Source organism: Lemur catta, chromosome 6, assembly GCF_020740605.2.
Source record: "Lemur catta isolate mLemCat1 chromosome 6, mLemCat1.pri, whole genome shotgun sequence".
Classification (NCBI taxonomy): Eukaryota; Metazoa; Chordata; class Mammalia; order Primates; family Lemuridae; genus Lemur; species Lemur catta.
The window spans coordinates 28,026,145-28,170,323 of record NC_059133.1 but is presented as its reverse complement, the minus strand read 5'-3'; the positions used below and the strand labels follow the sequence as shown (position 1 = coordinate 28,170,323).

Sequence of the window (144,179 nt, the reverse complement as noted above, 5' to 3'; positions counted from 1 at the left end):
AAGTCTTAGAAATGGTCAAAATATAAATAAAAGTTCTTCAAAAGTAATCCAGGAGCAACAGCTGAGCTATGCCAGTATTTGAGGTAAACATCAATCCTTTCACAAATGTTCTAACTTGTTGAACGGTGTGCATTTCCAAGTTTCAAACTTAAAGGAGCCATTAAGCAATCTTAAAAGAAGGAACACCTCCCTAGAAAAAATAAGGTTTGCCAAACTCTCCATACTTCTTTCAACAACTACTTAGCAAACATTCCCGAGTGTCTCCTATGGGCAATGGTCTGTGCAAGTCTCCATAGGGATACAGAGATGAATGAACACGAACTTGGAGAAAAATTACAACACGGAGTAGGAAATGAGTGAGCACTGCAAGGTGCACAAAGTGTAAAGAAATCAGAGGCGGGAGAGATTGTCAGATGGAAGGTCTTAGGGCATAGGTGGGATTTGAAATTGGTCTTGGATGGGTAAGCAGGGTGGGGTAGGTAGGGGAAAAGGGTGGTCAGAGCAAGTAGAATGCGTAATATCCTATTTTGACTGAAGTGGGGGTTAGGGATGTTGGTTCCTAATGATAGACATGATTGATGCTATAAACTTGCTGGGAGACCTGTCAGAAATTGGGTAGAGGAGGAATTTCTTTTGCTGTTACTAAATAATGTGAAAAGATCTGTACCATATCTATTTCTTTCCCTCCAGATACACTCTCCACCTTTCTCTTCTGGCTCTCCTCCTGGGCTGCAGGCCTGTGGAGGCTACAATATCAAGGGTCTTCCTCACCCTCTGGGTTGGCCGATGGGATGACTTCCAGGAGATCCAAGGGACAGAAATGGGTGATGTGAGGAAGCTTATTTTCAGGCTGCCTTCCTGTGGGGGTGTCTTGGGCCACTGCAGTCCACGCAGGAATTTCACAACTTCTGTCAGCCTTCGGGTTCCGGTGACTGCTCCTTCTCTTCTATTTGGGTCCAGGGGTTCCAGCAGCCTGGCTTGGGTATTGCCCTATTCCTAGTCCCTACACCCTGCCACCTTTGTAAATAGTCCTTTTTTATTAAACCTTCCTCAGGTTATCCTAAGGGGAGTGTGCTCTCTGCTCCCTGCTGAGGACTGTATCAGACCTGAGAGAGAGAAGCACTGGGCATCCGCTCACTTCAGTCACCAAGGGTCATCAAGGGTCTACGTTAGTGCTACGGGACCCCACATTCTTATTGGAAGACTGTTTGTGCACCTGACCCAAATTAGGCTAATCAGATATTCTCTTGGGGTGTCTGCATTAAGACATTTTCCATATGGACTAGAGAGGAGGTGAACTTAGCAACTGTGGTGGGCCACGTTTGCCTGCTAAGTGAGCTGAGAAGAAAGGATGCTGGTCTATAGAGAGATTCACTTCTTATTTAAGTTGTCTGAAATCTCAATGGCTTGCAGTCCTTGGTTCTACTTTCCCCTGGGGGCCAGGTAAGTTCTTGTGCCCAGGTCCCATGAAATATCTCTGTTAGGGCTTTAGTCACCCAGGCCCTCTCACGCTGCCCCAAGGGCTGGGTAATCAATATCGTGGCACCTGTGTGGCACACTAGCATGCCATGATGCACAGTTGGGAAGCTCTGCCATCAGCTCATAGATCCCATAGATCTCTTTGAGATCTTATAGATCCTACAGATCTCATCAGGAGACTTTATAAGCCTCTGGCCATGTGAAGAACTGAAGAGCTGAGTTGAAACAGAAGGGGAGAGGGGACGTGCTCCTTATTTCTTCACCAAATTCAGAGATGTTTGAGCACCCTGAGGACCAGAAAATTTTGGAGCATCTCCAAGTGGTACCTTGGATGTAGCTATTGCCATTTTCATGGTGTGCAATGATATCTATGAGTAAAGTCATCAGTGAAGAAAAAAAAACATGACAGATTGTGTGGTGCCTGAGCTGACATTGGTGTATGAGGAGCTATGAGACATCCCTTTGGGGACACCTAGAAAAATTTGAGGGACACTAATAGATTTATTGGAAGGAACTTTTAAGCCAAGAAATATCTGAGTCACAAGAAAACTATTTTTCAATGTAGTTGAGAGATTTTAAACAAGATAAGGCATGTGAAGTCTGACATACACACTCCATAAGGGGCAACTGGGAGTGTATGTATTGAATCTTCTATTATAGCTAAGACTATTTTGCTGCAAGTAGCAGAAAACAACTTGAACATGCTTAAACCAACAAAAAAAAAATTGTGTGCTTGAGTGTGTGTGTGTGTGTGTCTGTGTGTGTGTATGAGTATTATTAGGGAATAAAAAAGGTGTTGTCTAGGTGTTGTTTCATTGGCCAGCCCAAAATGCCTCTATGAAGCATATATCATCCCACTCTTTCCTGTGGGGATTCTGTCTTGCAGAGCTAGGCCACTTACCTGAGATCATACGACAAATGACAGAGCGGTGATTCCAACCCAGGCCTGTCTGGCTCCAAAGCCATGTGTCTGATTCCTCACTATCGCCACATCCCTTCTTTCCTATGTTCCATTGATTAGGGTAAGACCTTCACATCCCCATTTAGGGAATAAGTCTGGGGCAGACACCTCTCATAACTCCCTCTAAGAGGGAACTACCATAGGAGTGAAGTCAGGTGACAACCTCCCACTGCAGCAACTTTGGGGTCTGATGCAATGTTTGAGGCAAGGATATGCTTGCTCTCTTTGGGTAGCTCCAGCCAAGAAATGAACATGGCAAGGATGCTAGGGGTTTGGCCATCTCTGTTCAACCTGGGGCTCCTCTATAGGAAATCTATGAGCTGGAGCTCCCCATTGGGCTGGGCAGGATGGTCTCAGAGCTGCACTGCAGTCTGGGGCTTTTCTTACCTGATCTTCCCTCCTTCTTCCTCTCACAGGTGTCAGACTTGCATTGTGATCTAAAGATTCATCCTGCCTACTCTTGTTCTCTCACCTCTTTATCATTCACAGGCATTACCCCCAATAAATCGCTTGCACTCCTGACTCTGTCCTGGAGTCCGTTCCCTGACACAAGCTCCCTGAGAGAAGCGGTCATGCCACATAATTCTGTTCATCCTCCACAGCACCTGGTATAATACTTTGCATAGAAGTCTCTTGATTTTATTTGGATAAACGTGCGATTTTACATGGTGACAAATGAGCAGTTTCAATGTCTTCCTATGCTGGTTCTGGGGAAGCTCTGGGCCCAAAGGCCCAGAATGATACAGGCCAAAGATGGCTTTAGAGCATCAGACTCACCCACAGCTTTCGTCTAAATGGGGATTCTGGGTCCCACTCTGAGATTCCCACTCAGAGGCAGAGGGGAAGGCCAGGAGATTCTGAGCCAGGCGGTCCTCTACCACGCTGGAGAAGCACAGCTTTTGAGAATGACTACGCTGCCACTGCTGCCCCTTCCTCCCACCACTACCACGTTGCGGAGGTGTTCCTGTGAATTTGGGAGACTCTTGACATGTTCCAGGACCAGGATTTCTCTATTTCCTGGATATGTCCCAGTCTGCATTTGGAAATGAATAGGGCCCCAGGGTAGAGTCTAAAGGTTGCCTTAAACCTGGAAGAGACATAAGTTGGCAGTATTGCCAGCTGACATCTGGATGTGGGCTGGGATTATGAAAGGTAAGCAGTTAGCCTCATTTTACAATGTGGATCGCTGGCATGTGAGTCATCATGGATGGAGTAGTTCAGTTTAGTCCAACCCTGGCCCTTTGTTGTTCCAGCAGAATGTCTTCTGTTCATCTCTTGTCCCTCTGTCAAGGGTAATCTCAAAGATCGCTTTCTGACTCCTCCAAGCACACACTTTCTTATAGGGTCCCATTGCCTCTTGAATCTCCTTCCATGAGAGTTTACTTTTATTTAAATTCTTTACTTTGTGTATATTTTTTCTTGCCTTAGCCTAAAAATTCTTTGGAAATGGAGTCTATTTCTTTTTATCTCTTTATTTCAATGCCTACTTCAGTAACTAGAATCTGGTGAGCTTGCATAATGGAATGGACAGACAGAGAAGTAAAGTGGGAGAATGGAAGTTGGGATGAACAAAAGATGGCAGCCACCTCCCTGAGACTGTTTCATTTCACTTCCCTTCCCACACCCATATCCAATATCACATTAACTCAAAAATAAATAATTATGTCACAGAAATATATATATATATTCATTCTTTGTGATTTCAATTGATTTAAATATACTTTAAATGAATTGAGAATATTTATAAGAACACTTGAAAAACTAGCATGAAAAATCTTTTCTAGTCAAGCTGAAAAAATTAGATTATAGGAACTAGTGTGATGTAGTGGGCTTTGGAATCAGTCTGAGGTTAAAAATCCCACTTTGTTACTTACTGGTTGTGTAGCGTCAGTTTCTTCATCTATAAAATAGTATCAATGATATTTACATCATAACATTTATAAAAACCCTGGCTGTACGTCTGGCACATAGTTAGGGCTCAACAAATATTATTAATTACCTTCATCTTCTCTGGCCAAAATTTAATAGAATCTTGTACTTGGAGATCAAACTGATGTTGTCATTTTAAGAAAAAATTTTAAATGCATAGACATAGATTAGATGCTCAGTAAGTACATGTTAGATGAATGAGAAAATTGTTTCAGTGCTTCTGGCTTATTCCAAATTCTAATTTTAGTTCCTTTTGGTGTTAGGATATGAATTTAAAAGCATAGCAACATGACTCAAAAGATTAAGATTTTCTATCCAGAAATCTTGATTTAAATCCTCAGTGTTTGACTTTTGAGAAGAGTGCAAATGTTGGCATTATCTTCTTTATTAGCAATTTGTAAAGAACCGAGATCTCACACAGCTGTGTGCAGCTCAAAGATGTACCAAGCAAAGAATAAATTTCCTGCCCACACAAACTCAAGGCAGAAAACCTCAAGCTGTCTTATATTATTCTGACAGCCTAAGCAAGGTTTTATTTTTCTCATAAAGGAACTTGACAAAATCATAAGAATTATCCACTATGTAGAATTTCTACCTTATCAGACTGTTAAAGCTGATAATATATTTGTTTTAGGAGAGAGTAAAGACTCAGAGTTATAGAGTTTTACAAATGTCACTGTAGCAATTCAGCAAATTAGAATTCCACTTTCAAGCATCAAGCTGACTAGTGTTATAACCTGGTTGGGGTTTGCTCACGCCCCTCTCCAAGATGCATTCTGATAGGTACGAGCGCTTCATACTCAACAGTGTGGCATCCTCACAACTGAGATCCAGGTCAAAGTAGATTGGGCCTTCTTGAAACCCTGCTGGAGCCCACCTCTTATTTCAGATAGACAGCAATGGAAAAAGGAAACTCAGCAGAAGTAGTTCTGCTTGTAGCCCCATTTATCCATTTATCCATTAGTATAGAACACTAAGAGAGGGCTGCCGAAAGCTAGTGTTCTCAGTAAAGCTGAGTACCAGGCAAAGACCAAGGAAACTCATCTATTGGGCATTAATTATGTGAGAGATACTTAATGTTATTATATATTTGTGTACTTATTTTATTTATACCCCAGCTCTTTCTAAAAGGAATATAAAGCTGCTTATGGGAAGACCTATGAGATAAGTGGGGGCGCTATACAATAGGAGATAAAGATGAAGTCAGAGGAAGGTGGTATATATTATACATGAGTCCCAGTCCACTTGCTAGCAGTGGGCTGCAAACTGAAGTTGGAAATTCTTACCAGCCAATGAGTGATCCCTTTTCATAGTTCACAGTGTCCAAAAAATAAAAACAAACATCATTCTGAGACACACAGAAATTTGTAGGATAGAGACCCAATGGAGATATTTTTCCCCCATGGGTTTGTGAAGTGTGAGGAATTTAGCGTGTTATGGGTATGATGCACAACAATCCAGATATGCCTGAATATGCCAAGACTGTCTCTGAGTTCATTCTTCAGGATACACACAAAGAAAAATAGCAGAATGGGAATCAAATTATTGCTTGATTAATAGATTTTCAACCACTCACTATTTCCAAGGCTCTCTGGTAAAAGCCAACTTTCGCATGAAGCTAAAGTTTGAAGCAGAATTCTCCCATCTCTTCCTGGAAATGCACATGTAGGGGTGCTTGTTAAAGGGGGTTAGGTTCCTCAAGTTTTCTGAGTCTGCTTGCCAACCCTACCATGTGGAGTAGGAGAAAGAACAGGGTATAACTGACCTGGGAAGTAGGGTGATGTTAGCTGCATAAGAAACCACCCTGAGCCTAGCAGCATGAAACAATTACAGTCTTATTACTATTATCTCTCATAATTCTGAGGGTTGACTGGGCTCAGCTGGGTGGCTCTCAGTCAGAGGCTCTCACACAGTTGCAGTCAGACAGTGGCCAGGGCTGGAGTTATCTCAAAGGCTTCTTCACACATTCGTCTGGTGTTTGGTGCTGGTCACCATTTGGGACAGCAGTGGGACTGGTGGCTGGGGTACCTACAGCAGGTCCCTCAATACAATGGACTTTCTTACAGCATCACATTTGGGTTCTGAAAGCAAATGTCCCAAGAGATTGAGAGAGACACAGAGAGAAGGGGTAGGATAGGGGAAGCGAGGGAGAGAAAAAGAGAAAAGAGAGAGAAACGGATAACAGGTGGAAACTCTGTCTTTTTGTTTTAAAATAAGCTTTATTTTGGAATAATTTTAGATTTGCAGAAAAGTTTTAAAGAAAGTATAGAGTTTCTGTACAACTCTCATCCAATTTCCCCTGTTACCATCTTTCCTTACATTTGTTAGAACAATGAAACCAACATCAGTTCATAAATATTAAACTCCAGACTTTATTAGGATTTCACTAGCTTTTCCACTAATATCCCTTTTTTTCTGTTCCACAGTCCAATCCAAGATCCCACATTGCATTTATTCTCATGTGTCTAGTCTCTTCTGGTCTATGATAGCTTCTCAGTCTTTTTTTTCATGACCTTGACATTTTGAGGAATACTAGTCAGTTATTTTGTAGAATGCCCCTCAAATTGGATTTGCATAATGTTTTTCTCATGATTAGATGAAAAAGAAGTCCACTGGGGTGAAGTACTCTTCTCACCACATCATGTCTGGGGGTGCACCATATCCATGTGCTATCACTGGTGATGTTAACTTTGATCACTTAGGTAAGGGGTAATGTTTACCACGTTTCTCCCCTGTAAAATTGCTATTTTTTCCTTTTCCATGTTGTATCCTCAGGAAGCAAGTCATAAGTCTAATCCACACTTAAAAGGGAGCGGGGAGGCTAAATTCCACCACCTGGAGTGTGTAGTATCTACATGTGTTATCTGTAATTCTTCTGTATGGAAGACTTGTCTCTCCTCCCTCATTTATTTATATCATTGTGGACTCATGTATATTTATTTTATACCTTGTGTTATAATCCAATACTATATTATTTTATTGCTTAGATTGTTCCAGCTTTTGGCAGTGGGTGTTCCTTTAGTTTTGCTCCAGAGACCCGTTGACATGCCCGCATTCTTTAATCACTTCCTTACCTTCTGGTACTTCAAGATGCTCCAGGGTCACCTATATTTTTCCAACCCTGTCCCTGAAACCAGGCATTTCTATAAGAAGCCCTAGTTTCTTATATTAGAGCATAGTATTGTGTTGCCTTTTGTGACCCAGCCTCATCGTGCAGTGTCTCTGCTGGTTGAGAGTATCACAAAGGTCCACCCAAGCTTGACGGGGAAGGGACAGACTCCATGTTTTAATGGGACAGTGGAAAGGTAACATTTTAAGAGCCTCAGATGGGAGATATAGTTATGGATATTTGCAAAAAGCAAGCTGTCACAGGTGAAATTTGAGCAAAGGCTTAGAGGAGGTGAGGAAGTCATCCATGTGGCTCTCTGTGGGAGGTAACAGTTAATGCTAAGGGCTTATAAGTCGTGAGACCATACCTGATGTTTTTAAGGAACAGCAAAGGGCCCACAGTAGCTAATGGTGAAGAAGTGATGCAGTCATAGAACATGAGGGTGGAGAAGTAAAGGGAAGAGGGCAGATTATATAGAGCCTGGAGGAAATTGTGAAATTTGGGGTAACAGTCATTGCGGGATATGGTATGGAAGATTTGTGATCTGATTTATATTTTAATTGTATTTTATATTTTAAAATGTTGAGAACTGACTTCAGGAGACAGGGGTAGAAGGAGTGATACCAGTTAGAATGCTACTGCAGTCATCTACAAGAGGCAATAGTGGCTTAGAACAGGGTGATAGCAGCGGAGGTGACACAGAGGGAGCTGGATTTTGAACATCTTCTGAAGCCAGAGCTAACAGAATTTCCTGCTAGGCTGGAGATGGAGCATAAGAGAAGGAGGGAAATCAAGGATGACTTCAGAGTTTGGCCTGAGAAACTGCAAAAATGAAGTTGTTATCAAATGAGATGAAGACAGCTGTGGATTAGGGAAACAGTCAGGAGTTTATTCTTGGAAATGTTGATTTCCAGACATCTATCAGACATCCAAGTAGAGAAGGCAAGTATGCTGCAGGTACAAATACCTGGAGTTCAGGAAAGGTTGCTGGGTATGGATGTGAGTGCATATAGATCTGTATTTAAGGTCATATTGAGATCACCAAGGAAGGAAGTAAAGGTAGAGAAGAGAATCAAGCATTGATCCTTGGGATACTCCAACATCAAGAAAAAGAAACAAGCTGGACATGGTGGCTTATACCTATAGTCCTAGCAATTTGGGAGGCTGAGGCAGGTGGATTGCTTGAGGCCAGGAGCTCAAGATCAGCCTGAGCAAAAGCGAGACCTTTTCTCTACAAAAAAATAGAAAAATTAGCTTGGTATGGTGGCACATGCCTGTAGTCCCAGCTACTCAGGAGGCTGAGGCAGAAGGATCGCTTGAGCCCAGGAGTTTGAGTTTGCTGTGAGCTATGATTGGATTTAACAATATAGAGGATATTGGTTTGACCAGAGCATTTGAAGTGGAATCACAGGGGCAAAAGGCTGAATGTAGTGATTTCAAGAGAGAATGTGAGGAGAGGAATTGGTAACAGTAATGTCTTTGAGGAGTTTTGCTGCAAAAAGGAGTAAAACAATGATGTGGTAACTAGTGGGGTGAAATGAGTTCAAGAGAAGGTTTACAAGCCCATGGAAATAGGCTAACAAAAGGAAAAGGCTGATGATTCAGGAGGGAGGTGGCCAATTGCTGATGCAAAGTCCTTGCACAGGTGAGGCGCCTGGAGTGTGGCGCACGGGGGTTTAACGGGAGCACATGTGCTTCCTTTGATTCCAGCAGGAAGGCAGTGGGTGTGGGGGCAGATGCTGTCAAGTCCGCGTGGTGCTGGGACTCAGCTGAAATCCTCTTCTGATTGATTCCATTTTCTTCAGTGCAGTAGGAAGCAAGGTTATCAGCTGAGAGCAGGAATGTGGGAGGATGTGTTAGAGGTTTGAGGAACCAAAAAATGATGTGAAATAGGCACCTTACAGAGTGAGAGAGTGAATGGATTACGGACATACAGAGTGAATTCCTGGCAGCATCATGGGGCTCCCTGAGGCTCCGTGTATTCAATTCAAAGTGAGGTCAGTCTGCATGGCTGTGTTTTACTCTAACCACCTTCCAGGGCCTGTGCCAAGCAGGCAGAGATGGATTTCACCAGGGTATGATGAAATGAGATGGGTAAAGGCGATGAGGATGTAAGCAAGGGAGAGATTATAATGACTAAGCTGAGCAGGGAGGATAGTGAGGACACATTAAGGGGGTGGAAGACAATGAAAAGGTTGTTTATAGGATCATTGAACTGAATGCTTTGGTGGGAAAAAAGCAGAAGAGTGTCACATATGAGGGCTAACTCTCACACTGAGTTAGCTAGTTGTCAGTGGACACTGTCCACTAGCAAAACTCAGCTTTATGAATATACCAATCAGATAACCAGTTCCTACTCCCTTGAGCTGGAAAACTTCCTTGAAAACAAACAAACAAACAAACCAGAAATAAGCTTGGAGTGGGAAGGAAGACAGAAATAACCCCCCTCACCAATAATATTCACCAAAATTAGACAAGGTAATAAACGAAGTTCTTCATGCAGTACCTGCAAAAATTAGTTTCACAGAAACTTTTCTTTTTATACCAGTCTTCAGTGAAGTCTTCTGGTATCACATTAAGGCATCATGCTGATATTTAATTGAATACTGCCTTGTGGCTGGCCATGGAGGGTGGGATGCAATGCCCCTTGTCCAAAAATTTGTTCGAATGTTGAGATAGGTAATGCCACATGTGCACCAAGAGAGTATGAAGAGATTTATTACTCACACATAGAAGCTTTCTGGGGAGAACAGGGCAGTCATCCAAGCTGGCTGGAATGTTGGAGAGAAGAAAGGGGTGAGTGGCTTGCGAGCGAGGGGTGTGTGCGTGTATGGTAAGGAGGTAGGGGTGGCGTGAGGTGGACTTCCTTGCTGGTACCAAGAGAAGGAAACACACGAGTTTTCTCATAGGCCTGCGGAGATGTGGGGCAAAATTGGGGGTGGGGGGCGGTGGGACCTGAAAGTTGTCAGTGGTCAGACATCAAAGATGGAGCCAGAGTCTTTATCGTAAATATATGCGACAAATCTATTAGGCAAAAAGTATACCCTAGGGTTGAAATCTTAACTTTTGGAATCAGGCTGGAGTTTAAATCCTATTTCTTTAGCTGTATGATCCTTATTAGCTATATGAGCTTAGGCAAATTACTTAGTGTCTCTGTTGTGTCTCAGTTTCCTCGTCTGGAAAAAAGCAACAAAAGTGGTTAACTCCTAGGTTGTTGTGAGGCTTAATAACGTTGGTAAACTGCTTAGCACAGCTAAAGCAAGCCACGTACTAATTTCTGAAAATTCTGAGATCGCTGTTTCCATTTCAGATATGTGTGATCTTCATGGCTGAACCATGTCGTGTTGCCAATAGCTTCGAATATGTTATTTTTCAAACAACTATTTCCTTTAATTTTGAAAGCATTACATATTCACCGCAAAAAAAATCTTTTATGTTCCGGGATGTTTAAGCTCTTCTAATAATTTACAATTAGAAAACAGAACTTAACCCTAGAAAAATCAGAGAAGGAATTTTGAGTGAATCGGTTTGTGAAGTAAAGGGTTCTTTTAAGTATTATTACTCTATCTTTGAAGTTTAATTTTTCATAGGTAGATTCTTTTAAGTCATAGTTTGTTTTGAGAAAGTAAAAGTATGACTTTTCAATATCCTCTAAGTTTTTATTGACATCTCCTATATGTTTAATGCTCATTCATTCTTCAAATAATTATTGAATTTTGACTAGGTTTGAAACCAGGGGACAAGCCTTAGAGATTATGCAATGTGAACAAGTGGATACACACTCTGCTCTCATGGGGCTTGGTAGTCTCTAGTGGGGTAGATAGGCAATCAAAGAATCCCACTCTAACAGCCTGAGTTTTCAATTGCAAAAGGCAGAAACCAACTCTGGTTATCTCTGCAAGAGGCAGTTTTGGAATGCTGCTGTTCCCCATGGATACCATGGAAATGACAAAAACCTAAAGAACAATCACACTTGGAAAATGGAGCATTTCTAAGGGGGTCTGGGCCCCTGAACCAGGTCAAAGCCTGGTTAGAGCATTCTTGCTGCCCTTGCTGAATCCTGCCACTGAAATCGCTGCCACCATGGGGCATTAATGCAACCACTGTGCTGCCACCACCACAGCTATGTGAGCCTTAAGTGGCTCTTGCTTCTTTAAGGCGCTTGCTCTATACTCATCAACCAGGGGGAGCATTCAACTGGCTGAACTCCTGCCTTCTGCCCACAGCCTTGCTGCTGGATTGAGCAGATCGGGTATCTGACCTTTTGGTTTTTTGTGCTGGGAGGCAGGAAATGCTGGGCAAGCAACCAAACACATGTAGTTAACATCCACAACATCCACACACACACAAAATGTAACTATTGTTAAGTGCTTTGAATGGGCACTGGCATGGGGAGAGAAGTTCAGCTCACCTACAACAGAAGTACTCAATCCTTCTGGTGCTCCAGTCTTCTCCAGGGATCGGCCTGCTGGGGTCTCTGCCTCTGAGGGAGGCACCTTCATCCAGGGCAGTTTCCCATGCCTTGGTCATTGCTGTGCCCGCTTCCCCCTGTGGCCATGTCTGTGAACCATCTGCACTCACATTTACAACTACTCTCTACTACTTAAATACATCTACTTTATGTATCATTCCTGTAAATGGAAAGCCAGTATCATTTGCCGTAAATAGAAGGTAAAAGTAAGAACAAACACAATGAAAGGAAATAAAGCTGGGAAGATCTAGCTAGCTATTTTGCTGAAGGTTCTGAGCCCGGGGCCCACTTTCAGCAAGTGTTGGGTATTGAAAACATAATGGCACCACTCAGAGGTGTTATCCTTGACCTTTTTAGGAAAACTAAGAGAATGGAAGGGGACGTATTTTCAAACTTTGTCTTTTAGTGCTTTTTTTTTTTTTTTGCTTTCCTTTTTTTTTTTTTTTTTTATTTCAGCTCTTCATGGGGGTACAAAAGCTCAGGCTATATACATTGTCCGTGTCCCGCCCATCCCCCTGAGTCAGAGCCTCAGGCGTGTCCATTCTCCAGTGCACTCTGAGCACCATTTAAAATTAATTTGCTCATTACTAGTAGTACCATGTTCATATGCTTTAGGTCATAAATATTAGAAAGAGTATGGGCTTAAAAATGGCAAGACCTTTTTTTGAATTTCAGCTCCCCACTCATTAGCTCTGTGATTTCAAGCACATTATACAATTTTGCTAAGCGTCAGTATATTCATCTGGAAAATGGATGCAATAATAACCAATTTTCCTGATGCATTAAATAGATCAGTGTTATCCAAACTATATTATGCATACAAATCACCTGGAGATCTTGTTAAAATGCAGATTCTGATTCCATGGGTCTGGAGTGAGGCCTGAGATTCTGCCTTTCTAATAACATTCCAAGTGATGCTAATGCTGCCATTTTGTGGTTCACACTTTAAGTCTCAAGGTCGTAATTCTCTGCTGTCAATATGGTAGCCACCAGCCACATGGGCTCGTGGGCCCTTGGATGTGGCTGGTGTACCTAAGAAAGAAAATTTTTACTTCTATTTCAATTTATTTTTAAAAACGGATATGTGGTTCAGTTATTGGAAAACAATTTTATTATACATGGAACAACTTGTGAATCTATCTTTTCAGCTGTTAATTTTATGAAAGCTAAATAACTGAACATGTATTTCCAATGAAAAATTAGTGTCTGAGTTGAGATATGCTCTAAATGTGAAATAAACACCAGATTTTGAAGATTTAGTTAAAAATGTAAAATCTCTTATCAATCAATTTTCTATTGATTGCATGCTGAAATTGTAGTATTTTGGATATGCTAGGCTAAAATATGTTATTAAAATTAATTTCATCTGATTTTTACTTTTTTAATGCAGCTAGTAGAAAATTAAAAATTACTTATGTGGCTCGCAGGCAGAGACCAGTAAGTGCAGGGCCTGGCCCTCCTGTCAGGTCCTTCCTCCTGTCTAAATTTGGTGGGTGACCTCTGGCTGGAAAGGGGAAGTGAGGTGGTGGAAAGAGACAAGGTTTCTTCCTTCCCTGCAGGAGGTTGTGGCGAAAAGCCAACATTTGCAGCAAATTCTTCAGCTCACAGACTATTTCTTGTGTGGTGGGTTATTTCCACTACATTCCAAGGCAGGCTCTGCTTTTTGGAGAGGTTAGAGAAAAAAAAAAAAAAAAAAATGCCAGCAGTCCAGAGTGAATTGCTCAAAGCTGGCTCTCATAAGATGTTCACTTTTCAAGAGTTAAGGGTCATGGCAAAGGGCCCCCTCGACCCCACCTCCTCAGTGACATTAAGGCAAGTTAATTAAAACAGCGTGGGCTCCTGCAAATGTGCTGCATTATCTCCTGGTCGACTCAGCAATCCCAAAGGAGGCTGAAAGTTTAATGAAGAGCAGTAAGGAAGACATCTGCAAATTTGACAACCACCAAGAAATTTGCAGAAATGAAAGTTTTCTAATATCATAAATTACACTATGGTAGCCTTGCTTCCTGACTCTTGTAAAAAAAATTTTCTTTTTTAACCAACTCAGTCAAATATTTACATGTAGAATCAGAACTGGCAGCAAATTCAAAGAAAACTATTAAGGCCAGCAAAAGTTGCTCCTGTATCAGAGGCTTTGAGACTCAGGATCTCAATTAACCTTTCCAAATAGGAACTGACAGCCTTGGATGGAAAATGTGTGTGTGTGGTGGGGAGATGAAAATGTTTTTGAAGAATGTTTGACTACAAAGTAAACAGCCTGAATAGAAAATACTAAATCAGATGCTGCCTCCACATTCCATGAATCTGAGTACACAGTAAAGTGTATTGTATAGTTAAAAGGCATGGATAAAAGAAATCACGAAACAATATGAGTTTAGGGATGATCCAGACTTCATGGAATTAGTCGTGTTAGCAAAAGACAGAATTCTTTTTTTCAAAGTATGTTGGATTTTGACATGAAGTTATACAACTTGCACTGAAGGCATAACTTCAGAGATACTTATCTTTAAGCCTTCTTGTCCTTTCTGTCACCAAATCAAACCACGAGAAAATATTTACTAGGTATATTATTCATTTCAGAGTAGAATGCCCTTTTGGTAACCAAAATGTTTATATATATTGTATGTATATATAATTTTGCACAAAATAGTACACTGTTATTCAGATTCAGGATTTATGTTGCTTTAGATGGAAGGAAAAGGAAAGTGAGCTTAGCAAATTGATGGCATAATCAAGATTGTAAATGCTAGAAAACAACATGTTAGAAGCACACAGTATAAGCCAATGTTTCATTGTCAGTTTCCAAAAATCTTAGTATCCAACATGGCTATTCTCATCTGAATGCCTTTATGTAACTAAAAGCAGTACAAACCCACATCTCAAAGAATCTAGTTAATCAGGTAACCCTTTCCCATTAGCTAGTTTTAAAGAGATTTTTTAGTGTATTTTAAATAGCCATAATTCAATAAATCTTAAAGGGTAGTGAATTCAGTGCTACTGCTGATGAGCTGATGAGCTTGTAGATCATGAAAATATCATTGTCTCTCCTGCTCCTTTACACTAGCTGATTTCCCCAGACTGTCTCCATCTCTCTGGGCTTGCAAAGCCATGTCCATCTCTCAATTTCTTGCCCAGGGGATTTCTCTGCTAATATTTTTTAGCCCTGGGTTCCCATGCTTGCTGGAGTCAATCCTCTAATATATCCTGTTTGGCATTGTATGCACTCAGTGCGTTATTACAATTGTTCCTGTATCAGTCTCAGATACTGGGGATTATGTCTTTTTCATCTTTTACCCCTTCTGTTTAGCAGAATCCCTGCATAGGGCAGATGCACAATGAAGGTTTTTGGAATAGAATTAAAAGCATCACTTTATGTCATTAGTGTAGCAAGACTGCTTACTGCTATAATGCTACCTTGCTCTGGTCTGTTCTCCCACTGCTGCTCCACCTGGGTCTCCTATACTTGCCCCTTGGGACTGTTGCCATTTGACGTGCTTCTTAATGTAGCCTACTTCATCTCCCTTTCTTTGACTGATGGAGAAATGGCTTTTTTTTTTTTTTTTTTGGTTAATTTTATTCAGAAATGGCTTCTTTATTTATGTCCTTCTTTCCATTAATGAGGGTCCCAGAGATGAGTGGGTTGGGCCACTGGTTCTATTGCTCTGTTTCATTTTACAGTCCTCTTGGGAGGGAGGCAGACTTTACTGTGTAGTTACTGGAGACTTTAATCATACAGCTCTTTTCCCTCTCACTTTCCTCCTCAGGAACGGCCTCATCGTGAACCAGGATCCTCTGCTCTTTCCCCTCAGCTGGCCTGGTCACTCAGATGGGTGGGCCGTGATTTACACTTTCATATGTGTGGATTTTTTTTTTTCTTTTAGGTCCCCTGTCCCTTCTCACAATTTGGATTGCAGTGGGCCATTCCTAAATCCACCAAACTTGTTTTTACATATCTGAAACCCCAACTGGTACAGCTCCATAGGTTTGGTTAGGATATGAGTGGTGGTATTAACACACAGAACAAAACCTTCTAAATATATACACCAAAATTTTAAGTCTGGGTGATGGGATTAAGAGTAGTTTTCCTCATCATTAAATACTTTGTCACTTTAATAATGAGCATGGATTATTCTTACAATTTGAAATAAAAACCAAAGCTATATATATATTTGGGAATGTTTCATAACAAATACAACTCCCATATATAACTGTCATAATAAATAAATCTCCCATATAAAACTGTTTCCAATTCAGTGATAAAAGCAATGTTCCAAAAGGGAAAGTGTGTAAAAAGCTGTTTTCTTAATAAAGTTACTAGCAATAATTCTTTTTAGTGCTATCTTCAAATGAACTCAGTCACATGATAAATCTCAAAAGAGCTTTATATTTTTATACATACTAATAAAGCCTCATTTATTTAGCATAGATCCAATTGTGAATTACCCATGTCATCTGCTTTCCAACTCTTTTTGGGCTGTTTCCCTTTCCAGAGACTGGAGAAGGGAAGAAAACGAACACAAAAATAAAATGATTTAATTCAGTCGTTTGTTATTTGCATTAAGTAAAGTTTTGGAGAAGATTGAAATTTTATATAAAAGTGAATCTGTTATTCCTGGGTTCTTCCAGTTCCACAGCCAATGAAGAGCCACTGAAAGTCTTTTTCTGATATCAAACCAAATTTACAAGGTACAACAACCTTCAGATGTATGTTTCAAGTTTGCATGGCTTTCAATGGTCAAGTTCTACCGAGCGTTCTCCATTCCCGAAAAAGGTAAAGCCAGTCATAAAAAATTCAATACTTCTCAAATGGTTTCTTTAAATTTGCCACAAACACTGTGGAAAAATTAAAGGTTATTAAGCTAAAAAGTTTCTTGGAATTGTCAGAAAGTGGTAAAAATTTACTTTTAGAACGCCATGAGTTACATATGTGTTTTGTAGAGGCAAGAGGCATTGGAGGGTTTGTTTGAAGAGAATGAATTTACGTTAGTTTTTATTATTTGAAAATTGAGACAAGGCCAGGTGTGGTGGCTCACGCCTATAATCCTAGCACTTTGGGAGGCTAAGGCAGGAGCATTGCTTGAGGCCAGGAATTCTAGACCAGCCTGGGCAACATAGCAAGATGCTATCTCTACAAAAAGTAAACAAATTAGCCAGATGTAGTGGAGTGTGCCTATAGTCTCAGCTACTTAGGAGGCTGAGGCAAGAGGATTGCTTGAGCCCAGGAGTCTGTGGCTGCAGTGAGCTATGAAGATGCCCCTGTACTCTAGCCCAGGCAACAGAGCGAGACAAAAAATAAAATTTCTAAAAGCCTAATAAAGTCAACACTCTACATCTAGATTAGAAACTCTGTTTCTAACTAAGACCTTGGCCAAGCAAGTCACAATCTCTCCTGGGTTTTAACTTACTCATCTGTACCTGGGAAGGTATGATTAATGGGTCTGAAGTGCCAGTTCCTTATGGCTCTAAAATTCTGTGAGAGCTCACAGGTTCTGTACAAATGCCTATGGGCATAGGCAGGTAATATACGAGTGAAGATGACAGGGTAAGAAGAATTTTTCTTTAAAGCAAATCCTTATCAATGTTTCATGATTTCACGTTTGATAGCAACAAAAATATTTCACTTTCCTCTTAGTTCTCCTGAGAGAAACAATAACAAATAGTCATCAATACTGATAAATGACAGTGCTGTAAAGACCACAGGTAGTGGTGGGGACATCAGCAAACGAGGAGGTAGGAAAGGCACTGAGCCATTGTTACCATACGGGAATGAGGGCCTTATGTTGCCAGATGCTAAAAAATGTGCATGTTTTTAGTGAAATCTAATTTTCAATGTAGATAATCAACGAAAAATATTTTAAAAAAATCCTGTGGGCCATCACCATTCTGGCCAAACAAAACATATAATCTATGGATTAAATAGGGCACACAGGCTACCAGTTTACAATACTTGATCTACTTTGTTTCCCTCATTGTATTAGGGCCAGCACACATTACACAACTTGCTAATAGTAATACCCCTTCGATAAAAGTTGCATATTTCCTGAGCTTCTTTTATAGGCTGTGCTCTGTGCTAGGATTTTCTGACTCCTCATCTCATTTGATTGTCACAATAACCCTGAGAGCTCACAGAGACTGAACAATATGTCCTAACTCACACAACTAACATTTTGCAGCATTGCACCTAGAATACTGACTTGGAAATAATTACAATGTTATGCTGAATGAAAAAAATAGGCTATAAAAAGTACGTATGATTTTTAAACTTTTTACATCTTTAATATTTCATCATGAATATATGCTATAATATACTTAAGCAAGCCTCTATTATTAAACATGTGAATTGTTACTAAAATCATGTAGGAAAGAATTTTTTTAAAACCTTGACTTCATTAATTTATTTACATGAAATCATTAATTGATAGCCTATATGTCAGTCACTTCATTAGATGCTGTCCTCAAAGGGAAGTTTGACTCACAATGTATCTCTGGGAAACAAGGTTTATCCTTGAAGAAAAGAAAAGCAAGCCACACGGCTTCTTTAAGCAGGCACTCAGCTTAGCTATATATATTTTTAAGCTATTTAAGCAATCACCTTTCAATCAATGGTCAGGTCCCCCAGTTACATCCTCAGTCTCTTGGGCTTTGAGCTGAAAAAAGGTAGGTTTCCCCTAAACAGCTTAGTTTAGAGAATTGCACAAGGATTGTAGCAGTTTTCTTTGCTAGAAATTTTCAGAGGCTTTAATGAGATTTATGAACTGAACTTTTGAGAGCTATTCCTAATAGTGGGATATACTTGGGAGCTCCCTTGTCTCCTACACAGATGACAAAAAGTGGCTCTGTTTTTTTCTCAATTTTCTACTTGAGAGCAGAAGAATCTCAAACTCCACAATTTCAAAATAACAGTTGCCAGGCTGCAGACACAGAGGGATATAGACACAGTGGAGAAAAGGGACTGAAATGATGCAACTTGAAGACACAATTTTGATCATTCAAACTAGAGCACTTTTGAAAGTGAAAGGAGGTCGCTCTTAATAATCACATTGGGATGGCAGACTTGTATACCAAGACTATCCTCGGTAAACTGGAACATACGGGGACCCTGCTATGAAGAACAGTTACAGAAACTGGAGATGTTGAGTAAGGAAAACAGAAGATGGGAATGGAATTTGAGGACTTCATGCAAGCTGCCTTTATGTATCTGAAAAACTCCACAAACAACTGGTTGGATATGATTTTAACACTTAAGAGTGACTAGACCCAAGCCAAAGAGGATTTACAGTCTCATAGGAGACAGTTATGAGTCTGGTTATTGAATAATTCTGGATTCAAATCCCAGATGACACGATCTAGCTGTCTTATCTGTGGCCACAGGCAGCTTTCTTAACTTCTTTATCATAAGAGAGGGGTAGAGCTGTAATGACTTATTGAGGTAAAATATGAAAGTGAGTGACCCAGAGTAGGGGCTCAAGTGTGTTAGTGTGTGCTGTGCAACTATTGCTGCCAAGTCAAACACAAGAACAGACCACCAGTTGGGTGTGTTATGAAATCTTTTAGGGGTTAACTGAACAGATAGTTGTAGCCAATATTTTGTTTTACTAATTTGGTATAGAACTTGCTCTTAGGAAAAAATTAGTAATTTTTTTTCCAGGTACAAGGTGAGTTTTATGTAAAACCCTTAAAGCGGTATACTATTAAATATCATGCTTTAATGTAAAGTTTAATATTCCTAAGATCCAACAATCTTGAGGAACAAATTTACAAAATTATTGTGTTAATTAGTTTATTGCATTTCAGTATTGTGGTTCTCAATGTTTTCCTGTGTTTAACTCGGTAGTTCCCAAACTGTGGCTACATATTAGAGTCGGATCGGAAATTTTAAAAAATGCTGCTGCTCAGGCCACACCCTAGACCCTAATGCCTGAGGCCGGGAGCCTGGCACTAGTACGTTTTAAAGCTCCCCCAAGTAACTACAATGTGCAGCAAAGTTTGGGAATACTGACTTATCCCGTGGTTTATTATGGGAATAAAGGTATGACCAGGAACAAAAATAACAGTAAGAACTGGGTAACAGTCCCAAACATCCGAGCAGCTAGTTAGTGTTCAGCTAAACGACAAATAGAAAAAAACTGAGTGGCTGGGTCACTAGCATACTCCTCTGTCTCTACCACCCAGAGGTAAGCAGGCTGCTTCTTTTTAAAAAGGCAAAACAATGTCCCCACTATTGACTAAAAATAGAAAACATGAAAATGGAAGCAAACACTATTATTTCTAATGAGATGAATCTCCTGCGTAATCTTCATTAATGCCTAGGTATTTATGACCAGCTGGGACTTAAGGGTCTTTTCAACTCTGAAATTTTTTATTTAAGCCAAATTTACCGAGGGTGTGGGGGGAAGGAACAGCCTTTACAGGGTTGTTACAGTTGCTATTGGGTCAACAGTACCATCTTGCATGGTCCTTTGTAATTGCTAAAGTGCTTTCACATTCCCAAATTCATCTGAACATTTAAAGCAGGGCAGGAATTGTAACACATTCCTGTTGAGGAAACAGGGCTGAAGCCATTAAAAGTTGGTGTAAGACAGAGTTGGGACCTTCTTAGAACCCAGTTCTGATGAACTGCTAGGTAAATGCTTTTTTTTACACAATACTGCCTTGTTCTACACCTCAGAGACCACTCTTCAAGCTTCAGCATCCTTTCCAGGAGAGGTGATTCTCCTCTTAAGAAAGCACTCAACCATTTCTCTCTTGCAGGTCTGTCGTGGGGAAGAGAGGCAAGGTGGTGCACGCACTCTGAACACCCAGTGTGCTAACAGCACAGCAGTGGAGAAGAGGGGCAGGTGACAACTGTGAGGTCAAACAGTTGTTAAAGAACAAATGAAGAACCATGCAAAGCTTTTTTGGGGACTATTAATTTACTTACCTATTTTAGGAGGGAGGGATGATGTGGGCAAAGTGGTGATTCGGGAAGAATTTGGATGTGTTAGATGGATTGGTGATGGAAGAGGTGGGGTGGGGAAGTGGGGAGAACAGGTAGGAAATCGAGGGAATAGACCAGGGTAGTAACAGTGAAAATAAAAAGAGACTGACAAAAGAAAGAGCACTTAAAACCAAGGAAGAAATATTTGCAGCAAAACGGGAACTGTGGTTGACAGCATTTCAACAAGGCATCATCTACTCTGGGATTTGATGGTTATTTATGTGTGGGATGAAGGAACGTTTAATGTGGAGATATATCTTAATTGGCTGAATGACTGGATTAAATCCGGCCTGGTAGTAGTTTTGAAAAGTGAGGCAAAGTGGTGTTTGCAGATCTGTCTTGTTCATGTTTCTCAGTTTTGCCATGAGATAGCTGTTTCAATAAAGAAGAAGGAAAGCTCGTCACTGCTTTGGGCAGCACTAAGCTGAGAAGAGTTGAGAATAAACTAGATGACATAATCGAGTCAAAGTGATATGAGTTGACTAAAATAATAGTTTAATATAGATAGATGTAAAATCCTCATCTTTGGGACCAAAACCCAATAACAAAATGACAAAAGGAGGAAGATGTCTGCTAAAATTTGTGAAAAAAAATCAAAGGTTTGGTTGACAGTGAGAATGGAAAAAGGTACATTCTAGAGTCTTGAATTCTGGCTCTGAGGGAGATATAAAAGTTTGGAATAAATGCAAAACAAGAGACAAAGTAAAGGTTGGCCTGAACATCAGTGTGGAAAACCAGGAAACGAGTGTAAATTTTGGTCACCAGCAAGACTTTAAGCATACTCTAAAGCTAAGAACAGGTATGAAGTTGAAGGTGGTTCAGGTTTAGGCCCAAGGTAGTGTAGCTTCAAGGAGGCAGCCACCTAAGTCAGTGGCAGCAGGAGTGAGGCAGCCAGCTTGGGCGCCTTGGTTAGGATGGAGTCAGTGAAGGTTAGTAGGCTACAAGATGGGACGATGGAGGAAGCATGAGACTGGCAGTCATGCCTACTGTAAGAATGAGATCAGCAGCTGTAAAGAGCTTTTCCAAAGCAAGAAAAAGGCAGTAATCTTGGAGACTGAACAGCTGACAAATGGCCACTTTCTATTTGTGACCATATTGCTGAATAACAGTAAAAATGAAGGCTCTTGTGATGCATGTGCAAAATGAGATATAGGCTAAATGTAGGTTCTTGTGAGATGACTGTAAAAATGGTACCAGCCTTGTGTCATCTGGATGAGTGGGACAAGCATGAAGTTAACACAGATAAAGGACATAAGGGGTCCATAAAACTCTTTTTAGAAGGCTACACAGAAGCAGAAAAAGCTAAGCTGGAATGAAATGAGTCTGGAAAAGGTGACTGCTTCCTAACTGGTTTCCAAGCTTCCAATCTATCCCTTTCCACAAAGCAGCCAATGATCCTTTCAAAAGCCAGACTATGTTGTTCCTCATTCAGAATCCTTCAACTTCCCCTTTCACTCAGCATGAGAGCCAAAGTTCTTGCCAACTGTAAGGTGTGGCAAAGTCTCCCATTACCTTAGGGTATCTCCTATTTCTCTCCTGCTGGTTCACGCCACTCCAGCTACACTGGCTTCCTTGCTGTTCCTCAAACTCGACAAGCACTGAATACTGGAACCTCTGCTTGGAAGCCTCTCCCAGCCCTGCAGCTGGCTCCTTCACTTCCTTCAGGTCTTGCTCAAATGTCACCTTACCTGTGAGGACTTCCCTGACTGTAACACAACATCATCCCCTCCCCCCTAAGTCTCTCTGACCTACCCACTAGAGCATGAACTCCCCAAGAGGATGGACCTTGTTTGGGTCTCCCCAGAGTCTAGAACAGTATGAATTCTCCACAAAGTATTTGTTGAATGAATGGGGGGTGGGAGATAGGACAAAAGGCATGAGAGCACTTGGGTGTTAGATAGTTTTTAGGGCAGGAAAACAGGAACAGGACATGGGGTAGTGTTAGTGGATTTTGATAGGGTCACAGGCTCCAAAGACTTGGTGTGGCTTTACTGTTATAATCAATCCCCTTCCCTACCACACTTCAGAGGTGGAGACTACTGGTCATCTTAAGTGTATAGCAGAAAATTTAAGATAAAAGATTTTAGATGCACCACAGACTTACCCTTCTCGGACAGTCTGAAGTTAACTGAAAAGGCAGGCTTATGGTTAAAAATTTAGGATACTAAGTAAGATCTAGTATTCATACAATAGAGTTAATAATTTATCATATATTTAAAGTAGTGGAATTGGAATGAGGTGATGAATACTCTGATTTGATCATTACCCACTGTGTGTCCATATCAAAATACCACATATACCCCATAAATATACAAGTATTATGTACCCACAATAATTAGAAACCCATGTATCTTTAAAATTTTTACAATTTTGTTCTTTTGTTGGAACTTCATCAGTTAGAATAAAAAATTTAGATTACTAAATTAAAAGCATCCTAATTTGAATTTCTAACTTTGGATACCACAGGTCTTCCTGAGCTCCCATTCTTATTTTTTTGCATTCATTCTCAAGCTATTCTTTAAGACATGATTTAGACTAAATATTTACGATTTCAAAAGCAGCCTTGCAGAAAAGAAGTTTTAAAATACTTTATCTTCACTAAGATAGCTTACAGACTATAACAATCAGCAAGCATTTCATTTTTACAGACTAAGGGGTGCCAACTGACTATTCACATTTAAAATCCAATGTGCAGTTGGGCTAAATGTTACAAGAGCATTAAAAATTTTCATCAAAAATAACTGGTGAAGGACAAAATAATTCTTTATAAAAGGGTAAACTGAAAGTAAAACATTCTGTTCTTTAGTTTCACAAATTTCAAAAACAAAAAAATGGAGACGATCTCAATGTGATAATTTTCATTAAATACCCATCTTAAAAGTACTAAATCAAGACTATTCAAAGTATGCTATTAAAAACACCATTCCACTGAGTTTATTTTTGACTCTTCAGCTAGAGGAGGTCTGATTATGAGGAAAGCTTGGCTTATACATCTTAATAGGTGATTCTTCTACTTCAGTCTTTTGAGCTATCCTCCAGGAAGGTTATGAAGATTCTTAAGATCATCTCTGAAACAGCTACCAGAAAAGAAGAGCAACCAAAGTAACACATATGAGTTAAGCACAGATTTTTGGGCTTGGGCCCTGACTCAGGTTAAGGGGACACTAGTCCTGCAGTAAAGACCAGTGGCTGCCAGCTTGAGCTCTTAGAAGCATATGCCTCAAGTGTGAATCCCAGCTCTACCACCTAGCCATGTGACCTACAGCAAGTTACTTAAATTCTCTAAGCCTCTGTTTCCCCAACATGTAAAATGACAGAACGTTCACAGGGTTATTTACATAATCCATGTAAACTGCTTAGCATATAGCAAATACTCCATAAATACTAATTTATGTTGTGACAGTGTCCCTCTTAATAATTAAAGTATCAGTGCTTATACCTGATAATCTGAAAAATGATTTGGAAAAAATGGGGTCTTTGTAACACTGATTTAAATTAAGAAAATCTTAGGGACTTCCTGCATTGAACCCAAACCCTGACGTGTTACTGATCTAGAAACTAGTTTTCCTAGGATATAGTACTGGTTAAGGAAGTTGTGCCAGAGACCGATACTGTATAAACACATATGCCCATTTTCTTAACTTTGTCCCTACTTTTTTGAAGAATACTATACCGTTTAATAATGACACATTAGGCCCAGGCGTGGTGGCTCATGCCTGTATAATCCTAGCACTCTGAGAGGCTGAGGTGGGAGGATTGCTCGAGGTCAGGAGTTCGAGACCAGCCTGAGCAAAAGCAAGACCCCCATCTCTACTAAAAATAGAAAGAAATTATCTGGACAACTAAAAATATATATAATAATGACACATTGGAGAATACAGATTAAAATGATTACATTTAGTACAGTCATCTATAAAATGAAGTGGTTTTTTTGTAAACAGGGAAAATGTCAAAAAAATAGTTAAGACAAAGCATAAAAGTCAACTCTTAAGAGTTTAAGGAGCAAAATTATCAATCTGTTTAAAAAGTAATTATTTTGATAAAGGTAACTTCCTTTTTGACACAATCTGATGAGAGAAGTACAGGAACACAACTAACTTCCCTTACTACTTAAAACATTCTTTATGCTATAAACATGCTTATTCTAAAAGAAAGATTATTTTTCAGATTACTTTTAGTAAGGTGGCATATGTATGGTAACAAGGGTATCTTTTTACCCCTTTGGTCTTCAAATGAGTGTAACAATAATTTAAAAAGATAAAAGCTGATATGGAATTTGGGCCTCAGAGTCTTAGAGTAGCACAGGTTAAAGAAAGAAGGCAGCTACAATTAAGACGTGAGTCCTCTAAAACCATGAGCATGCAGAAATGTCAACAAGTAAAGGCTTAAAGCAATTCCCCTTTCTTAGGTTAATTTTACAAACAGAACTTAACTCAAAATTCAATTCTAATACATAATACAAATAGAAAACCCAACGTGACAAAATGGACAATCTCTTTCATATCACAAATATGGTACCTAAATATACTCAATAATTTACTGATTTATATTATACTATTTGAAAAATACGGTGTTCGTAATCATTTAAAGTTTACTCAGTACTTCAACAGAGTTGCTAATTTATGTTTAATAATTTATTATAAAAACCAACCAAGGGCAATTTTATTATTTTTTTTTTACCATAGCATTCAGATAACTGCTATTGACAAGTTTGGATTACTTAATGAAAAAATAAGCTCTTACAGGTAATGTGAAAAACGAATCTGTTCTAAAACCAAAACTTTACACTCCCACGGACTGCAGAAATGACCTACTGTGCCTCAAGGGTTGAAGATGGTGGGTAGGAGTAGAACTGTGTACTCACTTTCATTTCACAGGCAAGATCGTGCATATCAGAACACTGATTCACTGTAATACAATCATAACATTTCAAGTACATTATAGAATTTTCATCAATTAGATTTTGAAAATTTCAAGTAGAAAAAAGTAATTCCAAAATCTGATGTTCAAATCAATATTCAAAAAGTTCAGTCCCCATTCAGAAACAGATAAACAGTATATTTATTAAATGAGTTAAGACAAATAAACTTTACAAATAGACAAATAATAAAAGGCTCAGTGGCTAAAATAGATGGTAAGCATCATTGAAAGAAATCAACACCGTCACGGTATCTCAGTTGGCTTACAGGTGTAAAAAGAAATTTTCAAAGAGCAATTTCACAGAAATGAAGCCAGTTTTTTTTCTTATAAACAAATCACCATTTCTTGGTTCAAAACTGACATCTGTTATGAAAATTACCATATCACATATTTGTAAGATGACAAGGAGTAACTCATCTTCAAAGTGCAAGTAAGTCTATTTACAACCACAAAAAAGGCAATGATGAGGAGAAAAGGATTTTTAAAAAATATACAAAGATTAAAAACATTTGGGATGCAAAATTAAACAATTTTTTGGTTAGAGGATAAAAGAGAAAAGTGATTGAATTACAGATTTCAGCTATACATACTATATAATGGGATCCAAGATCTTTTAACAGCTTGCTTGCATTTTTTTCTACTTACATAATGCTCTGGAAATTTCTGGTAGAAATTACAGTGTCTCAAAGAGAAATACACACTAAGCATGTCTTGCTACTACTTCATGGATGTCATAAGACCCGTTTATGGATTAGAGTTGGTGTAAAAAGCCATTGCCTTGAGTTGAAAAATGAATACTGTAAAAGCTCAATACAAATCCTCCAAAGCACATGCACTTCTAAATCTTTTGGTAATTACATTCATATTTAAGCATAACCAAAAAAAAAAAAAAAAAACTGAAAACATTTCCCTTTTCTCTATTCCCTATGCCTTGCAGGCTCTCCAGTTGATAGGGTCAATTTTTAGAGTTGAAAGGGTTCTTCAAGATAGAGTCTAGTCCACCACCCTCATTTAGGGTAAATGATTTTCCCAAGATCATGCAGCACATTAATGGCAAAACCAAGACTAGAAACCAGGTCTTGACTCCTAGTCTAATATGCTTCCCAGCATATCATGCTATCTCTTTTTACAGTATGATTTGCTATAAATACCTGATGAAGAAATATACAATTACAAATGCTGACAGAGCCAATGTGTTTCTAAGACTTGCAGAGGATTACTGCAAAGATTTGATGGAGAGAAAAAGATTTCCCCCACCTACCAAAAATATCAAGCACCATCAACTAAATGTTTCTCTGCTGAGTCAGCACTCTCAGATGTCATAGTAATCCTCATAAACTTTATGTCAGTTTGAGGATTGTGTATCTGGTGAAATCTGGGCCCTAACACAATGCTAGTTTCTAAAGGGTAAAGACAGGCAAAAAAGGGAAGGTAGACAAAGGAAAGATAAAGAGAGCTAAAGAATCCAATTGGCTGAGAGACAGGCATTCCAGCATATGGTTATTACATCTAAATATATACTTTTAGAACCTTTTCCACCTTTTCATATAATGTCATTTTACCTAATCTGTTATTTGGCCACTTCAGAATTAAAATAAGTGTATCAGAGATAATGGTGGTCATTATTATTTTTTTTAAACTGTGAGAGCATTTTAGATAAACTAAATTCTATGAGGAATATGTCAAATGGTGAAATTGTAATAATTTTTTTAACCTATTACATTGCCACCAAGGAATCAAAGTGATATTTCATGGGGCTGTTACCATCTTGAAATTCATTCCAATTGTAGTTAAAGAGAGAAGACTGATGCACTATATATGCAGAATTGAGTAAAGAAGCTGAAATGTCTTTTAAGAAAACATTGCCATGAATTTATTTTATAAAAGGGCATATTTATTTATGTTTACAAACAAGTTTCAAAAACAAAAGGAAAACATGTATGCTTCTACTTATTAACCTTTTTCAAAATGCCAACAGCCCTCATGCTGTAGGAAGGTCTCTAAGGATTTATTAGAAAAATCAATACAGTTCACTCACAGTTCACCAAGACATCACTGAACTAACATGTTTAGACAAAAACAAAAAGGACTAAGGTTCTCTTGTAGTTTGATAGTTTGATTTAATTTGATTTGCCTGAAATAACAAAAGCATTTCAAGCATCTTTCATTATGTAGTTGATGTCCTGCATTAAACAATCTACTAAATTCTGAACAAAAGGTTATTAGCAAGTTTTCAAAAATTTTAAAAATTAAACAGTTGTTTCAAAACCATTAAGTAGTAAATGTATTTAAGAAACTAATTAGGACAGATGCCATAACTGCATTAGAACACCACTGCTCATGTTTTTTTGTTTCGTTTTGTTTTTTTTTTTTTTTTAAACAAAGCATTAGTGTTATCTATTTGGCTATTAGTATTAGCAATTTATCTACAATATTTAACAAGGTAAATTGTAGGCAAAAATTTAGTACAGTTTCAATAGAAACACCCCTTTTTTTTTCCTGAAAATACAGCAGTATTTGAAGGACTAATTTTTCTCTGCATCAGTTATAAGGAAGCTTCCCATCTATGAACAGGAACAAAAAAAGTATCTACAAACCTTGTAAACAGATCTGTATCATTTATAAACATAAATAATCCAAATTATTAACAGCCAACAGCAGAAATTAAAGTATCAATTCAATGATCCAGGGCTCTTTGTCTCGCCCAACTTTACTCCTCCCTCTCTCCCATCAAGGACTGAGATAAACTAAAGCTCTGCTAATACACTGTTCAGGACCATTCTTGGGTACTACTGATGACCCACGGGTCACTTATGCTGAGTTACTGTTTATCTGTCAGTTCATTTCTCCCACCCCCCAAAAAGCACCCTCAGTCTGGCAGACAGCTTTCCTTTTTTTTTTAAAAAAATAAATCTACATTCGTACAAGTGTGTCTTCTGTTGAAGTCCAAAGACAAGAATACTATCTTGTCCGTCACAATATGTGAAAAGACCCAGTTTCAATTTGTTTCTTTACAATGCAGCTAGTGTGTTAACATTCAGCTTACAATCAGAGTGATGTTTCCAAACTATGTAGTGGGCTTCCTGGGGATGAAGAGGTAGCAGACTTGTTCATTTCTATTGTAAGGTGAATTCCACTGTCAACAGCATTGTTATTTTTGTTGGGAGAGGGTGGAGGACTGGAGTTACGTTTTGTAGGAGCATCATCTTCAGCATCAGTGTCATCAATAAGGGGGATATGAGGCTCTGAATCTTCTATCCTAAACTCAGGATGTGTCATAAAGTTGTGAATAGAACTTCTTGATTCCGGTTTTTCTAACCCTTCATATAAAGAACTACGAAATGCATTCACCACTCGAATCTGTAAATATCAGAAAACACAGAAAGGTATCAGTACACTATTAACTTAACTTAAAAATGGTTCATTTATGAGTTTGAATCCACAAACAGCTAGGTATGAGTGAATCATATTTGCATGTAATGCAGTGGAACTTGCAATACACTGTAAAAAAATGAATATTTTAGTAGGACACTACAGAACAACAAAACCACATACTCTAAGAATTAAGAGGTATAGAATTCAAAGTAATACTAAGAAAATTTCATTGTCACTGGCTAAAAATTTAATAGCCATTTTATAGGATTTTTTCCCTAAGAGAACAAAATCAAACAAAAAACAAACAAAACAAAAACTTAACCATACACAAGCTTAGCTGATTTTTTTTTCAATTAAAAAGAACGTATTTTTGAAAACAATTCAAATAAGTTAAACAAAGTCAAGCACAAAGGGTTACTTTTCATCATGCTAGGAATCAGGGTATCACCGACTATGAAAAAGCCAAGCAAACATATGCCGAATGCCACAATGAACTCACATCTACCCCACTATTCCCTTAATTAAAAATAAAAATAAAGACAAAACCCAAATATCTATAAAATGCCATTAAACAGCTATAAATGTTTGAGTATATGCCATTTATCTATAAAGTGTTAGTGTTTTTCTTTATAGCAGATTAAAATTTAAATCAATTACTATAGTTCTCTGTAAAGAAGAGATTAAAAACAAAAACAAAACCAAAATTCTTTGGGATTCTTCTGTGAAAAATTTCCCAAGAGGAAGACAGAAAGTTTGAAAGTTTTCCAGTATTTTTTCACCCCTAAACAAAATCCCAACAATTCATCTTCCTTCTCAGAAGTCTGCTGTATAAACCAAAGAGGTTAATGGGCAGTCAGACTCAAAAACATTACAGCACACTCTGATGTTAGGTTGTCATTAACCCAGTGCCATTCAGATTAAAAAAAAAAAAAAAAAAAAGGACAAAAATCCAAGCAGTTGAGCACTTACTATGTATCAATTCAAATACAGTGTTTGCTTTGATTCTAATAAAGCCTGTTTAATAATGAAGATATTATTTACTCATAATGTTAAGAGAAATAACTGACACTTTGACATTCTAAGAAAAAGATTATGTCACCAAAATCATCTCATAACACAGTAATGAATAAATTAATAAATTTCTTTAAATGAACATTTTGAATATATTTTTGAAAAATGTAATATAGAGCTTAGGGCCATGTGCCCAACTTCTGATTATAACCTCATCTCTTCTCAGTCTTCCCTGATTTACCAAGTCCTGTTTGTAAGCTGCTTTAGTTCATACTCATTTAGCCCTTTACACAGAGTCTGCATAGCCAAGAGAAAGACGGAGGTGAATGTCTGGGTGTGAAGTCGGCTCTGCTACTTATTATCTGAGGAACCCTGGTCAAACAGGTTTCTTCAACTATAAAATGGAAAATAATAAAGGCCTTATGGGGTTGTTATAGGAGATTAAATTAGTATACTACAGACTTAGAACAGTGTTAGCTCACGAGTATCAATGCCAGGGCTTCTCAAATTTTAATGTGCACATAAATTAGCCTGTGATGTTAAAATGCAGATTCTGATTCAGCAGGTGCCTGAGATCCTGCATTTCTAACAACCTCTGAGGTGATGCTGATGCTGCTAGTCCACAATCCACACCTGGAGCAGCGAGCATCTATTCTATATTGTCTTGCAACCTTATCATATGCTTCTATTCGTGTGCAAATATACTTTAGTTCCTTAATTTGACTGAAGAACAGCAGCAAGTAATCTTCAATTTCTTTCATTGCTCTTGTTCCCTTTTCCCTTTACTAAGATGTAAAGTGCTTTATATCTGGAACATAAACAATGCTAGCACTATGTGTACCATTATAATAATTCCTTCTGTTTTATTGTGAAATCTTACAATTCACATTTTATATGTGTGACATTTAGCAAGTATCCTGTCATAATAATAAAGTTCAAAGAGCAAAAAGAAAACTTTCTAAAAAAAAAAAAATCAGTTGGTGTCAGTAGCCAGTAGGCACAGAGGAGAATGCAAATTGGAGATCAGCTGGCAAACCTGATGGGTGATGAGAGCTGTTCCAGATGACCCTGAAACTGTTGCTTATTTGACAAGGTTGTTGGTACTGTTGCTAATGAAAATAGAGAAACAGTTAAGTGATCTCTGTGTGTTTTCTTTTTCTTTTCTTTTTCAAAGCAATCTGGGTATAGAAGGGAGCAATAAAGGGAGAAATAAATATATTAGAAAATATATAGAGCTCAGAAGTTAAAGATTTGAAGAGGGGCAGAGTGTAAAGACTGAACAAGTGAGGGCAACAAGTGTATGTGTGCACACAATTACACACACACACACACACACACACACACACACACACACACACACACACACACACACACACACACACACACGCTGTGGCAGGCAAAACCGGACTGAATGCCTTCTTACCAAAACTTCAATTTTGGTGTAAGGTTTCTTTTTTCTACCTGAAAGAATTTATTGAAATAACATGAGAGACATTTTATTCTAACCACTGTATAAATATTGAACTAAAAACTCAGAGGATGGGTGGCTGACTTGTCAAGTAACTCTTAATTAGTACTAAAGAGTCTTAGAACCCAAGTTTCTGGGCTCCTCATTCCAGGTTCCTGGGAAGTCAATAAAAGAACATATGGGCATTTACTTTATCACTAAATTCACTAGAATAAAACATTTCCTAAGATTAAGGTTAATGCTTCCTTACTCTCCCTCCTCTACATAAGCCACATGACTGCGGTTATAGTTTCACAGCATATTAAAAGAATAGCTCAGCAATGATCCAAAGCAATTTTCAGGGAACAGCTCTCACATGAGACACATACAATAAAATCTAGATTAACCAGAAATCACTGAACCAGATATGTTTTACTTTCTACTTATAAAGAACATAAGAAAGCACTCATGATCCAGGGCATGACACTGAGCTAGTTTGCACTTGCTCTGATCTTTATTACTTTCCACATGTTCAATTCTCACAGTACAGGAGCAATTCTCAGGAAAATAATAATTATGAGCATAATACTTTAGGTCGGTAGGAAACTATATTAATACCGTGAAGAATTCAGTTTAAAAAGAAACATAAATAACTCTAATTACCCATTCTTGAAATCTAAGCCTTGCTATTTATTCAGTTTTTAATTCAATTGCTACTTATTGAGACTTACTATACACAACATAACTATACCTCCTGAAATTATCAGAAATAGGAAAAATAGCAGCACAATTCACAATTGCAAAGATGTGGAAACAACCCAAATGCCCATCAATTCACGAATGGATTAGTAAACTGTGGTATATGTATACCATGGAGTATTACTCACAGCTATAAGAAATAATGGTGATACAACATCTCTTTGGTTCTCCTGGAGAGAGTGGGAACCCATTGTATTAAGTGAAGTATCCCAAGAATGGAAAAATAAGCATCACATGTACTCACCAGAAAATTGGTTTCCCTGATCATCACCTAAATGCACATTGGGGAATGATACCAACCGGATATCAGACTGAGGCGGGGGTGGGGGGGGGTGGGGAGAGGGGATGGGTGTATGCCTACATGATGAATGCGTTGCGCACCTTCTCGGGAATGGTCATGGTTGAAGGTGCTGACTTGGGGAGGTGGGGGGGTGGGGGGAGGGGATGAAGGTATGACTACATGGTGAGTGCCAGGTGCACTGTCTGGGGAATGGACACACTTGAGGCTCTGACTTAGGGGGATGGGTGGGACATGGGCAATATATATAACCTGAGCTTTTGCACTCCCATAATAAGCTGAATTAAAAAAAAAATTCAATAATTTTGATATCAAAATTTTTTGGAAAATTAAATTATTCAACAGAGGGGAAAAAACAGACAAATACAGTGCATGAAGCATATAAGGTAAATAAAAAGTCTAAGATATAGATTATAATAACCAAGAAATAAATTTAAGAAACTGAAAATGATTATCAAGGTAAGCAATACATTAAATTTAAGTAACAAATCAAAACAAAATCATGTACCCCGCAAAACCACTCACTTTTCTAAATACCATCCTAACTTTTAATAGTAGAAAAGAATAATACAAGGAGATAGCTCTAAAATACCAGACTATCTAATCACTAGCTGACATATCGTATTTTCTACAATAGATTGCCCATTTCTGATATTTGTATTCAACATTACTTCTACTATATGCACTAACTTAAAAAGAAATGCAATGGTAAAGTAAAAGACATGTCGCAACAAGAAAACTCTAGGCTAGTTTCCAAAGTTGGGTATTTGTATATTGAATTTTCTCAAGGGTAGACACACCTGTGTAATGTCTTTATTTATTTATTTATTTTTATTTATTTATTTTTTTTGAGACAGAGTCTTGCTTTGTTGCCCAGGCTAGAGTGAGTGCCATGGCGTCAGCCTAGCTCACAGCAACCTCAAACTCCTGGGCTTAAGCAATCCTACTGCCTCAGCCTCCCAAGTAGCTGGGACTACAGGCATGCGCCACCATGCCCGGCTAATTTTTCTATATATATATTTTTAGTTGGCTAGATAATTTCTTTCTATTTTTAGTAGAGACGGGGTCTCACTCTTGCTCAGGCTAGTCTTGAACTCCTGACCTCGAGCAATCCGCCCGCCTCGGCCTCCCAGAGTGCTAGGATTACAGGCGTGAGTCACCGCGCCCGGCCTCTGTGTAATGTCTTAATTGTCTCGAACAGGGGTTGGCAAACTTCTTCTGTAAAGGGCCAGCTAGTAAATACTTAAGGTTTTATAAGCCATACTGTCTCTATCATAACTACTCAATTTTGCCCTTGTAGTACAAAATTGCCATAGGTAAATACTTTATAAATGGGCATGGCTGCATTCCAATAAAAATTTATTTCCAAAAATAGGCAACAAACCAGATTTCGCCCATAGGGTAGTTTGCTGACCCTTCACCTAGAAGATCAAATTTTCTCTCAACTTTTCATTTCCAGGAAGACTTAGCTATTTATTTGGCAAAAAATATATTAATGGTGAAGACTAATATTAGAAAGATATACTTTATAAACAAAAACTACAAAATGTTTTCTCCAGAGACCTTTAAGAGTAAAGATCTGACTAATAAATGAGGGGAAAAAGATCTCTCCAGAGATGTTCCAAGTCTAGCATATGACAAAGTTGAAATGGATTATTATTCCTTCTACTTGGCAAAGCAAAGACTCCAAATAAAGGTCAAAAGAAATCTGACATCCACAGATATTTCTAAGACTATTCTATATTAAGGCAAGAAACACAGTGAGAAAATGAAATCTTTCATTAAACGTAGGAACACTATTAATTAACTCTATAAATTGGCTGATGCTGATTAGTGTCTACGACAATGCTCCACCAGCAAGGTTGAAAGATATTTATGGTAACAGCAATATAATTACTGCAACTGTTAGTGTAAAATGATAACCTCATAACAAGGTATGATTCAGCCCCTGGATACCTCCTCACGTTCCGAGAACACGGGACATAGAATAAAGAAGTAAACATCTCAAACCTGATGAACCAACAAACCCTCCTCTGCCATTCTCTGAAGTGTATCCCTACTTCCCTGAAGTCTAACACTATTCCCCTGGCCACACGGGCCCAGCAACTCAGAGGTTTCATATATAGTTGTGCATCAGAAAAGAGTATGAGGTGAATGTGCGGGGGTGTGTGTGTGTGTGTGTACGTCTTAAAATGGTTTATGACTGAATTGATATTTAACGTAGTAAATATAGTATACTTAAGGAAGTGACACCCCTCTAAATGACAAAATAATTATTTAAAATATTGTTGAAATAAAAATGAATAGAACACACTCCACCCATGAGATAAACTTGTCAAAAAAATGTAATACGAAGCTAATCAGTAGGAAACAATCAGACAAATCCAGAACATAGGACACTCCATAAGACAATCTGGACTCTTAAGGAAAAAAAAAAAAAGTCAATGTCAAAAAAAATAAAGGCAGGGAATGGATCCAGGTTAGAGACTGAAGTGTCAGAACACATACCGTCAATGATCCTTTCTTGGATCCTGGATTTAAAAAGCTACAAAGGACATGGGGAAAACTGAAGAAATCCAAATATGGACTGTACAGTAAGTAGATAACACGATGGTATCAATGTTAAATTTCTTGGGTGTGATAATATAGTGTGATTATACACAGTACTTCTTATTCTTAGGAGATACATGTTGAAGTACTTAGGGATGAAATATCATGATATTTGTCACTTTCAAATGGCTCAGGAAAAAAGTATATATTAATATATAGGTGGATACAGCCGATATTATAAAGTAGTAAGTGGTAAATCCAGGTGAATAGCATTCATGTATTAATTTTTCAACTCGTCTGTAGGTTTGAAATTTTGCAAATTTAAAATTTTGAAGGAAGGGTCTAGTCTTAGTCTGGCTCCCCTTACTTTCCATTCCGGCTTCATCAACCCCTTACATGTTATTACTCATTTAGTACTGGCTATTTAGGCCTGCTCTCCTCAACTGGTGAATTCTATCAAGGGTCAGCTTGGATGTCATCTCCTTTAGGTAACTTTCACTCACTTCTCAGGGTGGGCTAAGGACCCTGTTATAATATTCTGTGTTTCACTGCCATGAAGAAATTTCCAACTACTTGTTTCCTTCACTAGACTGCAGGTGCTAGAAGTTCTAGCACAGCCTTGACATAAGATAGGGCCTTCCATAAATGTTTGTGGTACACTTACCATCCAGAAACCCTAGAGGAACCAGGCATGGTTTAAATCCATAGGTATAAGGAGGAGGAGATAATTGACACTGATTGTACCAGGCATAAGATCAGGTAATTTATATTTACCATGTCATTCAGGTACGTAATTTTTAAAAGGAAGATTCTTATCAATGTATGTAAATTTAATATCCTACTGTTACAGGGTCAGTTTGTCCTTAGAGCACTTCTCTACTCTTTGCTTTACATTATGCTGTCTCTGCTTATTAGCTCTGGGCAAGTTGTTTAAACTCCAAGTCAGTTTTCACAACTGTAAAATGGGAGCAGTTCTTATCCTGCCTGTTTTACAACATTGTTAAAAACATCAAATGAAAATTGTTTAAGCAAACAAAGAACAGACACTGAGTAAATAGTCTACACTGTTTTCTCCCTTAACTTGTTCTCTTTCCAGCTTCCCAAGAAGGTTCTTCTACTCCTTAACCAGATAAAGACCAAATGGAAAAGAGAGTTCTCTGTCTACTACAAGGCTAACTTTACTTAGGTAACTCAGCAGATTTTTGGAGTGGGGTTGGGTTTTTATCTTTAATACCTCCAATATATTGAGAATCCACTATGAAATCAGAAGGCCCTAAGTAAGATAATATAGCTTATAAGGCTTTTAGGGAGTTTGTAATTTACTGCAAATGTGAAAGAAAATTTGTTATTGCAGTCAATTGATGAAAATTACAACATGTAATGGTTCAATAATTAATAAACAGTACATTCTCCCTATTTCTTTTGAAACTTAACAGAACATGCAGTTTTAAACTAAATTGATTATACAAATGGAAAAAAAAAAGCCATAAATATCACAGAACTTTGAAGTTTCCATGAGGAACCCACCCCTCTTTCAAAAAAAAAAAAAAAAATTCAAAGCATGGCAAACAGATTAAGAAGGCAAGCAACTGCTATATATACTAAGAACTTTTCTTCAGGCTACTTATTTTCCAAACTGGACAAAAGTCAAAATACTAAATTCATTTTTAGATTTAAAAATGCAATTTCCTGGTTCTGTTAGATCAGTTTCAAATCACATGCTTCTAGGAACCATGCAGTATAAGCAAGTTTAAAGGCATATACTCAAAAATTTATAGTAGTTTCATAAATTCTAAGCTACAATTTTATTCCCCATATTAACTCTAAGAGTTAGCACAGAGACAAGCTCACAGATTTCATATTTAATCTTTGGTTGCAATTGTTCCACCTGTTATCTAGCCCTCTAAGAAATAAAACAACAACAATGACAACATTTTGAGGTCTCAATCCACTTTACGAAAAGAAAGCTTTATGAAAAGCCTGAACAATGAATTTAAACATTAAGGAGAAAATGAGAAACGTTAGGTGTGTGAAGTAGGAAATGTTAATTTCATGCACTTAGGAACACACACTCACACCCCACAGTAGTAGAAGCAGTAGAAGAGGAAAACACTACATGTGTAGGGGTAGAAATATTTGTTACATCATGATGCTGGCTGGCGATGGAGGGTTGCCGCCTTAGAGCCCCCTGAATGGAACTTCCACTCTGGAAAGCATTCACTACATCCATCTGCAAGGAATCAGAGATTGTGACAGCTTGCTCAGCAAGAGAGAGAGAGAACAAGAGAAAGGACCATTCCATCTATCAACATATAAAAAGAAAAAGGCACTTTTTACAGAGCAGATAAATAGGCAAGAGTAGCATTTTGAGATGAAGGGGGGGGGAAGCTAGGAAAAAAGGAGCTTAGGGGCATATAGACATGTTCTTTCATAATCAGTTAAAAGTTTCACTCATTCCAGGCACCAGTACAATTTTTCAAAAGAATAAATTTTGTGGGTTGGGAAGGCTAGAAAGGAAGTAAAGGAGCACACTCGAACCTCCTCCCCAGGTCAAAAAGCCCTTGCTCCCAGCATCTCTCCTACCTCTCTACCAGGCCCATACCTGTGTTTGGATTCTGTTCAGACCTCTAAACCACAAGATTTGGCCACGCCGCAACTCCCTTTCAGCGTGATCAATCTCTTCAACATCTTCTGCTAATTCTTCCTCAGGTATTTCTTCCTTTTGTGTTCCATGACCAGCTTCTTTTAAGAATTTTAAGCGGCTAGTTGGAATTGTTGAAATAAGCTACAACATAGGGGAAAGAACTTAGAAATAAATCCTATCAAGTACAGTTAAACCGATCAATTTACTACTAAAGGTATTAAAAGTTGTGAGAGTAGCCAACTATCTTTACCAATGAAGCAATGAGGTCCTGTTGGTTAGTCTTTCTCTCCCAGAACAAAAAAAATATTCTTCTCTTAGCGACACAAAAGATTTAAGTTTCAAGGGTAAAAAGTTTTCCTGAATGGAAATTAACCTGATTACATTTTCCATATTTTATATAGGACATTCAAGACAGTTAATTATAAAACCATGCTTTGATATGCAACTTTATATTTCATTAATGCTGTTAAGAGTTCAATGAGAAAAAGCATATCAAAACTTGAAAAATCATCAAGATTACACTGAAAATAGTTTTGGTTATTAAATGTTATTTATTTTTGTAAAATGCAAACATTTAAAATTGTATTAACACTGATTGATAATGACACCAAACAGAAACAGATGCCCTAGGAAACAAAGAATACAAAAATCACCAATAAGTGTGTATTAGTATTAGTTTGTGTTAACAGCCACCTAAGGAAGTTGGGTTTATCAGGGAGAAACAAGCATGCAGTCAGATACAGAACTGCTCAGAGAACTTCTGGTCCAGCCACCTCATTTCACAGAGGTTAAACAGGCTCAGAGACATGGAGTGACTAAGAACCAAGGTCTCCTGACCACCAAAGCCAGTGCTCTCTCCACCATAGCACACTTAAAATCAACAGACAATGTCAACCATACAGCAACTTAAACTTGTTGGGTATGTATGCGGTATTGAATTTCCTCTTCCTGAAATCAGCCAGATTATCAGAAAACATTATGAAATAATCAGAATGGTAATCAAAAAAGAAATGTGGACCAAGTATGGGTCCTACTTAGAATATCTCTATTAATAATTACGTAACAGAGTAAGAGAAACCTCAGAACCTAGAAACAGAAGAAAAAAGGGAAATAAAAAGGCACAAAGATTGAGCTAAATTTAAGGAAAACCTGAAAGTTTGGTTTCAGTGACTTGCAGAATGACAATAAGTTAGCTCACAAATTATATACTGTAACATACGTTAACCTTCCTTTATGAAAACATTAGCATAGATTCTCTACCAGATAGTTTTACAGTAATAGTAATGGGCTTAAAATGAACAATGTATATGTCATTACCATTTACCTTTAAAAAATAATGACATGCATTTGCAAGTAGGCTGCCTATAGTTAAGATGAGGTATATCTCATTTTTCAGGCATTGTATTTTATATATACACTGTTAAAGCTACTCAATCCTAATAACCTAAAATATAATTCTGTGACCCTTACTTGCAGATATCATTATTTTTATAAAAACATTCTCTAAAGAAAGCTCAAGGTTTTTCCTATGCTATATTTTGGATTAAATTATATAACAAAATGAAATATACATTATTTTTACATTTTTGTAAAAAAGCTTTATTCTGAAAATGTAAAAATAGGTCATAGAATAAGATACAAATATTAGCATCCTAACCAGTTATAAATACATCTTTAATAAGAAATTAAAATAGTATTTGTATAGGCATAATTTGTAATAAACACACAACATCCCGGAACAAATACTACATTAAAAAAAAAATCCTTAAATTCCCTTTCTTGACCTAGAATGTTAACTATTTAGAATCAAGTAACAGAACTGACTAAAGAAAATACACACTAAAAATTAAAAAAAAAAATCACTTTAGGTTTGTACAAAAACTGATGAGATTTTTACCTGGCCCCAGAGTAATGTTCCCATTCCTAGGAATATTGACCATAGCCATTGTTCTATTGAAAGTTCTGAACAACTGAAAGGTTTTCCACCAAACTGCACAATTATTATCTGGAGGAATAATCGAGAGTAAGTTTATTTAAATGGTTTAAACTTAAAAATTCATATACTTTAATAAACACCCAAATTTATGTCCCTTAGATCTCAAGCTGAACAACCAGTATTCTGATAGTATAATAGTCACAGCTGAAAACAAGGCAACTGAAATAAAGTAAAATCTCTGCCCAATATTTTAAATGCATGAATATTTCATGTTCAAATTATGCTTCTATGAAATCAAAAATTCTCATGATCAAGAATAACTTTATACTGTTTCTGATATAACCCCAAATAACTACATTTCCCCTGTATTTAGTACAATTCTTTGAATAATTTATGCCTTTCACAAACAATAGTATACTTTTGTAGAAAAGACCATATGTTACGGAAAAGTGGACAAAATATGCAATCTTTTTTTCCATTCCACATAGTTGTTCATTCCTAGTTAACATTTAGATGTGTTAGGATAAATATGAAGAGACTTAGAGAGAAGAAAAGCAACTTGAATGTTTTATGAAATGTGGGCTAGCTCAGGTGGTATGCCCTCAGATTTGCTAGCCTTTATAAAGACAGTAAAGTCCAATGATGTGCATAAATTAAAATTCATAATACAGTGATATGTTTCCCTTCTTTTATTCTAAATGACCTAAAACAGTATGCATGGAAATATTAAGAATTAAGTAACATATTTACCCTTTTGTGAGTCTGACAGGCTTCTCTTTGATATGCCAGTTAAGTAGCTCCCAAATATTAAAATTGAAAAGAATAATTTTGGTAGTTAACATTAAAATTTTTTTTAAAGTTACCAATTCCATTCTGTTTAGCTCTACTTTATTCTAATTCAAGTGATATGTATTTATTTGTTAATTCTACTATTTTTTAAAGTCAAGATTATTTGTATACTTGTTCAGATAAAGTCCCAACTGGTTTGGTAGTAGCCCAATCAGTCAGATCGTAACAGATTTGACAGTTGGGTCCCGATTTTAATAGAGATATAAAACTGGAATAATTTTCTTCTGTAAACCAAGAAAATAATAAGCATGAAAAAACTCAATATTTATTTGTACAAATGTTCTTAATTTTTTTCATTTAAACTTTGTCCTTATTTTCTTATAGTAAGGGATAAGAAAAGAATATTAAGAGGTTGGGGAAACAAATCAATAATTAATGTGATGGGCTGATTTACTTCCATAAGACAAACCTTTCATTTAAGAGTTGGAAGAAATAAAATTGTCTAGTTAGTTGTGGCATTTACTTCTAAAAATTAGAGACAGAGTTTCTATATTCTTTAATATACACCTTGAATCAACATGATACTATACACATCAAAGCGACAGCTCCACACACACAGCTGTCACGTAATTTCTGGAACAAACTACGTTTTTACCTAATGTCTCCCATATAATCAAATTTGAAACTATCTTTTCCAATTACCCACCTGTATAACAAAAGTGCCCAAAACAATTGTGCAGAAGATGGCATTATTAAAGATTCCTTCAAACACATTTCTTTCACCATGAATTTTCCGGGCATTTATTTCATTGAAAAGTTGCATCAGCACAAAAGTATTAAAAACAATAGTATAATGTTCTGAAGGAGGAGCATGCAAAGGAGCATTTCTTCCACTATCAATATCAAAAAACTTTTCTCCTGAAAGAATGAAAAATTACTGTTTTGAAATTATCACATAAAATAATTTAACATTTTGGGGTTAACATTTAAAGGAAATATACAATAATAAAACTTAGCCAGAGCTTCTATTTCATCTGGAATGACAGCGTGGAAAGAGCTGGAAGGGATCTGGGATTATCTAGGACAACTCTCTTGTCTTATAGATGAGAAAACTGAAGCCCCAAAACACTACATTGATTTGCTTAAGATCACATATTTAAGTTAGTGGCAGAGCCAGAATAAGAAATCAGAACTCATTCCCCCCACCAACTATCTTTCATATTGCCTCCCAAAGTTTACTAAGCACCTACTAATGAAGAGGAGAAAATTAAAGATGAATGGAAAGTCAGGAATAGAACTTAGGTTCTTGAAAAATTTATAACATTAAAACATCTTAGATGATATTACTATAACTTGGAACAAACAATTAACTGAATCTTTATTAGACACTGAATTCTTACCAGCAAATAAGAGTGTAAAGACTACTACGAGTTGATAGAATGCATGACCCAAAATATTCTTCATCATTGTGCGTGAAATGAGAGGCTTATTTCTACCATAAGGTTTCCGAAGCAAGAGAGACTCAGTGGGTGGTTCCGTTGCCAGAGCCAGGGAAGCCAGTGTATCCATTATGAGGTTTACCCACAGCATCTGCACAGCCTTAAGCGGTGAATCCTAGAAAAGATATGTTTCCTAATACACATTCACAACTATTCAGGGACTCAGCAATTCTCAGGAAGCCTTGAGGACTTAAAAACTTAATGAACAGAACAGGATTATATTTTTATATCAATTAACCTAAAATATTAAGTTTCAGCTTATTTAAATATTTGAGTACTTTAAAAAGGCAGACTGTATACATTTTTGCTTTAAAATAAACAAGTTTTAATAAACAAATCGTCACCTACTTGAGTAATACAGGCGCCCGTGAAAGCAACAATCACTGCTACTACATTAACAGTAAGTTGGAACTGAAGGAATTTTGAGATGCTGTCATACACATTTCGTCCCCACATAACTGCTTTAACAATGCTTGTAAAGTTGTCATCTGTGAGAATAATATCAGACGCTTCTTTAGCTACGTCAGTTCCAGCAATACCCTGTTAAAAAAAATTCTATGAATTATTTTTTATTTATTTATTTATTTGTTCTGAGACAGGGTCTCACTCTGTCACCCAGGCTGAAGTGCAGTGGCGCAATCATAGCTCACCGCGACCTTAGACTCTTGGGCTCAAGTGATCCTCCTACCTCAGCCTCACAAGTAGCTGGGACTACAGGCGTGCACCACCATGCCCAGCTAATTTTTTTTTTCAGAGATGGGATCTTGCTATGCTGTCCAGGCTGGTCTGGAACTTCTGGCCTTAAGAAATCCTCCAGCCTTGGTCTCCCAAAGTGCTGAGATTATAGGCATAAGCCATCATGCCTGGCCAAATTCTGTGAATTATACTAAATCTTTTAAAAATAACTTTGAAATATTCAAAAGGATAATATATAATTAATAAAAATTTTACCATTATACCTAATAAATACTGACTTAAATTTATGCTAAAAGAAGGTAAGACAGTTATTCTAAGATATTGCTGATGAAGACATTCTGGCTTAGCAGGATCAAAAAATGAAACATTAAAAATAAAGTTCAAGTTGAGTTAAAAATGGAGGAATGAACAAAGGCCATTACTCAAGTTCCTTCTAAAAGTCACACAAAAAGGTGTATTAAAAAAAAAAAAAAAAACAACTCACAAGACAAAGTTAGAGGGAAAAGGAGATTCTAGCAAAACAAACAGACAGAAACCTAGAGGCTAGAAAGCAGAGAACTAAACGGTAAGTAACTCAGCAGACCCAAGAAATCTGAATCCTAAGCCAATGGTAGGGCAAGAAGAGAAATAATCTTTTTTTACACTACAGAACCCTCTCTAAAACTCAGGACTTGACAGCATCAGGTAGCACTGGAAGCAGTAGTGAAGGTAGGGATAAAAAAGAAAGATCTCTTGAAAGTCTACTGAAGACACTGAAGATGCCCTTAGCTTCAAACTAATTGACAACTATGTTGTCAATAGGAGAATGGGATAGATTAATAAATCATTGATTAATAAAAATGAGTGAACTACAACTACATGTAACAGATGAATCTCACAAACAATACTATTCTGAATAAAGAAGATGGACTCAAAATAACACATATGATTCTTTTGTACAAAGTTCAAAACTAGGCAAAAGTAATAATTTTCACAATACTGGTCATCTTTGCAGGGAGACAGGGCAGTAATTAGAAGGGAGTATGATTCATTCATAAAAATAATGAAAAAGTTTAACTCTTATGAATCCTGCTATGGTTTGAACATGCCCCCCAAACTTCATGTGCTGAAACTTAGCCTCCAACGCAACAGAGTTGAGAGGCAGGACCTTTAAGAGGTGATTAGGTCATAAAGGTTCTGCCCTCATGAATGGACTAATGTCATCATCCTGGGAGTGGCTGTCTTATAAAAGCGAGCTTGGCCCCCTCTTGCCTTTGTGCTCTCTTGCCCTTTCACCTTCTGCCATGAGATGACAGATAGCAGATGCTGGTGCCCTGCTCCTGGACTTCCCAGCCTCCGGAACTTTGAGCCAAAAGAAATTCTATGATTCACAAATTACCAAGTCTTAGGTATTCTGCTACAGCAACACAAAATGCATGAAGACAAATGCTTTCTCAGGAAGCAACTGGTGGACATGGCTCAATTAAATGAGGCAGTAAACCAAAAAAGATGATGCCACTGAATCCAGGAAGTACAAGATCCAACACAAGGGAGAAGTAAAGGAAATCCTTAGGTGTGGAGACTAACAAGACAGCCACGGCTATGCAATAAGTCTAGCAAACTGAGTCCTGATTAAAGCATGTCAAAAGATGTGAGACAGGGATCTTTAAGCCAGTGAAACTGGTAAAACTGCCAGAGGTCTCTGATGTATTAAAAGCAAAATTTGGGGGTGAATTAGTGTTAAGTACACAGAAAAACTAATCATAAATAAATACATAAAAAGGAAACAAATAAAAAAGACAACTTACAGGGAGGCAATACAAAAAGTTGTGCAAAGAAGGAAAAGTAATTATATATATAGTAGACCACATGGCTCAGCTTAGAACAGCATTTACAGTCACAGTGAGGACTGAATATTGATCTAACATAAATTATGATGTAACCTTACTGGAAGAATGATGGGATAGGTAGCAAGCACAGATGTACATGGGCTGAATGTGGTAAGGGTGCTTGTGTATGTGTGCCTGTGAAAGCACCAAGTCCTCATTTTCCGTAATGAAAGTCAGTAGCTAATGCCTTACATTTAAAACAGCAAAATCCACTAGAATTATGAGATTCAGAGATAGGAAGGTATACAACTAAGCAAAAGAAACAGCTAAAATAGCTGTTTTCCTCTGGGGAGACAAATTGGAGTGGAATAGATGGTATGAAGCAGGGGACTTTGCTATTAAGTCCTATAGAACTATCTGACTTTTTAAATGCTATGCATATGTTGCTTTGATAAACACAAAAACAAAGTTCAGATGAAACTTTTCTCAAAATAATGAAGAAATCACCTTAATTTAGAATCTTAGCCTCTAGTTCCTAATCTGAATATTTTACTGTTAATGTGCAGCATATTTAACACGTCCAAGCTCACCACGATTTCCTGATTCTAATTATGTCCATATTTTACAAATGCCATCACTCCCCTGTTCAAAATCCTTAAAATTTTAAAAGGTAACTCTAAGATGTTAATTGGTGTCCAAATAAAAACTAGTTCCATAGTCAAACAAGTCTGGGAAACTTTCAATCAAAAAAGGTTAAACAGCTTTTTTTATGAGCTTCTCAGAGTCGTATGTTAACATGCAGTGTGAGACTCTAAATTTATCTTACCTCCATCAAAAGTCTGCTTGAGAAATGCTGGTCTACAGGATAAAAGAACATATTCTTTATCTTGGTAATTCAAGGCCCTTTTCATGTGGCCCCCTGTGAATCCTCTCAGCTTGATAACTCACTGCAACACCACACCCTCTTCTAGTTAGACTGAACTACTTGTATGTAATTTGCTGATGAATGGGGCCTCCTGGCTGTCCTTTTCTACATGCTCTTCTCCCTCCCTCAGCTCAAATGGCACCTCTTCCAGAAGAACTTTGCTAGTCTCTACAGGCCGAGTTTGAGGACTTTTTTCTTGAGACAGTCAATGTATTGTGTTTAGTCCTTCATAGCTGTCACTACCCCATGATTATTTCCATGTGCTGTGAACCTTGAGGATGCAGCTATTATTCACCTCTAATGTTTCCAGACCAGAATACTAAAAACAGCATCTTAATATTTGGATAATGAACAAATGAATCCCTCATTAATTCAAATAAAGTTTAAAAAGACAGTATTTTAACTGACTTAGATTTTACTATCATAGATGTATTTGGTTATTGAAATACACCATGGTATTCAGTCTTTGATAATAGAAATATCTCTACACATGGTTAACTGGTTTTTTGTAAGAATAATATAATGTGACAAGGACTTTCTTTGACCAAAACTTGCCATGTAAATACTCATTATACTGTATTGTTTAGGGAATAATGATAAGAAAAAAAGGTCTGTACATGTTCAGTACAGATAGAACTACCCACTCCCCAACACCGTGCATATTTTTGACCTGCAGTTGGTCGAACCCACAGATGCAGAACCCACAGATATGGAAGAATGACTTTGCATCTAGATCACACACACTTTACTGACTAAGAGAATATGCTCTAAAATGCTATTTCTACCTGAAAAACAGGAGACATATTTAGAAAGAACTAATCAACAACAATATCTTGTGGATAACTAAAAGAAGTCTCTAAAACAATAAGTTTGTCTTTAAGTTTTAACTGAACAAATGCACAACCAAAGTAAATTCAAGCTTTAGCAGGAGTGGTTTTAAGTCTAAGCCATTAAGCACTTATTCTATTTTTGAAATAAATTTAGATTTTTGATGTTATCATTAAAGAAAAAAAAGTAGTACAATTGGGCCTAAAACCTTCAGAGCTTAAGAAAACACAAACCAACTAGTCATTGTACTATATGTTTTTTTGCATTACTATATTTACCTGTATTTATTTAAAGCCTATAGTATCTGCCTTACACTCAGGTTTTGGGAAGAAAGCTTTTTTATTTTAAAACACATTCTACATAACTGCCTTCCCGGCCAGCTGTCTGGATGAAAGTTGCAATAAGAATCCTGCTAAATGCTCAGGAGTAGCAGTGAGTGATCCTGTGTTCCTAAAGGGAATGATCTTGTTTGCTTAAAGCAAAAGGAAAAGTGCTTAATTATTCCTCATCTCTTTTCAGCTACACATAAACATTCTCTCATCTAAAAACCTTTAGGGCTAGACTGTGATTGAGAATTCAAAGTCTCTCATATTTCAGAAAGATGAGGCACATATCCTGTGTCATAAATCCTCCCAAAAGTGGTGAGCACCCCATAAAACCCTATTAATATCTCTATAAGTATTCACAACAAGTTCTAAGACACATAACAGCTTCACATTAGTTCGGAACAAGTGTTGTAGCCAAATGAGTCTGCTGTAAATTTAGGTAAAAAATTTCAATTTTATGATAGTTTTAGATTTAAGAACTGTCTTGGATTTAAGAACTGATTATGGACTTGTATTTTCCAAAACTAGAATAAAACTGAAAGAAAATAAAATACTTAAATTGAGGATGTGGGGAAAAACAAGTAGATTTTTTTCCAATCAAAAAAGATTACAACCATATATAAAATGATGACATTTAATTACTTCTTTTACTTTCTTTCTTTTTTTTTTTTTTTTAAAGAGTGTCTTGCTCTGTTGCCCAGGCTGGTCTCAAGCCATCCTCCTGCCTTAGCCTTCTGAGTAGCTGGGATTACAGGCAGGTGCCAGTGTGCCTGGCTCCATTATGCTTTAAAAGACATTTTCATTTCAGTGGAAGATTCTCAATTATAGTTTTAATTTGAATACACATAACTGTCCTAAGCCCGTGTCCTGCTTAAGAGGGCTCTGGTAATGTTCAGATGAGATAATAGACATTTAAAAATTAAACAGCGTACAAGGTAAACGTATGACATTATTACAATTGTTCAAAAGGAATCATCTTCTAGTCAGATTTCATGTAAACTGGTTAGACTCATAAACCAATTTGGGCTTTTTAATTATCCATCAAATTAATCTTGAGGGACAGTGTTTAAAATCAATAGTATTTTAGTCAACAAATAAACAAACAATCCAGCCAGTAAATTACATCTGAATACTTGAATAAATAAATTCCTACCATTGCAAATCCAACATCTGCTTTCTTTAGAGCTGGGCCATCATTTGTACCATCACCAGTTACAGCTACAACCTGGCGTTGTTCTGAGACAGTGCTGTCAATTATACCTTAAATAAAAGTAAATATTTGTGCTGTGAAAACATTTTCTTTAATAAGGTGATTCTGCAGAATATCCTGACTAGTCAGTTTATAGACTCAAGGTTAAAAATAAACAATTAAACAAACATGGAAATGGAAACTGCTTAGATATTACATGAAGACCAACTCCAGAAATTATGGTTATATTAGGAGCAATATCCTGTTACCACTGAAAATAAACACAATTCATCTATGATATCAAAAGAAAATGTATTTAGATTTTATATCCATGACTCAATCTAATATTCAGTATCTATAATTATTTCATGAAGCAGAACATATTTCTGTATTAAGAGATTGTGAAATAACAATTGTGAAAAATCTACTCACCTTTAACCAGTGTATGTTTATCAGTAGGAGATGATCTTGCAAGAACTCGAAGCTTTGGCCAAATCTTGTCTATCCGCTCTTGCTCAATCTATAAATTTTTATCAAAGTTAAAATGTGCCCAAACCTAGTTTCATAAACCCAAATCAGCTATCTAGCATATTTATCAGCAGTTCTCAAAGTGTGGTCAATAGACTAATAGCATCAGGAACTCCTGGGAACTTGTTAGAAATGCAAATTCTTGCGCAAGGCCCCAGGTCTACCTTAGCTGGGGTGGGGCCTAGCAATCTGTTTTAACAAGCTCTCCAGGTGACTCTGATGTATACTCAAACCTGAAAACCACAGCTATATGTATCACTGTAAGATCAAATTTTAAAAATCTCTCTATTGCTTGTGAAAATGGAACTTTCATAACTTAGCATAAAAAATACAGAGTTTGGGTTCCCCTAAAATATGCCCCATAAGCCTTTCCAACCTCATCTCCCATTTCTCCTTCATATGTACTGTACTTCTGAAATTGGCCTAGTCTCACTGCCACTACTTTCAGAAAACACAGCAAGAAGTGCTCACTCCCTTTAGAGCTAAATTTTTTTATTACTTGTCACTTCTATCTCCCAGAATAATAGTTTTTGGTTTCTTAAAGCGTAGCTTGCATTTATTCATGCATGGTGCCTAACATAATGCATATTCAGTATGTACATGTTGAATGAAATTCTTAATATACTAAAAATTTGTCAACTAAAAAAACTAAAAAAAAAAAAAAAAAAATTCTTACCTCTCCCTTTTCATTTCGTATTCTTCTGTTAAAGTCTTTACCTTCTAGGCACAGAAAATCTTCCCCAGGATGTAAAATACCACATTTAGTAGCAATAGCCCGAGCAGTATTAATATTATCACCAGTGACCATCCGCACAGTAATTCCAGCCCTCTGACATTTTTTTATTGCATCTGGCACCTGGTTTACGTAGGAAAAAAAAAATCATATTATGAAAGAAAATCAGTATTTCCAGAGGAAAAAAGATCCCACTGCACAAATATGCATTACTTTATAGTCCCACAAATAATGACAATGATATATATAATGACAGTGATGATGACTGATTTCATCTCAAGATATTCAGTGTTTCTTGAATTATTCCTAATAATCTCTTCCTTCTTATTCCATGGCTACAGTCTTAGCTCAGGCTTTATTTTCAGTTGTCATCCTACTCAATTTGTTTACATTATTTATTTACTGAAGGTTTTTTAAAGCACCTGTTCCCTGTGGTAACTACTAGGCATTTCTTTTCTGGCTGGCTTTCTACCTTTCTGGTTTTACCGCCCAGATCACAGCAGAATAAAATGTTTCATTTTTTTTTTCTTTCGGGTTAAAGGTGGCTTTCATTTTTTCCCAGTCCATTTGTTTTAAGGGTTACCTGCTGCCATACCTTCAATTACCATCTATATGCTAATAATTTTCAAATCTACATCCTGTCCTTACACCTTACACCTGTTGAGAACAGAATTCATAGTGCTACCTGCAAAGTGGATATTAATTCAGGTGTCTAAAAGGGAAACCATGTTTCCCTTACTTTTCTAGCGAAACTTAAGGGTCATCTCCCTTCCCCTACATCTGTAAAGGGCAATGAGTCCTATGGATTCTACTGCAAATCTTCCCTGAATCCTGTCTCTGTTGTTTGTTGCCTGACCTATTGCAATGGTTTCTTAGTTGGTATCCCTGCCTTCATGTTTGTTCCTCCTTTAAAACACCCAATATACTTGATGGTAGAATTCTTTTTCTAACACACTAATATACTTCCTTAAAAATATATGATTCCTCAACTGTTATACATAAACTACAAAGTTCTCAGTATAACAGAGTATCATAATTTGGCCTCAGAACAGTTTTACAGATTTATGTACAATTTTTCTTACACACAAGTTGATAGATGAATAGTGAACATACTATTTCTGTGTCTCTGCTACGCCAATTCCTTTTTCCTAGAAAATCCCTATCTCCTCTTCTCTAACCAGAACGTCCATACTAATGCTACTAGAGCAAAGACTGCAAATTCAAATACCTACAGGGACATGCAGGTAACATAAATGAGGAAAAGATGCTGAAAAATAACAAACCTGAGATATATGTCTAATGAGATACTCAGCTCTAGCCTATTTTTGCCATGGTGGACATGAAAGCCCTATGTTAGCAGAACCTACAATTTCAAGAGAAAGAAGAAATCCAGATTTGTTTCTAATCCCTTAATAGTTAATGTTGTACACACATGTGCATGCACAACTTGAGTGCAGGCTAAATTTGGCCTGCAGGTTGCCTGTTTGCAACTTCTATTCTATAATAAATCCAATTTAAATGTAATTTCTCTGGAGCTTTCTTGGCCTACCTACCAAACAAAATTGCACCTTCATCTTATACATACCTCTATTATTACATCATATTATATTATAGTTATTTGTTTACCTGAATCCTCAGCAAGTCAATGAGCTGCTTGAAGGTAAGACCTTTACCTTATCTCTGCACCACCAATGTCTAGTACAATGCCTTTCATTCACTGAACAAAAGTGCATGGCATATAGCCAAAGCTTAGTATTTATTGAACTACTGAATTAAGTATCTTTGGGGAAATAGGCACCAAAGGGGCATTTTCCAAAGGATGCACATATCATGACTTAAACATGCATGCAATGTAATTACCAGCAACTTAAATAAATCTATAAATTTTAAGATTTACATTGTGAAAGTATTTTCCCTCCACCCAAATCACTGGACGGGGACCTCACTTGCATTCACTCAAACTAATATTTATTGAATGCCAGGCATTGTGCTAGCTCCTAGTGTTGAAGTGGTAAGCAAAAGGACAGAGCCTGTTTATAAATTTTCTCAAAAAAAAAATCAATTATTTGATTTTGACAACATTAATCTGCTATATAAATGTAATTTATCTCCTGATATCTCATTTGAGATAAAATGTGTCTTAATTTTTTATATCTAAACAGTTACTGATTAGGTAGCATACTAGGATCATCTGGAAAAGAAATCAATGAGAAAAGGGAGAAACTGGTTTTGGGCTAAAACTATGTGGCAAGTAATATTTAAGAAAGGCACATTAGGCCGGGCGTGGTGGCTCACGCCTGTAATCCTAGCACTCTGGGAGGCCGAGGCAGGTGGATCGCTCGAGGTCAGGAGTTCAAGACCAGCCTGAGCGAGACCCCGTCTCTACTAAAAATAGAAAGAAATTATCTGGACAATTAAAAATATATATAGAAAAAATTAGCTGGGCATGGTGGCGCATGCCTGTAGTCCCAGCTACTCGGGAGGCTGAGGCAGTAGGATCGCTTAAGCCCAGGAGTTTGAGGTTGTTGTGAGCTAGGCTGACGCCATGGCACTCACTCTAGCCTGGGCAACAAAGTGAGACTCTGTCTCCAAAAAAAAAAAAAAGAAAGGCACATTAATATTTACTGACTGCTACTGATCATCAAATACTTCCAACTTAAAATTCACAAACTACCTCCCCTTTTATAGATAAGGAACTAAAGCAAGGCCAAGGACCTATGCACATGCAATGAAACTGGATTTGTTTGGATATCTAACTATCCAAGATTCCCTATACCAGAACTGTAGAGTCCAGAACAGTCACTCCGAGAAAGCTGTTTCATATTATCTCACTTTAGTACAACAGTATTCATCTCACATCTCATTTTGTAATAATGACAAAAATAAAGTGTCACTCACATGTTTTAAAAAAGATAAAACTCTCCATCAATCTCGATGCCAAGAGGTAATACATAATAGGTAATACATTTTCCAAAGAACAAAAGTTGTAGATGTTCTGATTTAATATTATATTAAGATTTAAGCCATAAGTAAATATATAAAACTTTTAATGATTTTCCTGTGACCAAAGGTTAGAAAACATTACTCACTTGAATGTTTCACAAGCATTTGAAACCATAAAATGCAAAACTAAATTTATCTTGATCTCTCAATAGCCTGCTTTTTCAGATTCTCTTATTCCATTGGTAATACCCTATCACCCACCAAGTTATGCAAATTAGAGACTGGTTCCATCTCCTCTATGAGACTTCTAATTGTGGCAACCTCTCTCAAGCCCTCTTCCCTAGCTACACACTTTCCCCAAACTAAAAGATCTTCTTTAGTTTCACAGGTGATTTCTCCAGACTAGACCACTTTCAGGCTCTGAGGTCCAAATGCCTACTTGATATACATTTGGATGTCTCAGATACCTCAATAATGTCAAAAACAGTACACTCAAACCCAGCTTATTAATTCCTATTGGTTCTACCTCAATTTACTTTGAAATCACCCCTTTCTTTCCATCTTCCCTACATAACTGTAGGCCAAGCCGTGATCATCTCTTGCCTGGGAGCACTGCAATAATCTTATTAGCTTCTCTGCTTCTACTCCTCTTTATCTGTAATCCCTTTCTTACACAGTACCCCAAATAGTATTTTAACAACATAAATCATGTCACTTCTCAACCTGAATTTTAGAATAAAATTCAGAATGCTTGTGGCCTAGTAAGGCCAGAGATCATCTCATTTCCTCCTTCTTTACACTTATAGCCACACTGGCCTCCTTTCCACCTTTAAAATAGCTAAATACTTTTCTCACTTTCAGGTCTCTGCATTTTTTGACTAGAATGCTCTTCTTACAGCCATTTACATAGTGGCTCATTGTGAGCTCCATCAGATTTCAACTCAAATGCCATATCCTCAGAAATTCCTAATCTAGTCTCCTTCAGTTACTTTATTTCACTACAATGTTCATATCCTTTATAGCCCTTATTGTATTTGAAATTGTCTCATTTAATATCACCCCTCCCATATGCCATTCAAAATAAAAGGCCTATGATTGCAGGGACCAAGTCTCACTCCTCATAGAATTCATTTTCACTTGACATACTATCCATGTGTATCTATCGTTCTAACTATTTAGCTGTCTTCTTCCTCTAGAATATAAATCTCATGGCTATTTTTGTCACTGCAATATTTCTAGTTCCTAGAAGAGTACCAGCACTACACATTAGGTGTTGAATCAATTAGTTGATAAAGTCACTGAACAAAAGCAGTTTTTGTGTTTGTGCTTTTATGTATGTTGCTTCTTTGCTCAGAATGTACTTACTGCTCTCTCTACAGTCTAGCTAATACTTCCTTATCCTTTAAGACTCAGATCAGATAATTAACCTTCTGGGAAGTCTTACTTGACCCCTCCAGTGGTTAATATAGCACAGTGGTCTTTTAAGCACATATGTTATAGACAGAGCTGGGATTTGAACACATTAGGCCTAAGGTCTAAAGCTCTATACATCTTAAATTTTAAAAAAATCTGTCAAGTGAGGGTAGTATTATTCATATCTCAAAGGTATGAAATAATACATGTAAAGCACTTGGCATAGTATCTACCACACAGCAAGAACTCAAGAAAAAGATGCTATTACTTTAGACTAGGTTGGGAGCTCATGTTCTCTGCTCATATAGCATATTCTGCATATATACAGCAAGGTACTAACATCCTGAGTTGTAATTATCATGTGTTTGTCCATCCCCACTCAAGACAGTAAGTTCTTTGAGACCAGGGACCAGATCTCAAAACTCTTTGCATCTCCAGTACCTATGATAGTGCCTAGCACACAGCAGTTGCTTAAGAAACTCAAAAAAACCAAATAGAAAAAAAATGATTTAAAGAATAAAAGCAAAGTCTAGGATTGCATGCCATTCAATATGGTTAGCCATTTACCAGATGTTTAAATTTGAATTAAATAAAATTTAAAACTTCAATTTTCAGTTGCACTAGCCACACTTCAAGAACTCAGCAGTCACACATGGTTAGTGGCTACTCTACTGAACAACATACAGAACATTTCTATCATCACAGAAAGCTCTATAGACAGTTCTGGTCTAGAGCCTGTGAAAACAAACAACTTAATGGCATCTACTATTTAAGATAAATAAATATCAATTGAAAAACCTACCCAGTTTAAGGCACTGTGCTAGGTTATGGTGCTATTAACACACAGGATTCTCAAACAGAAGCTAATTAAAAGCCATAAAAAGGTAGCATATGTACCATAAGCACTGTTTCACTTATCTTGGGTTCACAGAGAAAAATAAAATCACAAACACCAAGATTTTTACTAGAAAACTGGTTATTGTTAAGGCCTAGATCCTCTATAGTTATGAGATTCTGCACATGCAGAACACAGAATGTTTCACCACCTCAGGTCTCACAGGATCTTCAATCCCCACAACAGCAATGCATGTAAGGCCGGTGACAATATCATTTTCATTATCCCACTCTGGTTCTGGTTCTCCTGCTGGAAAATCTCTGAATGCAAGACATATGGTTCTCAAGCCTTCCGATGCCATCGGTTCAATCACAGTTTTTACAATATCATCACGGTCCCTTGGTCTGAATACTTTTGCCTCACCATTAGCACTCAAGATTTTGAAACACCTAAAAGGAAATGTTGAATCCAAATATCAATAATTAATAAAAATAATGGTTAATGCCATCTAAGTGAACTGGAAGGGCTAGAAATCATGGGAAATGATATCTGGAATTTAGAGAATTACATATGCTGCATTTTTACAGACTTGTATCATATTTACTTTTCACTTTCCCCATCACAAAACACTTCTAATCTGTATGGTTCTCATTTGATAGTTCTTCATTTTATCACTTACTCTAGAAATTTTCTAAACCTTCTCTTTTGGAAATGCAGTGCTTTTAAATATTTACAAAGAATCCTTGGAATACACTATATACCTCACCATTTTGGTATGGAACTAGGCATTAATTTTAATTAACAAAATAATCACAAATATTGTCTTCTTTTAAAGTAAAAGGCTACGTTCAGTCAACTCCTTACCTGAGATGTTGTTTCATCACCTATATTGTTTTAACCGTGAAGAAAAATAACTTATTGTTAAAATAAGGATTCTATCAGAGTGAGAGATAATGCTAAAATAGTTTTATTTTTAGTGACACTAACTATAACCTTTTAATTATGTACTAAATAAAAATCACACTGTTCACATCCCTATTGAAAGTTTGTTTTTCGCAATGCCTCTATATACTCCTCTCCCTTGTTGATGCTACCTCTTCCTGCTTCTATGGAGAAAATTCCCAAATCCACATCTTCTGCTTTGACTGTTTTCCAAAACTTCCCATCACTGCTGAAAAATTCCACCCAGATGTTGTCCTGGTACCTTAACCTTAATGCACAAAAGACTGGAAGTCACCTCCTCATTGCCAATATAATAGGTATCAATGTTATCTCAAGCATTTTGATGTAAGTCTAAAATTTCACCTGAATATTTACTTTTTCATTATCTATATACTATTAATAGCTCCTAAGTCCTATTATTTCTCCTCTGAACAGTCTCCTGAATGTTTCCACTGTTTATTTCCCCGCTACTACCTACTTCTGGTTCTTACTTCAAGCTAGAGCTATTGTAATGGCAATAGCCTTTCAACTGATATTTATCTCCAGTCCATCCTCCCCTCCCCACATTCACTTTATTCCCTGATGCAAGAATTACCTTCATCAGGATGATTCCACTACCTGATGAAAAAAGTAATTCAGTTGCATTATCTGGCTTATTTAATTAAATTTTAACTGCTCAGCCTAACATTTATGAGTCTCTACAACAAAATGTAAATATTACTGTGGTAACACTTATTGTATGCTTACTCTACACCAGGCTCCGTGCTAGACATTTTACATGTATTATTTTATTTCACGGTCGCAGAGATGGTGGTCATCACTCCCTTTCTCAGTGGAGGAAAATGGAAGCTAAGGGAAGAATCTGCCCACATACCAAAGCTAGTTAGTTACAGAGGAGTCAAAGCTTGATTGGTTTTGATTCAAAAATCTCTCCTACACCATCTGTCTACCAACGAGCAAGCCAGAGATGAGACAGATTTCTAACCTGTCACAGTGAAATCAGATAACTAAGTGTTCCGTGGAGACAAGAAAGCTCTACACGGCCTGTGTGCTACAAAAGCCCATCATGACCCAGCTGAACTACATGACTACATTCTCCCAATATGACCTGCAAATTCCCATCTCCTTTCCTCTATTGTGGCTTCTTTCACCTTGATGTTCTCACTTCATACTAACATCCACCTTAAATGCCACCTCCCTACAGTGTGATCTCTCACCTGAAAACTTGGTACCCATTTATCATACGTGGCCTTTTCAGTTATTTATTTACATACTTGTCTGTTAAACCTGTTAGAATACAACTGTCGAGTGATCACTAAGATAATATTGGCTTATAATCCACATGTAAGCAAATTAAAAGTAGAAATATTTTAAATATTATAATTTCAAATGAATTCCAGTTTTCAAAATTGCTCTTTAAAGATTTAAACAGTTCTCTACTTCTCTATTGGAATTAAAGAAACCAAAATAATTCCAACACTTTTAATAACAGATAAACTTTAGGGAAATTATATGGAAACATATAATTTCAAAATTGAAGTTACCAGTTTCTAAAAGGACAGTAAAAAAGATTAGTATTCAAAATGACAGGAGATATTTAAATATGACACTGCAGTACCATAATATGATAAACCTCACTTTGATACAAAAGGGAAATTTTCAAAATCTAGTTTTTACACTTTGCTATTCTAAAAATTAATCTATAATTCATTTATTACATTTTAGTCTACTATCTACAAAGCAGTACTGAAGACATAAACTTGAGTTTTGCTCCCCAGAAGGCTTTTACTTTTAATGATCCTATGTAACGATGAAATCAACATGTCCAACAACAAACATCAAAGTTTACTTCATTCAGTCTGCCAGACTGAATGTAATGGGCTTATTTTCCCTATAACACAATACTAAGACACAAAAGAAGCTAGCGTGTGAAAATGGCAGAATACTACGGGCAAATACCTGGATACCATAAAATATGCTAAAAAAACTCTGAGGTCCTATCAAATGCCCAATGTTCACAAAAAGAAAATAACAACAACATAGTAGGTATTCCATAAAGCAACTATAGTCAGCAATTTATTGATCTAAGCATTTTACTCTTACTTTTTCAGAATTATCTCAGATGCACCCTTGCTGAATATTCGATAACTTCCATCTGAATTTTTCAGGACAGTACTCATGGACTTCCTAACAGAATTGAAGGTGTAGACTTTGTACAGTGCTTCTTCTGGTATTTCATTTCTAACATCCTGATAATCCCGTTTTAAATCCAAAAGAAGTCCCAACAAGGCACATTCAGTTTTATTGCCAACATGACGAGGTAATCCACCCTCTTTCTCTGGTGGCTATAAGAGAAAAAGGTTTAGAAGCTAGCATCATCTTGTTTCTCTATGAAAGCTTAATTAATAATGTAAAACAGAATAAAACATTCTAAAACAAAATTATATAGGAAATGTCTACTAATATCAGCATTTCAAAGAAGGACACAGAAAAGTAAAGGTAGAAAGAAGCTTGGGGTGAGAATGACACGGACTCCAATCTCATCCCTGCCAGTTACTAGCTACGTGAAATTTGGCAATTACCCAACTGCTGTGGTCCTTGGCTTCAGCATCTGTAAAACAGGAGCACTTATGACCCCAAAATTAAATGACATAAGATGTATAAAGTTTATAGTTGTTTCCTGATACAGAGTGGGACTTAATTTTAATTTCTTTCCTTTCCTCTTTCTGTATATTAAATAATTCCAAATGAAATTTGCTTCACCAATTTTTATGGATTAAAATAAAAGTATATGCATTAAAATAAAGTACTGTTGTCTTATATGTATTGAAAAGCTTTATTTCCTTCATAGTGCCTTCACAAATACTACCTCATATAATCATTACAATGGTATTAAGGGCAGATATGATTGTCTTTACTTGACAGTTAAAGAAAGCAGAGTTCAAACATTCAGCTAGTAAAAGGCAATGCTAGATCTAGACCCAAGATCCCATAAGTTTCCAGTCCAGTCATCCAATTCATGTATGTCTTCACTAATTAAACAACTTTTGTTTTTGTTCATGGTCTTCATCCATAAATCACTAGAAGATACATCAAGTCAAACATAACTTTCACACTTTCTATTATAAATAAAATTTTTAAAAGTTGCAAGGTTAAAAATGTTTCATTCTAAGGTGGCACAAGTCTAGAAGTACTATATTGTGTCAGATCTAAAAAAGTGTAAGGACCAACTCATTGGTAGGAACTACTGAGAAACCAAGTAACAGAGAATACAGCAAGCATATTTAAAACATGTTTAAGTTGAAATATGGCTTCAAAATTTTCTCTAGAAAATTGAGAGTTGACTTTCTATATATAGTAAGATAGCCTGGTGTTTCACAAAATGAGCTTAATAAGAATTTAAAATTAAGAACATGTTCTGGTTATAAGGCTTCAGAGTTTCTGAACACAGAAAATTCAAATATAGGAGAAAAATGCATATAAATAGAATGTACATGTTCATCAACAGACTTTACTCATAACACAAATAATATTTTCAAAAACCTTATGTGTATATAATATATATCATATGGATATATGTCTTTTAAAAACTGAATATAATTTAGTTTAATTTATATATAGTAATGGTGGGTCTAAAGAATTATTAATACATATAGTCTAATCATTAAAGACTTACAAATTAATTTTCATATATATAAATTATTAAAGAAACCTTACCAATATTTTTGATGTATAAGCACAATTCACAGAAATTCCTGTTACAAGATAGGACAAAGTATTTGGTGGAATAGCTTCTGGTTCAGGAATCTTTTTATAATGTTTTTCATTTATGTAAGCTTGAACAACTGTCATTCTGTTCATTGTCAATGTTCCTGTTTTATCTGAACAAATAGCTGTAGCATTTCCCATGGTTTCACAAGCATCCAGATGCCTTACTAAGTTATTATCTTTCATCATTTTCTACAGTAACCAAAAAAAAGAAAAAAAAAAAGAAGCCAGTTAAGCTACACATAGAACAATTACCTCATTACATCAAAATGATTAAAAACTGCTTTAAAATCAGAACCAAAACTCCCAGCTTTATAGATATACTGTATAATGTACCAATTTAATACTGGAAAAATTTAGCATATTGACCTATTTAAATAAGCTAAAGAGAATACTAGCTTTTTGTGGTTTGAATCATCTTACTGCTGCATAACATAATTTAGTAAATGAATTCAGATACCTGTACCCACATGCAAATCATGTTGACAATATGCCTTCAAGAGTTTCTGCAAAATGTCCTTATACTACAAGAGCAATGACAATCTGTACTGTAAGTACAGTGGTACTTATAGTAGCATAAGAGTATATTAAAAGATTAAATCTCTTTATTAAACTGGAAAACAAAAGATTCTTAGTCTCCAAGAAAAAAGTAGCTTTTATTGGCTAAAATAAAGAGTAGGTGTGTAGTTGCTTGATTTCTGTTTTTTTTTTTTTTTTACTCTGATCAATTAAGTTACGTATCAAAACCAGAATGGGTTGTTTTATCTATTTCATATGCTGGCAGACTTGATAATTTCATCCTCAGGATCAAAATGTATCTCATCTCCTTCCCTCATTTACAACAATGATAAAGATTGTTTCTAAAAAACTAACAGTTGTCACAGTAGTCCCAAAGGGCTTATAATTAATTCTCAAAACATATGTGGAATGGGTTAAAAACTACACAGAGTTACTTTACAAAGTGTTTTCTATGATGACTAATATGCAAGATACTGCAAAACACTGGTTTCTTGAAGATAAACATGGGGGAGAGATGTGTACTTCCCAAATTACTCATGATTTGCATATTAAAGATTAAAAGAATGAAGTAAAGAAATTTTTTTTTCACTGCAGTAAAGAAAATGTGTTCAATTTTGCAAAATTCAAACAGAGGATCCACAAAGACTATACCTTAGTGGAAAAAATAGTAATTGGTAGTATTAGGACTAAATAAAACTCTTAATGAAAGCCTAAAGAACATTAGTTAAAATGCTCTTATTGACTTTGTATAAGAAACACAAATCAATACTGTCAATACTTTTCTGATCAATTGAAAAATACTAATGACTATTCAAAATGAACGAATGACAATATTGGTAAAATGACTGTTCAATGTGTGTGAAACTTATATTTACCCCAAATATTTCTAATTATTTTAAAACATCAAAAAAGGGACAAATACAAGATTATGCTTTATTTCATCATCATTTTGATAAATTTATCATTTTATTTTTGAAACAAAGCTGTTAAATCCCTGAAAAGAAAATAAACTCAAACAGTAAGCAAAAAACATTCTTATCAGGACATGTCTAATACTGAAGATAAGAGTGCTACAGCAGAAACTATGACTAATTATTTTGTATTGCTGTCAGCAATGTTACTTAAGAACTGCTAATTAACATTTGAAAATTTTAAAAGTAGCATTCTTCCTTTTAGCATAATTTTTTTAAACCTGTGAGACCATTTTGAGATAAAGATCAAAATTGTACAAGCTAAACCTTTTTTTTTTAAAAAAAATTTCATTCACTTTTTCCATATAAGATAGAAAACTGGTAAAAATAAATTAACAATCTTCAAACAGATTATTACTTCAGGTAAACAGCAGTAAGCAGAGCCATCAAAGCTCATTTTTTTAGCATTCTACTTAGAAAATAAGGACTAAACTACTTGTAAATTGAGTGGTCAGAGAAGGTGACATCTGAAGAGACCTGAATAAAGTAAGACAGCAGTTTATTCAAAGGAAGGAACAAGTGGGCCCTGAAGTGAGAACACAGCTGGGATGTTTGAAAACCAGCAGGAAGGCTGGTGAGGCTGGGCCACAGTGAAAGAGGTCAGGAGACGAGCACTGAGTCGTCAGCAAGGGCAGTCGTCAGACTGGGCAAGGCCTCACAGGCCACAGTAAGGAGTTTGGATTTTACTCTAAGTGTGATGAGACGTCACTGGAAGGTTTTACACATAGAAATAATATGATTTTTTTTTTTTTTTTAAGAAACATGAGTCTGATTATAAGTGTGAAGACTAGATTGTGGTCCAACTGTGGGGGTGGAAAAGTGGAAACAAGGCCTTAGTAGGTTGGACTTGAGTGAACCCTCTGCTCCTGTAATACAGGTAAATGACAAACACTCTCACCTTAATTTTACAACAGATGGGAAGGAAGAGGTGCCATAACTTGACAACATAACTATCACAGAATGAAAACTAAGCTAGAACTTTGCCTAGCAAAGCTGTGCTTGCTATGCATAGGCCTCTATGTACACAGAAATTCAACTGGGGGGAGGTGCAGGGAATCAAGCAGAGTATTTCTAAAGAAAACACTCTACATTTATGAAAGTCCTCCACTCTCAGAACCAGATGAGCATTTCCTACACCAGCTGAGGCTTTAAATATAATTCATCTGTACTTAACTATTTTCTACTTACCTTGACTGAATAAGCCAGTGAGATAGTGACTGCAAGTGGAAGACCTTCTGGCACTGCGACCACTAAAACCGTAACTCCAATAATAAAGAACTTCACAAAATATTGTATGTAAATCGGTGTGCACTCAGCAAGCCATGGTCTCTTCTGAACCCAGAAGGTATCGATTACAAAATATAATACTAGAATGATAACTGTGATGGCAGACATCAACAGACCTTTCAGAATAGAAAAAAGAAAAATGTAATTATTTAAATTTCCAGATATTACCCCATTGCCAGTTACATATCAGCCACTGTGAGGAGTTGTAACTGGCTTGATAATATTTATTTTAATTTCCCCTAGAAACTGCCACCTCCTTTTTGCACCTAACTTACCACTTAACATTGACAGATTTAACTTTTGCTTCCAAGTATAGCCCCGTCCTCAGGAGAATTGGGAGAAAAGCGTTTATCATTCTTTCCCAGACTTAAGCTGAGGCAAAATAATAGGCAATGACAAGGAAATACCCAAAGCTTATCACAAGCTGGTGCTTTACATGTTCCAGAGGCAACTTGCTTAACCCTGAAAGAGGCTGGTAAGAATCTGATCGGTGGGGAGACTTGGAATTAAATATTTGGCCCTGTGTTTAACACACTGACTGCCATGAGAGTTGGATTTAACTCAGGTTAGTTTTGAGCCTGAGGCCTTGTGAAGCAAAACCCTGCAGTTGGTTCGCGAAAGTCTTACTTGTTTTGCTATAATTCATATTGACAATTTAATTCTAAAAACACGGATTGTGTTGCATATAACTCACGCACAGAAAACAACAAATTAGAAAGGATTGTTTTGTTTTAAGAAAACACCGTGGGGCCAGGGAAAATTGTTTTTTTCTACTGTGGCAAAGTGTTAAAAAATACTTAAGAATAAAATTATATTATATGAATTATTATTATTTTTGGTCTACCCTTAAGTGCTTCAGTAACTTAGAAAACCAAGAGTTAACCATGTATGACAAAACACTTAGCTCTACTTTGCAGGATACTTAGCCTCTTATATATTAAAAAGCAAGGTTAAGTCTACATATCTGGGTCTAACATCCTAATCTATCTACTAAATGCCACCACCACCTCAAATCCGCCTTTCCCTCAACACTATATGAGTCAGTATTACCATTTGGCTACATATTATAAAAAGCAAGTATGTGCTACTAGATAATAAGTTTATTGAGGACAGAAGCAAAAACTTCACTTTTTTATCATATTCCTAGGAAGCAGTAAAAGGATACAATTTAAGTGATTTTAATCATGCTTATTTATCCACACAATGTTCTTTCAAAAAGATAATAGTGCTGGAGGGGATGCTCTTTTTTTTTTTTTAATAGAAGAGCTCTGCTTTTTTTCCCCCAGTGGTTTTATTAACAGGTATTTTCTAGTGAGGGCAGTAATTTAGTAACTTCAGCCACACTACGAGTCCATTCAGTTGAACTAAACTCTTAACATTTAGCAAAACAAATTTTTTTCATAGACAGCCAGTAAAAAGACGAGCAAAATGTGTGATGAAATTTCTTCGTATTAAAATATAATTGGATAATCTCTACTGAATGATCTCATTGGTAGCTTTCTTTCTACTGCCCTCAGAAATTCAGAGATTAGGGCATGGGCTTGAAAATTGGGTAGATTTAGGCACTAATCCTAACTTGACCACACAGAATTAGCTAGTCAACAGAGGTCAATTCCCTCTATGTAAAATGGGGATAATAGCCCCTAAGCTGCAATGATATTATGAGTTATCTATAGTAACTTGATGGGCCTGGGTACATTGTGGATAAAACTGAAAATATTTTTAAGTCTCCTTCTACTCACAAAACAACAATTTCCAGCTGTAAGGGTGTCAAAAGTTAGTTTTTAAGCAGAAAGTTAGTATGTTTTAAAATAAAACATCTTATTTTCTTCTGTATGTTATACCTGCTTTGCCAATCTGAACAGCCAGTTTTGTAAGTTTTCCTTGTAAAACAGACTTTTCCTTTTTTGGCAAGTTTGCTTTCTTTTTGTCTTTTTCATCACCATCTCCACCTTCTTCACTCTTCAATGGCTGCATTTCCATGGCTGCACCATCCTGGGCTTTTGCTACATGTTTAAGAGCAAACATAATTTCACTACATTTTAAGGAAACATCACTATTCACATTTCAAAGCAATCAATTTCTTATATAAAGTAAAAAAGGTAGAAAGCATTCAACTTTGTGTGTGTCTGTGTCTACAAGAAGAGAAGGCAATAGGAACAATAGGTTGTGAAACTCTGTACCGATTTAAGAATGTTGTGCTAGGCAATGGGGATGAGGCAGAAAAAGAAATACAGGGTCCTTACACTGAGAACTAAAAGAATACTAAATCATTTCCTTTTCTGTGTGTTATATTAGGTAATATCTAAATACCATAAACCCCTCCCCTATAATTTATGACCATAATGTAAAGTTTATGTATGACTATGTCTATACAGAAATGTGCATACATTTATATAAGTTTTAATAAATGCAAAAATATTTATGCCATATAGTTTGTTCCTTATGCAATTTTGCTACCAACTATATAATAACCAATGTTAAAATACCAGAAGTACTTAAGTTGAAAGTTATCTGGATAAGCTTACTACAGGCTGACCATCCCTAATCCAAAAACCTGAAATGCTCCAAAATCCAAAACTTTGTGAGCACTGACATGACACCACAAGAGGAAAGAAAATTCCACACCTGACTTCATGCGATAGGTCACAGTCAAAACTCTGTTTCATGCTCAACATTACTAAAAATATTGTATAAAATTACCTTCAGGCTATATGTATAAGGTTTATATGAAACATAAATGAATTTTGTGTTTAGACTTGGTTCTGATCCCCAAGATATCTCATTACATATATGCAAATATTCCAAAATTAGAAAAAAATCTGAAATACTTTTGGTTCCAAACATTCTGGATAAAGGACACTCAACTTGTACACACATATTTAAAATCTTACTAACATTGTAGAGACAGCATGACTAAAGCACTGGCAGGAAGAGAGGTTAACCCAAGTTAACATATATTGATTTTCCCTGTCACATGTATCCTACTTTTGGATATAGTACACAGTAGATCTATTTTTGGGTATAATGAAAACAAGCTACAAGCTCACTGTACTTTTATCCTCTTGAATTTACCTTTGTTGCGATTCTCAATAGCTCCATCTTGTTTCTTATCTGTAGGAACAAAATGGGAATTAAAGCTTTTCCAAAGAAATAAATACAGTCATGTTAAATTATGCAGAGGTAGTTCACATTTCTATAGGAGAATTGTTACACAATGGGTGTGTGTTGAGGGAGGTGGGGGGCGGTGTCTGTCCAGAGATTAGAAAACATTTGGCTTGCAATGATCTGCTGAGTCAATCACTCCCTAGGTCTTACCCATGGAAAAATACTCCAAAAATAATTTAGGACATCTATACTTGTTTGATTTCTCCATAAGACTTTACCCTTTTAGAAGCTATAATAAACCCAAATATAGTACAAGAGGTTTTCAAACTAAATACAGATATAACTCTAAGAAAGCAGAAAAGGGCAGGAATGGAGGAGAGAGGAATGTTAAAAAACAAAACAAAACAAAAACAACAGGCACACAGGAGAGCTTTGATGAGAGTGAGAACAAAAATTTTATGTATGAAAGATAAAAGAGGCAAGTTAGTAAAACTAGAATATGAATGTAGAAAGCAAGCCAGTAAGACTACCAGTTAAGGTAATTCTCCAAATTAACTTCAATTTAGAGAACACAGGAAGATGAGCATGTCTGAAGTAATAAACTAATTAAGGAGGGGACAGGTCTATTATCTGGAGTAGGCATTACAATATTTACAATGACAGAGAGGCAGAACCATTCAGCCTATTTTCTTCCAACTTCTTTATCAAGGAGAACTATCCTCAAACTGGAAAACACAGAACAAATATGATCAAGAAGGAACAGAAGCTCAAGTTAGATGAGGAGATTGTAAGAGAACACCCAGCTACTTTCGATGAGCTCAGGTTTGGAGAGACCAGACAGTCACAGTTCAGGCTACTGAGGGAACTGAGACAGATTACCCTGAACTGCTTTTGAGTAACTGCCAAAGTAGTCAAGGGAATGAGAGAAGGGCTGGAAGTCCATAGGTGGAAAATTGTTGTCCTGTTCTATCAAAAAAAAAAAAAAAGTAGATAATTAATTAGATGATTAGAGGTTAATTTGTTAACTCCTGTAGGAATATTCTGGACTGGATTAATAAAAACAGTTGAGAAAAAAAGTGCTTATTAGAAAAGACACTGTGGAGTCAGTAAGAATAAAGTCATGATGCAAACTTCCCTTCCTTTTTTAACAGGGTCTGATGACTTTATCAGGCCCTGTTAATTAGTTTGGAGCACAGTATGTGGTTAGGGGCAGACTCTTGAGCTAGAGGAGAAGATATGATCAACCATTTACTAGCACTTTGACTTGGAACAAGTTATATAACCTCCATAAGCCTCAGTATGCTCATCAGTAAAAATAATAATAATCTTTACTTTGTATGGTGTGAGGACTGATGAGACAGTACGTGCAAAGCACTCAATAAATGGAATCATTACTACTGGTTTTTGAATTACACTCCACTCAGTCTTAGGAAACTTATAAAGGCACAATGAGGGCTGCCTCAAGGAGTGGGACAGAGAAAACCTAGAATGTGGAGCTTGCCACCCTCACCTGCAGCCCTAACTTTTCAAATACATTTTTGTTTGAAATAAGGATTTCACAGCTAAAGATAAAACTCAAAAAACAAAGCAAATCACTCAAATTTTAAAAACACTGTTGTAGTTATGGCAAACCAAGATTTTAGAAGGCATTTATTTTAGAAGATCTCAAAATACTTATAAGAGAAATATGAGTTTACCATCCTAAGTAAAATTAAATAAATCTAAGTGGCTAAACCACAGTGAACTGCTATAAACCTAAAGGGAAGACTCCAGAGGAGTGATTCTGAGTGGGAGAGAAGGGTGGTACAGCAGATACAGTAGGGTGGGAAGGGCTTTTTAAAAGTGGCATGCCCCTCAACTAGGAGATTCTGAGATGTCTCCCATGCATGACGTTTTTTTTAAGATCCTTGTGGATAAATTATAGTTATCAAGTTTGCTGATGATAGATCACTGGGAGGAATAGCAGATACGATGGCTCAGAATAAAGATCTTGATAGCTAATGATGGACTGAATATAACAAGACAGACAAAGTATCAAAGTGAAGTCCTAGTCTTGTGTCCAAAAACTAAGTGAATAAATACAGAATGGGAAATGTAAATAGTAGAAAACTTGAAAGAGACTAAAAGCATGAGACCAAAATGTGATACAGCTGATAAAGAGCGCTACAGCTGATAAAAAATAAGCACATAGGTAGTGAGAGTTCAATTCATTTTGCTGATGAGATGACAGGGGAGACTCTTAATACTGGAGAACAGAAAGAATAAAGCCAATGGAAGTATTCAAGCAGATGCTGAATTTGTCTGGCTATGGTAAAAGGTACTGATGTATTCCCTAATGGTCCTTAATGGACTATTAAGTCTAAAACAAAAATTCTCTCTCCTTTAATTCTACCACTTGAAAGTACAATATTGAGTAATTAACTTTTTGTAGAATTTTTCGTATCAGAATCTCATGAAGTCTATTTCCTGCACCAGTTCTTAGGATCTAGTTACCAAATTTCCAAATATGAATCCTTATAACAAATTGTTATTCTTACTTTTCTTTTCCTTTTTCTTTTCATCTTTCTTCTCTTCCTCTTCACCTCCAGCTCCAAGTAAGGTAAAGATAATTCCAGTCTGAGAATTTACACCTACAGCTGTAACCACCATTCTTCCAGAGCCTTCCATTACATGAGTACCTACAATAACAGAAAACTTTTTGTTTTTTAAAATTTATAATAAATTTCCCTGCTATCACCAAATTTTAAACTTTAGTAATACTGTCCTTAATATTCTCAATATTTAATAAAACATATTTAATAAGACATTAAGGAAAACCTAAATTCTTATGCTTAAGGTTTAACTCAGTAGTAGGGTGAGTTCAAGGCTCACCCTACTACTCATTTACCAGATGATTTTGGGAAAAGTATAACATCTCAATTCCTTGTCTGTACACTTCATAAAAATACTGTGAGATTTACATTTCTCAAGTAAGCCTATAAATGTAAAGTGCTTAGAATTTGTAAGGGTTCAATGCATGCTCATTATTAATGATAATCTAAGGTATGAGGGATATTTCTCTAAGAAATACACTGCTTACAAAGAAACATACTTAAAACCAAAAGGACTCCAGAGCAACAAATGTCACATTTCCCACACTCAACCCCACAACCTCTCCAGGCTTTCATTTCAGCCTGCCTAGATTATTACAACAGCCCCCCTAGTTAGGTTTCTGCCTTCCCAATGCATCCTGAAATCAGTTTTAATCTTCCTGAAATGTGATCTCATCATATGCCTCTCACAGCTGAAAAATTTTTGATTCTACACTGTTTACTAGATTAGGTCCAAAGTCTTCACCTTGAGACCAACCAACTTTTCAAACTTTTCATCCACTACTCTAACATAAAATTCTGTCACAGAAAGCTAGAGAGCAGAGATGGGAATACTGACTGAACTCTCTGTCCCTCATGACTGACCTTATAAGTTGGCAGGCATTATTATTTTTATTTTCTAGGAAATTGCCTAAGGTTATACAACTATTAAGTGGCATGACAAAGACTCAATCCAGCTCTATCAGAGGATAAAGGGTATATTCTTCTTATGATATAATGCTGATAAGTTTGCTTACAGTTTTCTAACTTTCACATCCACATTTCTGCATCTTTCCTTACTCATTAAAAGGCTTTCTACACCTCAATTCTAATCTTTTTTGTGAATTTTAATCAGACTTCAGAACTTCCCCTCCCCTACTTTTTTTTTTTTTTGAATTTCATTATTTCTTTAATGAGAGAACAAAAGCAGTTTCGCATTCCAATTTCTGGTAAATTGGCAGGAATACTAGCATCTTCCTGAATCGGTGTGACAAAATCATTCAACATTCCTTTGAGTGGCCAGCAGTATAAGCACTTTCTCACCTTCTGTACCTTCTAGAATATATATACATACACACACAATACATATATGTACACATACACACACGTATAGACATACACATATATATGCATATATGCACATATATACACAGGTATATACTGTATTGTGAAAACAGATTTCACTCCCAAAAGCAATAGATATAAAAATACAAAATTCAAGTTTTAAAATAACTTACAGCTAGGTTATACAGAAAACATTATATAGAATCTTACGGTAAGCTGATATAACCCTATAAAATGTATGTAATCCAGTAGAAGTTTACCAATTGTTAATAGAATTTTACTGATAAATAGGTATTAAACTGTGGCTTGTAAAAGTGCTATTATAGTTTATGGGATGGAGGAGGTATGAGGATGATAAGAATGGGTTGAGAATTAGGAAAAGGGAGCATTTTCAACTAATAATCAAATAAATTAGAGCCCCTACTTTTTTTTAACATTCACTAAAGTCTTCCTTGTAAATAGCACTTATTTGTATTTTATCTCCTAGTTTACACCCTTTTGGAGGACATGCTCTGTAGCACCTACCACCATTTCATGTACCAAATGGATGGTCAAAGGCTATCTGCTAATTAAGATCATAAAGGATATGCACTTACTCCAGTATTTAAGAATTTATATTTGGTTATTAGTTACTGAGTAACTTATCCAATGTGAATTTTTTAGGTTTTTGATTTTCCTGCTTTTAAAAATCTATATTCTGTATACTTCATTAATTATTAGCTTCTTTTGCAGTGAAAGTGCAAGGAAAACAAGAAGTGAAACTCAAGATAGTGAAACAATATTTACTAAGTATTACATGTAAAAAACAGTTTATTTCTTTTAAAAACTCTGGTTTCTTCCAGACATCAATTTTTCAGGTTCTGTTCTTCCTTACCATAGAAAATCAGATGTTGGCAGTTAATGTGCTCAAACTAAACAGTTTTTGGTCTTGGTCATATCCCCACCACTAACTGAATACTACTTTTAAAAATCTAAATTTAAGAAGCCAAGAACAGCAATAAGAGATGGCATCATGAGAATAAATTTAAAAATAAATGCATGTCATGTTTTTTAGTACATTTTTGGAATAGGGAAATAAATGCAGAAAAACTTTCCCACCCATACTGCGATAAGGAACTTTGCAAAGTTATTTCAGTCTTTTCTTAAACATGGAAAATTTACAGACGTCTCTTAGTATACTTGGTGTGTTCGGAACCTGAGTCTACATAAAGCTTACCAGTCATCTCTGTTAAAACAGAAAAAGACCAAAGTTCAGTTAAAGGAAATCAACCTGAAGAGCTAAGCTCTGTGTAAACAAGTCTGAGGTACATAAAAGTCCATGTAGTATATACAGCAAAAGGAGACAATCTCAGCTTGTCACACATATTGTGGCCCAGTTAATCTGAGGTATGATTAGATAGTTTTCCTCTCCTGTGGAAAGGATATAGATTTTATCTGGTTAACATTAACTATAGTTTCTTAGAAGCACAACAAGGAGTACACATTATACATTATAGTATAAAGCCAAAATACTTCTATTTGGTACAAATTAAAAACACACCAATACAAAGAAACACCCAAATAGAGTATGAATGTTCTAAGTGGAGTAGGATATTGAAGGTATACAAACCTCAAGATTTTATTTTGACGGAACATAAATCTATATTACAATCAGAACTTTTACCCTATCTATAATGGTGTTTATAAATGCATACACATGTAATTACTATTTTTTTTTTTTTGCAATAAGCTCTCTTTTGGGCACGTATTTGGAAATTTTTTAAAAAATGATTAAACTTAGGTTTTGCTCCAAAGTTGTGATCCTAACTTAACTGACACTTATTGATATCACAGGTTTAACTTTGGTTTCAGTAAAATCATGTTCAACCAATTAAAATATAAAGGTCACAGAGAAGGACTGAAAAATTATAGCTGCCAAGTTATTAAATAGTTAAATCAGTAGGAACCTTCTGACAATGTATAAAATGTTAACATTCCATCAACATCTGATAATAGTAGAAGACAAGGAACATTTGGTTTCTCCCAAAATCTAGTATAAATTCTATCTAACAAATATAGTTCTGATAGACAATTTCATTACTTCTACAAAGAATACTGGAAAATTAAGAATAGGAATCTTGGACATTGTTAAAGAATTACCACGCTTTTGGAGTCAATCTGTGGTACCTTGCCTTCGTCTCATTCAGTGTTTTAGAAGAAAGCTTGTAATTTTTCCCACCATCCCTTTCATTTCATCTCCATGGGGTTGGGAGTCTACGGACTTGGGGGCCACATGTGGCCTTCTAGATCCTTGAATGTGGCCTTTTGACTGAATCTAAACGTCCCAGAACAAATCCCTTTATTAAAACGGATTTGAAACTTGGACTCAGTAGAGGGGCCACACTCAGGGATCTGGAGGGCCATCTGTGGACTTGAGGTCACAGGTTTCCCACCCTATCACAGTTAGGCTATCATAAAAGCCTCCCAAGAAGACACCCACCTCTCCCTTTCAAATAATATCCTATCCTACGCAAACCCTTCCCTTCTCCATTCTTAGAACATGTCTTAACCATGTGCAAATTCAATCCTGACTAAATGTGGATGCTACTTCTGGACCTCCTGTTGGTTAGTAATGTATTAGATAAATAGTTTGCAACTCAAGACTCATTCTTTAGCAGTTAAATCAGGGAGTTGGATTAGGTAAACTTTAATGATTTTATCAGTTCTTTATGAAAACCTTGTCCTTTATAGATCATCAGAGGGAATTCATTAATTTGTTTTAAACATATAATAATTCTTTAATTTTATACTTCAGCAGGCCCTAAGGATAAATGTGATACAGAATAACGAAACAATTCAATACGTATCATTTGGCCTCTATTTAGTTTTATCATTATACTAACTAACACCAATTCTCACACTTGGTTTTTTGGACTCAACTTCCTTATTTATAAAATATAGCTTTGCATCTAAAGATCTCTAATGTTTCTGTTAGCTTACCCCTCAAAAAGTCTCTATGCATTACAAGGGTAGAGGATGGCATAAAATACAGATTCTTGTTTACATTGTTGGCTCTTAGGAAAACAGTGTTTGCAGACAACGGTACATACTATGGGCGAGGAAAAAGTTCAAAGTTACAAAAGAAATTCATACCTGATAGAAGTAAGGGATCCTTATCTAAAGATTTCTTAACATGATCAGATTCACCAGTCAATGAGCTTTCATCAATCTTAAGATCATTGCCTTGAATAAGTATGCCATCAGCTGGAAGAAGATCACCTAAAATAAAAAGCAATGATATACTAAACTGTCAACAAGAATAATTTTATGCTTAGTGTCAGATGTATTGCTCTTTTCTACTTACCATATTTCACTTGAGCAATATCTCCAACAGTAATGTCAGCTACAGGTATCTGAATGACCTGACCACCCCTGATGACAGTGAACTTCTGTTCTTGTTCAATTCGACTCTGCAAACCTCTGAACTGTTTTTCCTTACTCCAGTCGTTGAAAGCTGTTACTAATACCACACATACTACAGACAGGAGGATTGCTGCCCCTTCAATCCAACCAGTTTCACCTTCACCTTCTTCCTCCCCAACAGAAACTTCTCCACAAACTATTTGGAAAGAAAAAAAAAAATGCTTATCAAAAAAAAAATCCAGAATTGATGATAACATACATATATAACTCCAAACCATATTTTCATTTTAATTATGTTTATTTACTGTATAAATTTTACTTATAACTCTAAATTCATTAAATTAAAAGCATTCCACAACAACGAGAACACTTACTATGTTAATTTCAAGTTCCCTGCTTCTGAGATTCTCAACCTCAGGACAGGGAAGTAGAATAGGGTACTAGTTAAAAGTAAGGACGCTAAAAGGAGATCAAATCTCGGTCTAAGGCAAGTTATTTATTTTTAAGGCCTGGTTTCTTCAGCTGTCAAATTAGGGTAGCACCACCTCTCCCAGGGTTATCATGAGGATACCTAGAAAGTAGGTAGAACAGTGGCTGAGACATCCTTCACACTCAACCAATTATTTACTATGTCATTTTTATTGGACTGTGATCAAAGCTTGGCTTTTATAACATGAAAAGTTAAGCAAAGTACTACTTGTTAATTTAACTATTTGAGTACCTACTAGGTGCGAGACATTATTTTAGGAGCTAGAGATACAGTAGTGAGTAAGACATACAACTCCCTCTCGTCATGGAACCCACACTCAGAATGGTAGGTGGGGATGGTGTATGAAGAATTCAGATAAGAAGACATAAATAATTAACTTCAGGTATTGGTAAGAGCCACACAGAAAATAACACGTGGTGATGTGTTATCAAACGAAAAAAGAGGGCTGAGGTTCAGTGAGTAGAGAAGGCTCCTCTGAGGTGTCTATGACATTTGAGCTAGGAACCAAATGCTAATAGGAAAACAGCTGTATAGATCTAAAGGAAAAGAATTTGGGGGAGAGATGAAAGTTAGTGCAAATGCTCTACGGCAGAAAAGAGTTCAGAAAAGGATAAGGGGGGAAAAAACTGAAAACCCAAAACCATAGGGTCAACAATGGTGAAGAATATGGAACCATGTTTTTGGGACTTCAGGCTGTAATCTACTTGTGAGTCTAAAATCAATTCAGCAGTGCATGACCAGCATTCTGAAAAACGAAACAGAACAAAACAGAAAGGATACGTTTCTGGGTTGTTATGTAAAATTATTTCTTACTGAGCTGAAATGTCTGAAAGCCAACGGTTTTCCTAGGACAGACAAGGCAGGAGAGGACTATTCAGAAGAAAAGAATGAGTAAACAGATGACACTAAAAATGATTAAAGCATATTCCAGAACCGTGAGCACAGACTGAAGAAAGGATCTGAGGTGTGAGGGTGCTGATTAAACATTAATGTGGGAGAGGAATGTTGGGCAGAATAAGGGGAGAGAAGGCAGAGAATGAAGAAAGATCAACTGGGGATGAAATGGAAGGCATGATATGAAGTCACAAAAAATATCCTGAGAATCATCAGTAGGATTCACTCTCACTGGGTATAAAGGATGTTTTCTAAAGTAAGGTAGAGACAGGATGATCCATTGACTGGTGGGGGCACCAACCCAAATACTAGAACTTCTATGTTAATTATTGTCAGGCTCAAGATATGACTATGTATCACTGCATACAATTACCAGTTAAGTGAACTGATGATTTAGATTATTTTATAGAGTAGAAGCTGTAAGGATAACATTCCCCTCACCCCCAGAAGACGGGAGATTAATTGTAAATTAGAACAATTCTGGACTCAAGGACAGATGAAGGTTGAAATAACATTCTGATCACTTTCACCAACTCAGAAATATACCCAAAATATTATCCAAATGAAGGATTTCAGAGGGTTTTGGTGTCATTTATTAAAAATATAAATGCAATACTTCATAATAGTGTGCAAGAATAGATTGACATCAAGAGATGGAATTTACCAGTTACATTCCAACAAACACCTTTTTGTAATTGGTGGATGGGATGAAAATGAGTATAATTTAGTGACACACTTTTTCCACTTGTATTTTTATAATGTGTGTTTCTTTTCATCTGTGAGAGACATTAAAACCAAGTTCTGAAATAAATCAAACTTAGACCCAAATAAGGTTAATAACAATGTGTTATGGCTATTAAAGATCAAAATTTTAATCTTTATCTTTTTCTTTCAATTTCTATTTTTGTATATGCTTAAAAATACACAGATTACATAGATACAGTTTTAACATATGTAATTAATAAATGCACCATTTGGAGGTATGTATTCAATTTTTTTCTTGATAAGAGTAAATAACCAAAAACCGATGTAACAGATTAAGGGGGAAAGAATTATGTGACAATTATATAATTTTCATTTTCAAATCACACGTGCATATTTACCACTAAACTAAATATTTCAAAAGAAAACTTAAAACACATTAATGACATATTTCAAATATAGTTCTACTCTATATAAGATCAGAATGATCTTGAAATAGACAGTAGTAAAGTATTTTAAGAAACTGAGGCCGGGCACAGTGGCTCACGCCTGTAATCCTAGCACTCTGGGAGGCCGAGGCGGGTGGATTGCTCAAGGTCAGGAGTTCAAGACCAGCCTGAGCATGAGCTAGACCCCGTCTCTACTAAAAATAGAAAGAAATGATCTGGTCAACTAAAACATATACATAGAAAAAATTAGCTGGGCATGGTGGCGCATGCCTGTAGTCCCAGCTACTCAGGAGGCTGAGGCAGTAGGATCCCTTAAGCTCAGGAGTTTGAGGTTGCTGTGAGCTAGGCTGATGCCACGGCACTCACTCTAGCCCAGGCAACAAAGCGAGACTCTGTCTCAAAAAGAACAAAAAAAAAAAAAAAAAGAAACTGAATCCTTTTCCTACTGACAACCATTATAAATTTTTAGAGAAGCTGTAGGGAAAAAAGAAAGTAATATAAAGATCAAGTTACAAAAGGACTATAGTTCATAGTTATAAAAAATTTTTTTAATAATGCTTTCAATAAAGTCCAAATATAATAAAGATCTATTTTATTAAAGGTGTTCCCTTGAAAATACATTCAACTGAGAGATATGCAAAATCTAAATTCAGTCTATACTCTCTACCTCAGGGCAAATAGTCCATTTTAAAACCCCCTACCTTGAGCTATTTCTTGAGTGATGTACCAAGTGTGTGCATGAACAGCATAAGGAAATAATTCTCAAAGTGTTGCTGAGGAACCCCACAGGTATCCTTGAGGTCAACCCAATTTTCATAATAATACTAAAACATTATTTGTCTCATACTTCATTAATGTAAAATAGAATTTTCCAAAGATAACATTACATGCGATAATGTAACACATTAAATACAGAAACAGATATGAGAATCCAATTATTTCCAATGAAGCCAGACATTAAAGAGATATGATGAAATGAAAAACATTATCACTCTTCATTATTTCATTTAAAAATTCATTATGGGGGGATACTTTTCATCAAAATGCTATCTCTGCTGATACGTACTAGGTTATTATTTTAAAATGCATTGATATTTTTTCCAGTTTTATTGAGGTATGAATGCTAAATAAAAATTGCATACATATATGGGGTATACAGCACAATACTGTGATACATGTATATATTGTGAAATGATTACCACAATATCCATCACCTCACAAAGTTATTGCTTTTTTTGTGGTGGGAACACATTGATAAATATTTTTAAATTTCTCTATTTTAACTTAGACTAAATATCTATAACTCATATAATTAAAAAGCTCTTTGGAATCCTTAATACTTTAACAGTATAAAGGAGTCCTGAGACCAAAATGTTTGAGAACCCCTAGTACGCAGACACCAGTAACTACAGATTTACTTATGGTGTGGACTATAGCACGTATTTTCACACGAAAGAGTATGAATAAGAAATTTTGATAATTTAGATTTCTATGACTGTAGATTTACAAATAAAAGATTTCCTTTAAAGCAAGTTACTATATCTTCGTGTTAAAACAGAACACAATAAAAAGATACATGTAGTATACTAATAAATGTTAAAGAAAGAAACTTCAACCACTAAGTAACTTCTCACCATGTAGCAAAAATCTTTCCATGTTTCATTAACAACTTCTAGCAGATGTGACTCTTCTTTAAAGGGTCTTAAAACACTGATAACTCTAGATTATCTTCTCAGTTGGACTCTAATACCAGTATCTCGGTTAACAAAATCTGGGAAAGTACCTGTCACTACATCCTACAAATGAAGCGGTTCAAATTCCAAAAATTTTTGTCCTAGACTTTGTTGGTAATTTTAATACTATGATAACTCACTCAATTCTGGAATATCCACTCCCAGTAGTCTGTAGTGACAGCTGGGTAAATGGGAAACTAAAGAATTCAGCTATATGTTGCTAAACATGGCATGACCTCCTTTTTCATAGAAACACATATATCTACAGCCCCCTCCACACGTCCATATTCACATATACAGCCACAAATAGAAATATAACATTTTTTAAAATTTGGACTGATTTATTAAAAATGGTATAGGGGGCATCTGTAAGAACAGCAGGAATCTCTAAGAAGTGGAATTTCTGGTGAATATTACTTCCTTTGGACTGTCTCCCCACTCAGTTCTTTTTAACAGCAAAATACGTATTATTTCTTTAATAAAAATAAAAAGTTCTAAGAATAATTTAGCTCAACACTGACAATAGTATTGCCTAAATCCCTTCTTACCTACATTACTGATTCTCAACCAGAAGCAGTTTTGCCCCCTGTGGGACACCTGTTAAAACCTGGAGACATTTCTGGTTGCCTTAACTGGGGGGTGGTTGTCAACAGTACTGCTGCTGAGAAACTCTGATCTATACTGATCTTAGATAAACTAGCTTATTCTGTGACCAGCTCTCTTAGAAAAAGAAGAAAGTGCTCATCTGAGCCTACGCACATCTTTGAAGGGAATTATTTTATATGATTACCTTAATTTTTAGAATTAGCAAATATTCATTAAACTCTCCATAACTTGAATAGTATAATAAAGCTTTCACAAACAAAAATATTTTAGTGAATCAGTGTTTTGTTACAGAAAATACTATTGGTTCACTTTATAACTATTTGAATATAGTAACCAAAACCCAGGATAGATTTCCTGTATTATAGAAATGTACCAGCAGGAATATTAATTTTAAATAAATTTTTTAAAAGGCAAAGAAGAAGAAATTTAAAAGAGAAATGAAGGCCATAGAAAGATGAAAAAACACAAAACCATCGGCAGCTACAAGTTAAAGCAGAACTACCACTCTATAGTGTATTTCTCTATTGGTCAGGATAACTTAATACAGGCTGAGTATCCCTTATCTGGAAGGTTTGGGACCAGAAGCGTTTCAATTTTGTCTGATTTTTAGGATATATGCATATACATGACGTATCTCAGGGATTGGACCCAAGTCTAAACATGAAATTCACTTATGTTTCATGTACACCTTATACACATAGCAAAGGTACAAAAATTACAAAGGTAATTTTACACATTATCTTTAATGATTTTGTGCACGAAATAAAATTGTGTTAAGTACTTATGTGTGAAATTTTCCATTTGTGGCATCATGTCCATGCTCAAAAAGTTTCTGATTTTGGATTTTCGTATTAGGGATGCTCAACCTATAATATAAACATTTCTATAATGGCAAGGTAATTATCCAAATGGTGTATATAACAAAAATTTTAAGAACGAGAAAAGTAATGGATTTGAGAAGAGAATAGAATTTTGTTTTCATAATGATGTTTTCCCAAAGACACCAAAATTAAAAACTGGAATTACTGTATAATAGAATAGTGTTCTAAAAAAACAAAAACAGTGATAGCACAGACTATGTCATATATATGGCTTAGGTCTGTGCCAGACACACAGTATATGTACGAACATATATATGGACAGGTTATTTAACCTCTGCGCCTCACTGTAAAATGGAGGTGACATGATCTAACTCATGGCAAATGTCAATAAATGCTGGACAACTACTGTTATTATGTATTAATTAAATGAACAAGCTGAACTAGCATCACACATAAAAGTCTCCCCCTGTCCCCCACCATTTACTTACGTGTAGTATCCCCTTCTGGAGGTTGGTAAAAAGAAAGGCCTAATGATACTATGGCTGCGATTTCTAATATAATTAAAGTGACATCTTGTAATGCTTCCCATACTAATTGAAGAAAAGTTTTTGGCTTTTTAGGAGGTATAAAATTCTTTCCAAACACTGCTTCTCTTCTTTCTAAATCTGCAGGGTTTCCGCTTAAACCTAATAAAGAGAAACAAATTTCAGTGAACAGTTTTACTACTTACAAATGAAAATATCTATTTTCATTCAAAGTACCTTAATTCATCACTCTTTATATTGCAACTCCTAAGACCCTACCAAAATGTTTATTTCCATGCTTTAGACTAAGTGTACAGAATGTAAATCACTGAAAAACATGTGCAGTGCTTTAAAAGAACATTTTAGACTGAGGACTGGATTAAGCATTTTCACTTTCCCAAGGGCTTATTTTTGATCATACTGCCTTATACCATCTTACAGATTGCTGGAGACCAGAGCTGAGAAAACTGATGGTTTTTATATTGCAGTTAAACATTTCCCCAACCTTAGGATGCTTTCCTTCTAAAACTAGGGACATTTATATACAAAGATATGAATGTAGATTTGATTTAGTTACAGCATCTTGGAAAACTAGTCAGTGAAAGTCCTTGATTTTCATTCATATTTACTGAAGAACAATGAAAAGGTAATCTATCATAAGCTCTAAAAGCTTCTTTACTAAATGTCTGTCATACTTAGACTGATTAAACATTTGCAAGTCACAAAACACAGGACACTTAAGATGAACTTTCTTAAAAGAAACAGGTAGTGCTGTTGACTGTATCTACTGTCACTGTAAGGGAGATGATACACTGTAGGACATAATATTTATTGTTTGAGTGGAATAATATTTATTGTATCGAATTCAAAAGATATGAGGAAGGAGGCTGAGAGTTGGATGAACATGCATTTTGGCTTGCTTTTACCCTATTCAAGCTAGTCCCCTCTAATTTAACCCTGTTGATCCTGTAAAACCCAGATATCCCAATTAGTTAATGCAAAGTATGTACATTATTGTGGGGACAGAGCAATACAGCAGTGGCAAGTGACATTTTTCCCTAGTCTATTTAAGAATGCTGAAGAAAAGAGCAGAGATACCAGAATAATATTACTTTTAAATTATCACATTAAACCTGACTTCAACTTGTATTTTTGGCAAGAGACCATCCCAAAAGAACAAAGACAGGAAAACAGTAGATTACTGGAAGGCTCTTGGCTCTAAGTGTTTTAACTATCAATCTCAATGCTGAGGCAGGCAGAGAATAGAAGAGGAGAACTAATTAATTACACTTTTAGAATAAATAATGAGCAATGAACATACAGATTTAGAGTAATCATTTACTTTATTGAAGGTACCAAAAAAAAGATTTCAGAGAACATTCTCACTAGCAATTGTAGCAGGGTCCACACTGGGCAGTTCAGAAAACATTTTAGATTTCTGATGACAGAAGTCATCCAACTGAAAGCTTCCAAAGAGCTCTAAACTTTGAGACAGAGTCAATGGAAAGCAAGGCAGTGAAGGATTACAGTTAATAAGGACGGTATTAGACAGTGGGTAAGTTCGTCCTGTCTCATGTCTTCACGCCCTCACTAGCAAAAAGGAAAAAAAAAAAAAGATTGCTATCCCTCCCTTTGCTGGTCTCCAATTTTTTTTCTCCAATTTGTTTGGAGATCGTCACTGTATCAGTTTAACTCACACTGAATAGAGACTACCATTAATTGTATGCCTATAACACCTGATAGTTTTAAATATCACCACTTTAACCAAATAACTGGTTAAATCTTAACTTATATTGGTCATAACAAGAGCCAGTATTTTATGCTAATGCTGAAAAGAATAGCCACAGAGCTAAAGGTAGCTTAAAAACACACCTGGAGGAAATCTGGGAAGTAAAAAAGCAGCTGGTCCTAAAGGTTATTATAATTCTTCTAAACTACTACCACACACACAAGCATACACCTAGGGCACTATACCAATAAAGCTGTCTGGTTTAGCAATTAGATAACCCTAGGTTCCAGTTCACCTACTGTAATCTTATACAAGACACTTAACCTCTTTGGGGGTCGAAGGTCGGCATTAATATTTGCTGTTTAACTTACAAAGTTGTTTTGAAGGACTAAAGGAGAAAGTATATAGTTTGTAAATCCTAAATTACGGGATAATTGTTATTAAGCTAAATAAAGGGAAGACAAGTTACACACTAATTGAACACTATAGGTACCAATTCCATTTGGGGGACAATTTCTATTAATAATAAACTTATACAATCTAAATATAATAAACCTAATAGTTTTGTAACAATAGTCTGTTTCCCAACAGGTATTTACTGAATAACTACTACTTCTAGGGACTGTTCTGTATGCTGAGGAGTCAGTATGAACAAGACAATTCCTACATTCAACAAGCTTGTATTAATTATACTAGAGAGAGACAAACAAGTGGATAATTAAAATAATTAAAGACACAAATAAGTGCAATGAAGATGATGAAAGAAGGCCACTGGAACTCTCTTAGTAGGCACCATTAGGCTCTCTGAGGAGTTGACATTTGATTTGAATCTGAACGATGAAGAGTTAACCAGAGAAGCCTTTACAGCAGAGTATTCTCAGCAGCACAAAAGCAAATACAAAGGCCCTAAGACCAAAACAAGGACAAAAGATTCAGGAGCCAGAAACAAAGCCACTGCAGCTAAAACCCAGTGACCAAGGAGGAAAGGAAAGAGGGTCAAAATGGAAAAAGTGGTCAAAGACAAGATCATGGGGCTATGGAGAGAGGACTTGCGTCCACAAATGATTTTAAAGCAGGGTACTGACAACTAATGTGCCTTTAAGAAAGGCCATTTAAATTGGTATGTGAAGGATAAATTGGAGAGTACAAGGGTGGGGGAAAATGACCAGTCAGGAGGCTGTTGCAGTACAAAGTAAGCTTACATCTAGGCTTTAAAAGTGGAGGCAAAGGGGGGTAATCTGCCAGGTATCTTGGAAGGAGATCAGACAACTTGCTGAAGGACTGGATATGGGATGAAAGGGAAAGAAAAGAATCAAGAATGATATCTAGACTTTTTTTTTTCTTTTTGGTCCAAGCAATTGAGTGGGTAGATGATGGAGTCATTAACCAAGATAGGGCAAGCTTTGGGAATTTAAGAATTGAAGGGGAAAGGGAGAGAGGAATTAATGGTTCCGTTTTATAGATCTAAACAAGTGGAGATGTCCAGTAGACAGCTGGCTATCCATATTCAGAACTCAACTGTATATTGATGAGTCTGATTCAAAGACTCATCAATATACAGATGATTCTGGAGCCACGGGCCCGATGAGAGCTCCCAGAAAGCTAGGGTAACTAGACAAGGGAGCAGGGCAGAGGCTGCAACCTTGAAGCACTCCAACATTGACAGTCAGATGGGGGAAGAGAAGTCAAAGGCAACTGAGAAAAAATAGCTAGTGCAGGCAGGGGGAGCGGGCAAACAAAACATGTTCATGCAGTACTACAAAAGACTAGAGAAGAAAAGAATTTTTTAAAAGATGATGTGGCTGACTACAGCAAATAGTGTTACAAGGTTGAGTAAGATAAAGACAGAGAATGGAACACTTTCTTTCACTAAATAGAGGCTGATGACTTTGACAAGGTATCTTCTAGTGGAGAGGTGTGAAAGAAAGTCTGATTAGAAAGAGATGAACAGAGGATGGGAATGAGCAAGTGGAAACAATAAGTATAGATAGTTTTTTCCAGGAGTGTGATGCAATGGGGACAAATAAATTGGTAAAGGTGAGTTAAAATGGGTTTTACTTGCATTTCATTTTTTAAAGGGAGGTGACAGATATTAAGACAAGTTATTTACCAATGAGACTGATCAAGTAGAGAAGATGACACTGATGATGCTACAGGAGACAAAGGATAATACTAGAGGTAAAGCCTTTGTAGAGGTAAGAGGGAATAGACGCAGGGCTGAGGTGTTAGCCCAGTATGTAGATAGGAGGAGGCTTACACTGTAAGGAGGGAGAAAGTAAAGTGAGAGAGGAGAGATATAGCTAAGCTGGTAGAACTAGTAATGAAATTACCTGGTCCTTGTTTTAAAAACAAAAGGTATGATATCAAATTATTAGGAATATTTATGAGTCAACATAATGAGAAATCTTCTGCCTAATTAGCTCAGTTGATTGTAGCATAGTGACAATGAAGCCAAGGTCATGCATGGGATTGATCCCTTATGGCCCAGTTAGCTTCACAAAGAGACAATATAACCAAAGAACATCAAAAGCAGCGTCACAATTATATGCTTTGAGGATCTGGATCCACCACTGTGGGGAGTAAGAAAAGCTTATATTTGTTCCACGAGTGGATAATAGCTCAATAGCATTGTTTTTATATTTGAAAAGAAAAGGACACATTATGGAATAAAATGCAAATTATTTCAAGACCTTGATGTTCTACAAGAAAATGTAGCATCCCAATTGCTGGGACTAATAAAATTATGCCCCAGTTTAGGAAATGAAGAAGGATGGAGGACAGTTTACTGGAATGTTGGGAGCAGGTAGGTTTAACTAAAAATCATGGCTAATACAAAGCATAGAGTACACTCTTATCAAATTCTGTACTTTAAATTGTCTATATTTGTGTGTACATTATGTGTATGTGTGTCTGTGTGTGAGATGGTTGGCGTGGCAGCAGCAATGAACCTGACTTCTCTAAGTGAGGCCCATAGGAAAACATGCAGACCAAGAAAGTATCCAAAAATTTATGTTCATTCTTCTTGGGAAACAGTTTAATATTCTCACCATATTCTCAGTATCAAAAGAGGAGGTGATCCATCCCGCACTCCCAAATTTAAGAGCCACTGGCCTAAAGCCAAACTTACGTATTCTTTCCCAAATGCCTACCATGTGACAGGCACTAAGCATACAAAGGGAAATGACTCAGACAGGATGTCTTTGCCTGGCACTTGCCTTCAAGGAACTCATAATAAGTAACCAGTTAAACACACGGGGATGTGTGTGTTTTGGGCTTTCAGGCCCAAAGCTCAGGAGAAAATCCTGGACTAGATCTACAAATGTGGCAATCACCAGTATCCAGATGGCACATGAAGTTATGGGAGTGGATGATGTCATCCAGGAAAGTGTACAGATGAACAGAAATCTGAGGATAACCAACATCTAAAGGAAAGTACAAGAGGCTAATGTGACTGGCCAGATAGGAACAAAGAAAACCCTAAGAGTACAATGCTATGAAAGCCAGAAGAGAATGTTCTGAGAAGGAACTATGTCTTGTAATCTGAAAACTGAACTTAAAAACAACAACAACAAAAAACCCCTCTAAGGCCATGCTACCTCAAACTCTATCAAATGAGACTTAAAAAATATAATATATATGCTGCAGAGTAGTAGTAGTCAGCATCATAGCTGCCTTCAAAAAATTCATAAGCGATGAAAACTAGTGACTAGAGCAGCTATTAAATTAAATGTATAATTCTCTATTACAGTGGCAATAAATTTCTAGGACAAGGTCATGCAGGATCATCAATATAAAACCCTCACTGGTAACTCTATACAAGTCTTAAAACACATGCCTGGCACACCATGGCTAGGCAAATACTTGAGGAATGACTACCAAGCATATATATTGGAGCTTTAGAGCATTCTTATAGCAGCCTATAAATCAATGATTTATCCTAAATGAAGGGCTGATTTTTTAAAGAGTTAAATATATACTTCTATGTGTGAATGTTAGTTTTATTCTAACGTACCATGAAGACATGATTAAAGTACACCATCACTAAGAGCCTTACTTCTAGTGAGTGAAAATATAAACCGTCACCTGAAAAATTTTGGAAACATTAGGCAGCCAGGAACAATTGCTGTTGACTCTTCCTTGCTTTCTACGGCACATTCCTCTTTTGTTTTACTCCACCACTCTCTCCTGTTGTGATTTTCTTTGGCTTTTTTCCCCCTCTTCTACCTAATTTTAGGAATCACCACCTAAAAAGCTTAGTGTCCCATTTGCTTTCTTGCCCCTTACAAGTCCATGAGCCATGCCTCTTACAAAATACAACCCAGCACCTGCCTTTCATGAATTTTTATGAATTCATTTTAATACTTTGCTTAATGTAGTAATATTGAATAATAAACATGATACTACACCTAGAGGTCTGTAACCTTATTATTAGTGAGTCTACCATTCAGTATACAATACACAGCTAACACAGGAACACATTAAAATGAAAAAGATACCAAAACTTAGTGTTAAAATGTTAAGGATCAAAAAATGTGATTTAGAATATAAATAATTCAATGTAGGAAAACAACAAAGATACAAAAGAAAAAAATTGTGAAGGGAATTTTATGCAATTGGATGTTATAAGCAGGTTATTTTGTATAAAAGTGTATTCTTCAATTTGGAGGACTGTAAGACAGATGCCTGCTCTAACAGAGCTAAAAATATGAAGTTGTAAGTCTCAATTCCAGTTAACCTTGCAATGTATAGTTCCCATTCCTTTAATAGTGATGATGGTCAGTAAGAACAAATGGGAAGTTTTTAACATGGAAACTAAACACCTCCTATTGATGAGTATACATATAGCACTCTATTCTGTTAGAAAACATTCTGTTAGAAACGTATGCTGTTAAAAAAACAACTGATAAATTGTTGGAACAAATGAGGAAGCACACAAATACAACTTCTTGAATAGGGCACATTTTTAAAGACCAGATCAACAAACAGAACCTTAAGACAAAATTTTTTTCACCATGTAATTCTAAAAAAAAATTTTGTTTTTCCACCAAAAAATACTACTGAGAGAAAGGAACACGGGTATCTCTTTTTCAATATCTCAATTCTATTACGAGCTATGTGAGAAGAACTTTTATAATACACAGTATGCTACAGTGGTCAAAGGATAGTCTCTCTAGCCAGAATGAGACTGTAGCCAGACAGTGACTTTCGATAAATTATCTTTTTGTGTTGTGGGTTCTTCAGAGGTAAAATAGGATAAAGGTGTCGCATAATAACAAAGATGTTAAAATATTAATTCATTTTAATATTTGTAAGTGCTAATAATCAAACTGGCATAAGAAGTGTTACCCATTACAAGTGTTACCTATCATTTTGGTGGTGGTTCCTAAGAAATGCCCTGGGTTCTTCCTCCAGATTTTACAGCAATCTACTATTGGCACCTCCAATATTTCTGATTTTCCTTCTCCACTCATTTTTCTCTTAAGCATGTATCTATCACCAACACACTATATACTTCATTTAGTTGTACTGTGAATTGTCTGTCTCTCCCATGTGAAAATAAAGCAGGGATTTTTGTTTCATTCATGGATGGGCACCCAGCGCCTTAGAGAAGTACCTGTCTCATAGCAGATACCCAATAAATACTGTATTCCTAAGATGCTCATATTCTTACATTTTATTAAAATCTCTGAAATTGGGATGTGCTCTAATCATACATTTTTGAGGTACATAAAACACCTGACAATCAACACCCCAGGTCTGATGAAAGATAGTATATGTGAATGAATGAATGAATGCATGAATCAATGCAAGAACTAAAGGGACAGGCAAACATCTTCAGTTTTACCTATTCAAAATTTATGTCCTTTGAAGAATCATTTTAATTCTCTATCTATAAAGAGGTTATTCTAACAAAAGAATACTTGCCATCTAGATTATTTCCTTGGGCATACAAACTCCTAATTGCTTATCTTGATGTTTCATTTGTTATTGGTCTAGTTGATGACAGTGACAAAATGTTCACTGTCTTTCTGAGTGAATTATTTCTATTAAATTAAACTAAAACTGTGAGTATTTCTTTGGAAATAATATTCCTGTGAAGGCTGCTAGTTTTTATTTATACTTTCAACAAATGTAAACAGAAATATAATGCTTAAAATGTCTTGTCTCACATTCTTTAAAAGAACAGTTCAAAATGACAAATTGTATATATAAACAGTGAAGACAATAGTTTATACAAATTTTAGCAAATATTAAATTCACAATACTAAGAAGAACATGAGCAAAATTTTTCTAAGAATAAAAAAGCAGGAAATAATGCACACATTTACTAAATAGCACAAAGTAGCAACAAATCACATAAAATTTTGAGTGTTAAGTGAATATTTTTAGAGGTTATCCACAGATTTCATCATGCTGCCAAAAGAGTACATAATCACCCCCTTCCCAAACTTTAAAAACCACTGTATTTAGGTGCAAAATTTTCAGTTAATTTCAATAATTAAAGCAAAAATCAATGCAAAGAGTACATTTGCACTGCAGTTTCTTCTGTGCTGTTCTTTTGGGCAAACTAATGAGAAATTATGTCTATAAAAGTGAGAGGGCATAACAGAAAGGTATTCAGTTATTAGAAGACAAGAGCTTTGATTAACAGCAAAGAAATACAAAGACATGATTAGGGGAATTACAGTTAAGTGTAGATTTGAAACTGAACTTCAACACTTTTTATGAACAAACTATGTTGTTCCACTGAGAGCTCTTTTATGTTAACATCTCCCATCAACATGGCACTCATGAAACATCCAACCACATTTCAGACTGAATGTAGTTAAGTACATATGGTTAACATGAATTAACGAATCTACCAAATGAGAACTGCATATTAATGGGCAAATCACTAAGATGCTATAAAGTTAACTAGTATTTCAAGGTGGGTTCGCATAATGAACAAGCTCAGGATTTTGTCAAATTACTATTAAAGTCCATAGGACTGTTCCATATTCCCTGAATCTACAGCAGTAACAGGGATTCCAACTACCTTAAAATGGTATAGTATATCTAAGGAATAACTAAGTAGTTCATGTTTCTAGTGGTTCTGACTTGAAAAGATCCAGAGAATCCCGAACAGTTAACAGGTCTTGCAGAAAAAGAACATACTCCAACTAGTCTGAAGAAGCCCTTTTGGGATATGTGTGAATACTAACTCTGGCTTCCTTAAATCTCAGAGAAATCAAAGTAACTACCTATCTTTAAAATAATTAGCAATTCACATAGAATTATGTAAAGGTTTTAAGAATTTTTTAATGTGACAAAGTTATTTAACAATTTTAGAAAAGATTTTTTGCTGTTGTATTAAATGTTATCAGAAGCAGTAGAATGGCATAAGATGTTTCAGAAAAAAATGTTAAAACACTTTTGCATAATTTCTCTAGAATTGTTTTTGGAATACATACTAATATACTTTAAGATTTTACACTAATAATTTCTCATCCTTACTAAATTGTGCTCACCATTCATCCTCATGTGTGCCCCCCTCCCCACTCCATCTCTGCAATTTAGAAATGCCTTCTTGAAACTTCCAAACCTAATTTTATGTTCAACATGATCAGTATATAAAAGGCCATCTTCTGAAATCATTTCAAAGACCATAATGCAATAAAGTTACAATGAATTTTCTTTTCTTGATTCTCAAAAAGAAACCTACTACAAATCAAAATTTATGAAACCAAAGGCTTCCTTGAACACAGGGAAATTCCACATAGACTGAAAACTATTTTTAATCAAAGGAATGTCTGGTAGGTAAAAAAAAAAAAAATCTTACTGCCAACTAATCTACTTCATTTGCTTTGGGACCTCCTGAACGAATCATTAACGTTTAGGTTAAGCGCCATAAGCTAAAAGCTACTTGGTCAGCTACTGGCAGTGACAACTATTTTAAGCCACCTGGCAAAATGAAGGATAGTGAGCAGAGTTTATTTCCACTGAATTCCCAGGAGGCAACCAAGCCTGGCTCCTTTCTCTATAGCTCAAATGGAAAGATAATCTTATTATCATAAACAAGCTGCAATAATATGTACAATAGGACAAAATATTTCATCTCTCCAATCTAAAACACACAAATTCATCTGCAGCACTATATTTTCATCTAAAGATACTTTAACTGCACTAATCTGATAACTAACCCATTTTTAATATCACTATAATTATGGCATAATCATACTACAGCCAAGACAATATAAGCACGTTTATTTATAAGCCAAACACATAGCACTCTCTGCACAAAGGACCAAAAATTAACATGATAACACTTACCTTCATTGGGAGATGTTTTCAACTTGGTGCAAATTCCATAGACATCTCCATAGCTTTCCTGTATCTTTCGTAATGCATCTGTGGACCTAAGCTCCATGAGAGCTCGCAGCTCTGCGAGTGTAATTCCAAAGTCTCCATCATGATTAGCTTCCTTCAAAGAGTTTTTCACACCGCCATATGCAACTGAGTTGTTTGCCATGTCGCCCATTACAAGTATAATTTATTAGGAGGAAAATGTTTCCCAAAAGAATCTAATTTTCACTTGATATATTTCCAAGATGAAAATCTTTTAAATATGAAAGTCTTTCTCAAACCAAACACTCATTGTATGACTTGGTAAAACAGCATCAGCAGCAACAATTCCCAGAGAAGTATTCTAACCTTTGGCCCATGGCTAGTTTCTTCATATCAATCATGAGATGTGCACATCTGCAAGAAGAAAACATTTAAAAGTTAATAAAATCTTAGAGCATTATGCACATAAGAATACTTTCTAAATGTTATCAGGCAGCTAATCAAAGTACATCATTAAATTATAAAAATATTTATGAATTATAGTCTCATGCCTTCGATATATTTTACATGATAAAATATCAAAGTGTAACTTCTAAATAAAATTATCTATCAAAAGACATTAGATCTTATTATTAAATGAAACTGCATTTCACATGGACTGAATTTAACGGTCCACTCAGTATTTACTGTTATTAATAGTTACCATTCACACATTTACTTTCCAAGCACTATGTTAGTTGCTATAAATTCATTCTCTCATTTAATCATCACAATTTAATCCCATGAGGTGTTACTACTATTCCCTACTTTACTAAGAAAAGGCTTTGAAAAATTGAGTTTTATGCATTGCTAACAAATGGCTAAAATGTCTGCTGAGCTGGACTGTCTCCAAGCCCATATTCCTTTTCCTTTTAATACCTGAACCTATCTCTTTAAACCTTTCATACAGAAGAGCCCCTGAAAGTACAAAAACACACTTTAATGTGGTTTCCTACAATTTTCTTTGGCCACTCTGTGACTCCACCATCTTTTGGCTGTCTAAAACTATCTTCCACCATGATTTATGTCACATGTCACCACCTCATGTTTTCCTTTGACCTCCTATCTAAAGAAATTCTCTACTCCTTAGTCTTTTCTGCAACTCTTTTATTTTCCTTGACCATCCTCATCTGAAATTATCTTGTTCATTACCTTAATCTGAAATTCTTGTTCACTTGCTTTTATGTTATTATTTTGTCTCCTTCCACCTACAGTATTGGTTCTGAAGGCAGAGTTTGTCCATTTTCATGACAGACACTAAGTCTGAGGAATGAATAGATACATTACTTTAATTTCTTTACCATACTTTCAAGGCCTCCTATTATTCCAATCTACCTAAAGATAAGCTCTCAGTTCTTCTTTCTGCATATATATCATTTTAACAATCATCTCAAAGTTTACATACCCAACATTGGATCCATCTCATTCCCTAAACAGCTTTCTTCTGTAATCACCATTATCCTAATTACCTGGGCTAGAAATCATAAATCATCTTTGATTCCATGCTCTCCAGCTTCAGTATTGAGTTTGGTTAATTCTTCCTTTGAAAAGTCTCTTCTGTATAACCCTTTTCTTCCTTATTTTCAAGTCCCTCTATGAGAAGTATAATTGCTACTCCCCAGGTTCTTCCTCATTCTAGTATCTCATACATCCAATCCCTTGTGTATTTTGCTGTTACATTTAGTTTTTAAAACAGGCATCATGCCACTGTATCTAAACCTACAGTATGAAAATGCAGTCTAATTGCTCATGTCTTTTTGCCTATATTTTATAGATTCAATTTTTCTCCTTTCTTAAGCAATCCACCTGCATCCCAAAACACCTAAAAAAAAATGTTTCATGATTAGGAACTAGAAAAGATACTTACTGGTAAATGCAATTAATCTTCAGCTACGAAATTGTTACGAGAATGTTTGCAAATCATGCTATATGGTCCTTGTACTTCAGCATGTATCAAAATCACCTGGAGGGCTGGTTAAATTACAGATTGCTGGGCCTCACCTCCAGAGTCTTAGATTCAGTAGGATTAGGGTGGGGCTCCATAATTTGCATTTCTATTAAGTTTTCAGGTGATGCTGACACTATTGTTTAGGAGGGAGTACACTGTGAGAACCACTGGACTAAAAAATGGGCTAAAACCCTGGAATTCATACCAGTGTGAGGATGGCTGGTTGAGGCAAGTTTGCTTGCCTTGGGTTAAATTTGCAAGAATGTGATAGTTATAGATTCTGCAAGACATTTTCTTTCATTGCCTGCTTCCTCCCACTTCACAAATCTTTATGCTCGCCCAATTATTACCAATTTTATTCATCTCCTAGACAAAGTGGGTTCGGTTCCCTCCTACTCACACATCAATTATTATAACAACCTAACTTAAAGAACTGGAGGGGTTCGTTATTTGATAATCTCCCTAAGTTTCCATATCCAAGATTTTTGGCCTGAACATCACACCAACCCTAAAATAGATTATTTAACAGATAAAACAATTAAGATTCATAAATCTGTGTGCTGAGGACATGAGTTCATCTGTCCTCTGGGTTCCATAAAAGGGAATTTTCCTCAAGAACTCCCAGCCTGCTACCCTACATATTATCACTGAGATGAAATAACCTGCCCTACAGGAGACTTTGCTAGAGAAAATAGACATATATAACTTCTTCACCTCTCTCCCTTTTTTTGGGAGCCAGATGCTTGCAGGAGTCATGCGTTCTGGTCTGAGTTTTTAGGGGCAGACCCCCAAGTTAAAAAGCCTACAATTGCTCAAAGTGCTGGAATAGAGGTAAATAATGGGTTATGGGTTCATTATTAGAACCTCATTGCTGTCACACAAAAACTCAATCCTCCACCACTCTAGCTTTTATCAATAATAAAACTAGGGGGGTGGATGATGAGAGACTGCTTGGTGGGTACAATGTGTGTTGTTTCACTGATGTATGTACTGAAGGTTCCTGACTTTACCACAATGCAATATATCAATGTAGTAAAACTGCATTGTACCACATGAATGTACATATATAAACAATAAATGGGAAAAAATAAAATAATAAAACTGATCTTTGAACTCCTGTGTACCAATCTTTGTCTTTTGACAGAATTCAAATAGGAGAAAAGAGTGTTATTTTTTGGATGCCCTTTAAATTTCTCAACAATAGGGATACATGTGTGACTCAAAAAGCCATGCTTCCTCCATCTTACTGCCTCCACACTAAGTCTTCACGTTCATTAAGTCAGAATGGAAGTTTTTGCAGGTCACAAAACAGTCAAATAACATCAAAGGTACCAATTTATATGATAAAATCAGAACTGAAGGGGCATTATGTGCATATGTGTTACTTGCCACCCCAGCATCCTTTTCCTCACCTTTCAGCAATAGCCCCACTTTTCATTTAGGGATCTGTGCTTCCTGGCTCTCCACAGAGTCTGAGCACTGCTCCATCCCCACCGGCTATGTTGATCACTGGTTCAGGATGTGCATGTCACCCAACAAGAGCTAGTGGGTAGCAAGGAGACTTTTGCTGTGACTTTGGGGCACAGAGTTGTTTCTTCCTACTGAACTTAACTCTGAGAGAGATGTGAAGAGCTATCGTGGCCATCTGGTACTACAAGGTGAAAGCCTCTGAGAATGGATCCAACAGAGAGGATATGGAGCACAAAGAGTGAGTGACAGCGAATGGGGTGAGGGAGGGGAACACGGGCATGCGCCTGTCAGTCTGGTACATCACTTGAGCCCCTGGGTTAATCAGTGACTAAAGTTTGTCCTATCCCTGATCTTTTCAGTAATTTGTCAATAAATGGCTTTTAGAGGTTGTTTTCTATTTATAACCCAGAAATCTTTAAGTACATGATTACCAATCATGTTCAATTCCCTCACTGTTTAAAGAAAAGGAAGTCAAGGCAAAAACACCAAATGCAAACAAGCCACTTTCCAAAAGTGAACTACTTTAATTACTGATTACCTACAAATTATACAGCAGGCTGTGGTCTATATCTAGATCATCTATAGCTTCTATTTTCCTCTTTACTTACTCTTCCATTCATCTAACCGGTTGTCTGACAAAAATGCTAAGGACAACAAAATAATTTTGCTTTTCATTTTGTAGCTACAATATGACAGATGAGATATACACTATTTGGGATCGAGGTAAAACAGAAAGCAGCACATCTACTTTGCTTCTATTTGTTCTTTAAAAGATTTTTACTTTCTATTTGAAAAGTTTAAGAAATAGAAAGTGGAAGCTGAGGCCCCAGAAGATTTTAAAGAAAACAAATAATAGCTACTTTATGTAGGCCTCCTGCCCTAACAAAACTTATCCCAGAATAAATTATCTTTGGTCAAATCACTTTTGGTAGTCTTTGAGGTATTATGAGAAAAGACAGAGGTAGCTGAAGACTAGAGTTGGGCAAAAATGGTTACAGTCTTCAGAAAGGAGGGTAAGGTCACTTCCTTACTCCATAGTAAATTAAGCTTTGCTATGAATGGGCAGGGCCCCAAAAGATGACAAAAGGATGATTATGAGATCCTAGTAATGAGTGGAGCTCATAAAAAAACAGCTTTGTTAAAAACACAAATTCAATTCCTTCTTCTCAGGGTCACTTGACTTCTAGATCAGGGAAAAATTGTATGAAAGCTATCTAGACTCAACAGCAACAACAAAAAAAATCACTTATTAGAAAAACTAACAGAAATATAGAACAGCTAAGTAAATTATGAGGTGAAATATGGAGCTCTAAAAATGATTAGTATTATATAGCAACATGAGATTTCTTCAGGCAAGACAGCAAATATATGCTAATACAACTAAGTATATTAGAAACAAGAGGGACAACATGGGAAGAGGTGTTTTTAATGCACTGTTGAGTTTCTAATTCCTGAATGATTCTAAACTTTTGTTAGTGATTCAAAGACCTAGAAATTGTGTTTTTCCAATCCACAGGTGACTTGAAGCTAGGTAAGTCAGCAAATACATTACATGACAGAATTGGGATCTGGACAGATGGAACTGAGAGGCTAAATTTAACTGGTACAAAAGTATGATCTCCCACATTTAATTCCAAAAACATAACTGTACAAAGATGATATATAAGAAATGCAACAGCATATATGCAAAGACAAAGGTCCAGTTTACTCAAAGCTAAATATTCATTAACTTGGTGTTAATAAGCATAATGTAAATGCTTTCTCCTCTCACCCCCAAAGTGAGAGTGTTCTTAGGCAGTAAGAACAGGAGCCTAGTATCTAACAAAGAGAGGTAACAGACCCTATCTACTTTGGCTCAGACAAACACACCTATTACGTTACAGGCTTGTCTGTAAAATAAAGATACAATTAACAGTGCACATATCATTAAATGTGTTAATACATGTAAAACACTTTGAACTTAGCCTGACACACCTGATACACAGTAAATAATAAATATATTTTAGTTACTTAAGAATATTTGCAGATACCTTCCACAGAGCAAACTTCCCCAACCCCAGATAAGGGGAACCCCTGCCCCCAGCCATTTCAAATGAGTAATGTGCAAAGAAATACAATTTTTAAACCTAGAGAAAAAGAAAATCAGTATATTATTGGATACACTGAAATAATTTAAGTGTTAAGTCAAATTTCTACTTAGTAGTTCCACTACTATCTCAGTAGTGTAAACTTTTAAAAAAGTTTGTGTCATATAGAACCAGTCGTGGATTAAAAAACCTTTGCGAATACTAGTCTTACATTTTTAAAAGTTTACTGAGAATAAAAAATGTTTCAAACTCTTAGTGTTTTGGTGTTTAACTACTAGTTCATGTACAGTATCTCATAAATTAAAATGTATTTAATATCAACTTTGACATAAGTGCCCAAAATAAAGCTTACTAAACTGGATCCAAACATACTAATAGGAATACCTTAATAAGGGTAATTACTAATTTTTTAGGGTGATTAAGTATTAAATTTTATAAGTTATTAAATTTAAATCGAAATAAAATACTAACTATAAATAAATTTTAAAAGACTTCTTTCTGTTAAATAATGATTGCAAAGAAAGAATCCTAGAATTTAACAACTGAAAGGGATTTTGGAGATCAAATCCAATTGCTCACTTTATAGCCATTAAAACCAAACACTCATAATTGTCTACTTCCAAAAAGGATAAAGATGCTCGTAGTAAAAGAAAGCATTATTAACTCACAAAATCATTAAATGACTAAATGATCAAAATTTAAATCATGGCATAAACTGTAACAATGTACAGATTTTAGAATGCGGCCACTACCAGGGAAATAACTGGCATTGTACTTTAAAATGGGTACTGACACCCTAACCATTAGAGACACCATCTGATTGGCAAACAACTAAAGAATAGTTTTTGACTATAATCTTTCAAAAAAGAACACTGAAGAGATCTTATTTTCTTAGTGCTTTTTTTCCCTTTAACATTAAAATCAATTCCATTTCCTTTGTGTATAGAGAATAGTTATGGAAAGAGAGTATTAGCCTTTATAGTTGTTTCTCACTGTGTTTGCTATTGGCATTTTACTGACAATGAGAGCTGCCTCATAAGTTAAGAAATCTGGCCCCACTCCACCCAACCCTCCTAGATACCAGCAGTGACCCTCAGTCAGTGTGAACAACCTGAAACTCACCACCTTAAATAAATGTCCCTTATATGGATTGGGCAGTATACTTACTACATAACTGAGCCTAAATTTAAGGCCCAGTGCACTGAAAAATTACTTAAAGGAAAAAAACCACACCTTGTGCATCTTTGATCTCCATCTTTCAACCTTCTTATAACATCACTTTCTGCAGGAAAAAAATAACCTTTTACCCAATTTACAAGCTAAACATTTGAGATCTTTCAACAATTAAAATATCTTTTAATAAATATAAGTTCTTGTATTTAATAGTTCACACAAATGGCAGAGCAGATGGTCTAATATTATACATATCAGAGTAGATACTACAAGATTATGAATGATGGGGAGTTCTTTTTACAAAGTTTTGACATATTCAAATTATTTCATTAAAACACTCAAAAGAAACCAAGGAACCATTCAAATTTAGTATTACTCTTAACTCAAATTATTCACTTTTTAAGGGGCTTAAAACATACACACTCACATAAAAGAGCATAAAGCCTATACAGCTTGTTTAGAAAAGTAATTTCTATCAGATGAGTAAAGAATAACATAAACAAGAGTAAGTTCACCAAACAGGATTTCAGTTTCGTAGAACTGATAAAGCAGAAAATAAGCATTGTCTACAATGCCTGATTTAATAGTCTCAAAGGATTCATAAATACCATCGCTGTGTCTGTGCTGACTAAAATTAGTCCCACTCTCCTTAGTAACTTACTTATCATCTAGTAGGCTCTTCCAGAGGCAGAAACTAAATACAAGACTTTAAAGGGCAACTTATAGCTGCTGCCGGTTATAAATTTGGCATAAATACTCTACCAAATCTCTCAGGGTAAGAATCAAACAGATTAGAATAGGGGAGGCATTAATTTCCTCTATTATAGCTTTTATCACACAGCTGCAATGATTTGTTTACTTCTCTGTCTTCCCCAAAGAACTGTAACTCAAAGGTAGGATTTGTGCCCTTCATTTTTAAGTCCCAGCACTCTCTGGAACACAGTAGGTGCTCAATGTTTATTCAATAGAAATGCTCTTGTTTGCACCATAAACTAAAATCAATTTTAAAAACAGATTTTGCCAAGGGAGCAATGGCAACTCAAATAGAGCAAAACAAAACCTCATAAGTATGTTTAAAATGATATACTAGGTGTGTCAGATGAGTTAAGAGAAATTCATAGCATTCAAGGAGTTTTCAAACCACCTTGGTACTCAGGATATATCAACTCAACTTTCCTTTAAGTTCTTTTAGACAAAAGAGTAAGTTAAAACATGTCAGACTGTCAAATGAATTATACAACTGCTACAAGCCAATGGTTTTTAACCAGGGTCTTAGATTCTTGAGGATATGCAAAGTAATAATACCAGTTTCAATATTTCATAAAGCCAGGAGGAAATGATACATTTGAGAAATAATTTGGTAGGGTTATCCATGCTAAATAAAAACATACCAAATTAATATGGTAATAAAGTTAGCAAGTCAGTCTAAATAATGAAGAAATAAAAATCTTATCCAGGTAAAGGCCATTTGGTAAGAAAACCCTCAACACTAAATCTAGCTATCATCCTCTCTGAAAATTGCCGTTTCCACACTATCTCCCAACTCACTAGCTGATCAACTCATTCCGATCTAGCTGCTTCTCCTGTGCTGCACTGAAACTACTCTTCCAGGTGACCAACCAGTGACCCCTCAGGTGCTTAAATGTGATCAACACATTTAGTCTTTATCTGACCTACTGGCCCCTTTGCTACTGCTAACCATTCCTTGACTCTTGAAATGTTCTGCTGCCTTAATTTCTCCAATGCTTGACTCTTTTTCCCACTACGTTGTCATTTCCTCTGGTTGCTATTTTCACTTCCTACTGGTTATTTTTCTTCTGGAATAATGGGGGGGGGGTGCGCCACAGGGTGGCATGGTAAGCTTCATTATAATTGTTTTCTCCTGTTTTTAGTCACAGACGATGAGATTGGTTTACAGATAACAGTAAAAATTTGTTTGCATGTGCACTTACAAGGCTTATTTGTTTCTCTCATATTTCAGAACTTTACAATTCAATTAAAATGATGACATCATAGTATAACAATCTGGCTCAGTGAAAGCTTGAAAAAACCACCCAGTTTTGTTATCCTAACCCCACACACATCTCCTGTTCCCTTTAGCCTTTAGTCTATAAAGAACATCAGCTTGCTCTTTCCCCATCTTGCAAGATGGCGGGTGAAAAAGTTGAGAAGCCGGATGCTAAAGAGAAGAAACCTTAAGCCAAGAAGGCTGATGCCAGTGGCAAAGGGAAAAAGGCTAACCTCAAGACTAAAAAGGTTAAGAAGGGGAAGACCCACTGCAGCCGAAATCCAGTTCTCGTCAGAGGAATCAGCAGATATTCCAGATCTGCCATGTACTCTAGGAAGGCCATGTACAAGAGGAAATACTGAGTGGCTAAATCCAAGGTTGAAAAGAAAAAGAAGGAGAAGGTCCTTGCCACTGTTACAAAACCAGTTGGTGGTGACAAGAATGGTGGCACTCGAGTAGTTAAACTTCGCAAAATGCCTAGATATCATCCAACCGAAGATGTGCCTCGAAAGCTGTTGAGCCATGGCAAAAAACCCTTTAGCCAACATGTGCGGAGACTGCGAGCTAGCATCACTCCTGGGACCATCCTCAACATCCTCACCGGGCGCCACAGAGGCAAGAGGGTGGTTTTCCTGAAGCATCTGGGCAGTGGCTTGTTACTTGTGACTGGACCTCTCTGTCCCTCAACTGAGTTCCTCTGCGAAGGACACACCAGAAATTTGTCATCGCCACCTCCACAAAAACTGATATCTGCAATGTGAAAATCCCTAAGCATCTCACTGATGCTTACCTCAAGAAGAAGCTGCGGAAGCCCAGACTCCAGATACAGAAAAAGAGAAATACGAGATTACAGAACAGCGCAAAGTGGATCAGAAAACTGTGGACTCCCAAATTTTACCAAAAATCAAGACTGTTCCTCAGCTCCAGGGCTATCTGCGATCTCTGTTTGCTCTGACAAATGGAATTCATTCTCACAGATTGGTATTCTAAATTTTTACAAAGAACCTAATTAAATAACTGAAAGATTAAAAAAAAAAAAAAAAGAACATCAGCTTGGTGATTCTCCCTCCCCTAGGCGCTGTAAGATAACTATTCTGGCTTTTGATGACTGTCACAGCTAGTGTATATTTATTTATGCCAAACAAAGTACTTAATTAAGCAACGCATATGATAAAATTTTAATGTGAATGATCCCAAACACAGACATCTTGAAGTTGATTATAAACATTTTTGCTTTACGGTCAAGTCAATTGATACCATCTTATCCCAAACACTGATGATACCTGTCTCTTGGAGTTTGGCCTAATTTTGCAAGGCTGTACTTACATAGTCAAAATAAAACAATCCCTTGGTAAATTGATTTACCAAGACCAGGATAAATATAAAAGCTAATTCAACAGATTAGTGGTTCTCAAACTTCAGTATGCATCAGAATCACCTGAAGGCTCCTTAAAACAGACTGCTGGGCCTCACTCCAGTTGATCTGCAGCCATGTGTGAGAATTTACATTTCTAACAACTTCTCAGACTATGGTGATATGATGATGCCACCAGTCTAGAGAACCACTACTGTAGATCAGTGTGCCCTGAACAAACTGGTAGAATGTCATCTTGATCCAAAAGTTCCCTGACAAAAACATAAGCAAATTTCTCAAGTTCTTTATTATGTTATTCTTAATTTGTATAGATAACTGAAAGCAGACTATTTTCTAAAAATATTCTGTGAGCTGGTACTTTGAATTGTTTTGATTTTTAATACCAAGTATATTAATATTTTTCTATTTAAATCTTGTATTACGCAAAGACAGAAAATATTAATAATTTCCTTCATTCAAAGTAAAAACATGGAGACTCATATTGGCACATTTTGAAATATGTTAAAGTATTTTCAACCCCTAAAAGTATTAATTTTAACAAACTTACTAAAGAACTATAATTTAGATACCTACCTTTTTCTGCTCTCCCCCTAATAAATTACACTTTGTTTTCTCTTATTCTATTGTTCTATTTAGGCATTTTTATGAACCTTTCATCTTTACAGTAAATTTCCTAGTTAAAAAAAAAAAGCTTTTAAAAAGCTCAAAAATAAGGAAAGTTAATTTTATATAATCCTGTGCAGTTTACCAAATATATGAACATACTATATCTCCAGTTAAATATGAGAACCAAATGTTCTATCATTTTCTAGTCTCACTGGTGTCGAAATTTTCAGCTATAGTCAAAGAAGAGATTTTCTAAATTAAAACTGTGTTTTTCCTTCTGTTCTGGAGCTAGAAGGCAATATGAACACTTGAATGTCACACCAGCTGCTCTGTCGGCCTACTCAGTTCTTAAGAGCTTCTATCCTGTCAATTCACAAGAACCTACACTTAACCGCTTAAGGAAACAGGATGCTCATTATGTCACTGAAAGAGCTCACAAAAATAAAGTTGGCAATACTGAGGGAGGCATAACTCTTATCTGTAAATTTAACACGAGTTTTCTGCTTTCTTAATTAAAAAGTCTAGATTTCAAGGACGATCTATCCCAATATTTGAACTGAATACAGAACTAGGCACAGTAGACACTTTCCCATCTTTATCCTCTTTTTATTTACATATTTTGATAGTTGACGATCTTTTGCAATTTCCAGCTGTGATTATTAAAGAACAGCTCAGTAAATCAATACTCACTTTTGCAACACATTCGAATACTGTGGCTGAAAAATAAAGTAAGCTATATATAAAGAGGATGTAAGACAAGAATTTGATCTCTGGTTAACTCACCAAAGTGCAAACAATATGAATAACAGGGATGTGTTGAACCGTAACCCACTTCACCACATCATGTGGATGATCCTTCAAACTCTCTGGTTTCATACATTCCTGACCTTCATTCTGAGACTTTGATCTGTACTCTGTAATTGTTATTCAAGGGCAGAGCTGCACATTAAAGTCATCATCACTTGGAATTATTCTATTTTCAAGATTTTCTCCCCCATACAACTTATCTCCCTTCATTTCTCTTCACTTCTATGTACACATTCTAACCTCCAGGCTCACAAGCAGTCAGAATCTCTTCTTTTAACATTTGCCTCCCCAATGGTCAGCAACTTCAATTTTGCTCTTATGTCTCACTTGCTCTTTATCCTCCTACTATACCCATCTGGTTAATTAGCTACCCCTGAATAGACATACCATCTGGCTGAGCAATGTCGGTAAAATTTTAAAAACCGAGTTCCTAGTTCCATTAGAAACTTATTTTTCTCAGTCATATATGATCCATTTGTTCATTTCTCTATCTCCTAGTGACCATTCCAGCAACAGCACCTTGCCCATAGAAACTACTCAACACAGGGTAACTGCACTGAACTGGAGAACAAGGAGGCAATGCCAATGAAGACAAATATATGAACATACTATATCTCCAGTTAAATATGAGAACCAAATGTTCTATCATTTTCTAGTCTCACTGGTGTCGAAATTTTCAGCTATAGTCTCAGTCATATACGATCCACACCTCTAATTTTCTACCATATTCCTCTTTCAAGTATTTCTGAAATTATTCCAGCTTTTGTCTCCACCCAGGTTATTCAAGTCGCTCCAAGATCTTACTTCCTTGGTTGCCACTGCCACTTCAATCCCATTTCTATTGACTCTCTCACTTAGCCTAGCCAATATTCAGATATATTCTATTACATAAAAGACCACGTTTCTGACCCCTCGCGTCCCCTGCCCTCCACCAAAAGCATGCCTTCTCCTAGATTTTGATAACCCATCAAGTTATCCTTTTTCTCTTTTACCTCATTTTTTACAAAGGTCTATCCTCAATGCTTCCTTCCTGATCACCCACTCTCACCTTGACCCTGGCAAACTGGATCCCTGCTTTTGTCCACACATGACTGAGATGGCTCTCTATGGTGATTAATGATCTCAGGCATTTTCTCAGCCCTCATCCTCCTCTATACTTCTGTGTCATTTGACAGTATTCAGATTATCATAGAACTGAGAGAGGAAAAACATGAAGTTTTCAAAAGCTCTAGACTTCCTAATTCTTTGCTAACTGTTTAATATAGACAATAGAAGTCATTTTATAAGACTAAAGAGATCTGCATCATCTTCTGAGAATATCAGAACATGTTAATTTCCTTTCTTAGCAATTGCAGAAGGTAAAATGAATGAGCTAGGAAAATGATGAGGATTACTTTTAAGATGGTGATGGAAACTGGACAGCATCTAGCCTGTAAGCATTTCCCTTCTGGAGAGATCTTGAACAGACTACACACATAACAGATCAATAGCAGAGGTGTGGATACTGATGTGGATATTGACAGCATCAGCATGGATATACTAAGTCAGTATTCCTCCTCTTACCCATTTGTTCTAGTATAACTCTCAGATTCTCCACCTCCTTTTTTTCTTTTTGGACAAGTTTCAAATAACAGTCTCCTCCTGTCATACTGAGAATTTCCCTAATGAAAGCTGGCCTATTCCCTTTGCCTTTCTTTTAACTTCTTCAAGGAACAATTAAAATACTCCTACTCTGACCCTGTGGCATGGAACTAATATATTTCTCTCTACTTCTATAGTCTTTTAGAGCCTCTACAACATGTTCAATTTGTACTGTAACTTCTTGTGTGCATAGCTTCCTTCCTATTAAACCGTAAGTTCTGAGGGCAAGATGGTTTTGTTCATTTCTCTATCTCCTAGTGACCATTCCAGCAACAGCACCTTGCCCATAGAAACTACTCAACACAGGGTAACTGCACTGAACTGGAGAACAATGAGGCAATGCCAATGAAGACAAACAGTAGTCCTTCAGTAAGGCCCATCTCGGGTGCCAGCACAAAGACGGTCAATCCCAAAGAAGCAAAGATTCTTTCAGCACTCAAGAGAACATCTGCCCCAATGCTGAATCCTAAGTAGGATGATGGCAGGTCCACAGCTTCTTAGATTTCATTCCAGCACTTTCCCATACTAGCTGAGTGATGCCAAGCAATTTACCCAGTATTTCAGCTTTCTCATTTGTAAAATGGGGATAACACCATCTACCTCATAAATTTTGAATGGATTAAGTAAATTCACACATGAGCTATCTTAGACTCATCCCAATGTCTTAGAGCCAGTGCCTGGCACTTAATAATATGCACTCAATAAATTATCATAATTTATAATTAGCAGTAACACATTTTTAATTAGTTTCCAATAGACTGTTATATTTAGCATATATAATGCTTAAGTTAGCCTGGCAATACATACAGAAGGCATACAATACATATTTGTTAACAAAAATACTTAATTCAGTATTTGAATGTGATGTCCTTATATATGACATCAAACAGTAATTAAGAATTAAAAAGCAAGAGGACATCTATAATTTTATAACAGTTATTCTCCAAACTAGATTGGTCTACTTTAAAAAGAAAAGGAGAGTTACATCCCAGTGGGAGAAAAAGATATTCTTCCCAAAAATAAAATGAGATGATTAACTGTTTAAGATTGTTACAGACTCAAAACTAAGGATGAGGAAAACTAAATATCAAATTGGAGAACTCTTTGTGATACAATTTTTAAAGAGAAAACACAGAAATATATCTATCCAGTGACTATGATGTAGAATTCATATACTATAAATGGATAAGAACAAAAAAACAGGAAGGGGAAATTAGCTAATCTGCCAGAATACCAATCCAACAGAATATTTTCTGAATAATAATAAAAATAGATAACAATTTTAAAAATAAATAATAAATGCAGATTATTTCCTAAATGCTTTGGATGTTATCTGTGCAAAATAAAACTGAAGTTTTATTTTATTTATTTATATATATTTTTTGAGACAGAGTCTCACTCTGTTGCCCAGGCTAGAGTGCCATGGCATCAGCCTAGCTCACAGCAACCTCAAACTCCTGGGCTCAAGCAATCCTACTGCCTCAGCCTCCCGAGTAGTTGGGATTATAGGCATGCGTCACCATGCCTGGCTAATTTTTTTATATATATACATTTTTAGTGGTCTAGCTAATTTCTTTCTTTCTTTTTTTTTTTTTAGTAGAGACGGGGTCTCGCTCTTGCTCAGGCTGGTCTCGAACTCCTGAGCTCAAACGATCCGCCTGCCTAGGCCTCCCAGAGTGCTAGGATTACAGGCGTGAGCCATCATGCCCGGCCTGAAGTTTTATTTTTTTTCCCAACTGTTAGGCATTCTGACTTTGATCTATCAGCATTACAATGAAATTCTAGTACAACAGAAGAAATATGTCACCCCTGGTACTGACCCACAATCTCCTTACCGAAACTATGAGCATTTTAAAGTTAATGCTTATGATCCAGTATATCATAAACAGAACGTATACTGCATAACAAACACTGCTTTAACAATCTTAATAAATTTAATAATAAATGCACAGTGTGAACTATCCCTTAAGGAAGTAAAAGTAATCATTCATATGGTCAATGCTGGCCTGAGCAAATAAGGGACTAAATGTAAAGAGAAAAGGAAAAATGATACACTACACAAAAGACACATACACACAAAGAAATGAACCTTCTCAGAACCTGATCGCAGGGAAGGAAGTATAATAGTACAGACCTTAGTCATTAAAAAAAAGGCTTCGGACCTCATCAACTGACTTAGAACAGGAACTGTCAGAATCATCTGAGACGAATTAAAATTTAAAATCATTGTATTAGATTAAGTCATATGACACTACCATTTTTGTAGATGAAAACCAGTAGAATACCAGCAACTTCAAATGGTTCAACCTAATATAATGAATTGTGCAGAACATTCAAAATGAGCATCCTAGAAAGAGCAAAATGGAACCCAGGACTCAAGATCTGACATTAGGTAGACTGAGTAAGTCACTTTAACTCAACAGGAAAAAGAGCATTTAAAAGTCAGAAATGGGTTGGTCAACCAAGAATACATAAGCAAAGGACAGTCATCAGAAAAGGAAAAGAAAATGTGGCCTTGGGGGTGAGGAACCTATGGCCTTCTGAATTCTTGAGTGCTGCCTTCTGACTGAATTCAAATTTTACAGAACAAATCCTTTTAATAAAGGAATTTGTTCTGTGAAGTTTGGATTTGGTAAAGAGGCCACAGCAGTGGCTGTGCCAGGCTCTGTACTAGGCAATTGACAGTACTGTCTACACGGATCATTTCACCTAATCCTCCCAATACCCTGTGAACAAGGTACTAAAACTACCCTCAAATGCCAGATGAGGGACCTGGTCTTTAAGAAAAGTCCAACTCCATTACACATTCCAAACATACCACTTGTTCTGCCTGACACACTCACTAAGCAACCTCCTAATTATAACGTGGTTTCCCATGTGGCAAATCTATAGGGAAGAGAAATGTGCTAGACAAGACTTGAGAGTCTGTTTCTCAAGGCAGTTTTATTTTTTTACTATAAAATAATAAATTGGTAGTCTGATTTTTGTATGAGTCTCATAAACTTTAATATGCCCTGATCCAAAAACAATCAAGAGTTAAGAGTGTAGACAAATGTTAGTTTCAGAGCCTGCAAGTCTCAGACTCTTTACCATGATAAATCTACCAAGGGATGCAATCCTTTGAAGTCTCTTAGGCGACAGCAAGTAGCCTTTCCACCAAGAAAGGAGATACCTCAACATCATTAGTAATCTCTTCCTTTTTGAAATCTCTAGGGTACAATGAAGGGACAAAATTCTAATTCTGACTCTGCTGTGCTAGCACTTAATCCTGAACAAATTATTCTATTAGAGTTTAGGGTCTTCTGCTCTTATTTCACTGGGACCCACAGTTACAACTCTAGGTTTATGTTTATAAGCACTACCTGTACCCCTCATTATCTGACTACTGTGGATCATATAGAGTCTAGTGTGATATTTGTATACACTTGAGGTATTGAAAAGTTGTGCCCTACCTGAAAGATCCACATGCAATTCAATAGTCATAGGTTTGGGATTACAACTGGATATTAGCATTTTCCTGTCCAAATTTTGCTTCTTGCTTCCACTTAGTTGACCTACAAAACTTCACTTCCAAGCCTCATTTATCTCTCAACTCCAAAACCTTGACAGTAATCTGATTTTTACTCTTAATCTCAAACTCGAACACCCCACTCCTATTATCAATTTTCAAATTCCTGTAGACCAGACTTCCAAACATAGTATGTTAATAGCTATGCTGTGAAAAAGGTGAAATAGGTTTCTCCAGCCAGATACTTTTCAGGGACATGTACAAGAATCTACAAGAGGGAAATATATGTAGCATTTCTTGAACTTATTTTTAACTATGCTCCTTTTTTCCATTGGGTATTTATTAATACCTTGGGAAACTAGTATTTCACAGAACACTTCAGGATATGTTGTTCTTGTCTTTCCTATTTCAAAGTATCCACCACTTAAGTGAAAAACACCTCTGATTTCTCACTCTCCCCAATATCCAATCAGTATCTAAGTTCCTTCTCCCACCTTATCACATTCATCCTTTCTTTCTATGCCCTCTGACACCACTGAATTTCAGATTGTGTCATACATTAGAGGTACAGATCCTACCCATAAATGTTAGATATGTTGCTATCAAGTCCTCAAGGCCATCATAAGAACTAAAAGAGAATGAATGTGATATCATGCATATTGTCTCTTTCGTAAGGACCCAACATTTCTCCCTGAGAGTTAGTTGGAAATTGTTCTTTACAATGTCAAATTTTAATCCAAAGCTTATCTCCATGATAAGGGCAGTACTGGTCTTATACATATATCAGCCATGATTGGGAACTTTTAAATGAGGTAAACAGGAAATGCAGATAATATGAATATGGCATGAGTAACAACAGTGGTACAGGGGGTGTCACAGCTAGCACTGGGTCATCATCCACTCCAAAATATCAGGAGGTATAGAATAATATCAGTTTACAGGTAGCTGATTATTCAAGCATTTAAAGTCAGGCTTTTCTAACTCTTTATACCTGTATATTGCATACCTCAACTAACCTGTAAGTTTCTGAAGAGATGAAGGCTGTCATTCATGTACATTTATTGCTCAATCACTTACTGACATTAGCATGGAAAAGACCAGGCATTCAAATATTATTTGCTCATTGAAGGCGTATCTGAGCGCTAGGTGGGGAACAAGACACAATCACCCTGTCTCCGTGGAACTTATATTCCTTTGGAGGAGATATCTACCTACCTATGAATGAAACTACTAATTATACAATTATTAAATTACAATTGTGGTAAGTATACACCGGTTGATTCTTTTTAACCTTTGGTTGTTCACAGTTCAGTTAAAGGGAGAAAAAAAGTGGGCATGAAGCTCATACAGGGTTCAAAACAGTGTGTGATTAGAGCCTTTTGGAACTGGCCAAAAAATGTAAGAAATCTGGAGAAAGATAGGAATGGGTAAGTGGAAAACCTTTGGCCATGAAGTAGTATTAAAAGTAAATTCTTTGAAATTGTTCCTACATTAGCAAACACACCTCAGACTACTTACTACCTCTTTAGCTTGTTCCCAAATGTAAATGAAAAACCACCCAATTTTGAATGGTTACTATATACAGAGCACTAGGCGGTCAGTTTTACATAAAGTGAATGATTATTATGATGATGGTGATAACTGCTAATATTCACATAGTGTTTTGGTTTACTATGTGGCAGTATGAGATTGGCACTATTACTTTCCATATTACAGCAGAAGAAACTGAAGTGAGGCAGGTTAGGTTACATAACTGTTAAAGGGCAGAGCTACATTTATACCTAGGCAGTACGGTTTGCTCCTCACCACTCTGTCTTTCCATGTATGTACATGGAGGCATGGTATCTGATCTCTATGAGATCATCATTTGGGAAGATACCACATATAATTAAAAAGACAACAATTTACAAAAACAGAATACCAAGTAAATGTGAACTATTGTCCATGTTACTGGAAACACTGGCCATTAAAGAAAGTGTACTTGCTTGAATCAGATATTCGAGTTCTTAAAATTTTCACACGCTAAGGTAAACCAAAATCTAAAAAGTTCTTACAGGTATCCCAGAAGCTCTCAGTGAGGAGATGAAAGAGAGTTGTTATGTATTAAGAAGCTGTCATTAAAATTCCTGGGAATTTTAATCCTGAAGTGTCCTATGTTTTAGAGATCAGAAATTTTCATTATCATCAATATTTACTACAGCTCATTACGTGAAAAGCATTGTATTACACTACAGAAATACAAAGAGGCAAAAAAAGGGAAAAGGTCTGTCCAGTTTCCAATCTAAGAAGATAATTCTTCATTAAAAATGGACTAGAGAACCTCAATTTTTTATATCAATATGCTTATGCTTTTCACAATTATGACATAAATATAACAATATATAGAGAATCATATTATATAAATGTCAATTTATCTCCTTCAAAATTAAAATATTCAAGACAGGTTGATTCATCTATTCTGAAGGAAGACCACCTGTATTCCGAAAGCAGCATTACTGCAGTTCCTCATTCTTTTAAAATTATTATTTTGAATTCTGAGAATATATATTTTTGCTATACTAGCAATAAGAGTACGACTAAGAAAGGCTAAGAAGCCCATCTTTTAACTGTAAAGTACAGTACGTGCTCTAACCCAGGGAGCCACTTAAATGTTCGTTAAATGTACTGTTTTATTATAGTGTTAGAAAAAGCATGCAAATATAAAATTTGCACTTTCCCCATATATTGCTGTTATATAACTTACAACTGAAGCAATGAAGTGTTTTTACCACATTCCAGAAAAGTGACCACTACAGCTCAAGTTCAGGACCACCAAAATATTTCACATGATTCAATCACAAGTTACCATTACACTAAAACAGGTAAGAAAGGAGTCCTTTCTAGACTACCCCAGACGCCATTACAATTCCAGTGGGAGGTGTTCTGTTAACTTTCTGGGGAAAGATACTGCTTTTACTTTAAAGTTCTGAAAAGTCAGGACTTATTTTTAGGTACCATTATTTTAAAAACAAATAATGAAAAGTTTTCAGAAAATAAGGTTACTGAAAGAGTATTTGACACATCTATTTAGGCCAGATGAATTTTTTTCTTTTTTACAACCTCTGAAATTTGTCATCCAATGTTTTCTCATTGAGGGGAATGAGCTAATTATGTCTAATATTTAAAACACAAAAATCAAGCTGGGGTTGGGGATTAGGGAAAGAAATGCAAGTGACGGAGAACCTCCCAATTTCTTCTTTCCCATCACAGGAGCTACTCAGAGGTTCTGAGGACAGATTACAGGGTTAAAATCAAAGGTTTTCAATTCACCCTCAACAATAAATATTTACTAAATTCACTTTGGATGTAAAGAACCATAGAACACATTGCAAAAGATACTAGAGACAAGGTTTACACAACTCACAGTTGTTAGAATTATTAGTGATATATTTTGTTAGACTTTGAACTGCATATGCCTTGAACAATCATTTAAAAATTATAATATTCTAGAAAAGGTCTGAAAAAGCATAGCATTTACTATATTGCAACTTTTAAATGAGGATGTTTCTACTACTAATGTTAATGTAGATATCATTTGCATTAACAGGATAATAAAGTGGTACAGAAAATATAGTCTTCCCTAAGTGAAGACACCAGTTTTACTTAACCAAGAGTATAAAAATTACAAATAGCTTACTCATTTTATAGCTGTTTGCCACATCTGCATAAAACAAAACTTTCTGGCTCCTACATTCTTACAAGATCATTATCCTTCTAAAGTCCCATTCTAAAAAACAATTCTAATTCCTAGATTTACAAAGCAGACTTCTTTATTGTTGTTATTATAGAACACAAACGAAAAAAAGTGAGCCTTTTTTTAGAGTGGCAAATCACATTCTCTTCTAAGATTTTCAGGAACTAGTATCCACCATGGATCAAAAAAAATTCAGAAGTTACTCTCTCTTAAAAACAAAAACCACCACCAAAAAAGCCAATCATAGTGCTACCCTGAAAAGTATTTCGTGATTTTAAAGATTAACAACTACTTTGTATATTCAATAGTTCTGGGAAAGTAACACAAGGATCAGCAGATAGAAGCTTCCTTTATCACTGCCAAATGATACTGAATACAGACCCTGCAGGATATTAAACACCTAGTATTTTACATGGATCTAGGGCCCAGCTTTTGAGGTACTCCTATGCAGGAGCCAGCTGTTTTGAGTGATTTATCCACAGGAGTTTAATTTCAATTGTGTGTTGGGAAGTGGGAGGCAGTGATTATACCTTATCCCAAATCTTTCTAGCACGCTAATGAACATTTTAAGGAATAGTCTCCAACTGAGATTAATTTGTCCTTCAAATATTCTCCTCTTAACTCACTAATGGCAACATCTTGATTCACCATACTTTAAATGGAAGAACATAAGACCAAGCCTATAATGAAACTTATGTTTTACTCACTTTATGACTGAAAATGCCACAGAACAAAGGTACCCTTCCCTGCATCCTCCTCTATTATCTTCAAACTGTACTGGAAGTAATACTACTGCTTACTTCCATGAAAATACATGAACCAGTCCCTTCAACTCTTTTTTTCACTTGCTTATTTTTCCTAGTACCAAACCTCATACCAGTGTTCTTTTCTTCTTTGTAGTATCAGAAAATCAGGTGTGGCTATTCAGAATTTCACCAGTAGAATATCAATTAAATTATATGTTCATTTTTTTCATTGTTTTTAATCAAAAACCTAAATGAAGACATAAAAGACAATTTCCAAATACCACAACTAGGGGAGAGCTCATATACCAGATGGTAGGCTACACGTTCAAAGAGTGGGACAAAGAAAGAAACAAATGAATTTTACAAATACTAAACTCTGCCTCTGGATTTCTTGGGGCGGGGGTGGAAATCACAAATAACTATTGAACGAAGAAATCTTCAAGAAAAATCTTGGGGTTTAGGTTCACTACAAACTCAGCCTATGAGACTGCCTGCATTAACACTATATTAAGTAAGTAGGGAAGGCAGCAATAGATCTTCAAAGTTTTCTGAAGAAAACTAATTAAGGATAAAAATTATTTGCCTGAATAGGTCTTTGATGCTGAGAAAACCCCGGCCAGTTTTGGGGAAGGTTGAACGCAAGACTTGAAAACACCAAAAGATCTCTTTTTGCGTGGGTCAAAGCTTGAGGCAACTTTAGGGGGAAGTTACATCTACAGAAATCTAAATTCAGATGCTCCAAGCACAAAAACCATCCCGCTATTTAAAAACAAAAGCCATCTTCCTATTTTCTTGGCAACTCAAACAGAAGTACAGGTAAATACAATTCTTTGTTAACTAATTTGTGGAACTGAATGTTGAAAAAAAAGTTTTTTAAAGGTAACTGATTATAAACAACTTTCCCCTCTGTAATAATTACAGAGGGGAACTATTATCTGTTACCCTTTATGCTGAAATCTTCCTCCTTAAAAAAAGTTTACTCTTACAGCCCATTTATCAGAGATAGTCAAAACACCAAAGAGTTATCACCAGGCACATGCCGAGCTCGCCTAACTGGCCTTTAATTTTCAGTGAGAGAAGTGGAGTGGGGGTGGGGGAATACACCACTGTTCTTATTTTCTCAATGAGAGATATTATAATTGAAATGAAAAAATCATACAGACTGGCAAAAACCTCCATTCAATTCCTCAAAATTAGTGTCTACTGTGTGCCAGACAATATCTTAGAAACCTAAAACTCAGTGGTGAACATGGCCATATTCCCGCCCTAATGAACCTTGAGTTCTAATTTATCTGTGTCCCCCATCTGTTTCCTAAGAATGAAAAATACCTGAAAGAAGGACAGTATGTAAGTGAGGGGCTCCATTTTTGTGAGGATGAAGAGGAGTATTTGAGAGTCTCAAACTGTAATGAGGACATAGCCTCAAGAATATTTGAGAAAAAAGCATTCCTAGTGGAGGGAACAGAAGGTTCCAAGGCAAGGAACAAGGCTGAAATGTCCAACAGGGACAGAAAGAAGGCCAATGTAGCCACTGTACAGTGCACAAGCAGAGACCAGTTAGGCAATGAGTTGGGAGAGTTGGAAAGGGCCAGATACTGAGAGGCTTATTAGACCACGGCAAGGAGTTTCAATATTATTTTCACTACAATGTGATATGGTTAATTTGTGCTTTATGATTACACTGGCTTCTGTGAAAAATGGACCACAGCGGAGGAAGGGAATGAAGTTGTAAACTACTTCTATCCATTTTTCTTGTTTGGCAAGAAAATGAAAATCACAACAACTCCAAACAGTGGAGAATTCAAGTGCACTGTATCAAGCAAAATTACCAACCTCCTAACTGCCCCCTACTTGCCCTGAAAAGTAAGAGTCCATGTAAAATACTTTTAAACACTGACTGCATCCATGAATAGTGAAGAGAAACAGGATGATTGGTGACCAAAAATAAAAGTGACTCACATATTGCCTTTTTTTTTAAAACCCCATACTGCAAATCATAGTGATTCCACAATAAAAATTAATCTCTTCATGGAATACAGAAGGATTAAATGATATTTTTTAAAGTGGCCATTTGGCCTCCATTTCATCTTTTTTCTGGTGGCTGGAGAAAGAAGAACCTGCCAGTGAATGACAATGAGAGATGCTCAATGACTAATAAGCCTGCAAACTAAGCCTTACTTGTTCTCACTTCTATGCTGTTATTCATGTTATTTACCCTCCCAAAATGACTTCTTTGCTTCTTAAGTTAGTTTACTGCTGCGGGGGGAAAAATCAGAAGTGGTAGGAACGGTCATCTACATAGTGATGACCAATAATCAGACATGGTGATTTCTCCAATACTTAGACAACAAGATGCCCTCCGGACATGGGAAACAGGAAGCTCTTGTGTGTGTTTTACTAACATGCATCAAGACGTGCCTTGAGAAGCAACTGAGCCTGTATACTGCCAGTAAAGTTCAATTTCAGCCATGCAAAAGTCAAAATCATTTTCATATGAAGGCTTAAAATTTAAATAAATAACCCTGAAGGGATATTTGCAACTTATTCTCTAAGGACTTCTCATTCACATATTTACATGCATATTAGGTGCTAATCATTGTGGTGGTCAGTAGCTAGGCATCCATTAAAGTGCGGTGTTTTGTGAAATTAGGTGTTTTATAGCACTCACATAAAGGTCTTTTGTTGTTGAGGCAGCTAACTGGTAACACTTACATTTATGTTTCCCATTTTATATTGTTACTTCCATGCTTTCTTGTACTTGGTCTCTACCCCAGAGTAGATTCAATGCCGCTTAAGGCATTAAAATAATCCCATGTTCCAGGCTCTCAGAAAAAGATAAACATTAGAGTATCTTTCAAGCCTGTTTTTACACAGCCAAAGCTAAAGATTTTTTTTTTACATTTTTAAAGGGTTAAAAATAAAGAACACACAACAAAGACTCTATGTAGTCTCTAAAGCCTAAAATATTTAATATCTGACAGTTTATAAAATAAAAAAAAAGTCTGCTTAGTCCTGGTCTAAGGTAAGCAGTTCCCCAAAGCAACTCTGAATCCAAATCACGGAAAGAGCTTTAAAAATACAGTCCTAGGCCTCACTCCATACCAACATAATCAGTCTCTAGGACTAAGATCTAAGAATCTTAATTTTAAAAAGCTATTCTGAAACTTTTGGATCAGGAGGATAATGGCAGCAGCCTGAAGCCCAATCTCTCTCCCTAAAAAGCACAGTATCACAAGGAGTGCAAATAAACCCACACATGACCTCCAATATTACTAGAAGACAGAATACCACAAACTTCAAGTAGAGAAATGTCAAAATCCAGCAGAGCTCCCACTGCCTCTGCAAGTCTGTGGGTACATAGCAGGAGAGGGGAGCCTGAAGAGACTATGAAAAAGAGATGAGAAGACCAAAGGACACAGATGAAACAGAAAAAAATCACTGACAGAAAAAGGAAGTCCAAAACCAAGTGCCAAAACACCAAACGCTGGAATTCGGTAGTTCACCATATCAGTAAACAGGAGACTGAGAGAGAACAGCAAAAGACAAGGTAGCCCTGAACAAATAAAAAGACATTCTTTGTTCATGATTAGGACTTCTCAACATCATTAAGATGTCAGTATTCACTAAATTAATTTGTAAATTTAATGTAAGCCTAATAAGAACAATTTTTTTCCTAAAACTAGACAAGCATATGCTAAAGTTCCTATGGAAAAAGAAATACACAAAAATAGCCAAGAAACCACAGCAAAGGTAGAACTATGATGGAAAGATTAGCTCTACCAGATACAAAAACATACAGTAAAGTTCCTATGAACAAAACAGTGTGGTAGTGATACATGAAAAGACCAACGTATTGAAATAGAAAGTCTAGAAACAGACTCAACTACATATGGAAATTAATACATGGCAATGGTAGTAACTCAAATCACTTGTGAGTGAGGGGAAGCAAAGATGAACTTTTCCATAAATTGTGCTGGGACTACTGAACAGTCCCTTAGACAAAGACAAAATTAGATCTATCCATTCCTTATACCATGTAAAAATAAATTCCAAAAGAAGATGCAAAACTATACAAGAACTGGAGGAAAACACAGGTGAATCCCTCTGTAATTGGAGCATAGGGGAAGGTTTTCTTACTATGACTTAAAATTCAGAGGCATTAAATAAGATTGATAAAGTTGACCACAAAATTAAACTTCTACATGGCAAACCACAACATTAGCACAGCTGAGACAGAAGTAATAAATTTGGAGAAAAATCAGCAACAACATAGAAAATAGAGCTAATTTCTCTACTATATTAAAAACATTTTTTTAAGTTGAAGGAAAAAAAGAATCAAATATCACCCCCCAAAAAAAGATCAAAAATCACAGACAATTCATCAAAATATAAAAATAGCCCTTTAAAAATAAGAACAATGTTCAACCTTACTCACAGGAGAAATGCAAACTAAAACTACGCTGAAAAACATCTCTCACCAATCACAATAATGGAAATTCAAAATGTGGAAAATGTACTGTTTGGCAAGCCTTTGGGCAAACAATCAACTCAGCAATGTATGCAAAAATGTCATAAGGCAGTTTCAAAATTTAGCTGCAATTTTTTTTTTTTTTTACATGCTCACACGTAGAGAAGTCTAGTCTATGTCCCTAACCTTGAATCTGGGCAGACTTGTGACTGCTCCGGCCAGTAGTGTATCACAAAAGCAACATTATGGGGACTTGAAGCTAGGTCAGAAAAGGTCATGCAGCTTCTGCTGGTTTTCTTGGAATACCCACTCTTCTGATATGCCCTCTCAGAACCCAGCCTCCAAAGTCTGTGAAGAAGCTTAAGCTATATCGAGAGGCCATGAGTACATGTTTGGTTGACAGTCTAAACTAAGCCCAACATTGGTCATCCCGGCCTAGGTACCAGATATGCGTGAAGAAGTCAACACATTATTCTAGCCCCAGACTATTCTAGTCACCCACCAGTCATTTGAGACTTCTCAACAAAAGCTCCAGACACTGTGGAGGAGGGACAAGGTACCCTGCTGTCCTCTACCCAAATTTCTGACCAAGATTCCAGGAGCATAATAAAACACGGTTTTACACAATTAAGTTTGGGGTTGTTTGTTATGCAGTAATGGATAATCAGAAAATGGAAAATCATTATGGAAAGGAACCTGACAAAAGCTAATGAAACTACATGTTAATTTACCCTTCATCCCAGCAATCTCAGTTCTGGGAATTTAATCTGAAGATAAACCTTAGCAATATGAAAATACATAGGAACAAAATTATTAATTGTAGTATTCCTTATAACTTCAAAATGCTGGAAACTACCTAAATGTCCAAACACAGGAGAGTGGTTGTATACAGAATGGCATATAGAGCAGAATACTACGCAACTGGAAAAAAGAACAAGGATAATATCTACGAGCCAATATGGAGGAATTTCCAAGATATAACAAGTACGGGACAAAAAGCAAAGTGCAAAGCACATGCCACCTTTTGTGTAAGAGAAAAGAAACAAGAAAACATGCATAAGTGTATTTATTTTGGAGAAAAGGAACAAAGAAAGAATAAACCAATAAACATGACAAGTTGGTTACTTATAAAAAGAGCAGGGGTAGGAAAGTAAAAAAAGGACAGGACTGAGAATTGAGCGTATATTTTTTGTGTGTGCAGTTCTGACTTTTAGAAGCATATTAATGGTGTACATATTCAAAATATAAAACTAAAACAATGGTTGGCCATGCTGGCTCATGCCCCTAATCCCTGAACTTTGGGAGGCAGAGGCAGGAGGATTGCTTGAGAAAGAGAGTTCCAGACCAGCCTGAGCAACACAACAAGACCCCGTTTCTACAGAAAACAGAAAACTTAGCTGGGCATGGCAGAGCGTGCCTGTAGTCCCAGCTACAAAGGAGGATTGCTTGAGCCCAGGAGTTTGAGGTTGCAGTGGGCTATGACAATGCCACTGCACTTTAGTCTGAGCAACAAAGTGAGACCCTGTCTCAAAACACAACACACACACACACACACACACACACACACACACACCCATGGCTGGGGCAGAGGAACTAAAGCTAAATGCAACATAAGTAAATGAACCCAACTGATTTTTCAAATGACTAAAATGACCATTCTGAAAGAGGGGAGGGAAAAAACCTTCTGCAAGGAACTTTTAGATACTATTATTTTGACTATATAAACCCAGTTTGACTGTAAAAAAAGGAATGTAAACAAATCTTAAACTTCTCTTAATGCTTTGGTTTTTTCACAATGGCATGGCTGTTGAGAAGTTCCGAAACTACATCATGTGTACCACAGGACTGAGTGAAGAATTAGAAGTGTTAATGCTGGGAGCTATAGTTCTCACTATGGAAGAACAAAGACAAAAATGGGATGGGGGAAGGTAGGGAAGAACCACATAAACTGGACTGAAATTGGAGTTATCAGTATGAATTCATGATTTCATACATATTTATACATAGCCATACACACATGTACACGTCTGTACGCTTCTCAGAATACAAGGACCTCTAAGGATCAGGGAAATATTGGTCATTCACGTGTGACTATAAAACAGATTAGGACTGTTTGAACACCCAGCTAAAATCAGCTATACCAGGAGTAATTTTTAAAGGAAAAAAGTTAGTTATTTTAGAGCACGTAACGCAGAACTTTATGTTCACACTCTAAAACTTGATCTTCTCTTTTGGTTCATTTGGTATTGGATAGAGGAGGCAAACTTGGCTTCTCTCCCTCTCTCTCCCTTTTGCTTGTTAACTCATACTAATCTAATTGGGACTCCTAGATCTCAGGTTAGTAGTACCAGTGATTTAGCCTCCTTTTAGAATTTTGTTGACGAATTGTTTATAGTTGTATTTCTATGGGAAAATTTGTTTCAATCTCTAAATCAACAAAAAAGAAATTCTGGAGCGAAATCCAATTTTATTCACTGCTTAGACTTTAAACCCAAAAAGATTAAGTAAACTTTAAATTCTGAACTTTAGGCACCTCTCTACCTAATTTATATTTTTCACTGTAGCCTCTGCCTTTGCCCTATTTTATTGGGAGTGTCTCCAAATTTATAGGTACAATTTAATAGAATGGTGAGGAATGTCTCACACCAAGAGCGGGACATTTGACTAAAGATTGGAAGGAGGTAATAAATATTCTGGGAATTAAGTTTCTTAAAGTCTAGAGTCAATTTTCCTCCCATAACAGACAACAGAAGGGCTTGTTTTTAATCTCTAGTCAAAATAACTCACTGAATTGAGAGTAAACCTAAGTGTAGGTAAACTAAATCAACGTGTGCTCAACATTCCCACTGTGTTTTCTATTTCCCACTGCAATCCCTCTCATCCCCCCACCCCTCTCTTTGGGGTATTCTTTACCAACTTCCCTCAATCCAAACAGTAAATATGACATCAGTGATTCTCACAGCATCATCCCCAGACTAGCACCTTGTTAGAAATGCAAATTTTCAGATCCACTCCAGACTTATTAAATCAGAAACTCTGGGGGTGCTGCCTCACCAAACTTCCAGGTAATTTTGCTGCATACTAAAGTTTGGGAACCACGTTCTAGTTGACTAAAATTACACTTTAGTGTGAATTTCTTTCTTTTATCTGCTGTTATGTACTGACTTGTGTCCCCCTAAAATTCCTATGTTAAAGCCTTAAGTTCCAATGAGATGGTATTTGGCAGTAAGGCCTTTAGAGAGGTAATTAAGTGTTAAATGAGGTGATACAGGTGAGACCCTAATACAATAGAACTGGTGTCTTTAATAAGAAAGGGAAAAGACCCAGCAAAAAGGCCATGTTAGGCCACAGCAAGAAGAAAGCCATCTGTTAAGCCAAGGAGAGAAGTCTCAGGAGAAAACCAATCCTGCTGATGCCTTGATCTTGGACTTCCAGCCTCCAGAACTATGAGAAAATAAATTTCTGTTGTTTAAGCCACACATTCTGTAGTACTTGGTCATGGCAACCCTAGCAAACTAATACATTCCCTTTTACCTCAAGCAATGTTTGTTTAATTTTAATACTTTTTCTCTCTAGGTATGGACTGAAAACACTGCCCATTATTAAAAGAAGAATATTTTCTAAAATTCCCTTCAGCTCTATTGAAGTCATCATTCACCCTTTTTAGGTGATGAAGGATTGATTATGTTATACCCTACTCCCTTGAGAAGATACCAAAGTATATCCAGTTTAAGCTGTTAGAAACATATTTCCAAGTATAAAATGGTGCTACTTCCAATATCTATTAATACAATCCTTCCTGATTTGACTCTGTGCTACTCTTTTCCCTAAGCAAAGACTATCCTTTTCTCAAACTCTCATTCTCTGTTCTCCCCTACTACAAGAATGCCAGATAACTGCCATGCTTTTGAGTACACTCAATTTTACTTTGTAGTTAGGATTTCAAAACCGTATCTCTCCTTTTATCCAATGTAATAGAATACATCATTATAGCTTCCAAAAACCTTCCTAAAAGGAAATTTCAGCAAAAAGTGTGTTACAGTGAGTAAACTCTTCATTAAGAAATACTAATACAATGAATGAATGTTAGTCAACCAGTCATATTCATAAACAACCTAACTAGCCTAAGAACACTCTGTGGACAGAGGCCATTTCCATATGCTTCACTATGCCTTTATCAGTGCACAGCATATCTATGTTCAATCTCAACAGGAAACTATATGAGTTGGGAAAAGTTTCATATTTCATGCATGTAGTATGTATACATGCACAGATGCACATAAATTTACATTAAAGTGACAATAAGTCATATAAATTTAAAGTGACAATAAGTGCTACTACCATGGCCACATACATAAAACAACTGAATATTAATCCAAATTAAAAATATGATCCTGTCTCTACCACATATCCATAATTAATTTAATATAATACCCCTTTGGGATTACCCATACAGTCGGTCTTTCATCTGTGGATTCCCATCCATAGATTCAACCAACTGCAGATCAAAAATATTCAGGAAAAAAAAATAGATGTTTACCTCTGTACTGAATATGTACAGACATTATTTTTCTTGTCATTATTCCATAAACAATACAGTATAACTATTTACATAGCATTTACATTGTATTAGGTAATATAAAAGCAATCTACAGTATGATTTAAAGTACGGTCATGCATTGCATAATAACATTTTGGTCAATGATGAACCACATATGGTCCCATAAGATTATTAATATCTTATTTTTACTGTACCTTTTCTGTGTTTAGATACACAAATACTTACCACTGTGTTACAATAGCCTACAGTTTTTAGCACAGTAACATGCTGTATGGGTTTGTAGCCTAGGAGCAATAAGCTACCATATAGCCTAGGAGTTTAATAGGCTATATACCAGGTAGGTTTGATTTCATTACACAACAATGAAATTGTCTAATGACACAGTTATGTATACAAGAGGATATATGTAGGTTATATGCAAATATATTTTATATAAGGGACTTGACCATCTGTGGATTTTGGTATCTACAGTGGGGGAGGTGTCCTGGAAGCAAGCCCCCATGAATACCGAAGGAAGACCGTATTTTCTGCAAATACAAATGATTAGCTTCTTTCAACTTATGAGGAAGTAAGGCCAAGAAAATGGCCAATCTAAATACCTACTCCTTTTCTCTTTTAAATAATACTGGAAATATCATATTCCTATAAAGCTATCATGACACAAAATGCTTTTATATTATAAAATGGGATAAAACTTTAATTAGAATCTAACAAGAATATTTAAATAGAAAATTTTGCTCCAATTTAAAGAGGTAGTGATATGATCTGTTTTAATAAACACATTCTAAATATTCTTGGAAAGTATAAATTTAGCTCATTCTTCCTTTCAATGTACATCAATTGATAAATAATTTGTGTTGAGAATGATAAAACTGGGGCACCTGAATAAAAGAAACATTAAGTAATATTCCATACATTCTACCTAAGACAGAAAAACACTACTATTTTGGGAATAAAGTTCAACATAAGATTAAAATAAATGTTACACAGAAATTGTTACAATAATATTTGCTTTTTCAATGTTTAAATCAAACCAAATATACTTCATGTATTTATCTGGGAACCACTGAAAGATGTCTTAGAACTCATTAGACTGTCAAAATTAGGAGGCAAAACTCACGCAATATGTGCAATATCATTTTTCAATCAATTCAGTTATTTAAATACATGTAGAATGCTAAGTCAGATAGTTACTAAAAAAATAAGCAATAGCATATAAAAACACTTTCCTTGAAGTGAGGAAAGGAAAATCAGGACCATAGCGCTGCCAAATCTAGAGTACCTACGTAAGCACCCAAAGGAACTCACTTTCTTATAAATTAGACATCATTCTGTATCAAGGCCCTTGGCAGAAATCTAACCCAAGCAGAAGAGGAGGCCTTCAGCCAAGGTCAGAATTCTGTCTGTTCACTATCCCCGGCAATGAACTTTCTTTCATATGACCATTGAGTACTTTCTTTCATATAACCATTGAGGTCTCATCAATATCACTCTAGATTACTAAGGATAACTGAGTGAAACACAAATAAAGTAGCAGTTCAAGCTATCAGTTGCACAAATGTTTTAGGTTATAAAATATAAAATATCTGGAGACCCACATGAACTTTTGCACAACTATTATAAACTGTAGGACAGGGACCAAGAATCAGAGTTCTTGCTCTGGACCATACACTTTAATGAAACTATTTAATACTAAATCTTGCTCATTTAGCACCAACTATTTATGATAAATAAATGGAAAGACAAAAATTTCCATTTATATAGGACAGAGGCTACCTGCTTTAACCAGTATTATCCCCAGCATCTGACATAAGTATCCGAAACTATAATTAGTACAACATACAGCTAGCACTCAAATATTTTGTTGAATGAATACTATGTCTGTCAAGGTTTAGGAAAGCTAAATACTGAACAGTGGAATGAGTATGAAGGTGGAGTAAGATCTGGGTTTCCATCCTCACTGTAGGATCTTGGGCAAGCTGCCATATCCCTGGGACCCAGTTTTCTCACTTATGAAACAAAGGGTTGGACCATGTTCTCTAAGCTCTTTTCTAGCTCTAAAATTCTTTGTATACCCCCAAATCCCCATTATGTCTCCCAGTCCAAGTGCAAAACATTGGTGTACCCATCCATGGCCTAGGGCTACTTTTATCTTTTGCTTAGTCCCTCCTACCAGAAAACACATACAAAGAAGCCCCAAGATGAGTTGCGATTTAGATAAAGCATAAAAATTCACTTTAATAGTTCAGAATCTTGGTTCACTGTGTTTATTGAAGCTGTTTTCCATCCTGAATTGAAAATCTCCTGTCTACTCTGACTGGCAATAAACAGATGTTCTTCAGACTGTGTTTGTAATATTGGCATCTTTTTAAAAACTTACATGTATGGTCTATATTTCAGCTTCTTGTTTTCCAATTCAGACAAGGGAAGAGATTCACCCCCTACTACCACCTGTCTTATGAAGACCTAAGAGGGCTACCAAATAAAATACAGAGCATGCAGTTAAATTTAAATTTCAGACAATCAATAAATAATTTTTTAGTCCCATGTTATATACCATGTAATACTTGGGACATTTATACTAAAAAAGATTACTCTCTGGCAACCTGGTCCTGATTTCCTATTATTATAAATAACCAGTTTCCAAAGAAATGTAATTTTAAGATGTAAGGTAAACACTAAACATAATTTAATTTTCTTTGATTCAGAAGGAAATTGGGTCTTCCAGTAGCTGAGATTTACCTCACTCTGGTCCCCCAACCTACCACACTTACAAAACATTGGAAATGACCTGTAAAATAGCACTTTCCATATGGCCTGCCTACCTGCTCCCAAACAGAACTAATAACCAACATGCCTCTGGAGGGAACATCAAATTCCCAATCTGCAGCTCTGGGGCTTCCTTATTCTACATTTGGTCCATACTCAATATGATTTCTTAACCCTTACTCATTCTTTAATGTGCTTCATTAGTACTTATATTTGTCTATCTTACCTAACATATCATAAACCAGTTAGGGAGATATTTTTTGTATGCTCACCTTCATCTCCTATCCTTCCCCATACACATACTACACTCAAGTGTAATGTATACAGAGATTTGGTGTTTTCTAAATATTAAATGTCACTGTACCATACTATAAATACAAAAGTTGTGATGTCTGCATTGAATTTGTACTAATCCTATTATAGACCTACAATTCAATTTTTTAATAAATTCACATCAACTGCTTTACTTTTGTATAGTTTAAGCATAAAACATATAGAAACTCCCGTTATGAACTTTCTGGATCCTTCGATATTTTTTAATAATCATTTATTAAGTATTTAATATATTCTAGACTCTCTCCTAGATACTGTTTACTATGCAGTATGAGTATAAATATTTAAAAATATATATCAGAATATATACAGGCTAATAAATGTTTTTCTACCAAGAATTAATTAACTTAAGTCATTCTCATAATAAGGCTGCTGTTACTTAAAACATTTGCACTCCTCTTTGGAAATTTCCTTTACAGCCTGGGGTACTATTTAAAGAAAATATCTTCAATGACAGCAAATCTTCATTTTTTTGAAGAAGTATCATCAAGAGTAATTCTGTAAATATGTCTCATTAATAAAGTGAGTGTTACAGAAATGTTGGTAAAAAATTGTATCACAGATACTGTTATTAGAGGCAAGGCAATATAATATTTTGGAATACAGAATCTCTCGAATCAACTATGTAAACATCCTAAACCCAAATGAGCTGTTCATTCTTGTGGGATGAATTCAACTGAATCATACTTTTTTAAAAAACTAATAAACACTTATTTTACCTCTGATAGTATAAACTCTCCCTTTAAGGTCAGGACAACATAAAGTCTTCATTGCTTGTCTGTCACTTATAAACGTGTGGTACAGTCTTCCCACAATCTGAGCAGAACTAGATTTAAATCTGGCTTTTTGCAGTCAATATTTAGAGTCAATAAGAATAAACCAAATTTCTAGCCTCCTGTACATTTTTCATCAATCCTTGGGGCAACAGGCAAGCACTTCAAAAATCATCCAAGAACATATTAATTCAAAGAAAAGGAAAAGGAAAAAAAAATCTAGCTCCTGATATTATTTTAGACTTCTGGTTACAATGTCAGAGACACAGCTGTGCATAACAGAAAGAGAAGTAGACCAGAGTTAGAGAGCTGGGCCCACATGCCTTTTCTGCCACACTGCATTTGGGCAGGTAAACAGACTCATGTCTCTTGGCTACAGAGAAAGAAACCATCATCTCGTTTAGATGGCTATTATATGAATTAAATGATACCAGTTGTTACATGCAACAGGCTTCTGACACAATCAGTCCTCTAAACTACAAAGGAAAATCAGAGTCTTCATCTTCATGACCTCAAATATTAAAGCTGGTAAGCCATATCCATTTTCTTAAACTAAAGCAATGGTCTGAAGTCTGGGACTGTCATTAACATAATTCCAAACTCTTCTCCATGTCAAAAGCACTAATCACCAGAATTGGGTTATGAGATATTTGCCATAAGCTGAAACTTACAAAGACAAACTTTATTTTAAATATTTTACATAAAAATCTTCTGACAACATATCACAAGATTATTTTGGACAATTTTTAAAAGTCAAACATAACTAAACCAGCAAGTGATCACTCAGGATTACTACTCATTAAAGACCTATGTCAGGTACTATGCTAGGTCCTGGAGATATAACTATCACCAAACAGCCCTTAAAGAACTCAGGCTATCTAGAGGAACAGACTTGCAAATAGATAAACATAAGATGATGTTCTAGAAAAACTATATTTCCTTGGTTCAAATAATCATTCTTTCCATTTCCCAGCATTCTTAGCCCATAAAATAGCAAATTCCACCCTTTTTTCCATGTTGAGTCCATGGGAATTTGAATCCCTAATTTTTGTTTAAAATATCTTTCAGAAGTCTGTAATTAAGAAGTAACACTGAAACCAAAAACTATTTTATACAAAGATTGCCTGTCTCAAGTCAGGCAAAGCAATTAAAGGGAAAAGAATTTGCCAACTCTCAGAAAATCACAGAATTTTCAAACTAAGGACACTATTTCTTTTTTATGCATTAGCATTCAGGGTCACTATCACATTAAAAATAAAAATGAAAAAACACAAAGACAATAAAAAAAACTGAGATTAACCGATAGGAAATTCAAACAAAACCTATACGTTTCACTGAAGTTTCAAAGATAAGTCAACTGTAAAGACGTTAAAGAGGTTAAGATCACAAAATACAGGTTATAAAAAGCAACACGTTATCACGATGTTATTCTTAATCAGTGGCCAAAATGATTTAAGTTAACTTAAGACTCAGAAAGGCTTGGACTCAGATTTTTCTGTATTGAATAAATTGGAACATGTCTAGAATACAGCAGGTCCTCAAATAACATCTTTTCGTTCAACATCATTTTGGTACAACGTTAATGAGAAAAAAAAAAAATTTCAAATCCTGGCCAGAGCCAGTGTTATCTGTGAGTTTTCTCTGGGTACCCTGGCTTCCTCCCACATCCCAAAGAGGTGCACATTAGGTTAACTGGTGTGTCTAAACTGTCCCCGCTGGAGCAAGGGTGGGTATCTGTGTGAGTGTGTCCTGCGGTAGCTTCCTGACCAGGACTGGTTCCCACCCTGTATCCTAAGCTGCCAGGAGAGGCTCCAGCCACCCATGACTCTGAACTGGAATCAGTGGGTTGGAGACTAATGAATAAAAATTATTGTAAAATAAAAATCTGTAAAGTCTATGACAATCACACAAATGTATGCTGTATGAAAACGCTCTGTGAACCTGCCATGTATGTGGACTGTGTTTGAACTACATGGTGGTAGAAGGTGTTCCTTACAATTTTCATCTCACACACACTTATTCCTTGATTCAACCCACCACCACTGCTGTCACTCACTGATTCACCAAAAATTGGGTAAATAATGAGCTTGTTTTTATGAATCTTTCTTAAATGTATATATAGATCACATATATTTCAATGTTTAAAATATGAAAAGTGTTTTGAGTCTTTAGATTTGGTGATGTTTTTGTGACCAGCAATATACCGTAAGAACTTAACTCGTTTTATCAATTAACCTATGGAAAAATTGGTTTCATTACAGAGTTCCACTTAAAGTTGCAGTTTCCAAGAGCATACCAACCATGCTGAGAACTTATTGTATGCTTCTGTCAGTTACTAAAAGCATTTCTGTATGTTTATTTAATTTTTCATTTTACCCCTTACAATTATTATTAATCAATTATTTTCTGACGTTTCAAGTAATCATTGACTTAATATAGTTACAGAATATAGAATCAAGTAAACCCTGACTTAATATAAAGCAACAGCATTCAGACACAGAAATGAGCCTACCTAAGAAGGCTGGAGGAATGCCTTATCAAAGAACCAACCTTTAAAGTGGGTTTTGAATAAAGAGTGGTATTTTGTAATGTGAGGAATTCAGGCAAGGGGAGTATGATGTACAAAGGCATAGAACAATGAATAGGGTGGGCATGTCTGTAATACAGTATTTACAAACTCCTGGCATGACCAGGAGTAATCATTGTGGGGATGGCACAGTCTCGGGGGCTCATAGTCTAAGGAGACACATATTAATTCAGTAAGTAACAAGTGAGAAACATCTAATTTTCTAGAAAGGATAAAGGGCTTCTTGAAGGAGTTTCAGGAGGAGTCCTAAAAAATGACTAGTCCAGGTGAGGATACTAGACAGGAAGAGCAGAACAGAACCACTGTGTTTTAACCAAATTGTCCATGACAACCAAGTTTTATGAATTCTTATTTTTTATTTTAAAAACTTCCTTCTTCAATATTAAGATGTCAATTTTCAATTCTTTCTTGTGATATTTGTGCTTGCCTCTAAACAACTTTACCAGTTTCTCAAATTTGCTCTCTCTCAACTGTAGTGTGCTGGGAAACCAGTTATCAAAACTTCTTAAAAATATTATTTAGGCCAGGCATGCTGGCTCACACCTGTAATCCCAGCACTCCGGGAGGCTGAGGCAGCAGCATCACTACAGGCCAGGAGTTTGAGACCAGTCTGGGCAACAAAACAAGACCCTGCCTCTACAAAAATAAAGAATTAGCCAGGTGTAGTGTTATGTGCCTGTAGTCCCAGCTACTTGGAAGGCTGAGGCAGGTGGATGGCTTCAGCCCAGGAATTTGAGGTTACAGTGAGCTATGAATGAGCCACTGCACCCCAGCCTGAGTGACAGAGCAAGACCCTGTCTCTAAGGAAAAAAAATTATTTAAAATATGAGTAAATACACCAAGTAAACACCTAAAGTGAGTAAGATGCTGAGAGTTTTGATACATGGGACTTCTGGCTCCTTACATAGGGCTTTTCTGCCAACTTCCTAGTTCTCTACTTTGTTTTACATGGTTCAGGAAGCTGGATAAATAATAGCCTTAGGCTGGAAGAGAAAATATCCCACACCTCTCCCCATTCTTCCTCTATTTCTGCTTTCTCTTTCATTCTTTCCCATTCCAGAGGCATTCCAGATGGCTATTAGTCCACTCTGTTGCATCCCAGGACAAGAAGACTGGTTTTCATTGACCTCAACATTAGACGAATGTCATGGTCTAGTTAATTTGGTACATTTCATCCTTTTACATCTATAACTTTTCTAAGTAATTAAGAGGTATTACATGAGTAGGGAAAAAAACACACCTACTCTGAATGTTTAAATATATATATATCTCTACTAACTACATGTAAAAAAGTTAGTCAATCGACTACATAATCTGTCCTGTTCTCTTTCCCCCATCACATCCCAATCCAGCTATCATCTTAATTTAAAAGTCTACAATGCCACTGTAATCTGTGACTTTCAACAATGACCCTAGGTCCTTGTGTACATTTGCAGCTCTAGGTCAAAGTATCATCCCTCTAGACCCCCAAAACCACTCAAAGTTTCCTCCTTTCAAACTCCCTATAGCATGGGCCTTATGGGGCTACCTGGTATCGAATATACTGAAGAGGCATGGCCAAAGAATCTCCTCAAAGGAGAACTTTTCCATCCATTCAGAACAAAGACCTTCAACCAATATAGCATCCCCTCCCCCAGGAAAACATTCAATTTAAACCTAGGGCTACAGGTACACATCAGGAAGGGAGACAGTGGGAGCAAGTTCAAGATTATGAAAAAACTGATAGCCTGGGTCGCTACTTTGGCTGTGTATGGAAATACAAGCACAGTTCAGCACAACTTACAAAACATTTCAAAGTAATAGCGACAAAATAACGGAAAACACCATCAAGAATTCTAAGAATAGGACATAATGGGAGCAAAACTTGAGATTTGAAAGCACACTGCAGAATGCCTTTCTTATTTGTATAGTAATAGCTGGAAACAGTATTCTCCCATTCATTACAGAAAAGATCAAAGACCAAGGAAGGAGACATGTGCACACACTTACACCGGTTCCCGGAAGCATATAACACCTGATGAATCACCACACAAAAAAGGAAACCAAGAAGGAACACACTGGACACTCAGTAAGGCAGACTTCAAGCTCTGCATAACAGCCTCTCTTCTTAGCAGGTCAGTTGTTACTGTCTAGCACAGTGATCATGTGGATATTTTTTTAAAGAAAACATTTATTTAAAATCTTAAATTCTCCATTCAAAAACCTGAAGATTAAAAAAAAGAAGATGGATACAATGTCATCAGAAGAGCCTACTAGGACACCATTAAACTTTCCTAAAGTTTTACTTCACTTACAATACAGAACCTTAACTTTTCTAGATTAACTCTTAACATACATTTGCACATAAATTTAGATGTTAAAGTTTTGTGGCTTTCTCCTCTTAAAAAAAAAAGGCACATTATTCTGTTAAGAAGCATTTTAGAAAAACATCTATTCACTGGCATTTTAAAATAACAGTAACATCCATTTCTATGGGATTCTTAGTATTCTGCCCTACTTAGTAAAGTCTATCTTGCTCTTTAGAAGCAGAAATAGTGGCATTCTTTTGGAAAGAATTACATTTAGGTAGCATAGTTATAAGAAAATATTTACCATCTTCGACTGTCATTCAACTGACACATCATTCAGCTAAAAGTTAAAAGAAACAGTTTACCTGTAATAAATTCTCACCCCAAGCAAATTATACTTTCTAAGACACAAAATAAGTATTTTACAGAAATCCAATGTCAGTGGATTCAAGCTCAACACTGGACACAAGATGCTCATTCAAGAGTTATTAAGAACCTCACAGGTATAAACAGGGCATTGTGCCAAGGGGAAGAGAAGGAAAGATTAACAGTCCTTGCTCTCAAATTGAACATCTCATGGAGGTGTGAAACATGTAAACAAAATATGAATTTTAAAAAGTGCCCTGGGAATTTGAGACAGTAAAGCAGACACCTAGAAGTGAGTGGAACACACTGTATACACACAGAAAGAAAAGACAAAGAATTCCCCCAAACCTGACCAGCCTCACAGAAGGAAGGCTGGAAGAAAAATTTCATCAAAAGACCATAAACTACCAAAATCCTTTAAACCCAGTAATTACATAGAAAATAATCATAAATGAAGATAAACACCTACAAACAAAGATGCTCGTCAGAGGAGTGTTTAACAAAGCAAAACTCAAAATCAAAATATCTAATAACAAGAGAACAATGGGATAGAATATTATACTCATTAAGATGTTAATGAAAAAAATTTAATGACGTGAGAAACTACAAAGTTTTCTAAAAGCATACAGTTATACCTACGTTATCGCAAGCCCCTCAATAGGTATACAAATTTTTTAAACAATTGAAGTATTTTTTAAAGATCAAAAATAATTAAAAATGTTAAAGCAGGCTATTTCTCAGATGTAGGATAGAGTGATTTGTTTCACTTTTACATTGTTTTGTATTTCCCAAACATTGTACAATCAGTGTTGTTATATTTTTAATTGGCAAAGAGGTTATGTATGTAAGTTACCAGGTATCTTTTTTTAGGATATCCCTTTAAGACCACTAATAATTCTTTTCATCTTTTTCTGTAGAGAATATCTTGTCTACAAATTCAACAGAACCCACTCAATTAAATTAAATGGTTTAGTATTTGTAAATTGCTTAGAACAGTACCTTAAAGGTAGAAAGTAGCTACACAGGTCTTCATTTTACTCATTAATTTTAAATTCCTCATATCTAGTCAAAGCAACTAGTGTGTTTTAGAGCTGGTCTATTTTTCATGGCACCTTGACAAAAGAACATTTGTGTCTGTCCCCCGTCAGAATTCTAGCATCTCTGAAGAGGTAACTGCTGTCTCCCTGGAGATTCTACTTCCTTCAAAGAAAGAGCAAAAAGAAATTCAAATATCAAGTTGCTCAAAGGGAAAAGAGAAAATTAATGGGGGGGTGGCATTTTACAATATGATCAATTGTTAAAACACAGCTATAAAAGTGTACACCTTAGTTTTGTTAAAGAGTCTCTCTCAAGTCAACATTTCATTGGACTAAACTAATACTAAAAAGAATATATACTTATAAAGATGAAGAAATAGAGAAATCATACACCAGACTTTTTTCAGGGAGACTATATGTCATTATTTGAAAAAAAAAATGTTTTTATATGTTTATGGGGTGCTTGGAGTATGGGGGAGGGGGCAGTGGTGCTGAGGGAAATCCCAAGAGAATACTCAAAAAACCAAACATGGCAACCGAATGTCCTACATAACAAAGAAATGAAGAATTTGAATTTGCAAAGTGGTTAAAGACTTGAGGGAGAAATCAAGGAAAGATGAGTTACCTGTAGACTGTCTTCACTAAAGAAATGTTCACTCATGTCTACATTGCTTATTTATGCTTTTGTAAAAATGGTTTGTTTTTCCAAAGTAATGATGAGTTGTGCACCTAAATTCCATAAGACTGCACACAGAGGAAATGAATCACAGGTAATTTATCTGGGTTATCCACACATTTGAACTTATTCCACATGAGTATTCATTTTTAGTTGTGACAAACATATCTACATAAAGTTGGGTTAGAGAAACAGATCCACAAGGCTTTTTTTTTTTTTTTTTTTTAAATATCAGCAGTCCTCTTAGTTCCTCTACCCTGTTTTCCACTCAGAGGCAACTAGAAACAGTACTTTCAAATCCTTTAGCTATTTGTTTTAGTACCTAACTCCATCTTTACAAATAACGCTTACAGTGCTCCTACTTGCTGTTCAGTTTCAGAATTCATATATATCTTTCATCACCATTCTTTCTCCTACCTCCAGCACAAACAAAAATGCTCCCCAAAGCATTTTTATCAAAAATATATAAAGAAATTGGAACTCAATAACAACGAGATACTGTATCTTACTGGGACCAAAATGTCTATCAATGGGTAAATGGATAAACAAGTTGTGGTATACCTATACACGAATCCTTATCAGCAATAACATGAACTATTAATATATACAACAGGGATGAATCTCAAAATAATTATGCAGAGTTTGAAAAGCCATACCAAAAAAAAAAAAGTACATACTGTAAGATTCCATGCACATAAATTCTAGAAAATTCAAATTAATCTATAGTGACAGAAAGCAGATCAGTGGTTGCCTGAGGAAAACAGGAGGTCGAGGAGGGGGAGGGAAGGAAGATACAGAAGCACAAAAAATTTTAGGGGGATGATTGTGTTCATTAACTTGTCTGTGGTGGTGATTTGACCGAAATACATATATATATCAAAACTCAAGTTTTTCACTTTAAATGTGAAAGCTTACTGTATGTCAACCGTATCTTAATAAGGCTGTAACATTAGAACAGGACACAAATAAACTACACAGAAATTTTGGACCCAAAGGTGTGGCTTTCTAACTACGGATTTCATAGTAGCATGATCTGACTGGGACATTTCCTTTGGAGACACACACACAGCCTATGTCAGAATCTTAGGTCTTTTCCCTTGAGCTGGTCAAGGTACTAAGATGCTTCTATTCCTGCCAGCATTCTGAAAGCTAGGTCAGGGACGAAGGCTAGGGATCTTAAAATAAATATGAAAACTTTTCACCATGGTACCCCGGTTTACAACTGTATTTAGTCTTCTCCAGAAAATAAGCCTCCAGCCTTCTGCAAGGGTCGGGGAAGAGAGGTCAGAGAGCTACAGAGGGTAGGGAAAGATGTCTGGGTATCACATTCTTAAATTTTCAACCTGTCCTCCAATTTTGCCCCACTGTCACCTCTTCACCACAGTACCTTGTTTTCCCAGCTCCAAGCCTTTGGGGAATTCTGTAATATAAAACGAGCTGCTTCTGGACTTTTCCATCATCGCTTAGAACTTAGTTTTTTGAGTCTACTAAGCTGACTCCTTGCAAAATTTTGGTGTGTGTTCTCTTCTCCCTTGTGGCTTTTTTAAGAATTCCCTTACTCTCATTTTAGTATATGTTTGGCAGGGAGCAGAGTTAAATGCCAGTTATATGCCACTTCTTTAAATGGAAATCTTAGATAATTTAGCTTTTCAATAAATGTATTTATCTTCATGAAAGAAACACGGCACATCACAGATGAAACATCAAACAATGATAAAGTAGTTGTAAGACAAAATTAGAAGGCAAACATAAAAGAATAAAGAACTAAATGGTTGAAAAAAATTGGAATGGGAGGGAAGGATCTGTTTTACCTATACAAATATTCTTGAAAGCCAAACTTTCAAGACAGAAAATTAATGAACCCCCCAACTTTATACTTTTTTGGGAGGTAACAAAGAAACCAAGTGATTTATCCAAGACCAGTAGGCTTTTTAGTGGTGAAGACAAAACTCAAATTTAAATCTGAAGAGTCCTTAACATACCACAGAATAAAAACCAAAACTGAAAGTTTTAGGTCTAATGACACACAGGAAGACCATAAAGATACACAGGCCCTAAGAAAGGTGGGCACAGCAAAAGGGATGCTGTCAGCAAGAAGGCCAGAGGTGAAACAGAATCAGGTAGGTCTCAGCTTTCAATTACATATATAAAAACAGTGGTATTTAAGCTCAAAGGCAGGTTAATTTAAACTTTACCCTAAATCCACTATGCATGTAGAGAAGGGTTGACTGATTGATCTTTATTTTTCTGATACATTCAGAGGATTTCATGCTGGAGAAGCTCCCTTTCCCACTTCATTGGCTGACCTTCCTTGTTTTCAGCACTCTTATCTGTACTGGTATCCTTAAACTCAGTAGTTCCCCACCATGGTATTAGCTGTCAAGAGTGTCCAAACTAAAGTACTTGAAGTTCATGAGTCACTTTTTAAACAAGTAAACAAAAAGGAGTAGTTACAGCATGATTCATTTGATTTTGAGCATGAGCAGAGAAGAAAAGAGCTGAATTATAGCAAAGAAACTAAAAATCTCACCTGACCCTACGTATCAATAAGTTAGCATGGAGTATAGGCCAGTATCACCCATGTATGTCCCAGCAGAAAAAGATCAAGACTTACTGATCTAACCCATTTCACTTTTGCTGGTTCCATTGATCTCTGCCTTCAGATTTTTTTAGTCTTTTCATTACCAAAACCACTTCTGTACTTTTCTTTAACCAACAATTTTATTATGATTGTTATTGCAATGTGAAAGCAGGAGCAAGTCCTAGAATTCCTTCCACAATACCTCACCAATAATTAGATCTATAAAATTTAAAAGGGTTGGGAGAACACTCAACAGCAGTGCACCCATACAGTTTCAGCTGTGCTAATCACCAGAAAGTGAATTATTTCTGGAGAGCAACTCTTATTTTTTCCAAGCATTTTTAAAGGTAATGGCTTATATACTGTATCTACATAAATCCTCAATTACTTGAATGTTCAAAATCACTACTCTATGTATCACATGAACATTCAATAGAAATGATAAAGTACAGGTTTTCCTTCTTGACCTAAGGCAGGCAGTTGAAGACTAATGTTACTATGCTTTAAACTTTAACAGAGACTGTATACCTATACTCCTTCCTGATGCCTACAGTGATTCTGGCCAGTCATGAGCTAAGAGTTCACTCTCAGTTCATGGAAAAGAACACTCTCAGAAAAATTAGCACCTACAACAGATTTCACAACTTAGCTCCAATAGTGTTCCTATCAATAAAAAGCATAAAAAGCAACTACGAGAATGTAATTTAAATTTAAACAATAATATATGCTTTAAATTACAGCATTTTACATGATGCAATGTACTAATGGATTATAGATCCAACAAGCACAACTTAATGACATCCATCATGATGAAAGGAAAAGATGTCACAAGCCAAAGAAAGTGAAATTAGTCATTTTAAAATATAAATTTTAACTGCTATCATAATGACTTATTACAATCAGAATAAACTCTAATATGAACAAATTAACTGCCACACTGAAATTCAGAAATGGAAAAGTACTTTCTATAGAGAAGCTAAATTCTACTGTCCTAGGAATATTCTATGGAATGTAGCTCTACCCTCCAAAAGTAAAACAAACTGTCCTAATAACTTAGCTGAGAAAGGTTAAAATTTCAAAGGTAAAAGGGCTTTAGAAATTCTCCCAGAAAAATTTCCTCAACTTTCTCTGCTTTAACAATACAAGCTATACAATCTCCAAATCCTAAATCAACATACAAAAAAAATATGCTGACTAGACATTTGCTAGATAAAATTCTGTACATCCTCAAGAACCAATATCTTACCTCAATTCCAAATGAAATTACTAAGACAAAAGGATATATAACAGAGGAGAAGTTTACAACCCAGACCACAAATATAGAGGGATTTAGATAGGAAAATTAATGAGAGATGACTGGAAAGGTTGGACTAATGCTGAGTTCTGAAGGATGGACACATTCAGACAGATCAGAAGACAGAGGGTCCTATCAGGTGAGAGGAAAAACAGTCACTGCAGAGGGGATGAGAGACTGCCGGACTCTACAGCCCACTTCAATCTTCACCTGATGGTCATTCTTTCCCTTTACCCTGTACCATCTGTCACCACTTAAATTAGCACTGATCCAAACACCTCCTGATGGAAAAATTTAGCTATTCTTCTTCCCCTTTGAGAGCATCTTTTTGGTCCACCACAGCTGCGAATGTAGTATTGAGATCACCTTGTGTGGGTAAACCATGAGCACCTATTTTCATGGCTCATCTCAGAACTGGGAAGCTTAGCTCTTAGTCTGAGATGGAACTTCTGCTGGCTCTCCCTAAAGCAGCAGTTCCCAACCTTTTGGGCACCAGGGACCAGTTTCACGGAAGACCATTTTTCCAGTCGGGGGGGTGAGGGGGCGAGAGGGGTCGGTGCGGAGCTCAGGCAGTGACATGAGCCATGGGGAATGGCTGTAAATACAGATGAAGCTTCTTTGCTTGCTTGCTTGCCCACCCTGCCGCTCACCTCCTGCTGTGTCCCCCCCCAAGCCCCTGCCAAGTTTCATGGAAAACAATTTTTCCACAGCTGGCATTGGGAGGGTGGCGGTGGGGGGGCAGCGAAGCTCTGCAGCCTGGTCCCTAACAGTACCTACGGGTCGTGGTCCGTGGCCTGGGGGTTAGGGACCCCAGCCCTAAAGGACTTTGGCTTGGTGATTTGAATGAACAAACATCCCATGAAACATTTAATTAAAAAACTCTTGGATTTCCTTCATTATCAACAGATGGCAAGAAGGCCATAGTGTCCTTGACGTCATATTTAGCCTCTGTTTACGTCTGTATGTGTGTGTCTCTGTGTCCCTGCGTTTCTGGACTGTCACGCAGTGGACAGTCAGCAGTACTGCAGTATGCAACACAGCTCTCAACTCCAGGAAACACAATTCATTTTGTGTTCTATGTAAACAGCACCTCCTGGAGGTGTGCAAAGTAGTGATCCTGGTTAGGCAGTACAAACAAGTTAACAGGGGAGATGCTCCACCAAAAGGGAGACTGTGAAATAGGGGGGCAAAACACTAAAACATTTAGATAGATTCAGCTCGTATTAGATAGTAAAGTATCAGAGAAGTTCCAGGAAAACTGCATATACTAGCATATCCTAGATTTTGGTTTTGTTATTTTCCCCCCAGGTTTTGAAACCCCTATTTTTATAATATTTCTTAGAATCAGTGTTCTAAAACACACTTTAGAAAACACTGAGGTACTTTATGAAAAGCCTTTGGAGTCAAGCTGAGTCTTGATGAAGAGAAAAATGAGGAACTAATGAAAGTGAAGAAATGCCAACAGGTAGGTTATTTAAAAATAAAAAAATTCTGGCACAAATACGAAAGGTAGATTAAAACAGCAGATCTGAGACTTTTGAGAGTACAAGAGTATTTTAAAGAATCCTCCTGGGAGAGAACTCACAGGGTTAATGAATGAATAATGAATGATCCACATGGCTAATAATAAAACTAAGAAGTATCTTTTAAGTTAAACAATCAAATCCTTTTTAAGACCTACTTTTCATAAAATATACTCCTAAATTTATGTCTGTACAGTAGTCATGCCAGTTTACAGTTAAGCAGTGTAATCTCAGATTTCATAGTGTAAGCAAGCATTGGTCCACTCAAACTATCTTTATTTTTCCCAGAGGCCCAGGTGACTACTAATTCAAAAGTAGGTATCCCAAATTTTGAGAAACAATATTTTTGGAAGTTACTACGCTGAGAAATACCAAATAATATTCTTAACAAACAGGTAACTAAAAACACTACATACTATTTAGAATAATTTACACTGTCCTAGGATATTTTAATAGAAAATGGCTTTAAAAGCCTATGGTAAAAAGTTTGTCGGTAGTTTATCTAAATCTCTGCCAGAAATCTTTATTAATTTCATTTCCAAAATCATCAGTAAATTATAACCTATGATTCCTAAATACATCTTAAGGTGGAGCCAATAAAACTAAGTTTTTGAACAAACAACAACAGACTCAGCAGCCCTGAGATGGACCTGGTTTGAAATTAATTTTATTATAAAATATATACAGGTACAGACTATTTACTACATTGTCATAAATGAAGCAAAAACAACCACATTTTAAAACTAGTCTTAAATAGGAAAATCATTAAAGACAAGTAATCCATGTGGTACGTGGTATTAGATAAAATAGTTCCAAAAATCAAATCATATGGACCTTAGATTGCTGAACTACACAAACTGTTATTCAACATTTAGTGAAACAGCAGTAATCTCTGTTTTAATGCACAGGATGGTAAACTATCAATTAGTCGGATATCATTAATATTCTTGAAAGACATTCAGCACTAACTTGCTGTTTTTGAAGGAGGAGCTGCTTGTTAACTGAAATTAATAAGAACCACTCTCTATGCACTAATTTATATCCTTTTAGTTTGAAGGAATAACCAAAGTCTTTCCTTCTAACAAAAAATAAGAGCTAGACTAAAGCATAAACATACAGTACTATAATGGAACAGCATTCATTACCTTTATGAAAATAAGACCCTACGTTCAAAGCATTTGGAAACGGCAGACATTAAGACATGAAAATAAAAAGAGAACATGCTCTAGAGTTTACAGTGCTTAATGAGTAACTTAATAAGTAACCACAGATGAATCTTCTGAAAGAAGACTGTGCACACATGGATAATAGACGTATTTTCAAAATTTATCAGTTTTACAATTTTCACAAAACCTACCATCAACATATCAAACTATCCTACAACAGTCAAATCTATTTGAAAGCACTTCTGATTTATAAAAGCATCTCAACTACAAAATTTTAACTTAGTTATAAATTCAACATCACTGTTTCTCCAAATGCAGACTACTGGGCCCCACCCCAGATCTGCTGAATCAGAACTGCAGGGGCAATGCCAAGGAATCTGCACTTTCAGTAACTCCCCAGGTGATTCTCATGCACACTAACCCTGGAGAACCACACCTTTCTTGTGAGGTTTATAAGGTTTTGGATTTCAGGAACTAAAATCTCTTCATTTGGAATCTTTCTAAACTAAATTTCATTACTAACAAATGAGTATTTCACAATGACTTAGGTATACATAGCGGAAAAACAAGTACATAAAAAGTTACAGCTGAAATTAAAACAAACTTCTAGTGCAGCACATTTTATTTTTGACTCAAGATTTAAGACACCCCTAGTCATTTCAAAGACCTTTACAAACAAAAAAATTCCTAACTTTAAAAAAATCCAATCAACAATAAGAAAAAATATAGTATGTTCAAATTCATTTATTATGCTGTTAAATAAATCATGGCATAAATTTTTTGCATTATACCAAATATAAGCAACGATTATGTAAAGCTAAACCCAAATAAATCTATTTATATTCCACTATTAAATTTACTCTGATCAAAAACTGATTTTTCAGAAACTTACATAACTTTTATAAACTTACATAAACATGTACAATAAGAAGAGCAGTAAGTAAAAACTAGAAGCCACCTAGAGTCCAGTTCTGGCTAAAATAGCTGCTTGTTATGTGGCCTTAGGGCCTAGACAACTCATTTTACCTACTAGGAACAAAAAAAGGTACAAGTATCTACCCTCACTCACCTCACAAGAATCAAATGAGGCTGTATGTAAATACATTCTGAAAAACTGTAAAGCATTTCATAAATCAAAACATTACTGAAGACAGCAGAATTTGAAAGACTCCATGACGCTATCTTTAAGTACCTGCTGTGAAACAGACTGTCACCAGAAAAATTAAAATGTATATGCCATATAAACAACGAACATAAAAAGCGACCTTTCAGATTCAATTAAATATTAGACACCATTGAGTATATAATACTATGTAAATCACAAATATAAAACATAAGAATTTGACTCAATTATCGGTCCTATGTCCTCATTTATAATAGATCCATTTCTTGTGTCAAGATATTAATGAAATTAGATGGACCATGAGTTGGTAATTGTCAATCTGGTAGGCATATCATTCTCTCTACTTTGACAATTTCTATAATAAAAACATTTTAACAAGATAATAACGTATGTGGTGTATATAGATTATATTTCTAAAATCTAAAAAATAAGTCTTTTACAAGTCATTTATCTTTTTGAAAATTATTCCCATAACTAGTCTATATCATTTTCTTTGCAATGTTACCTCAGATTCTATCTAGTCCCAAATAAGCTACTATCAGTACCTTTCCATATATCATGACAACTACTAGAAAATAATTATTCCCTTCTAGTTGACCAATACTCTCACTTAAGATGCAAAAATTTAAATCTTAAGTTTCTGCCTCCTGATCTTTATTTATTGTTTTTGTTTATTCATTACAAAATGCCAGAATAAAAAAGTGAAAACATCAGTTTGAACTGTATGTATGTGTGAAATGTAAGGAAAAATAAAGCAAATACTCTTTTTTGTTTGGTATTACAAAAAACCACCAAAAATTATAAGTGACTTATTTCACATGGCAAGAGTCTGTTTCATCCAAAATGAAGTTAACAAGTCTACTGACAAGGAAATTAGTAAATCTTAACTCTAAAATCAAGGATTCTATCACAGAATACATAACAACATATAATTACTCTGCAGGCATCAACCTAATAGCTCAGATAATGTCCTTTAACCTGGGGCCATATTCCACAGCTTGAAATAGACCACGCAGCAGTAAGGGCATAAACCAACTTTTTATCTCAAATAGATTTTCTGTTTAATTTTATCTTAATAAAGACTTATCTACAGCTCAATAGCTCATGCTTTAGAGTAGTCTATAAAGAAATTTCAAGTGTTGAATTAAAAACTTATATGCAGACAAAAGGGCAATATCTTGTGGTTTGTAAATAAAACTATATTTGGTAATATCCGCATGTTAATTTATTCATTACTTGAAAGCTAAATCCTTTTTTCTCACTTTACATCTGTAGTATAACAATTGAAAAGTGTCCTGTGCCTAAAGAGACGGTGTTCCTTCCATTTTTTATTTGGGAGGGACAGGTGAGGGAAGGAAATGTCACCAATGCAGCTGTCACTACAGCATTTATTTTCTAAGCATCAAAAATTCCATTTTTATATGAGATGCACCTGGGAGGAGCCATATATAGAAGTCACTTTTCCCAACATGGTCTTTATTAAACTTTAACAGTACTCCTGCTGGAAGTGTTCATTTGTATTATTTAAAAACAAGTAACTGTAAAAGCCCTCAGTAAACCCATAAAAGGCAAGTTGTTGGAAGACAACAAGCAAAAAAAGAATTACCATGCCTTATTCAATAGAGGTTAATAATCTTATCAATTTTGAGTGTTTATTTTAGAATCTGTTAATAGCCAGCAGCTAAAAAAAAAAACCTGTAAAACCACTATCATGCTGGTAGGTACACTTATTTTGGTGGCAATGGCTAGTTTTAAACACCTACTTACAATGCAGCTATTACTTTCCTTACTTCTTTTACTAAGTAGATCCAGACTACCAACATTTCTAATATTTTATCAAAAGTACAAATCAAATCTAGTTTCTAACCTCATCGCAAAATGCTACACTAAATCTCAAGCTTCAATTAAAAAAACCACAATTTCCCATACAACTGCAGAAATTTCTCTCAAAAGAGTGAGAAATAACAAAATATAGAAAAATGAAGACAATTCCTCCTTATGCGTCTAAATGGGGATGCCAGTAATGACAACTGCGATAAAAATCAAAACGTCATACTCTGAATTTACACCATTTTAATGAAAGAAAATCACGAAATTTTAAATTAAAGGTGGCGCTCTGTCCTCAACTCACCCGAATGTGACTCACTTTGCAGACTATATGGTAGGAAATAACAGTTACTTTTCAAAGATCTTTGCAGTTACACCCAAGCCAAAATCAGGACAGAGATCCACCCTTAATTACAGCAATTTAACTGTCTTAGCCGAAGCAAGGTAGAAACTAAAACGTCCCCCTGAAATCATGGCTACATGGGCCCATTTCATATACTAGCTTTCAAAGGCTCCCAACAACAAAAATGACTATTTATTTCAATTTTTAACTCACTAGGAGGATTAAAAAAAAAAATGGGGGGGAGGGGGACTCAAATGAAAAGCACAAGTACAAAAAGCAGATTCTCCTGCAATCCCTCTTAATTCCCCCAATCCGCCCCCGCCACACACAAGAACAGAGAGTCTCGGGAAGGCTGGCATCAGGGCAAGTGGTGAAGGCCCTCCATTCAAACACGTGGGCCACCATCCAAAGGGTTATACACCCTTTGCCCAATGAGAGTCTCATACAAGCCAGGCCCTTACAAGTACTTCTTATAAAATACACTCACGCTGAACAAGAGCCTTATTTTAAAATAAGACTGTCCTCAGGTGGGGGAGGTTAAACACAACAAAGGCTTCCATGTTGAAAGGCAGACAGTTAAGATATATGCATATACCTACACATGTATGAAAAAAATCCATATAGCTAATTCATCACCAACAGCAATCGATACCAACAGGAGCCATTAGATTATTAATAAACCCAGAAAAGTACCATGCACAGCAGCCAAGCGTGGCTGTCTGCAGCGCTCTAACCCAAGGGAAAGGTAAAAAAATCAGCGTGCCTAGAGCGGTCGAGCCCTCTGCTTAACTGCAGACCCCCTCAGCCCACCCCGACCACCCCCTGCGCTCCCCTCAGCACCAAGCACCGCCACACCGCACAGGGTGCGAGCACTCCCAGCGCTGCGAGTCCCGCAGGAAACTGGTGAATGAAATGCGCACAGAGACCAAGCTGGCTAGTGACCGCGGTGCAGAACCAGGGGTCGCTAACTAGCTTGGCCACAGAATTCTCCCGCAGGATGGAATAAAGGGAGCATACCCCCAGCCCCTGCAAACAGAATACCGTCCGCTTTCTTACTCTTTCCCAAAAATGGTGGGGGGGCGCAGTTTTTTTTCTTTTAAACTAAGTGAATAAACACAAATCGGAAGCAAATGTGAACATCCTGGGGGGCCAGACGGAAGACGTGGGGAGAAAGGCGAGGTGGCTCTCCAACTCTCGGGGCATCACCGTCCAGTGTCACACGCATCAACCAGCCACCCCGGCCGGGGGCCCACTAGGGGCCCCCGCTCCCGCCCGCAGTGCGTCTGGGGGGCCGAAGCCGGGGATTAAAGGGGTGACCCTCCCGGGGCGCGGGGAGAGGGAGTACCGGGCACCGCTGCCCTCAAGGTCACCACTCGTCGGGGCGGGGGCGACCGAAGGCTGGATGGGCTGGGAGGCGGCCGAGGCGTGAAGCCGAGGAGCTGCGGGTATAGACAAGAAGCCCGCCGAGCTCCATCCCTCAGGCCCGGGGCAGTGACTCCCGGCCAGACCCGGCGCTGAGGCGCACGGGGTGGAAGCCGCTCACCTTTACTATCTCCCGGCAGGACACAACCTGAGAGAGGCCCCCCGCCCGCCCTCGCCAACTTCTCGCGACCCGCCGCAACCCGCCGCGCACCCGGCTGCCAGGACCCCAGCCGCGACGCCCCGACCTCGGCGTTCCGCCCGGCCTCCCCCACAGGTGACCTGCCCCGCCGCCCTCGCGGCGGGCAGGCGGCGGCTGCCACTCACCTCGCCCGGCAGCGGGAACCATTTTCCGAGGGAGAAGGAAAGGGAGACTGTTGGAGGGTCGGGGGGCGGTGAGGGGCCGCTCGGTCCTCAGCGCGTCCGCAGCCGGCTCTCAGAGCTCGGGGCGCCACGCGGAGGTGCAGCTGCACCTCGGGGATGAAGCGGCCGCGGAGCCGATCGGCGTCCACCAGCCGGGGCTCCCTACTCACGCTGCACCGCGAGGAGGCGGCGGCGGAGAAGGAGGAGGAGGCGGCGCCCAGCCGGCCCCCGCCCAGAGCCCGGCAGCCGCCGAGTGGCCGCCCGCGTCCCCGCAGGACCCGCCTCCTCGGCTCCGCAGAGCCGCACACAGGGTGCGCCGCGCTCGCTCAGCACGGGCAGTTCCACCGGCCTCGCGCCGCCGTCCGCAACGACAGCCGAGGGCGGGGTGCAGCCCCCTCGGTGAGCACCGCAACCCGGCCCGCCCGGGGCGGAGCCCGCGGGCACCGGAGAGCGGACGGCCGAGCACAAGAGAGCTGCGGGCAGCTCCGGGCAGGGGCCCCGTTTGCACCGGGTGGCCCGCAAGATTGCCGTGGTAGGCAGGGGGAGGAGAACGCTCACCCGTTCCGGTCTGGCGCTCCCTTCTCTCCACACCCACACGCCTAACCGCTCCACGCTGGCGGCGCAGCTGCTCCCGCTGCCACTGCCGCCGCCGCCGCCGGAGCTCGCGCCGCCGCCGCTGCCGCCTTGGCTGGGCGCGGTCACGTGACGCGGCCCGCGGGGAGCCTGGGGGCGGGCGGGTGCGCGCGCGGAGGAAGCGCGGCTCGGCCGAGGACTGAAAGCCGAGCGGCACCGAGAGGGCGTTTAAGGGGAGGTCCCGGGGAGCGCGCCCCCGGCTGACGAGCGCGCGCCCGGCGATTAGAACTTGCCGCGCGGCCGGGAAAGGGTGGCCGGAGTGTGGGGCGGGGGAACTCGCGCTTCCGCGCGCCCCTCCCTCTCTTCCTCCCCCCGAGCGCCCCGGCTCGCTGCTGCCCCCGCCCCCTCCAGCTCGCCCCTTCCCTCCTGCCGACGCCTGCCATTGGCTGAGCGGCTCTGACGTCCGTGTTTCCATGACGTGTTGGTGCGGGAGGGAGCGGCGGGGGAGGAGGGGGTGGCTCAGGCGCGCGGGGCGGTGACTCCGTCAGTCACAGCTGCTGTTTCGGCGCGGGGCTGGGCCGTTCCCGCGACGTGTGGAGGCAGGAGAGCGATGACTGCTGCTGGAGTGCGGGCGCCCTTCACTTGGGGCCCCGCCCGAGCCACCCCCGGGCCCGCTCCCCTCCAGGGCCCAGGAGCTGGGCCAGCGCCCGGGCGAGAGCGAGCGCTCTTGGCGAAGACAGGTTAAGGCGAACCCCAGTCAGCGGACATGTGAGCGGCGCCTCGCCGCGCCTCTGCCCCCACTGTGTACCGGACTCGGTGCCCGTCCCGGGCCTTGACGCACGCACCGGACGACAAAAGTGCTTCCCGGCTCGCTCCCTCTTTGGGAAGAGAGCTCACTCCCCATGCGGGCGCCGGGCGCCACATTTCTGTCCTTCCCGGCCGGGTCCGCAGCCATCGGGGATCCCTGCTGCAGCGCCCGAAGGGTTAACGCAGGCGTTCGGCCGGTGCAAACCGGCCTCGCAAGATCCGCGCTTAAAATCCGGGTGTTTTCGTTTTGGGTTTGCTTTTTCTACCTGTGCCAAGTTGGTGGCTCTTTTCTTAATAGTTCACTCGTAGCATCTCAACCCTGCACCGTTCTTTGCTGAGGGGAAAAGGAAATGAAAAAAACAAGGAATAGCGTGCAACTATTTCGATGCTGAAAGGTAACCGGCTCTGCCCCAACCTTCAAGAGATTCTGCAAGTTAAAAAAAAAAAAAAAAGAAAGAAAGAAAACCACCCGTTGTAACATCTACTTTGCAAACAAAACGGGTTTCCTTCCTAAACACACATATGCACATATTTAAAGATGTGTATCTTACCTAAGATACCGTGCTCCATGTTCGTCTGATCTCCTCTATTTGAACTAACCATCGCTGCTCGCCCAGAGACCTTGTCAGTGTTATTTTCAATATCACTTAATCAGAACGTAAAGATAAGTTCTGCAATCTTCTTCTTTCTCTTATATCCAAAAATGGGAAATTAATATCTGCATAGTCTCCTCAAAAGCATACAGGCAATGGGAAAGTACTGTATTAGGTTCACCATCTGATAGCATTTATTTTAAAATATTTTAAAGGCTTAGGAAACAAAATACGTAAAAGAAGTTTAAAAGTGAAGAATTCTAAGTCAATCCTGTTGAAAATAATTTTTTATCAGCTTATGTATCTCACTAGATTAGACATTACCAACCTTCTGAGCTGTGCCCTTGACTTGCAAAATTCACACTGGGCAGAATGACAGCATTTTTCCTCCCTTTAATCACTGTTAGAGAATTGGTTGGTGTAGTACACAGTAAATAGCCCTTCTTGACACTATTTCAAATCTTCTTAACAGAAGAATAAATTAACTGAATTTCACTTAGGTAATTTATAGTGTTCTGGCCCCCCGAAATAGCTTTCAAAACGGCTCAGACGTTAAGAATTGGTGGCTTTATTCCAACTTTTCCTCCAAGGAAGTCACAATAGAATATTGAATTATGCATTCTACTTTAATCAAGAATTTGACATTAAAGTAATATATGAATCATTGCTATAGTACACTAGCAGAATGGATAATAAACTAGATTCTGTTCACTTTGTGGATTACTTGCAGTTCCACATTATAAAATATATGCTCTTAAAGTGTTATGGTCATGAGAAATTACTGACAGTCTTCATTTTAGAATATGATTTTAATTACGTTTTCATTTATGATTATATATATTAAATGAAAACTTTATACAAATATATAATATCCCAGAACATATTTGTATGTATTTTAATGAAATGTGAGTCACATACGATGATAAACTTTTACTGTCATAGTCAAGATAATTGTACTGTACAGTTTGATTTTTATATTTTTATTCTTAAAAGCTGAAAACAATAT

General features: G+C 36.7%; 1 protein-coding gene and 1 pseudogene across 3 annotated transcripts; one reads left to right on the top strand and one right to left on the bottom strand.

The window, feature by feature from the left end:
* Nucleotides 1-25,963: 25,963 nt before the first annotated feature.
* ATP2B1 (ATPase plasma membrane Ca2+ transporting 1) lies at nucleotides 25,964-141,907 on the bottom strand. Of its 3 annotated transcripts, XM_045553268.1 has the most exons (22): nucleotides 141,759-141,861; nucleotides 88,548-88,976; nucleotides 78,473-78,670; nucleotides 72,231-72,485; nucleotides 72,020-72,145; nucleotides 67,511-67,651; nucleotides 64,941-64,979; nucleotides 63,710-63,871; nucleotides 61,767-61,981; nucleotides 59,038-59,280; nucleotides 57,424-57,665; nucleotides 54,590-54,827; nucleotides 49,131-49,310; nucleotides 48,359-48,446; nucleotides 47,891-47,997; nucleotides 42,503-42,694; nucleotides 42,056-42,269; nucleotides 41,362-41,573; nucleotides 39,828-39,935; nucleotides 37,889-38,071; nucleotides 37,403-37,516; nucleotides 25,964-29,206 (listed from the first exon to the last, which is right to left on the bottom strand). In XM_045553268.1, exons 2-22 carry the CDS (start codon nucleotides 88,753-88,755, stop codon nucleotides 28,895-28,897), a joined length of 3,777 nt encoding a protein of 1,258 aa, XP_045409224.1. In that variant the 5' UTR covers nucleotides 88,756-88,976; nucleotides 141,759-141,861; the 3' UTR covers nucleotides 25,964-28,894. The 3 variants fall into 3 exon arrangements, with proteins under 3 accessions (XP_045409224.1, XP_045409222.1, XP_045409223.1); XM_045553266.1 differs by lacking the exon at nucleotides 37,403-37,516 and having other exon boundaries at nucleotides 141,759-141,907; XM_045553267.1 differs by lacking the exons at nucleotides 37,403-37,516; nucleotides 141,759-141,861 and adding an exon at nucleotides 141,165-141,380.
* Nucleotides 97,428-98,307, top strand: LOC123639460 (annotated as a pseudogene).
* Nucleotides 141,908-144,179: the final 2,272 nt, after the last annotated feature.

Coding starts and splice junctions, on each gene's coding strand:
- ATP2B1 (XM_045553268.1), bottom strand. CDS start 88,755: ATGGGCGACATGGCAAACAACTCAGTTGCATATGGCGGTGTGAAAAAC. Junction 67,652..72,019: donor GGATCCCTTACTTCTATCAG/GTATGAATTTCT, acceptor CTGTTATTGTAG/GTACTCATGTAATGGAAGGC. Junction 38,072..39,827: donor GAACATTACTCTGGGGCCAG/GTAAAAATCTCA, acceptor CCTATGTTGTAG/CTTATTTCAACAATTCCAAC.